At 52.7% G+C, this 142,019-nt stretch overlaps 2 protein-coding genes across 2 annotated transcripts; one reads left to right on the forward strand and one right to left on the reverse strand.

Annotated features, from left to right (window-relative positions):
- Positions 1-4,281: 4,281 nt before the first annotated feature.
- Positions 4,282-121,122, forward strand: CCDC33 (coiled-coil domain containing 33; the record flags this gene model as incomplete). The annotated part of the gene is given in 26 exon segments (XM_082649415.1): positions 4,282-4,597; positions 5,421-5,464; positions 5,466-5,546; positions 5,550-5,726; positions 5,730-5,777; positions 29,134-29,295; positions 43,565-43,669; positions 43,671-43,719; positions 47,714-47,763; positions 47,767-47,823; positions 49,429-49,569; positions 52,534-52,631; positions 53,357-53,477; positions 59,589-59,718; positions 60,368-60,501; positions 61,468-61,539; positions 74,113-74,307; positions 115,704-115,869; positions 116,083-116,171; positions 116,371-116,502; positions 116,598-116,688; positions 117,703-117,869; positions 118,252-118,330; positions 118,892-119,013; positions 119,991-120,104; positions 120,967-121,122. Coding segments are annotated over 26 exon segments (3,096 nt in total).
- A 1,902-nt stretch (positions 121,123-123,024) lies between these two features.
- Positions 123,025-136,069, reverse strand: CYP11A1 (cytochrome P450 family 11 subfamily A member 1; the record flags this gene model as incomplete). Its single annotated transcript, XM_082647045.1, has 9 exons — positions 123,025-123,156; positions 123,530-123,727; positions 124,238-124,316; positions 124,593-124,759; positions 127,988-128,145; positions 129,062-129,265; positions 130,276-130,475; positions 132,151-132,306; positions 135,801-136,069. The coding sequence occupies 9 exons, from the start codon at positions 136,067-136,069 to the stop codon at positions 123,025-123,027; spliced, it is 1,563 nt and encodes a 520-aa protein (XP_082503171.1).
- Positions 136,070-142,019: the final 5,950 nt, after the last annotated feature.

Consider the following 142,019-nt stretch of genomic DNA (forward strand, 5'->3'; position numbering starts at 1 on the left):
GCTGGGCAACTGGGCACAGAAAAGGCAAAGGTCGGTGCCGTTGATGCTGCCAGAGAGGCTAGCACCCTCGCCCTCCTGCAACCGCAGGAACTTCATTCTTTCTGAACCAAGGCTGGCAGAGAGGGCTGTTGGGGAGAGCCCAGGGATCATGGGTATGGCCCTAGCCCAGGCTGAAGGCCAGAGCCAGAGGGCTTCAGGGGTCACCCAAGACTCTCCTGGCAGTGTTCCATGCTGGAGCCTGGAGCAAAAGGCCGGGAGGGGAAGGGTGGGGCCGGAGGCATGGAGGCTGGATCAGTTGCCACTCAGAGGGGAGAGTTTCAAGGTAGCCAGGCCCCAGTCTTAACCTCCACAATCAATGGAGGGAAAAAACCAGGCTTCTAATTTTGCGTTTACCACTTACTAGCTGAGTGACCACAAACAAGGCCGTTTCCAGCTCTGGGCTCTGGGCCGTTTCCAGCTCTGGGCCTCAGTTTTCTCATCTGTGCGGTGGAGAGAGACTGGCTGCTACGTTTCACTTTGCCAGTTGGAGTCTGTTCTATCATCCCATGAGCCTCTGGCACTGTGGATTTGAAGGGAGTGGGGTGTGGACCTTGGGCAGTTCCACTGTGGGGGAGGGGAGGCTACTGGAGGGGAGCTGGGGGCTGAAATCCCAGTGTGGAGCAGTGATGATCGTTTGATCCCACTGGCCTGGGAATCAGGAGTCTGAGGTCCAGGTCCATCCCTTCACTCACCCACCTGATCTCTCTGTGCCTGTTTCACCATGTGTAACCCCATTTGGTGTTAATAGTCCCAGCTCCCAGGCCTTGGGAGGATCCAGTGAACTCACAGATGTCCCTGCCATGAGGACTCAGCTCTGAGCAGAGGTGGCGGGTGAGGGAGGGGGGAGTTGGAGGTGGGTCTTTGGGGATGAGGGTCTGAGGGCCCACAGGAGCCATGGGGGCTGTCAGCAGGGGAGGCTGAAAGGAACTATTGTGGGAAGCAGGAAGGGGCTCTCTGGGGCAGGCTAATTACAGGCCCAGGCTCTTCCAGACAAAGCCAGCAGCCTCTGAGTGGCCATTCTTCTGGAGAAGAAAGAAGACTTGGCCCCATGAAGTCCTTTCACGTTGGGACTGCAGAAGGCGGCCTGGGAGTCAGCACTGTCACCTCCTGTCTTCACCTCACACTCTGCCCCTTCTTGGCTCCTTCTGTGGAAGTCGGGACTCTTCCTGGAGTTTAAACCTTTTGAAAAACCACAGGAGGCTGAATCAGGGAGGCAGCTGGGAGTGGAGAGAACCCTGGGAAGGGAGTTGGGATCTGGTCCTGCTCTACTATCCTGGGCTCAGTTTCTCCATCTATAACATGGGGGAACTATCCGGTCCTGACCTGCTAAAATTCACTGAGGTGTCCAGAGACTTCCTCGGTGGAACTGAGGCCAGGCCCAGAGAAGCCTGAGCAACAGAACACTGCCTCCTGCCCTGTGGCTTACCCCCCCGCGCTGCTACCCTCCCTCCTGGGCACCAGCCTGCCCACTGAGACACCAGGATGCATCTGAGTCCAAGTGTGAGTCAAAAACCCAAAATGGTCTTCCCTTCTCACAAACGGACTCGAGATGAACTAGCCAAAAGGAGTATTCCTTATTCTTTTATGCACAAGCAAAAGCTGGGTTGGGCTTGTTGATCACTCCTCCTTCCCTCCCTCCCTCCCTCCCTTCCTTTCTTTCTAGAAGGTGTTAAAGGTCCCCCAGGCACCTATCTCTTGCCCAGCCCTGTCCTGGGCACACAGACGTGATTCCTGAAGGCACCTGCAGTTGAGTGTGGGCAAGTTTGAGGTGTGTGCAGTGTGTGGCAATTGGGTGGAGTCACCAGCCTGATTCCAGAGGAGGAGGCTTTTAGCCAGACTGGAGGAGGAGTAGCATGACATCAGATGGGGCTGGGCAGCTTGGGCAGAGGAAAGAGCACCAGCAAAGGCAGGGAGGAGAGACTGGGCGGGCCTGGCTTGGGGCAAAAGTGAGCCTTCCCCAGGACATTATGCTGAGTGAAATAAGCCAGTCCCCAAAGGACAAATACCATGTGATTCCACTTATATGAGGTGCCTAGAGTGACCTCATTCACAGAGACAGAAAGTAGAACGGTGGCTGCCAGAGGCAATGGAGAGATGTTGTGTAATGGTGTAGAGTTTCAGTATTACAAGATGAAAAGAGCTCTGGAGGTTGGTTGCACAGCAATGTAAATATACTTAACACTACTGAACTTGCGCACTTAAAAATGGTTAAGACGGTCGGTTTTATCTTGTGTATATTTTACCAGAATTAAAAAGAAAAAAATAACCAAACATACACACCAAAGCATAAGCTCTGCCCAGAGACTGAGTAGGGGAGGGGAGGCTAGAAGTGGGAGGGTGGGTCATCAGATGCAGAGGGCCCTCAAACCACGCTGTGGCTGCTGGCACAGTCACCTCAGATCTTCTGCAGAAAGCTGAAGGGAGGGAAAGAAGGGAGGAAGGGGGAAAGAGGGAAGCGTTCAGGAAGGGGCTCAGGATAAACCGTGAACGGTGGTGTGCATGGGGCCTGCTTGCAGGGGCGTGGGTCTGGCTGTAGTGCACAGAGGTCTGCCCGAGGGCGGAAGAGACTGGCTCCCGTCTTGTAACATCTCTGAGGGTCACTTCAAACATGCAAGAGAAGAGAGCTACCTCTACCGAATCACTGCGTCTCCAAGACTTTAGACCTAGCAGAGGCAAACCATGGCTTCCAGACCCAGGCTGGTTGGCCAGGCCCAGCTGTGGAAGCAAAGGTTTCCAGGTAACCTCTGCCAGCCACCCTCTTCCCATAATGGCCAGACTGTGGCCTTTCCCAACATGACTTGCAGAATTTTAAACCGCCAGAACTTATCTGCGAAGACTTATCCGTCCAACTCCTACCCATCATACAGATGGGTCCACTGATACCCAGAAAGGGAAAGGAATCTGCCCAAGGTCACCTGCAAGTCAGGTGACTAGAACTCTGGTCTTCTAAACTCTCTCTGCCTCAGTTTCTCTGCAATTTTAATCATTGCAGAGGAAGCCTGCCACATACATCAGGACCCTTATCTGGGCTGGCCAGACCATCTTTAGACTGGTTATCTCTTACTTTTTGAAAATGATGCCTTCCAGTCAAGGTGACTTCAAATGAACTCTTTTGAATGAAATCTATGCTGTCCATAAATCTACTCTTTAGACTCAGAACGAAGGTACAGAAGTCCCTAATAGTTTGAATTTAAATCTTTGAGCCAGTCCCAGGCCACATTTAGTAGGGGAAAATGTAGATAGGTTTAGAATATCTGGGTTCAGATCTCAGCTCTGTTTCTTACTAGCTACATTATCTGAGATTCTCTCAGCTTCAGATTCTTCATCTGTAAGATGAGGATGATTATATCTATCTCACAGAGCCATACAGAGTGCCTGGTACCCAGTAGCTGCTCAGTGAGGAGTATCACAAATGATGGTGATGATATTGGCTAATGATGAGAATAATGACGGTGGTATAGTGGTGATGGCAGAGATGGTTCTTCCTGAGGAGTGTCCAGAATCCACCCTCCCCCACTGGATATCAGCAAGACCCAGGATCAGGAAGGATGGGCTCCAGCTTGACAATTCTTTGGTGCAACAAGCTCTGGGCTCTCTGTAAAGTGAAGCTGTGCCCCATATTCTGCGTTTTGATTCAGAAGGTAAACAAATGGGTTCTAGAAGCAGGTGCTAAGGGTATGCTCCCAGGAAACAGACACTCCCCCGACTCAAGAACTCTAGGGAATGAACAGGCATGTGGAGATAGGCTCTCCTGGAAATGGGAAGCCCTGATTACCCCATACCTGTGTGCTCCCCACACCGGTACTCCTTATCCCTGACCCTGCTCTAATTTTTCCATAGAACTTATCATCATCTAGCAGACATCATAGTTAACTTACTTTCTATATTTAGTGTTTACTTTTATCTGTCCCCACCTCCCTCCCCCACTAGAAGATAAGCTTCAGGAAGGCAGGAATCTTTGGTTCACTGCTATATTCTAGATGCCTAAAATAGTGCCTGGCACACAGTAGATGCTCAATAAGTATCTGCTGAATGAACAAAAGCTAAATGGGAGGAATCCATTGCTGCCTTTTTTCCCTGGGACGGGCCCAGCTTCCTGGCTTGTTACCTGGGTTCTCCTCAAACAAACAGAGAAACGTGGGGGTGTGGCCCTGAGCGCCCAGCCAGTAGGCTTTCAGACTGGGCCCAGGCAGGGACGTGGCTGAGAGGGGGCAGTGCTCAGCCCAGGGCTCAGTCCCTGACATGGGCATGGCCTTCAGGGGGCCTGAACCCTGGGTCCCTGCATCCCTGCTGAGCCAGAGGCTGAAGGCCGAGGAAAAGACTTTGGACCTGGAGTTTGAAGTCTTGAGCGTGGGGTTTAACAAGGAGGGCAGATACGCCCTGCAGCTGTCAGCTGAGAGGCCCCAGCAGGCCGGCTCTGGGGCTGGGGTGCAGTTGCAGGTGAATGATGGGGACCCCCTCCCTGCCTGCTCTGCTGTCACTGATGTCATTGAGCAGAAAGACCCTGGCCGGAGCCTCACCCTCACCAGGAACAAGTTTGTCTTTACTTTGCTTAAAGGTATAAAGTAAGGGTGGAGGCTGGGGAGAGACAGGGACCATGCAAATCCTGCCTGGCCCCTGTCAGGGACTCCAGGGAGCCTCAGGGGAACTGGGAGGGGCGGGGGCAGAGCTCCAGATTGAATCCCAAAGCTCTGCCTGTGTCACTTGGGCCAAATTGACCCTCTGTGAGCCCCTGCCTCCTTCAGTATGACACGGGGATGCTGACGCTGGTCACTCAGGGTCGGGTGAGGAAGAAATGAAAGGACAGCTGAGGAATGGCTTTGTGAATTTGTAAGAGCTGAGCACACAGCAGGTTTGGGGCCAGTCCCACCGGCCATCACACTGAGTAGCCTTAGAGCCACTGGACTGTGGGTAGGCAGGGTAGACAGAGAGATGGAGACCTGGGCCCAGCCATCAGGTAGAGAGGCAGGAATTCCAAAGAGAGAATAGTTAAGTGACCTGGAAAGAGCAGAAGATCCATACCTAGACCGTGAAGACATCCAAATGGGCTTCCTGGAGGAGGAGGCACATGCAGGAATAGGGAACCTAAGTTCCAGGCCTTCATGTGGTCAGAGATCAGAGTCAGGTTGAACTCCTCCCTCTGGGTGGCAGGACCCAGGACCATCTCACAGGCTAAGAGCCCTCCACTCCCTACATTAGTAAAGGGAGGGGGCCATGGATGGGGCCTGAGAGGGGGTCATCCACAGGGAAACCAAGCCTGGCTTCAACTCAAAGGCCGGGCAGCCCGGGTTTCCCAAGGGCCTTGCCTGTCCTCCTCATCCCCTGGGGGAGGCAGAGAGAGACCCCAGAGACCACCTCTGAGACCCCTGTTCCCTACCCAGCTTTCTGCAAGAATGATGGACAGCACGATGCACAGCTGCGCCTGAAGGCTGAGCAGGGCCTCCGGAAGGGCGGCCCAGAGGGTGGGCGAGGCCATTTTTCCCATCTACCCGCGCCTGGACCAACCCTGAATGAACCTCTCGGCCCGGGAGCACGAGGACCCGCACCACTACTGCGGCAACCTGTCTCTGCTCCGGACCAGTGCAGACCCCACGGCCTGCCACTGCGGGGGCCTGGCCTACAGGGTGGCCTTCCACATGCACCGGGCCCCTCAGCCTCCTGCCACAAACTGGCCCCCCAGCGCCAGCTAGCCAGAACCAATGTCACCACACCCAGAGCCCCAGCTGCCCGGGCTGCAGGTGGGTGTTCCCTGGGTCCCCATCAGGTTCTAGCATCACTGCTCCCCCAGTTAGAAGACCTGTGTCTTTGATAAGCCTGGCTGTCCCCACAATCTTTCACTGAGCAGAGCAGCAGGACTTGCCAAGCTTGCCTCATTCAGTTCTTAAGAACAAGCAGTCTGAGGGTGCAGCAGGGAGTCCCAGTTTGAAGGAGGAGACAGAAAATGGAGCAAAGGCCACACAGATCAAGGACATCACTGGGTGGGGTTTCTCTGCCCAGTGGGTGAGTGTCCCCGAGACCCTTCCGTCCTCAAACTCACTCTCGCACGTTCTCACCAGGTTTTGAGGGAGGCCTGGAGTGACCAGGAGACAGAAGTCTCTCTGTGCCCACCCTGAAGCCCATCCAGCTCTCACCACGGCCAGGAGGGACTCAGCCCTGAACCAGGACCCTGGCAGCCTCAGGCCCAGGTGACAGGCTCTAGTCCTTGTCCGAGCTGAGGAAGGTTCCCCAACGGGATAGTGTTCCGCAACCAGTGTGTCTGGTGGGCCTCACAGTCAGTATAGATAGACACTAGTAGAGCAAGCAGCCCATTTCACAGGTAGAGAAACTGAGGATCATCCCCAAGGACGCTTGATTCCATTTAACGCCAACAACATTTCCTGGGGACCTTAGTGCACAACAGTGCACGGAATCCAAAGCTAGGTCAAACCCCAGGTTCAAGATGCCACCTGGCTTGAAAACAGTCTGGCGTACTGTGGGCATCACATGGTCCCACAAGTTATGTGCTGGAAGGAGAGCTCTGGTGAGGAAGTGTGTGGGTCTGATATTGGAGCCTAGGAAAGGTGTTTCAGAAGAGATATCATTTGAGGTGACTCTTTCATTCATTCATTCCCTCATTCATCCGTTCATTCATCCATCAAACACTTGTTAAGTGCTGACTCTAACAGATCCTATGCTAGGCGGGTAAGATTTAGGAATGGCAGTTCTGGACTTTGAGGAGCACATTCCAAGGAGGAGGGACCAGAATGAGCTGGCTGAAAACGAAAGGGTTTGGCTAGCAGCAGAATGAGCTGAGGTTGAAACCAAAAGTTTACAGCCAAAGGTGCCTGCAGCACCTCCACCCCACAGCGCATTGGTCTAGGCTGAAGTGGAGCCCACTGTGGTGGGCTGAGTTGGGCTGGAAGACGGCTGATGGATGGGAGAAAGTGGAAGGAATCAGGAACAGTGACAAAAGAGCTAGGTGGATGTTCAATTCAGGAGGCAATGGGGGACCACCAGAGGGGTTTGTGCATGAGAAAGACAATCTGACCCGTGGTTTAGACAGAGTAATCTGGCAGAATGTGCCAGGAGAACTGGAAGGATGGACCAGGGACCAGGCACTGACTTCTCTTGCCCAGGTCTCAGTCTGTTCCATGGACTACTTTGGCCCCTGTTTATTCATTCATTAGTCAGTCGATCAACAAATACTTTTGACCACCTACTGTATGCCCAGCTCTGTGCTGGGTGCTGAGGAGACAGCGGTGGGCTTGTGAGTGAGATAGATGATACCTGGGTTCCGACATGTTCTACAGTTTGTTACAGGACTAGATATGCAAGGAGCTCAGAGCTCAGGGAGAAGCAGTCCCCTGCTGTCTATGTCCCAGCATGTCCTGGCCACCTGAGCCAGGGGACACATGGACAGTTCTTTGCAGGCCGCAGCTCTGAATGCCTCTGAGGGAGGGTGGGACTGCTGCAGGGAAGGGGGACTGAGATGGCTGAGCCATCCGAGGCAGCTCTAATTTCTGTTATTTAATGCTGTCATTTCCCTGCCGTTCTCCCTCTTAAAGTGTCAGATGTCTGCTTCTACCAAGACAAGAAAATGGCTTTCAAGGGAGAGGAAAATCGCTTCCCTCCTGGGGGTGGGGTCAGCCATCACAGCCCTGACAACAGGGCCAGGAAGCCAGGGGGGAACAGACAACGGAGAGGGGTCCTTCAGAGAATAGAGGGGCTGTTTCTTTCAGCTCAGGCAAACTCATCCAGCAGTTCAGCCTGAGGAAGGAGGGGGGCACCTTTCTGGTGTCTTTGGAGGCTCAAAGACACAGCTGGTAGGACAGCACCATGACCAGTCTCTCAGCGCGGGGTGGGGCCGCAGGCTGTCCTCCGGGCCTGTGGCCAGCTCCCTGGGGAAGTGGATGTGGCCTAGAACCACAGGGATCCTTAAAACCATCCTCCCTCCGCTCCTTGCAGATAGGGAAAATGAAGCCCAGGATGGAAGGACTTAACCCAGCTCTCTTTGATTCTCAACTGAAGAGGAGGAGAAAGCAATCTTGGGGCGGTTGAGGCTGGTGAGGGGAAAAGGCGGTGAGCAGGACAGATGGAGAGGAGGGAACTGCATTCTTGAGTGTAGCTCAACTTCAGCAATATTCAGTTCAAGGCCAGGAACGGATTTTAGGCTATAGATGCCAATGGAGAGACTCAAGGCCACCTCATACAGGAAGCCTTCCCTGCATTGACTTTGTCCCTTCCAAACTAGCCTCGGTCCCGTCTGGTCAGGCATTTCAACCATTGAATCTATTCAATTTCAAACTTTATTGTAAGCTGACAAGTTGCTCTCCAACTTGTGTGTCAGTTTTTTAAGCCAGAACTGATGATGGTTATGGGTTGAGAGATGGGGTAAGTGTGGAGCCGGGGGCAGAGGGCAGAGGGATTACTAATGCAGTGATCAAGAGTGAGTAGGGAACAGGAGGCAGGGCTCAGTGTGAAGCTTCAGTGACTGACTTTGAATCACTTTGCTTCTCAGCCATGGCTCACAGGCTTCACAGCCATGGTCATAGCATTCCAGAAATCTTGGAGACTCCGCTGGGACAATGAATTCCCCTGAGCTAGCATCTTCCCTTCTTCAGTACTCACATTTCCTGTTATGTGTGTGGGGAGATGGGGAGGTGGCGGGGTCGGGAGGGAGTGAGGGTTGCTGGTAGTGTGGGCTTATGCCCCATGAGTATTTCCAGCAGGTACTAACAGACTCCGGGGTAGAGATCACTCCCTCGGGCCCTGACCCACAAGTTGGGGGACTGGGCTGTGCAGGCAGTGGCTGGAGAGGGAAGTTTACTGTGCATGGGAGGGAACGAGCTCCAGGTTTCCTGCCAGCTGCAGTGTCCTCTAGCGGCTTCCTTTCTGGGCGGAGCTCCCCCAGCCTCATCCTGTCCCTTGACCCTGCCTCCTGCGCCTCTTGGCGGGTTTGAGCCCACAGGGCTGTGCCACCCCGGCACCCCCAAGGCCCTTTCTCCCCAGGGCAAGAGAGAGAGTTTATCTGACCAGAATGAGGGTGGCCTGTCCAGTGCCAGGCAGGGTAGGTCCCCAAGGATGAGGGAAGCAGCGGGGTGCAGGCCAAATCTGGCAGCTGAGCCCTTGGGGGTGACTCCCGCTCAACTCTTTTAAGGGCATATGAGGCCTCCTGGGGAATTATGGGGCAGGGGAGGCCACAACTGCTTTGGGCTGGGAGCCGCAGGGCCCTCAGGGGCCGCAATCCCTCCTTGTACCTCACTCACCTCTCTAAGAGATCCTGAAGGCGGAAGGACAAACTCCTGCAGGGCAGCGCCATTTAGGAGGGAAACTATGGACTGGAAATTCCCAGTCAAGAAATTTCGGGAAACATGAACTTTAAAATTCCTTGCTGGTAGCTCTGTGAGCCATCCTGGGGGCTCCTTCATGCTAGGCCCTGGAGCTTCCTCCCACGCGGGAGGGGAGGGGGGAGGGGAAGGAGGGGGGAGGGGAAGGAGGGGGAGGGGAAGGAGGGGGGAGGGGAAGGAGGGGGGAGGGGAAGGAGGGGGAGGGGAAGGAGGGGGAGGGGAAGGAGGGGGAGGGGAAGGAGGGGGGAGGGGAAGGAGGGGGCGAGGTGGGCTCCCTCCCCTGCATTTACCTCTTGCAAACAATCGCACTTTTGTTTCAAGGAAATGATTCTGTTCCCGAGGAGCCTTTTAAATGATGCTTTCAAGGGTCTTTTTTTTTTTTAATTCTTTCCATTTAAAACATTTTTTTTTGCCCTGGAGGGGGAAAAAAGAGAAGAAAAAGCTCATAAAGCAATCACCAAATGCTGAGCGCCTGGCTCTAATCCTGTGGCTTCTGATTGTGGCTTTGGCACCAACAGGCTGGGGGGGTTCATAAAAAGGAGTGGAGGGGAACGAGCAGTCAGTGGCTCTCCTGGCGTCCCTGCTGCCTGCGGTCCCCGAAACTCTGTCTCTGCGTCTGTGTCCCTTTGTTCCTTCCTTCCTCCCCTCCCCCACCCCCCTCTCTAATTCTCTCCATCCTTTTCGGGTCCCAGTTCTGGCTAGATCTCCAGACCAGCACACTTCCATCCCCAGGTGTCTTTCTGCCTTCGGGCCAGAGCACTCCAGGCCCTCACTCTCTTCCCCTTCCTGCTCTGCTTTTCAATTCATTCCGCCTTTTATTGCGCACTATTGTATATACTATTTCTGTTGCCCTGGAGATGGGAACAGTTCTAGTGGGGAAAGGCGCACACACTGTTGGATTTCATTAACATTCCTGCCCGGTTCATCTGGGGTGGGGGTGGGGAGCTGGCCTGGCGGGGGAGCTGGGTACTTCTTTGCTCACGCCCCTACACCTCAGTGCCAGACCTTCAGGGTCCGTGTCAGGCTTCCCTCCTGTATCCAGTCTCATGGTGGAGGGGGATGCCCACAGCCATTTCACAGGTGGGGAAACAGAGGCTTGGACTGCTACTAACAAGGTGGGAAAGGTGGGAACAGGTTAGATCAGGACTGCTAACCCCCTCCCAAGCTAATGCTCCAGTCCCTCAGTATTGGGGCCCCAATGTCACCCTTCCCCCTCCCTTCCTGTGCTCCACATACGGAGGATGTGAGCAGGTCAGCTCCTCCTTGCAAATGAGGCAGTTTTACGGGCTTTAGAAAAACACTCCAATTGTTCCCTCAATTACCCCGAGTGGATTGAATATATTAATCTCTCTCTTAACTCCAGTGAGAGACTCGGCTGCTGCCCCTCCCCCAGCCACCAGCACCCCTCCACGGGCACGTGCTGGGGAGTGACTCCCAGCCCCTGCTCCCCTGGCCTGGGCCCCAGATCAGGTCAGCCTGGGTCCAGGCAGCATACTTCTGCTGTGCCTAATACACACACACACACACACACACACACGGCTGCTTTACACACACACACACACACACACACACACACACACACACACACACACACACACACACACACACACACACGGCTGCTTTACATTCCTCCATCAATTCTCATTGATTTTGCTCCTTTGCTGCTATTTGGAAGAGCCTTTTCCTTGTGTAAACTCAATCAAGGGGCGAGGGTGGTGGGAGAGGACTGCTGGCAGCTCCCCCTTCTGCTCCTGTGACAACTGCCTCCAGCTTAAACACACTCTGCCCCAGGCGGCTGAGCTCCGTTAAAAGCTACCTGAGGTTTCCCTTTGTAGCTCAATTTTCTTTTATTTCTGGGGAACAAAGGCACTGTCAAGACGTTCCCAGAGCGCGCTGTCACCCATGCAGGGAGGGGTGTGGACCCATCACCAGTCGCCGAGGAGAGCTGAGGCTGCAGGAGAGGCGGGGTTGGCCAGGGCTGGCCCCAGGTTGGGGGGAAGGGGCGGTGAGGGACTTGGCCAGACCCTCCTCAGGAAGAGAAAGGCCCTTGGCTATTTGTACCACAATGACCCTGCAAGCTGCCTGCTGTCCCTTCTTGCTCCTGGGTGGCCCCGAAAGACTTTCTGCCCACAGGGGCCTCTGAAGGGCCTCAAAAGTCCCTGGACATAGTGGATATGACCTGAAAATATGTAAGTTGGGGGGGTCCCATATTTATGTCCTTGCCCGAGCCAGTCTCTTCACCCTGCCTGCCTGATTTCCAAGTCTCTATATATGCCTTTGGAGTCGGTGCCTAGAGCTCAGACGGGTGGGTTATAGGAGAGTTTGGGGTTCAGCCAACTTGCAGTGAGAGGCAGGTACAGTGGGGTCAGGTGGATCTGGGTTCAGGTCAGTCTCTAACATTTATTTAGTAGCTGTGTGACCTTGTGCAGGTCATATAACTTCCCTCAGCCTCCATTTTCACATCTGTAAAATGGGGGAGAGCAATGCCCTCTGTTGCTGGGAAAATTAAATGAGCTGGTATATGGTTAGCCATGCCCTGCAGGCAGGGTTTAATAGATGCTCTTCTAGTAATGAGTTGGGATGTCTGTACTAGGCAAAGCAGATGCGTCTGGGCCTCAGTTTCTGCATCTAGAAAAGAGGGTAGCTCCTGCTTGCCTAGCTGGCCTCCCATGGGAAGGGTGTTGGGAACTTGTGAAGCCCACTGTCTCTGGGACCTGGGTACCAGTTTTCAGGGTTGAGAAGGCTGGATCAGCCTGAGCGCTGATCTGGGAAGAAACTCCATTAGCAGATTGTTGTATCTGAGCACACCAGATGGCCCCGCTGCCCCTCCCCCATCACTGCCTTCCCCCACCCCAGCCAGGGGCTGCCGCTGACTCACACCTCCTGGAGGCCCTGTGTATGTGTGTGTGTGTGTGAATGTGTGATATGTGTGTGGTGAAGGGGAAATGGAGAGGAAGGGGAAATGGAGAGGAAGGGGGTACCTGGCTCTGATGTCCTCCCAGCCAGCCCAGGCCCAGCAGCTGAAGGGCTCCGGGGTTGGGGGGGGGCGGGGGGGATACTATGGTAGCCTTCTCATCTCCAGAAATTACCTTTGTGTGAAAGGAGGGAGGAGTGGCAGGAGGGTCCAGTTGTCATGCCTTTTAGGGTCATCTTTCTCTCTTCTCCCTCGCTCACACCCTTGGAAAGTAGATGTTCCCCCAACAGACACTCGGGAACACAGCCACTCTCACAGACGTGCAGACACACAAGGACACACACATGTTGGATATACACAAACCCACCACATCCTGGACGTGCAGAGACCCACTGCCCACATCACAATGATAGATTCATACCGACTCATTGACGGACATACATGGAGCACACCCCCTCCCACACACAGACCCATACCTCCACGGGACCCTCCTGGCTTTATCTCTGTACAAGCCCTCCAAGTGCAGCCTCTAGCAGAGGAGAAAGAAGCTTTGGGGATATGGCATGTATGATGTATGAGGTTAAATTAAAACCCCGTATGAAACCAGTCTTTAATAACTGGTCTCTAGGACTTCCCTCGTGGTGCAGTGGTTAAGAATCTGCCTGCCAATGCAGGGGACACGGGTTCAATCCCTGGGCCGGGAAGATCCCACATGCCGCAGAGCAACTAAGTTCATGCACCACAACTACTAAGCCTGCGCTCTAGAGCCTGCGAGCCACAACTACTGAAGCCCACGTACCTAGAGGCCATGCTCTGCAACAAGAGAAGCCACCGCAATGAGAAGCCCGTGCACCTCAACGAATGGTAGCCCCTGCTCACCGCAACTAGAGGAAGCCCATGCACAGCAACGAAGACCCAACGCAGCTAAAAATAAATAAATATTTTTTAAGAAAAAAATAAATACCTGGTCTCTAATATTAAACAGCGGATGGGGGAGGGCAGAAGGGAAAGAAAGTTGACTGCCCAGTTGGCCTGCCATGGCCCTGGTGAGGGGTTGGCCCGTCAGGAGTCAGCCGAGACACCCCAGCCTGGGTCCCCGGCTGGTTCTGCAGAGTCCCTGGGCTCAGGCGCAGCTGAGGCCAGCAGGATGGATGGCGGATGAGTCAGGGGTATCCTTTCTCTACCTGGATCTGACAGCCTGCCCTTGGGTCCAATGGTCCAACCTCCCTTGGCCCACAGTGATCATCTGTCCATCCAACCATTCATCCATCCACTCCCCAGAAGTAAACAAGGTAGCTGATCTCCCAGCCCTTGGGGAGCCACCAGGCTAGGTGGGGAGAGGAAATAGGAGGAGTTGGAAGACCATGACTTAAAAAGCTCACTGTGAGGGCTGCTGGAGCTTGGGGAGGAAGCGATGGGCATGAGCTGGGTGGTCATCAAGGACTCAGTCTGCCGTAGGAAAGCCAGTTCTGACTGGGAATCAAAAGACCTTGATTTAGGACTCCATTTTGCAGTTGCATAAGAGCTGTATGACTTTGAACAAATCACTTACTTCCCTGGGCCTCAAGTTCCTCATCTGTACAGTGGGCAGAGCAGTACCCACTGACACGGAGGTTGTGAGGCTCAGGGGAGGAAGAGGGTGAAAATTTGCTTGGTTCATTAAAACCCACCTCACAAATGGGGAACATCTGATCCCTGCCTAAAAGAATGGGTGCGATTCCAGTAGGGACTGAGGAGAGTCGTTTTCAGGCGGAGAGAACAGGGTAAGCAAAGGTGTGGGTGCATGAGGTGTGTGAAGGAACAGCAAGAAGGGAGACAGGATGGAGTGGAGAGAGCGTGTTTGTGGGATGAGGAGTTGCAGGGGATGCCGAGGGAATGGAGGGTCGGTGCCAGCTCCCAGGCTCTGAGCCCTTTGCTATACCGTTTGCCCAGGCTGCTCAAAGCCAGGCTGGCAAAGGGGGAAGCTACAAAGCCCATTAGAGCACTGCATGGGTCTTGGGAGGTGGGCAGGTTAGCCTTGATAATGTCCATTTTCTGGAGCAAGAAACTGAGCCCTTGGGAAGTAAACCATTTACTCATGGCTTCCTATTGACTCGGTAGCAAAGCCAGGCTAGAATCCAGGTCCCCACCATATATTTTGCTTTTTCTGATACAGTAATCAGCACAGAGGGAATGACTTGTAGTGTTCTTTCCCAGGGAGACTCATTCTTCAATGGGCTTTCTAGGCGACATGACAGGCTCATGGGCAAGCATTTGGGGAAACAGATTTCTTCCCGGTGGCCCCATCTCACACCAAGTCCAGCCCAGACAGATTACTCAGTGTTAAGCTGACCCTAACAGCAGTTGCTCATTGTTGTCCCGGGTGGTTTGGGAGCAGGACTGGGGATGGGGTTGGGGCTGTCAGTGCCTCAGAGTCCCCAGGCAAACCCCCTGGCCTACTGGAGTTGGCTGATGACACCCAGAAAAAAGTGTTGCATAAATAGCCCCAGCACAGGATTAAGCCCTTACCCACCCTATCTGAGGAGTGAGAGTGAGTCACTGCCGAGAAGATGCTGTGGATCGATACCGAAGCTGGATTCAGGCGTGAATTCAGATCCCTGCTCTGCCTCATACTTAGTGTTCCTGATCAAGTCACTTCACTTCTCTGACCCTCTGTTTTCTCCTCTGTAATATGGGGATAATGATGCCTACTTTGCAGTGTGATTATGAAGATTAAATGATATGCTAACCTGACTGCATGCAGTCCAGGAGCCCTTCCTGGAGGAGAGGGGATTCCAAATAGATTCCAATTCCAATACGGATAAACTGGAAGGCACCACTGGAAGGATACAGCTTCGGAGGCAAGAGTGGGACACACATTCGCACCCCTTCTATCCCTGCAGGGAGGTGTGTCGATGCTTCCACCCAAGAATTATTTGTTAAATCCCGATTCTCCTCCAGGCCTGGCCTCTCAGAGTCCTCAGGGAGATAAGACACCACAGTGAGACCACTGCAGTCATGGGTACAGGAAGGGAAGCAGCTGGGCTTACCCTAGGCGAAAGGGTGAATGTTCTCCTTTAAATTCCTGCTCTGCCTCCTTCCAGCTATGGGACTTCTTCTCTGTGGCCCTCTTTCTTCATCGATAAAATGGGAATAATGACAACAGTCCCCTGAACATGTAGTAAATTTAAAGAACACACTAAGTGCTCAAAAACTTAACCTATGATTATTATGCGGAGTGAATGGCAGCCTGCCAGGTGAACAAGGGCTGGGGGGCTACGTTCCAGGCAGAGGGAACAGCCTAGGCAAAGGCCCAGAGGCTTGAGAGGTCATAGTTTCTTTGGGAAACTCAGGGAGGTAAAGAGTGGTGAATGCGGGGGCAGGTGAGGGGCCAGGCCTTGGGGGCACGTCCTCCTAAGAGGGAGAGAACTGAGTCTGCCGCCCCGCCCCCGAGCAGGAAGCCTCCCTCGAATCACAGTCGTGGAGGCTGGGTGGAGCTGAGGCCCTCGGGTGGGGATTGTTGCAGAGGATATTATTTTAATCTTCCTCTTAAAGCATAATTGCTTTTCGTCGGTGGGTGTTCTGGGACGCGCCTCCCCACAAGATTGCTTTCCAGGCTCCTCTCCTCCAGGAGACAGGCAGGGCTGGGCCAGCTCCATGCTGCATTAATACGCTGCAAATGCGATTTCATGGCCGCAAATGAGATTAGGGCCAGAGGCTCTGGTCTCTGGTAGAGACGGTAGGCAGCCGGTGTGGACCAGGGACAGGTGCTGAGGAGGGAATGAGAGAGAGGGAATCAAGGGATCCCAGCAGGTAAAGCCTGAGTAAGCAGTTTCTTGTAACTGGAGCTCCTCGGACCTGCTGGCTCATTCCAGCTGCAGAGTGGGCCCTGAGGCCCCATCCTGGGAGTGGAGTGCTCTGGCCTGTCCCTCCCACCCCCAAACTCCCCACAAGCACCTCATTAAGGGAGAGGGCTGTGATGACAAATACGGGTTCTACAGCCACATGGCCTGGGTCTAAGCTTGGCTGTTCAGCTCCTGGTACTGCCTCTGTTTTCCCATCTGTAAAAGGGGGTTACAGTCGTACCTACCTCACACGCAGTTGTGAGCACCGAGTTAACAGATGTAAAATGCATAGAATAGTGCCTGGCACATAACAAGCGCTTGTTAATCGTTAGCTCTTCCTATGAGGTTCACACCAAATATTCATGCCCGCGTAGGGGAAGAAGGCCCCTGAGGGCTTGTTCTCTGGAAGAGAGAGGGCTATTTGGGGAGCAGGCATCCCTGTCCCAGGCTGAAGTGGGGGCATCTGGGGAACTAGCGGAGAGGAGGAAAGCATGTGATGTTAACGTCATCCCTCACTCATTCAATGAGTACCCACCTGACACCAGTTCTGTACCAGGCAACAGCCTGGGCCTTGGGGACAAGGTCTTACCAGGCACAGTCTCTACCCTCAGAGGAGACAGACCCTCTCCCAGAAAAGTCAATAGTGGGTCATGAGCCAGGCCAGGGGGAGGCCCAGGGGCTATGGATCTGATGCCCCTGGGTGGAAGTGGAGGCAGTGGGGGAAGGTTTCAGGGAAGATTTGCCCGAGGTTGTTCCATTTGTGTCTTGAAGAAACACGATGAATTATTCAGGCTGGTAGAGGGAGGACAGTCCAGGCAGAGCTTAGGTGAAGGCCAGGAGGCTGGAGAGACCAGAGCCCTTTCAGGGGACTGCAGACGTGTAGTGTGGCTGGAGCGTGGGTGTGAGGCAGGGATCGGCAGCAATGAGGCTCGAGGGGCTGAGGCGAGCCGAACATGAGGCTCCTGAGAGAGTCAGCATCTCTCCTGAGAGCAGTGGGGCCTGCTGAAGTGTTTACCAAAGCAGAGGAGGAACTGGGTCAGACTTGTGGGTCAGAAGAGTTGGGGTGAGGGAACTGGTTGAGCCTCCTGCCCCCCCTCAGGCCTGTCTGCCCTGAGTGGACCCCTCGACCTTGGCAGGGTCCCTCTTCCGCCCCCTCCTGATGGAAGGGAATAGCAGGTGGCCTTCCCCGCTTACCCCTTTATTCAGTCCTTTGTTAACGAGTTATTGATTCTGCAAAAGAAAAATGCCCAAAAGCCACGTTGCTTCTTTAGCAAAGTGATTCATGGCACGATGATGGGACCTGGGCTGCCCCAAACAAGAGCTCTGGTTACCAATGCTGAGAGGACTCCTTCAATGTGGTGATCAATAAACATGCCTGCTGAGCTAAGGGACGCGGTGTCAGCCAACGAGGAGAATAGCATATCCGTGACAATCACCCCAAGTCTCCCGTTGCACAGCTGGGGCCGCAGGGGCTCCGGATTGGCACAAACTGGCGTAAACACGGGGGAAGCTCGGTTTTCTGGGCCACCTGCCATGTGCCAGGCGTCCATTCTCTCACCTGATCCTCACCGCACCCCTGCAAGGTAGATTCTCCTTGCTGCTTTGCAGGTGAGGAATTGAGGCCCCAGCTGGTCAAAGGACTTGTGCAAATGCTTGTTGCTGGGGCTGGAGGAGCCCCAGTTAAAGCCTCGCTTGGCGGATTCCAGGCCGGTGGATGGTGTTTTTTGCTGCCCAGTGTGATGGTGCTGGGCCAGGCTGGTCAGTCCTGAGGGACAGAAACGAGGCGCAGTGACAAGTTTGGGACTATCAAGTAAGCCATGATGGAGGTACATGCATTAGGCCCAGGAGCCAATGACTGAGCAGATCCAGGTCACCTCTGCCTAGTAGGGCACCAGAGGAAGGTCAGAGGGCAGCTGCCCAGTGCCTCCAGGATCCACCACCCAGACAGCAGACAGGCTGCTTTGAAGGGGCTTAGCTGGAACTGGGAGCTTGATCCCAGGCATAGCCCCCAAGCACCAGGACTCCACCAAACAACACTGCCACACATTTGTGCTGGATACAATGGCCTCCTCTGGACACCCCAGCTTCTGCCCTGGTTTACAGGGGACTGGCCCAGCCGTGCCCAGTGAGCCTCCAGGATGCTCCGCCTCTCTCTCCTTTGACTCTTGCTGTCTGTGGACAGCACTGTCACAGAGCAGCTCTCTGGCCCCATTCAAGAGGTCGGGTGTTTTCATCTCTGACCTTGACCTTTTACGTGTTGTCCCAGTTTTAGGAGTGAAGGATGGAGAGATGTGACCCCTTGCCCTGGGAGTAAAGGAAAAAGCAATATGCTTTGGTGGTTATGACCACAGGCTTTGGAGCCAGCAGATCTGCATTCGGATCCCAACTCTGTTGCTTCAAAGTTTGGACAAGTCCCTTCATTTCTCAGAGCGTCTGTTTCCTCTTCTCTAAAATGGAGTAAAAACAATAACTCCTGGGGCTGTGAGTGTGAGGATGAAATGAGACAGTGAGGTAAACTCTGGGCACAGCGCCTGGCACAAAGTAAGAGCTCACTCATCGTTAGCAGGGTGTGAAGATGTGGAGGTGATGCATGGCGGCAACACCAGGGTATTTATCAGATGAGCGCTCAGGCCCACAAAGGGCTCACGCAGCAGGAGCATCAGTTGAGGGCCTTGTAGGAAAAATAAGGCGTTCAAATTCTGTCATTTGAGGGGAATTTATTAGAGGCGCTATTTGCAAAGTTGAGAGTGATGTTTAGGAAAAACAAAAGGGACAGTGTAGTCCCCTGAGGGCTACTAAGTGAGAGGAGCCGTCACTGTCTCTTAGACCTGAACAGGCAAGAGGGGGGACGATGACCTGGAGGGGCAGCTGTATGGAGAGTGCTGCCTGCTAGGCAGGGTGGCCCTGGGGAGAGGGACAAGCCAGCCCAGAGAACCAGCCAGGAGGATCTTCCTAGCTCCCTGATGGCCCTCCCGTAAACCCAACCCAAACAGAACCCACTGAAGTGGCCACATGGGTCAGCCTCCTGGGCACAGCGCAGGGTGGAGAAGAGGGAGAATGGATGTACAGTACAGATGGGAGCCGCCCAGCACCATAGGTGACGCGAGAGGACCCTCCTGCCACACTCACCTGCTCCCCAGTTGGAGCATTCTCAGAGGAAGCCGGTGGCCCTGTCCTTGGGCTGCTTCTTTGGTGTGGGCGGGACTAAGGGCAGGAAGGAGGACAGGCTGGAGGGAACCACAGAGAGAGGGGCTTCCGGGTGCCCCCAGCAGAGCTCTGGCTACAGTGACTTAAGCTCAAACTCTGCCCAGTGCCTTAAGGGGTAGGGTGTGAAATGGCCCCCAGGGGCCCCAGTGGGAGATGAAATTGAAGCACAAGGTGGAGCCAGTCCTCCCCTACTCACCCCCAAATCTCTCTGCAGAAACTCCCGGGTTGAGCCTCAGCTGATGTGAGGTCAGAGCAGCCCCTGATGACCCTGACCTAGCGGGCTGTGGATTCACCACTGTAATCTGAGGAGGGGGCCCTCCTGGAGTCTGCCATCCTTCAGCCAATGAGTGAGCATCTGCTGTATACACTGCTGGTGCTGAGGGGAAGTGGCATTTGGAGGGTAGAGGTCCTCTAAAGGAACTACCTTGGGCTTCCCCGGTGGCGCAGTGGCTGAGAGTCCGCCTGCCGATGCAGGGGACACGGGCTCGTGTCCTGGTCCGGGAAGATTCCACATGCCGCGGAGTGGCTGGGCCCGTGAGCCATGGCCGCTGAGCCTGCGCGTCCGGAGCCTGTGCTCCGCAACGGGAGAGGCCACAACAGTGAGAGGCCCGCGTACTGCAAAAATAAAATAAAAGAAAAGAACTGCCTTGGCTGACAATCGCCAATAACTTGGGGAGGGGCAGGCACTTGACCTCAGGTTTATTTCCTATTGGGAGTGAACTCACAAACACAGGCACAGGCAGGTGTAACTGTGGACAGAGGACTGTTCAGAGCAGGAGAGAAGGGGGCTCAGGAAGCCTTCCTGGATGAAATGTCTTGAGCTGGACCCTGAGGATAAATTGGATTTAGGTAGGAGGGGAGAAGAGATTTCTGGCGAGGGGGCTGCCTGGAGAAAGGTGGCTGTGGGCATGGTCTTGGAAGCTGGGAACAGAGTGGGTCTGGGGAAGAGAAGAGGGAGGCTGGGATATCTGAGGTGGGGGTGAAGGCTCAGGCGCTGGGGGGAGACTGCACCCTGCAGACATTCCTCACTTTTCTGGCCCATTTCTTCTGGGGACAACCTGCCAAGTCCAAGGTTGTTTAGCAGGGAAAAGAGCGAACATTTCTGGAGAACTTAAATGAGTATCAGCACTAAGGGCTTGACCGGCATTGTCTCTTTCAGTCCTCAAAGCTGCCTGGTTTCCCCACTGTATAAAGAAGGGAACCAAAGCTCAGAGAGGGTTAGTATGTGAACCAAGATCACACAGCTATTGGCTGCTATTTGCTACAAAAATCACACTAAATTTCCGCCTCATCTATCCCTTCCCTTTCCCAGAAGCCCAATTCAACTGCCCAAAAGAAATGGAGAGAAAGTGATGTGGGTGGGGGAGTGGTGGTGAAAGAATGGGGGAGGTGGAGGGGTAGGCTCTTCCTGCTGCCCAGCAAGCCCAGTGCAAAGCCAGCGGAAGAAGCAGGACCCCTCCTTCCCCAAGAGCCAACCTCAGATCCAGTGTGCAGTGACTGTGGGCTCCCTAATGGCTGTGTTTAACCCCTGGCCCTACCAAATGATGCAGCACCAAGTGTTCTCTCCTGAGGGGAGGGGTCGGGTAGGGTTACTTATTAGCCGTGAGATCAATCATTACCTGCTTCCCCTAACAGTGGAATCTCCTTGAGTCATCAGAGCTTGGGGCTGGTCCCCTGGGCAGGGGAGCAGAAGGTCTTCTGGACATTTGGGGAGCAGGCTCATTTCCCTTGGCTGGGGAGGCGGAGTTCCCCTTACTGGGAAAGGGCCATGAGGCAGGTAGAACAGCGTGCGCGGGAGGGGGGATGGGGTTCGTAGCGTTGTTAGGTAGGAGAGCCACATCCAGTCCCCAGGCTGATGGCCGTCTCACTGGTGAGGGGTAAGCAGTTCTGGAGGGAAGGTTAGTGTAGCACAGGAGTGAGTGTCCCAGGGGCCCTTGGTCCAGGGAGCCGGGCAGCCAGCGAGTGAGGCGGTGGGAAGGCCCTCTTTCCGTTGGCTGCTGAGTGTGCAGGGCTCAGGGCTCACTAGGGCTCTGGAGCCAGACGGCCTGGAACCAGTGCCCAATTGCATTATCTTCTTCCCAGGCAGGAAGGCCAACGGGCTGGGAGCTGCAGCTGTAGAAAGCTCAGATGCCAGCGGGGAGCTGCAGGGCAGGGCAGGCAAGGCAGTTAGGGTGCAGGATTTAAGGAGGTGTGGCGGCAGGCGCTTGGGACTGAGTGGAAGGGGGAGGCACTCTAGGGAGACTGGGGAACCACCCACTGAGGCCTTCTCCACGCATGCTCGATTGTGACAGTGTCGGCCCAGGCCTGGGAGGGGAGAAACCTGGAAGTGGGACTCACAGCGTGCATCCCCAACCATCTGGGTGACCTTGGCTGGTGACCTTTCAGTTCTAATCAAAGGTGAGTCCTCAGCTTTTCTGCTGCCAGGGTGGGCCTGCTCTCGGCCCCCAAACCAAGGAAAATGGGAAGAACCCTCCGTATGGTGTCTGAAGCAGCTGGCCAAAGAATGGGGCAGGCCACAGGGGTCTTCCAGACATCTCTCAACCCCACCCCATATTGATCATCCTTTGAGGCCAGTTCCACCTCGTCTCCCCATGGAGCAGACTCCACCCCCATGCCAAGGGCCAGTCACTCCTCTTTCTGCCATCTCACGGTGGCAGAACCGTGCCCGGCATGTGGTAAGTGCTCAAAAAAAAAGAGTCGTTATTTATGTAATCATTTCTTGTGGAGCTCAGAATTGGATCAGTCGTAATCTTTGGTCCATACTCTAGAACAATTGTTGACCCGTACATAGCCCTCTTTAGTTATTTATCATTTATTTTCAATAATATAATGAACACCTCTTAACTGACCACCCAATATAAGGGGACAACGTTACAATACCACATCTACTTATTTCCCGTTCTCTCCCCCATCTTCCCACACACCCTCCAAGAGGAAACCATTCTCCTGAACTTTGTGTTTATTACTATTATACAAACAGAAGGCTAAAGGCATCCAAAGAGGCAGGATGCCGGCAGGTTCACTAACAGAAATAGCTGTTTTTCCAACCAAGCTGCAACTTCCTTGCAGGCAGTGTCTGGGTCTCCTCCTTTCCTGCACTGTGGTCAGCATGTGACCGGGCACACAGGACCACCGGTGAATCTTGGTTGATGGGCTGTTTGGGGTACCCAGAGCAGGAAGGATGAGGACTGAATGCCGGAGAGCAGGCAGGACACGACCCCAGGAATAGGAGGAAGGGCTTCGGACTCCCCTGCCACTGCACCTGACAGGTGTCTGTGTGACTTCTGCCCTGCCCTGTGATCTCACACAGTGTTGCCCAGGTGACCCAAGTGGGTGGAAGAGCTCACTGCTTTTCCAGGTCTGGGCAGAGAGCGGTCCACTCCTATCTTTACCTTCTAGGGGTTCCAAGAGCCGATTGCCCAGCAGCTGACCCCTGCCCAGCTGGCCATGGTCCAGAGCCGGTGTCTGGTACCCCTGAGCCCACACTGGTGCTCCATACTGTGCACCACCCCCGAAGACCCCAAGGTACCCAGGCCAGCTGTCTGAGCAGGATTGATCACCCAGCAATACCAAGTACTGCTCCTCAAGATTGGCAAACAAGGCCAAACACTCCTGCCCGCAAGAGGATGGTATGGAAAAAAGAAAAAGGTGAGGCCTGGGGGCATGGGGCGTGCACCTGCATGAACTCATCTCTCCTTCAAAGTCCCTTATTTTGTTTGCTCCTGAATCATGACAGAAGCTTCCTTCCTCTGGGCCTCAGTTTTCACAGCTGTGAAATGGGGAAGGAGGTAGGCGCTGTGGCTCTTCCCGGTGAGGTGTCCTATACTCCTGGAACACATGGGCTCTGAAATGCGGTGTGCCTGCAGGTGTCATCAACTCAATCTCGTGATTTCTGCCCATCTCCCTGTGATTCAGAGAGAAACGTAGCTTGAACTGGGTATATCAGACCCCCACACACACACATACACAGCCTAGAAAGGAGTTTTTGTCCTCTTGTCACTGGTGTGTCACAGAGGCTCCGAGAGCCTATTGCGATGGCTCACCGTCATCCTCCAAGATCCTCCAGGAGATTCCCAGGTTGCTGCCCTGGCAGTGCCCATGCCCCACTGCTCCACCGTCTCCCGGCCCTGGCCCAGCCCTCTCCCCTGGCCACAAATGCTCCAATGTCTGGAGAGAAGGGATTTTTGTCTGTTTCCATCACTACTCTACTCCCAGTACTCAGAAGAGTGCCTGACACATGATAAGTGCTTAATAGCAGTGACAGAGCAGCATGACCCTTACTTGTGCTAACTGGCAAGGCTGAACCCATGCCCTTCACTGTGTCACTTGCCAAAGGTACACAGGTAGTTGCTAACTAGGGAACACCCTCTTTGCAGTTACACTCTTAGGTCAAATAAAACAAACAGCTAAGGGTACCGAGACCCCAGTGTGGTTTCTACTTTATTACCCTTGACTTTGGTGTCTCTGGTTCCTTGTGTTCTCTACCCATAGCTGGCTCCTCCTCTTGACTCCACCCTCCTGCTTTAAGCCTCCTTCCAGAATGTCAGACACGTGGGACCAGGCACCCAGCCAGCCTGACCTGGGGGCCCTAAGCTGCCAGGTGGTTCCGGAGCTCATTCCCACCTGCCCACCCAACCGGATTCGGGGATCCAGGGAGGGTGCATGGGAGCCCTGAGAAGGAGCCAGATTTATTTTATTTGATTCATAGCTTTGGAAACATTTTTGATAGCTGGGTAGAATCCCATATAAGGATGTTCATAATGTACATAATTACATGTCACATATTAATATCACATATTAGCATTTCTTTGTGAGTCCTCCATTCGTGTCTTTTTTGTTATGGTAATGTTTACAGGTTTCAGTGTTCTTTGTGTGTGTATTAGGGATATCCATCCTTTTATATGTACTGCAGATATTCCGTCCAATTTGTCTTTTTTTTTTAATGTATTGTGGTGAATTTTGAAACATTATAGAAGTTGGCATGGATTTTTTAAAAATAAATTTATTTATTTATTATTTTTTGGCTGCGTTGGGTCTTTGTTGCTGCGCGCGGCCTTCTCTAGTTGCAGCGAGCAGGGGCTACTCTTCATTGTGGTGCGCGGGCTTCTCATTGCGGTGGCTTCTCTTGTTGTGGAGCTCGGGCTCTAGGCACGCGGGCTTCAGTAGTTGTGCCACGTGGACTCAGTAGTTGTGGCTCGCAGGCTCTAGAGTGCAGGCTCAGTAGTTGTGGCGCATGGGCTTAGTTGCTCTGCGGCATGTGGGATCTTCCGGGACCAGGGCTGGAACCCGTGTCCCCTGCATTGGCAGGTGGATTCTTAATCCCTGCGCCACCAGGGAAGCCCCAGTATGGATTTTTTAATGTAATCATATCAATCCTTTTCTTTGTGATTTTTGACTTCTGTGTCCTTTTGAAAAGCCTCTACTTCTCCAGACACCACAACTCCTATTGTTAGTACCACGTGCTAGTACTAGCTATTCGGGTGTGAGCTTTAGAGTGTATACATTGTGGCCCAGAGAAAGCACATCACATACAAAGAACGGCTGGTGAGAGAGGAGAGTAGAGACAGCAGGAAGTGGAGGTGGATGGACCCTGGTTCTATTTCCGGCTCTGTGCCTGTGAGCTAAGCTGTGTGCTTTGGTGCAAGGGCTTTTGTGTCCCTGAGCCTGTTTCCTCACCTATAGAAGGGCCTCACCATGGCCGTCATAGCTCCCAGGCAAGTTTAGATGCTGAAACGAGAAGGAACATGAGGGACCATTTTCAACTCGAAGCCCTGGTGATAGAGCTGAGGAAACAGAGACCCCTGGAGTGAATTAGCCCAAATGACTATTCCCAGCCCAGTGCCCCCTCCTCTGGCCACCATCAGAGCCTCTCCAGTGGCATGGCTTTCAGATCCAGGGGCATCCTGGAGGGTGGAACTTGGCTTCCTTGCTTCCCATGGCCTCCCAGATTGCCAGGCAGAGGAGTGGCCAGGGAAGGGTGGAGGAGACTGTCTTCTTCCATCTCTCCCTTCAGGAGAACCAATTTAAGTCCCTTCCCGATAGGCCATTAACTCCTTCACTGCTGGTGCAATCTTCCTACTCCCTCCCACCTTGTCCCCTCCCCCCAGCACACATATCCCCAAATGCCCTGAGTGATGGGCAGTCACAGGTCCTTCAGGACATCTGCTGGCTAATCCTGGCTTATTGAGGGCAAGGCAGGCTGTCTGGAGGGTAAGACGTTGGAATTAGCAACTTCTGAGCCTTCCCACATGCCAGGCCCCAGTGGAGCAGCTGAGAGAGCTGTGCTTTGGAATCATAACCCTGCCCTGCCAGTACCGGCTGAGTGGCCTTGGGTGGTGGTAAACCAGCTAAACCTCTGCCTAGAAATACTGCCCACTGATTTCCGCACCCTAGCAGTGCTGCATGAGTCAACAGGGAGTAAACCAGTGGTGTGTATGTATCCAGCTCTGCTCCTGGCCTGCAAGAGGTGTCTTCGGGGGAAGTGAATTCCCTTCCTCGGGCTCATGTCACCCCTACAGATGGGTTTGTAGGACCTCATACTTAGTTTCGCCATCACCCACAGTTCACTGCCCCACATGTAACCCAGCCTGTACATTTTCTGTTCCCTGAAGTCTCCAGTGTGGGCCTGGGAAGGGCGGGGCGTGGAGAGGACATCAGTCCTGACGCCGGCACAGGTCTGAGGGAAGCCTGCAGATTCCCATCCAGACATAGGCAGGAAAGAGGGGAAGGCAGAAAAGTTGGCCCACTGTCCCCCCTCGAGGCCTCCTACTTGGCCCCAGGCCTCCCTGGCCCTGGGCCCAGCCTGCCCAGCGGACACACGCCTGCAGGCCTCACCGGGAGGCGCCAGCCCGGCAGCGGGCCTCACGCCCAAAGGTGAAGCATGAGCAGCTCTTGTCAAACCCCCTGCAGGCTTTATGCCCCCGACAGTTGTCCCAGAGGGGAGGCACAGAGGACATAGAGGGTGCAGAGGATGCAGAGGACGTAGGTGAGGCACCACTCATGGCCTGGTCTGCCAAATGCCTGGCTGGACTTGGGGCTGCCAGGGAGTCACTGGGAGCCTTTGGGCAACTGCCATGCTGCTGGGCCCTCACTTCTGGGGCCCTAGGGAGCTCATCACAGCAATCAGGGGGCTGGAGCTACCATCTTAGGCAGTTCCTGGGAATCTGGGAGTGGGAGAGACATTAGTCACCTCTCCTGGCCTCACTGCAAGAACCTCAGGCCAGTTATTAGGAAGGCTGAATTACAAACCGTTCCAGATATCCTCATTGACCAGGTGGGAAAATTAAGGCTCAGAGAGGTCACCTAGAGAGTTGGGGGCATAGCCGGGCTGAAACCTAGGTCTCTCGACCCCTAGGCTGCTAGTCCTGCTCCTATATCACCAAACCAGATCAAACCTGCTGGGGAGTGAGTGGGTTACGGGGTGTGCAGTGAGGGTAGAACACTGATCTATGAGAGTAGGGGGTGGCTTTGTGGTTGCTTCTCCTTCCTTCCCCCTCCACCTGGCAGGCGTTCCTTCTGAGTACTGACCTCCCTCCCCCTCCTCCCGCCCTGGCCTGGCAGAGGAACAGGGGAAGAGGGGGCAGCTTTCAACACCTCTGCAGATGGCGATGGCTTCTGCTGAGTCCTGGGTTGGGGGAGGGGCTCCTAAGCCAGAGGAAGGGAAGGAGAATCTCTGTAGGGCTGTCACTTCTGGGGCTGGGGAGGGGGGTGATGTTCTCACCTCCTAATTAGTCATCTTGTTAGGCAAAGGACCACAGCCTGTACCAGGAAGGTCTTTCTGAGAAAGAGTCAGACGTGCAGGAAGTGAAGGAACAAGCCGCAGAGATGGACATGTAGGGAAGAGCAGTCCAGGCAGAAGGGTCAGCCAGGGCAAAGGCTGGGAGGCAAGAGCCAGCTTGGTGGTTGCGAGAAACCACTAGAAGGCCAGTGTGGCTGGAGTGAGTGGGCAAGGGGCCCAGAGATGAGACGAGGTCAGCTTCTTGGAGCAGAGTGCATCGTCCTTACAGGCCACAGTGAGGCTCTGTGTGAAACAAGGAGCTACTGCTGCCGGATTTTGAGCAGAGAAGTGATGTGGTCTGGTTGAAATTTGTAGAGGATCACTCTGGCTGTTCTGTGAGATGGGGCAGGGCAGAGGGAGGGCCAGAGCAAACAGAGACGAGAAAGCAATGAGGAGGCAAGTGCAGGAATTCCATGTCTTGAATCCAAGTGGAGATGGTGAGAAGAGGTCAGATTCTAGACATGGTGTGAAGGTAGAGCTGGCAGGAGATGCTGACAGATTGGAGTAGCGCAGGGAACTGCATGAAAGAACAACCATAAAAAGCTCTCCCCTTTGCCTCGGCCCGGAGGCTTCCCAGAGTCAGAAGCCAATGTGCCCGGGACCCCCGGGTTCAAAGGGGGAGAAGTGTATGGGGAACCTGGACCCTCACAGAGGAAGCAGGGCAACTTTCAGACGGTCTGGTTTAAGCACTCATCGTTCCATTGGGGAAACCGATTCTCAGAGCACAACTGGCTTTGGGTCCCGCCGTGGTGAGAGGTAGAGCTGGTTTAAAGCCAGCCCTCCACACACTCAGTGCTCATCAGGACGGAGTCAGGGGATCCAGCCTGCTGGGGCTGCCACCAGCACAAAGCCTGCCTCGGACCAGGCCCTCCTCTTCTCTGGGCCTCTGTCTCACATGGTTCTCTATGGTCTCCGTGGACTCTTCCCGCTCTGAGGACTCCGCCACCCCTGCCACAGCCTGCCCTGAAATGCAGGACTGACAGGACAAGCTTCCCAGATAAGAGGGTCAGCCCCCAGTGACGCCCTCCCCCAGGGCCCCATCTCCAACCTGAAGAGATCCACTGCTTCTCCCCCAGGGCCAGGAGGGCCTCTCACATCAGCTGGTGCTGATTAATCAGCGGGAGGGACAGAAGGTGGGGGGTGGCCTCCTGCCAGATGAGGCTTAACCTGGGTCAACTCTGTCAACCCCCCGGGACTGGGAATGAGAGCCAGGGAGCCAGTGCCGAGGGAGGACAGGACACCTCAACCTCAGCAGCCCCACGTCCATACCCTGACTCTGCTACCCTCCCTGGATTCCCCACTGCCTCCGGAGTCAAACTGAGCCTGCCCTGGGCCTTGGTAAGCTCCCTCCCTTTCCCACTTCGCTGTCTTGGTTCAGGGTTCTGCTTTCCAGCGTGTGAATCCACAAGATGCTGAGCTGTTGAGCTCCTGCACGTATGTCTGCTTGGGGCAAGCGGCCTAGGAGGCCCCGTGTGCGGGCAGGCACCTCTCCTCCTTCCTGGTCCGCAGGGTTTTCTGGGTAGACGAGGGATGAGGCATCTGGGAAAGACACATTCATTCCTCCCTACTTAATGCTTTGGGTGACTCCATGGATGTGGAGAGGCTTTGTAAACTGTAAAGCGCTGTGCACAGGAGGGACCTGAAGTGACAGCTGGCCTGGGGTGAGGTTGCAGGAGCAAAGAGGGCCAATTGCTAGAACCTCAAAAGTAGGGCAGGATTTAGAAATTACAGGCAAGGATACCAGCAAAAGCAAAGGCTTAGAGGTGGGACTGGACTTGAAAGGTGAAGTGGCCTGTCTCATTCTGCAGGAAGTGATAGATCTACGACTGGAGGAAGCAGGAGGGAGACAGACACGTGGAGTGTGGGACAGAGGTAGGGAGAAAACGGGGTCAAAGGTGACTGCCCCTGTAGTTCCAGACTGGCTGTGGGGCTGACAGAGGGAAACAGCCACTCGGAGGGGAACTGAGAGGGGGCTAGAGTTATAGGGAGGCAGTAAAGGGAGGTGAGCACACTGGAAGCAGCGCTCAGCCTTGGCTTTCCCCACAGGTCACCGAGGGCCCAGAGGAGCCCACGAATACCTCCCAGAATGTGGACTCTGTCATCAGCCACCTGTCTCCCTCCGATAAGGAGGTCATCCCAGTCACTCTCCATGGGGCCACCAACCTTCCTGCCTCTAAGGATGGCTCTGAGCCATGGCCCTATGTGGTAGTGCAAGTAGCTGGCTGAGAGTGAGGGCAGGGGATGGTGTCCAAGCTGGAGCAGAAACCAGGGTATGGATACCTAGGATATAAGCACCCAAAGGGCTGGGGAAGGAGGGAAGAGCCACTCCGTGATCCCACAACCAGCTGACCAGTGTTTGGCCACAAATCGACCTCAGTGGGGCAGGGCCCCTGGATGCAGAGGCCTGGGCTGGACTCAGTGGGAGGTGATGGTCAAAGGAAAGAGAAGGACTAAGGGCTGCTCTCCCAGCCTCTGAGTGCCCCATCTTACCATGCCCAGTCCTGGGGTAGGATCCTCCTCCTTGGCCCCCACCACTTCTCCGGTCATTTCTATTACAGGTGCTTCCCTAGTTCCTTCTGATCCTTTAATGCACGCTCCCCTCCAACAAGCCGGAGTCAGGATACACACTTCTCACAGCCCGGTATCCAAGCGAGGCCTGCCATGCCATGTCCACATCCCCCTTCATGGGCCTCACTTCTCCTGGAAGGGTATCGGGGTGACAGAGTCTCCATCCAGCCAAGCTTCTGTATGGATGTTGGATATCTACTCAGTCTTGATTATAAAGCCCCGTGCAGTAATCCCCTCCCATGAGCTTGCCATCCCTTAGCCCCTTCTGTAGACACTGGGAGCCACTGGGGCCTCCCCACCAAGCTACCTACCCCTCCCCTCCTCTACCAATACCAGCAGCATTCAGTGCCTGCCTACAGGCTTTGCCCACATTTTCTTTTGGGGAGTGCCTACGCCAACATCTGCCAAAATCCACTTTCAAAGCCTTGTTTGCGAGCCTCCCCCTCCAGGCACCCGTCCAAGCTGAGCTCTCTCTCCTTTGGAGACGGACAGCAGTGGCAACACTGGTCTGACGTACTTTATATAAATGAAGTTATGTGCTGCTCCTCTGTCCCCTAAACTGGAGCTCCCACGGACAGATCCCATGTCTCCCTCTCCATTTCCCCAACAATATGCCCGGTATAGGCCTGAGCACACTTAGGGGTCAAGGAGCACTGAGGCAAACACCCCAGGTTACTATGACAACAACCCCTCCCCAACACACACACACACAGTGAAAGTGGGATAGATGACGTGCTGGAGCCCAACAGGTGAAACGCTTGTCTCCAAAGCCCCATTTCCCCTGCCCAGCTCCTCGGCCCTCCCCTCCCCCGACTCCATTTCCGTGGTGAAGAAGGACAGGTGGCTGAGAGCAGGCTTGGCAGGGAGCTCGCCTTCTCCCCTCAGCTATTTACATAAACCAATTATCGCCGATCATCTCGGGAGATTGAGGCCCCGCCTATCACCAATCCAGCTTGGGCGGTGGGGCGGGGAGTTGGGCGGCCCCTGGCTTCTCGACAGAGCCACCGCGACCTGCGCCATCACCCGGTTGCCATGGGAACGCGCAGCGGGAGCCAAGCCGCGGAGCCTGGGTGAGGGGTGTGGAGGGGTTGGTGCATCCGTGCACCCATCTCCACCCAGAGAGGGGGCAGGGAGCAGGGCCTAGGCGAGCCTGCAGCCTGCGTTCCAGGGCTCCGGGCGGCTGAGCTGCCACCAGCCGAGGAGGTGCTAATGAGATGCAAATGAAAGCAGAAGGGAGGGCTTCTGAGAAAGAAGGCCCAGCTGTCAGGACCTGAAAAGGGCTTTCAGTGCGAGCCCCCCGCCCGAGGCAGGAACCCCAGAGGGAGGACCGAGACCCTCAGAAGCCCTAACCCCTGGAAAGGATATGATATCTGCCCCTCCACCATGTCTGATTCCAAAGACACAGTAACAGAGCATATAATAGGCATGAGCAAATCCACCAAAGTTTTCATTTTTCTCACAATGAATATTTCAATGCTCAAAATATATATTATATACTATATATATTAAATACTATTAAATCATATTACATGATATATATTGAATATATATAATTTTATAGTCTTTCAAGCATTTTTTTCTCATCTTTTTGTTGCCTGTGTTTTGGTGCCCTCAGCTCGGTCTCCTGGCTTCGCTTCCTACTTTCTTCCATCCCATTTGTCTCACCTCAGACTGGGAATGGGGTCCTGGAGGTTCTTGTCTCTGCCAAGCTCCCTCCTCCTCTCTGGGGTGTTGCATCCTCAGCAGGCAGGCCCATTGTGGGGCCCCAAGGTGGGGGAGGATTGAAGCACAGGCCCGAGAGTGCCCCAAAGCCACTTACTCAACCATTAGTGAGGAGCAGAATACGGTTCAGGTCCAAGATGGGGCCTCCCTAGTTGGGGTGTAGCCACTTCCCTCCACCATGCAGGCTCTAGCCTTGAGCCGATCTAGTAATAGGGTGTGTCCTCCAGTGGCGACTATGACAGACCAACAGGTCCACTTGGCTCATCTTGTGGTCGGTTCTGCCTCTTTCCAGCTAAGCCATTGACTTGCTTCCAGCCTGACCCCACTTCTCCACTGAAATAGCTGTCTCTGAAGTCACCAGAGATCATCATGCCTAGTTCTCCTTCCAATGGGTATCTCATCTTTCACGGTCTCTCTGGCATTAACCCCTCATGACCACCGATTGTGTTGGCGGCCCTTGCTGTTCTTGGCTTCCAAGATGCCCTACTCTTATATTCTTCTATGTGTACCTCTTCAACACTCTACCTGGAATTAAATGTCGGCCTGTCGCAGGTTTCAACCCTAGGTCTCTCTTATTTCTCTATACTCTCTCTTCGTGTGAGCTCATCTGCATCCTGGCATCAGTAATCACATTCTTTTGCCCCCATCCAATCCATTGCCAAGTCGTGTCAGTTCCTCTCCGATCTTGAATTTATCCACTTCTCTCTGCCGGCTCCACCGCCTTAGGTTACTGCACTGTTCTGCTCTTGGTACATCTAATATTGCCCCTCTTCAAACCCCCTTCAAAGGCAGGTTACCATTCGATGCTGTGATGCCGTAGGACCAGAGGAACCCACTCTTTGAACCCTTCACATTGCTCTCAGGGTTTGAGGATTCTAGGCCCAGTATGGTTGGGTCTTTGTCAGCGCCTCCAGCTCCCCAGCAGCATGACCCCACCTCCCTCTCTCTGCTCCAGCCACACCCGATGGACAAACATCTCTCAATGCTCTGAGCAGACCCTCTTCCCTCCCACCCCAGGCCTTTGCACTCTCCCTCCCCCAGAACATTCTCTCTTCCCCTCCTCTCTTCGGATCTCAGCTCAGTCATCACCTCCTCAAGGAAGCCCTCCCGACCTCCCAGATCAGGCCTAATCCTCCCGCATTACATGCCTCCATGGGACTGTGTACTTCTCCAGTGTTGCAGCTGCAGTTTCACGTGTTTCATGGGCTTTGATGTGATTCTTGGCTTATTCTTCATCAGTGCCTCATCCCATTGTCCCCCGCTAGTTCCTCGAGCAACCACCAGGTCTGTTTCCTTCACCATCCTATCCCTACTTTCAACACAGACTCTGAAACATAGGAAGTTCTCAATTAATAATTGTTGAATGAATGAATACACAGATGAATGAATGAATCTGGTCATGTTTTGAGCGTGCTCTGTGACTTTGGGAAAGTTACTTTACCTTTTGATGCTGAATACCTCACCTGGGAACCTGTCCCAATAGGCTGAAGAGATGGTGGAGCCAGACCACCATCTGGGAGATGCTGACAGGTCTAATATCCCACAGGGAGAGGGGGTATCCTTAGTAAGAGTCACAGTGGGCACGTGAGACCTAGCAGAAGAAACCACAGGTCAGTCGAGAGAAGCCAGAATGGAATCAGGAAAACCCAGAGTCTGGCCCACAGCCCCTGATTCCCTGTGTGACCTCAGGGGAGTCACTGCCCCTCTCTGAGTCTTGACCTTCCCATGGCCAGGATATAAGGCTTGGCCTCCACGCTGTCCCAGGCTTGCCGGGCTGGTCTGTGCTCTGGCCTGGGAAACGGACTCCGTTCCTTAGAGGCAACAAGAGCCCCAGATGTACTGCCCAACAGATTCCACATGCAGGTCTGCTGCGTCAGTGGTCAGGCCCAGGGTCTCCCCTGAGCGGTCTGGGCCTGGCTCAAGGCTCTGGGGCCTGAGGAGTGCCCAGCACCTGCCCCCCAGCTTGGCACAGAGAGACCTGTCTGTCAGAGCACAGCAGGGATCAGGAAGGCAATGGTCCTGACAGGTGGGGAGTACCCCAGCAGGCAGAGTGTGGAGAAGGGGCCAGCCAGGAGGCGGCCTGTGGGCTTCTGACCCTTGGCCAAAGGCTGGATGGCTGGGCTGCCAGCTGGCAGCTTCTTCTCTGACTGCCTGCTGCCCAGAGCTAATGAGCAGGGACAGAGCAAGTACTGGAAGGGGAAGGGCTGCTTCCCTTCCTGGATAAGCCTGAGAGCCCTGACCCTGGCCCCAGACTGAGCCTGACCCTGGTGACTAACTGAAGAAGATATTGAAAGTAGGGCAGCTTCGTCAGAGGTCCTAGTAAGAAAGGAACGTTAAGTGTGTGTGTGTGTGTGCGCGTGATAGCATTTAATCATCAGTCCGTCCCATGAACTAGGTAACATTGTCCTCATTTTATACATGCAGTTACTAAGGCTCAGAGCATTTTTGTGACTTGCCCAAAGTCACAGAACTAGTGGGTACCCAATCCAGGATCCAGGATTCCCAAATCAAAAGCTCTTTCCACCTCACTCTCCGCCTCGATCTTTACGTAGCTGTTGCCCTTGGAAGGGGATGTTGGCATCAGGGTCCTAACCCAGACTTGCAGAGAAGATCCAGTGACCAGTCTGAAGACCGCTCCTGGGACCTGCCTGCTCACACTTTCCCTTGTTTGGCTGTGGACCTTGGCCAAGGGCCCCAGAGGGCAGGAATTTGGGCGAAGTAGGTGGAGGTCCGGTATGAACCACAGGTGACCTGGGAGATTGTCTCAGCAGCCAGAGGGTTGGACTTGCAAAAATAACAATAACACTCACAGTGACAGTGGTTATGGGACGGCACCGGGAGTAAAAAGCAGCCCCCGTTTGCTGCTGAGTCCCACACTGAGCTCACTCAGAGCTTGGGTCTCCAGGCACTCTGGCTCTAATAAAGCAGGCCTGGGAGGCAGGTTACATTAACCCCATGTGATAGCCAAGAAGGCCAAGGCCCAGGGCAGTGAAGGGACTTGACGAAGTTCACATGGATGGCCAGTGGGAGTGGAGCAGATGAAGATGACTGTCCCCATCTTGACAACCGGCCACTTGCTCTGGCAGAGGCCAAGCCTCCTTCCTTCCCAGCAGGATGCCTGTGGGAGGAGTCACGTGGTAGAGAAGGCCCTGAGAATCCTGGGTCTTATCTTCCATGCAGGGCCTCCTGCCTATGGCGTGGCCTGACCTACCTGCACCTGTTCCAAATGATGTCAGTCCCTTGAGGCTCAGAGCCTCAGAATTTTTGTTCAGTGAGAACATCCCCATGTCCCAGGGCTATAAACACAGCTGTCATCAGCGCTTAAAAGGAGGCTGGCCCGAGACCCCCAGCCAGACTGAAGCCGCAGGATTCTTTCCAGATGTTCCCCCATCCCCTCTGCCAAGGGCCCGTGAGGTCTTCTCATGCCGAAACATTTATTCAAGCCCCCAAAGCCTGAGCTCTCCCCGAGGACTGCTGGAATCCTGGAGGAGCAGCCTGAAAGGACAATGCTTACCAAAAGAAGCAAGTATTAGTGGGGAGATTTCAGGAAATGAGGCAAGCCAGTGGGGGCCTTCCTGCTGTCCTCATTGCATTAGACATGGGCTGTCTGGTTTGCTTATTTCTGAGCAAGGACAAAGCCGCTGCTGACGGGGCTCCTCCTCCCTCCCAGGACACCATGAGCAACCAGGAGGCCTGGTGCCCCCTCCAGGCTCGGTCTGGCTTCGCTCTGCCCTTGCCTGGCCCCTACTGGCTTCAGGGTCACATGCCCCGTGGTCTAGCATCTATCGAAGAGGGAGGGACCCATTGGCCAGGGAGCCAGGGTTCGGGTTCCAATTCAACTCCTTCTGCCCTTGTGCTCTCCCCATATCTGTCTGTTCCCAACCCTACACACACAATGAGATTCCACCAGAAGGAATGGCCAGGGATGGCACGGTCAGTGCCTTCAAGTCCCAAGCCAGTTAAAAAACACTGAAGTCAGCCGGGTGTATGATGCCGTAGAGAGCTGAATCCACTGGCAAACCCGAGGGCACTGGTTCATTGAGAGCAGCCCCCAGGCACCCCTGCTGATTTCTGCCAAGGAGGGAGGAATGCAGGCTTGGGTTGTCGGTGCTCTCAATTTTTCAAGAGAAGTCAGAAATGCACATTGTTATGTGAAATCAACCAGTTTTTACCGGCAGAACAAACACCTCTGCTCAGCTGGATCTGAGTCTCACCTCCCGTCTTCCCGTCCTGAACCCCTCAGCCTGCTCAGACTCAACCTCCACAGCCAGCTTCGCCGACTGTCCTCCTCTCCCAGGGGCCAGATACTGCCCCATGGCCGCTCAGCATTTATACGAGTCTGAGAGGCATCCCCCTTCTTGAAGCCCCTTCTTTCTTTGCTTCCAGGACACTCCCATCCTGATTCCCCCTTCTCTCTCTGCCCACTCCTCTGTGGGGTCCTTTCTCCCTGTACCCTGTGAATGCCCATGTTCCCGCTCAGTCCTCGACTCTCTCCTGCATCTCTGCTCTCCTGGGAGATCTCGCTCACCCCAGGCTACCCACCCCAACCCCTATTCTGAAGGTTCCAGATGTCTAGATCCAGCTCAGGCCTTTCTCCTAAGCTCCAGCCCCTGGACCCACTGGTGAGTGTACACTCCACCCCAGACTTAGTCTTCCCCAGACTGGCCTTCTCGTCCATCCAGAAACCTGTGCGTTACAGAGAGCGATCATCGGGGGGGAGCTGAGCTCAGAGATTGTTAAAGGATGAGCCTGCACGGTCAGTAGGCTGTACAGCCAGGACTCAGACCCACAACCCATGAGCCTGAGCGTTAATCCTGTCTGTCTGGCCCGGGAATGCTCCCAAGGCTGAGCGGTTTTCTCTCTGGGGAGGGCAGGCTGTGGCCTCCCCCTTCCCTGTTCCCACAAAGGTAGAGACAGAGGTGCGGCTCGCCCTGAGTGAGGGGAGGGAGTGGTGGTCCCCCATCAGCCCCTCTTCCTCCCCCGTCTCTCATTTCCTGACTTCCCAGGCAGCCCCAGGGCCTGTGGGGAGTGCCGTGCGCATGCTGTGTTCTGTGGGTGTTCAAAGCAGGGCCTGGGGTGGGGGTGGGGGGGCGCAGACCATGACTACAGCTGTGGGCAATCAGGATGGTCAGTGTGGCCAGGAGGAACAGACCCAGGATCCAGCCACAGGGCCCCAGGCAGGGACATGGAGGCCAGGACCCAGGCTGGACCGAGGGTCTCAAGGGACCCCAGTCCCCACAGCTGGGCTCTGCTTTCCTCCGTCTGAGGACATGCGTTTGGACTAGAATTTGGAATCTGAACCTTCCTCCCAGCCCAAGAGCTGCTTCCAGGGCGGTACTGATGAGCTGCCAGCGTTTAAAGCAGGGTCCCAGCAGTCTGGACTGGGGGCTGGCCTAACAGAGCTGGAGAGGAGGGACTACCTCCGTCTCCATGTGGTTTTCCAAGGGTCTGTCACCCCTCCCTTCACTCAGCAAACACTTGCTGGGTCCCACTGTGCCCAGCCTGGGAGCTGGGAACAGCTACAGCAGTGACAAGGCAAATCCCTGTCCTCCAGGAGTTCACAGCCTAGTGGGAGGAGGGCAGTGGTGGTAGACACTACTCACATGTCCTATGCCCACAGTCTCCCAAGGCAGAAGGCAGCTGAGCAGGTTCCAGGCCCCAGAACTTGGGTTCCAGGACCCCTCAGGGGGGCTGTCTCTTGGAAGGGGGCAGGAGGTAGGGCTCTGCATCTCAAGTCATTCTTCTGAGGTTGGGAAGTTCACCTGTATGTCTGCCCACATTCCTCCTGCTCTAAAGCTGCATCCATGAGAAAGGGGGTACTCAGAAGAGGGGATGTTCAGAGTGAACTATCAAGAAGAATTCCAAGTCATGGTGGATCTCACGGGGTTGTCCCACCCAGGGCTGTCCCTTGTCAAGGGGGCTGTCATTCCATCCCCTAGGGCTATGGTGTTGACTGACAGCTGACCCTCTCTCCTCCGCCTAAGGAGATGGCTCCCAGGTCCCCCCACCAAGCTAGGCCACAGGATAGGCCACAGCTAGATATTCCAAAGGCCGGCAGATGGCACAGGCAGGAGCCCCTTCTTGGCCCCGTACCATCTCCTGCCTCAAGAGAGAAAAAGGGCTCTCTGGAAAACAAGGAAGTTCTCCTCTGGAGAGGATAAAGGATGTGATAGTGCCTGACAGACTGGGGCTTGAGTCTGACTTTGGACCAGTCACAAAGCTCTGTGGGCTCTGGTTTTCCCCTGGACCATATGGAAAGGCTATCCCTGCCCTGCTGCCTTTCTGAGATGCCATGCCTCCGCATGTTGACCAGAAGGGGCTCCCCTGAGAACAGCAGGACTATTTCAGATGATGTGTGGGAGCGTTCTGGGTTTTACAGAAAGATTTTTCCCTTTGCCAGAGTGCTGCTCTCAGAGTTCCTTGGAATGTGCCGTTTCTGATTTCTAGAGCAGTCCCCACTCCCTGCAGGAAAGTGCAGGGGAGGAGCCACGCCCGTGTGGTTGCGAGATGGCTGGCCTCCGGTTTACACCCCTGTCACACCTCAGTTCTCTAACTTGAGGCCCGCCTGTAGCGGTGTAGCACCATCAACAATCAGTGATGGTTCATTAGAGTCCAATTAATAAATGAAACCTAGGACGAGAGCCCATCACTTTGCTGAGAATAGCAGCCCCGCTCATGCCTTTAAGTGGCAGCCTCCCAAGAGCTCAAAACCCACAAGGACCAGATGCACTGGAGGCTGGGGAGAGGCAGTCATGGAGTGGGGAGTGCCATGGATGGGCTGCTGTCTGGTGAAGTGGGAGAGGCGAGAGAAGGGAGCTTCAGACCAGACACTCCCTGCCTCAGATCTCAGCTCCTCCTTCATGGAGCCTCAGGCCGCATCTTCTTGCCCAGCTATGCCCAGCTATCCTCTGGTCCTGTGACGGCCGGGGGTTTTCCCTCCTGCCTGTCTGGCCTCAGAGGATGACGCATTTGGGTGTGGAGAGAAGGGGCTGGAGAGGGAATGGGGTAAGGGAGGCCCACAAGCCTCGCTTTCCTCTCTCACTACTCCAACCCATGCTCCCAACCCACGGACCCTAGATGGGCCAGCCAGCCCCTCCCCAGAGCTGCCCATGAGCTCATGGCCCCTCTGAACCTCAGGCTCTATCCTCCGATTGGGAAGGTCCTCCTTTCCAACTATTCAAACCCTGCTTCCTCCAGGAAACATTCCTTCCCTGGTCCAGCCCAGGCAGGGTCAGCAACACAAGAATCCAGCCTTTGACCAGCCCGTTCAGATGACCATCTCTGCAGAGGCCAACTCTCCCATTTTGTCCCTGTTGCACAAGGCTGGGCCTCTGGGGGAGGAGGAGGTCATGGGGTTTTTCTGTGCCTTCCAGGGATAGAGGTAGGCCTGTGACCTGGGAGTCTGGGTGCCTTTTAGACTTCAGGAGGATGAGGGAGGCTGGCCTTCCTGGCTCAGAGACCTGCATGGAGGGTCCAGGTAGAACGGAATTGCCCTGCCTCCTCAGGACAGGATAAGGCCCAATCATGACACACCAACATCTGGCCGGCAGGAATCTTTTTTTTTTTTTTAACATCTTTATTGGAGTATAATTGCTTTACAATGGTGTGTTAGTTTCTGCTGTATAACAAAGTGAATCAGCTATACATATACATACATCCCCATATCTCTTCCCTCTTGCATCTCCCTCCCTCCCACCCTCCCTATCCCACCCCACTAGGTGGTCACAAAGCACCGAGCTGATCTCCCTGTGCTAGGCCTGCAGGAATCTTAATCTGAACGTGTTCCCCCACCTCCCTCTAAGTTTCCCTGGGAGAGAGCAGCAGGGCTGTGGAGGACAGGTCAAAAGGTCACAAGACCTCTTGTTCTGCCACCCATCCACCTAAAGGTTCTGCCCTCCGTCATATCCTTCTCCATCTACCCAGCCACCTCTTTCCCCAGGGCTTCTGGGAATATCCCTCTGGTCTTTCAGGATTCAAGACCCTGCCCAGCCAGGACCTCAGCAGCAAGAACAGACCCAAATTGGGGTGCTCCCCTTTCCCATGATCTCCCAGGGGCTGCCCTGGTATTGGCACACAGGTGGCCTGCATCCTTCCAAAGCCCTGCCCAGGAGGAGGCCGGACCTTGACAGTTGTTCGTGCTCTGATGCTTTGAGGAATGTGGAAGACCAAGAGGACAGGCAGAGCAGGAGGTGGGCTTAGAGACCGTGGAGGCAGCTTGAGGGCTGGTAGACTGGGGACTGTGTACAGAGATTGGGTACAGTGTGGCACACAAACCTCTCTGGGGCATCCTGTGCATGTGTATGTGTGTGTATGTCCGCACACATCCATGCATGCACATATGTGCTTGTAATGGGGGAGGGGAAAGAGAGGAGTGAGGGGAGACTTCCTGGACACAGGGACAGTGGCACACAGGTTCCACCCATGAGATGTGTGCCCTAGGGGGCCTTCAGAGGACAGTGGAGGGTGGGGAGCACCTCAGAAGCCTGCCCTCTTTCTCCATCAACATCCCATGCGTTTCCAGTGCTCACCTCCACTCACAGCTGCAGCCCCTGGGAACCAGACAACATGTTCCCCTTAGTTCTGACCTCACAGAAGGAAAGCCCAGTCCTTCTCCCCTCCCACTCACAGCTGTGCTTGGGCCTGGCTGGAGTTTGTCAAACATACACACACCCCTCCAGTGCCCTGAGGGGTGGGCTGGGTTGAAGCGGGGGTCACATTTCCTGCACCTTTGGACCCAGGACTACCGCACTGTGCCTCTGAGCCCAACCCCGGTTCCATCCTGGGGTGGCTGCCCTGCTCCCATGGCTGGAATAAGTCTGAGCCTCAGGACAGCGGGCAGCACCTGGCAGCTCCTCCCGGGCCCCTGCTAGAGCGAGGCCAGGGCTTTAGGGACAGGGAGGGAGGATCTCAGGCTTGCAGGCGGCTGTGTGGAGGCAGGTCCCAGAGAGGCCCCCTGGGCTCTGAGACTGCACTGGGAGACCCGAGCTCCATCAGAGGCCTGAGGGACCCTAGAACTCAGCTTCTCCTGTGCCAGCAGAGGGCACAGAATGGGGGCTGAGAGCAGGGTGTGAGCTGCTCCCCTTCTCCAATTCTGTGAGGAATCAGAGGCCGCTCTAGCTCTCGTTTCTAGAATAACATCAAGGCCCAGAGGAGTCAGCTGTGCCAAGAAAAGCCATTACTCTGACAGCCTCCCTCCACCTGCTAAAAGCTTCCTCTTTCCCCTGGGACCTCACCCCTCCAGAGTTATTTCTTCTCTGCTCACCTAGCCCCCTCCGACCTCTGTGGTGTGTGTTCAGGGAAGTGCTTGCTTAACTCTTTCTATGCCTGAGCGAAGTCAGCACCAGCAGACTCCCTTAGCCTTGTCCATTGCCCTTCCCCGTCTCTTTCCACCTGGAATTCCTCCTGCCAGATGCCCAGGGGAGGGGACAAGGGGCTGAAGACATCAGGAGAGTGGAAGACAGGCTGGCAAGTTGGGGTCGTGGGCTCCAACCTGAACTGTGTCACTGCACTGCTGTGACTTAAGTCCATCGCTCACCCCCGATTCTGTCCTCTCCTTGCACCGAGAAGCCCCCAGGGATGCAAATACCACGTGCCCTGCAGGAGCAAGCTTGCTGTTAGGGTGTGGAAGGTCTGACATCCTCCTCACATGCATCATTGCAAGCGTCTCCGCTTAGTGCTTCTGCCGTTCCGCTGCTCTCCGCCCTCTGTCCTCTGTGGAGCCCAGTTCCTGCTTCCCAGAGGAAGGGAGGCATGGAGAAAGAACAGAGCAGGTGGAATGGGGGCTGGTGGGAGGCTGCTGAGAGTCTGAGGCCTCTGACATTGGGGGCGGCTGGCAGAGGGGGAACCAGAGCAGAGTGGCAGGTGGAGGGGTCCAGGTCACACCCCTCAGTTAGCAGAGGTCACGGAGCCGGGAGGAAGGGGCCTGAAGAGCGTCGGCAGGCTGGGCTCCACCACCCGCCAGCCTCACTGCCTTGTTCTCTCCAGCCTGGCAGCCTCCCGCACAGCCCTGGGCCAGAGGGACCCGCTTTGCAGGTGTGGGGAGGTGATGGCTGTGTCTGGGTGGGCACTGAGTCTGGTGGGCTCCATCGCTCCAGCTCTCTGGGCAACACACCCCTTGTCACCTCAGCCCTCCCGCAGTGCATCCCTTTCCCCTTCACGCTGCCCTCAGGTGGCTTTGGACACACCCAGGTTGTTTTTGTTTGTTTTTTGCGGTACGAGGGCCTCTCCCGTTGCGGAGCACAGGCTCCTGACGCACAGGCTCAGCGGCCATGGCTCACGGGCCCAGCCGTCCCACGGCATGTGCGATCTTCCCGGACCAGGGCACGAACCCGTGTCCCCTGCATCGGCAGGCGGACTCTCAACCACTGCGCCACCAGGGAAGCCCTGCCCAGGTTGTTTTGTATCACAAATGAGGGAATAACATGAATGGGGGCCTTCTGTGTGCCAGAGCTTAACATGCTTTCTCCCCAGTCCTTATAACCAACCCTCGGAGGGAGGTACTACTTACAGAAGAGGAAACTGAGGCTCAGAGAGAGGAGGGGACCTGGCCAGAAGAGAACTGTGGGCTGGAAACCAGTCAGTGTGACTCCAAGGCCTGTACTCTTTCTGGGTATTCTTTGCTGTGACTTACCTTGGTCACAGCAGCCAGAGACCCCCAGTTGCAGACCCAGAGTTGGGGATCAAGATAGGGAGACGCCAGACCTGGGGCAATTAAAATCATTATTATTATTACTACTACTACTATTATTATTATTAACACTCTCATGGTATCTAACAATGTCTCAGGTACTTCACACATATTAATTCACTTCATGCCCACAACAACCCTGCATTACCGTCCCCATTTCACAGAGGAAGGAGGTAAATCACAGCAAGGTTATGAACCTCGCCCAAAGCCACACAGCTACTTACGAGTTAGAGCTGGGATTTGGAACCCAAGTGGTCTAACTCCAGGGACCCCGTCGTCATCATCACCATGTCACACTGCCTCTCAGCAGAGGGGAATCCTTAGCTGACCCCTGGAGCTTGAATACAGGACCCCCACAAGAATGGGTGTCCACAGGAGTAGGGCTGTAATGGTTAGAAGGAAAGATCCAGGCCACTCAAGTCAAGAGGAGAGAAGGAGCAGTGAGGGCCAGGGGGTCCCAGAGGGTTTCCTGGAAGAGAGGAACAAGCTGCGCCGGGAAGGATCAAGGTTGGGGCTGCTAACACATGGGACACATTGGGTCTGAGCTTCTGGGCCGGTTCGCCTGCCCCACGCTCTCTTTAGGGGCATCTGGGGGTGGGGGCCAAGGGCTGGTGTGGACGCCATTTCTGCTTCCCACCCTGGGGTACCATTTGTCCACGATGCTTCTCCCTCGCGAGTGTGTGGTGCGGCTCCCCCTGCCAAGGCTCTCTGAGACGAGTCCTCACCCATGATTGCTGCAGTTAACGTAGCAGCACCGCTTACAGCCCTGATATAATAACCTCCTCAACAGAAGAAACATGAACTCTCTCACTGAACTGTTCAATGGCTCAGGATCTCAGGGACACATCCCAGACCCCTGGGGGATGTGCTGGGATGCAGAAGGCCCAAGCTCCCACCTCACCTGCGACAGCCTGACCCTGCAGGGCCTTGAGGGCTTGCAGGCCTGAAACCCCTCACCAGCCCCTGCCCTGCCCCATGCCCAGCTCCACGTGCCCTGCCCGGGACCCTGCACACAGGGCCGCAGAAGGCTGCTGCAGAAGACGGTGGCACGTGTGTACCCCATTGAAAAGGTTCAGAGCCGGGTAGCTGGGCCAGAAGCTTGGGGAGATGAAAGTTAAAGGAGAGGTCAGCCAGGTGGGCACTGCACAGCTGCCCTGCCCAGAGGCCTCCTCCCACCAAACAGAACCTCGAGAAGAGGATCGGCATGGGAGTCTGTGCACTCAGGCTGGGAAGCCCTGACCTGGCAGGGGCGGGAAGTCAGACAGGCTAGGCGTCTCCCTCCTCTTCCACCCCCACCCTCATCCTCTGGTGCCTTGGTCACCCGGGCAGGCAGGGCAGCCGAGGAGAGAGGCCTGGAGTTCCCTGGGCCTGGGATGACATGAATGTCTCTGCCTGAGAGGGAGCAATTCATGCCCCGTCCACTCTTTGCTCAGAGTTATGGACGGTGGAGTCTGGGGGTGGGGGGGGAGCAACAGGCAGGGCACCCTCCCTCTGACTCAGCCTGCCCCACCCCTCCCCAGGAAAACCACTTGTGAGGCAGCGAAGAACCAGAGTTCCAAGGCAGTCACATCTGTGCCCTCGGAGCCCAGCAAAGCCCCCATCTGGGGGGGACACGGTCAAAGGGGAGATCCAAGCTGAGGATGCGGGGCGTGAAGGTGAGACGGTGAGGGGGCAGGCGGGGCTTAGGAGGGGTGCAGGGCAGAACCAGCCTCCCTCTCAACGCAGCTGGAAGCCACCTGAACGTCTCCTTGGGCTCAGTTAAAAGCACTTTAAAGGAAAAAAATCATAATGCTGTCACGCCTCATCTCCCCAGCCTGCTCGAAAAATGAGTTGTTCCACATAAATGAATTTTCCAGACAATGAAAGCTTATCTATTTTACGACCATTGTTATTATTTTCATGGCTGTTATTACCACCGTCTCCCACTGAAATGGCACATTACAGCTTCCTGGCACATCCCCATGCGTTGCTCGTTGGATCTCCCCTCCCAAGAGGAGCAATGCTGCTCCCATTGCTTAGATGAGAACACTGAGGTTCGGGGAACTTATATCACAGGGTCAACTCAAGTAATCAGTAAGTGGGGGGAACCTAGGATCAGCATCCCATGCTCTCAGTATAGCTCCTGAGCTCTAGCTGCTTCCCTAGAATGGCTTCATATCCTGTCTAGTCCTCCCCGGGAACTGCCCACTGTCAGACAGTAGTGCGTCTGTGCTTCCAAAGTCGGGGGCTGCTGTCATAGAAACTGTCTAATAGTTCTCACTCCGCCACCCCCAGAAGGCTTTCCAGTCCCTGTGTTTTGGCAAATTCTGACACTGCAGACAATTTAAGGTACCAGTGTACACACTTGTGTTTTCCACACTGGGGGCCCACCTGATTTCCACTCTCAGGTGAGAACTCAAGCCGGGCACACAGGAATATTGGCTGGCTGATGACAGGACAGCTGTGGGTACCGGCATCAGGCACTGTCAGCACAGACTCGCAGGTGCCCGTGATGTCTCTGGTCATATCTAGTCGGAAGAGCCTCAGGCTCCCGTCTTGCAAGTGACACACCTCAGATGACATGCTTTACCTCTGCCCTTGAAAATCTTGCCAGGGACTTAGAGCTCCCTGTCTACCTCACAAAGAGCAGAAAGCCAGCTGTTAAAGACGGTGGAAAAGGAGAGAGAAAAGGGGTGAAGAGGAGCGCCAGGAAAAGGGGAAGAAGCTAGTTCTAGGTCAAGCCTGAGAATTTTCTTCTGCCTGTAAAGGGAGAAATGGAGCTGTTGAGAAAATGTGGAAAAGGAGGAGAAATTGACCTAGGATCTCATGCAAATGCTCGTGTGTGCCTGTGTGTGAATGCCTGCATGCTGGTTCATGTGCGTGCGTGAACATTGTGTGAGTGTGTGAATATGTGCTTGTGACTATGCCTGCAGGCATGCATGTCTGTGTGTCTTGTATGTGTGTACGTGCATTCACATGTCTGGCTGCAACAGTGTGTTACGTGTGCACCTAGATTTACCTGGGAGCTGATATGTACCTGTTGGTACCTAAGTGTGTGTAGTTTGTGTGTGTGTATACATCTATGTGGCTGACAGGAAGTTAGGGGTTGTGATGAGTGGGCCAGGGCTGTGATCCTGTCCTGGGCTTTACACATCTGGGGTGATTACGGGAAAGGGCGTGATGAGTCAGTGGCCTTGGGGCCCATCTGTGTAGCAGAGAGGGAAGCAGGACTCACTGCAGGGAGGACAGGAGGGTGGGGAGGCCTCATGGGCAAGCAGAGAATATTGGCAGGAGGCTCTTTGCAGACTGAAGTAGCTGGATGCTTGTTAGAACCTGGTTGGAACCGGTTGCTGTGGTGATATCTGCGGTGGAGGGTGGGGGAGATGGGGTCCAGACCAAGAGGTGGCGGAAAGGCAGGAGGTAGCTCGAGGATGTGTTAATGAAAAGCAAAGGGGAGTTGCAGACGCTGTGTCAGGGCTAAAGAAGACTGGCAGCAGAAATGGCTTGTTGGCCACACAAAGGGAGCTGTAGGAGGCCAGAGGGGCACAATGCCCAGAGGAGAAACTGATGAAGCGTGTTTGTAGCACAGAGACAGGAACAGGGAGTAATGGCTGTCCATTCCCTCCAATTACAGCTCATCTGTGTGGCTGCCCACACAGAGCTGCAGAGACTGGGGGCAGGGGGAAAAATGCAGGGCACTCACCCCTTGTTCGGCCTCAGCAAATTCCAACTGTATTTGGGGACTCAGGGCCCGTGGGTAATGGCCATGAGAGGCTGCAGCCTCCACAGCTACTGTTGTATCTTTGGCTAGGAGCACGGGAATCCCCCAGCTGAGTTTTTTCAATCTGCTCAGGGCTGGGTAAGCGTATGGAGCACTACAGATGGTTAATGAGCAGGAAAATGGTGACAGCTACGAGGAGCATTTGCTTAGAATTTCATAGGTTGGAAAACATATTCCCCTCCCTACAGCAATTATTAGGAGAGGGACAGAGTTTTCCTTCTTTAAAGTATTAACCTTTTGCAGAGCAGGAACATGAAGCTCAGAGAGGTTAAGTGACTGGCTACAGGTCACAAAGCAAGTTGGTGTGTTAGTACTAGAAACCAGGTCTGCTGACTTCACACCTCTTGCCTTACTCTGTTTTTTGTTTTTTTTTTTAATATATCACTTACTTTGCTATATTTCTATTTTATTTTATTTTATTATTTTTTGGCCACCCGGCGTATGTGATCTTATTTCCCCGACCAGGGATCAAACCTGCGCCCTCTGCAGCGGAAGTGCAGAGCCTTAACCACTGGACCACCAGGGAAGTCCCTTACTCTAGTTTCTTCAAGACAGCCTCAAGTCCTTTTGGTGACCATTTTCCCCTCTTTCCTCTGAACATGAATCCCACATGGCCTGCCCTTGAGGGACTTTGGCAAGTGTCTTTCCCTCTCTGTGCATCCCGGGTAGCTGTGGGGAGGAAGAAGAAAGGAAGAGTAATCAGCAAAGCTGTCAACTTCCTCCTCCACCCCCTCATCCAAATGACCCACCCAGCTCCAAGTGACCCAGCAGCACTGTGCTCCCAGGGAGCCTGCAGAGCGGCAGCTGTCCCTGGTGCTGAAACGTCCTTGTCTCAAGAAGCGAGGCAGAGGGCAAGGAGCTACCCAAGAGTCTCCCTCGGGTACGCCCGTCCACCCCGCTCCTCCCTTTCCCATCCTTCTATAGATCTCTCTTTTATCTCGCTCCCTCCTCTATCCACCTCTTCATTCCCTCCTTCCCCATCTCCTGTTCTTCCTTAAATCATAGACTTCCAGAGTGGGAAGATGACTCCAAGGTCACTAAATCCAGCCTCTCACATCAGCCATTTACTAGCTGTGTGATGTTGATCAAGTTATATAACCTCTCTGAGCTCCAGTGTCCACATTTAGAAAACAGAAATGGCGATTCCTACTTGAGGGACTGCGGAAATTTGTTGGAATAATGGCTCAGGTGTGCCCGTCCCCATGCCTGGCAATCAGTAGGTGCTCACTAAGTAGGACCACCATGATTATTTCCAGGTCATTGGTATTTTTCTCAGAGTTCCTCCTGAAGTTCATGCATTTGATGACAAAATGTAGTCTCTTTGGAAGGAGTTTCCTAAATGGTGCATCATTCTTAGTGTTTAGACCAGTTTTCATTTACTTGGAGTAGACTTTTATTGATATTTGCATTGAAAGATTCCTTGAACAGATCACTTTTCCTTACTGAGCCTCAGTTTCCCCCTCTATAGCATATGGGAGATAAACCCTCCCCTTCCTGCCTGAGGAGTTAGCGAGAGTGTCTGTGACCAGAGGAAGGGGGCCTTGTTCCTGGGAAGGGGTCCTATTCCTGCTTATGTGTGTCTGCACATGTGTCTGTTGCTAAGGGGACTGGGGTCAGTTCTGTGTGTGTTCATCTCTGGGCTGGGAGTTTCTGGAATAGGAGAGAATTGCATCTTTCAGTCCTAACAGCACCTAGCAAGGAACCTTGCCCCGTGCAGGGGCTCAAACAGTGCTTGTGAAGTTGTGTGCATCTGTGTGTTCCACACATGTGCATACATGTTGGTTCTTCAGTGTGGGTCCTGCTCCCTTGTTCACCTCTCAACTGTCTCACCTGGGACAGGGGTCAGCTAAGCCCTGCCATGACCCTGTGTTCATCTTTTCTCTCTCCAGATGTGATCCTCAAGGTGGTGGACAATAAAAAGAAAGAGGAGCTGTTGCCCTAGCAAATCCCCATCAAGTACTTGTGTGCCTTCCACCCCTACCACTTTGAGCTGGTGAAAGTGAGTCAGAGCCCTGGGCTCTGAGCCCATCTAGGCCTGGGACAAGTAGGGGGAGAGCGGGTGGGAACCACCTTGATGCCCCTAGCTATTCCTTCAGAGCAACCCTGGGCATCCCATGCCCACCCAGATGTATGACAATTCTTGGCCCATGTGGGGTCAGGAAAAATAGCTCCTGGAAGATAGACAGGAATGATTTCCATAAGAATTTGGAATTCTTCAAGTTCATCTCCATAAAACAGTCCAATAAGCATAGAACATCTACCACATTAAATGAATACACCAATTAAAGCTGTATTCTCACTTTGTACATGTTTAAAGGGTGGAAATGTACCTAAAAATCAAAGAAATACAGTGTTTACAAAGCACCTACTAAGTTCCAGGTTCTGGGCTAGACACCACACACACCAACTCTAAACCTCAACGTGAATCACATTTTGCATACGTAGAACTGGGACCCAGAGAGCAGAATCCTCTCATCCTGGGTTACAAAGCAAGTGAATAGCAGAGTCAAGTGTGAGCCTAGGTCACATTGTCTCCCAAGCCAGTTCTTTCTGTGCTGTCTCCTCACACTGCATTGACAGGAAGAAGGCCCAGGAGAGTTGGGGTGTGTGGGAAATAAAGTGTTCCCTGGAATGCACCCCTCTAGTGGGCAATAGGGCATGAGCCTGGAGTGGGGAGCCTCAGGGCCACTTAGTCCATGGCCTAAACCTCCCAGGCCAGCCCCCCTGCCCAACCCCTCTCCCCAGTGCTGATTGATAGAAGGGAGAATTCACCCTTTCATTGCTCAAGTACTTTATTAAACACCTACTGTGTGCTAGGCACTGGCAAGAGATGGGCAGAAGCATCACTTTTCCCTCTCTCCATGTGCATTCCAGACCACTATGGTTGTTTAGAGTGAAGAACAATGTGAAGTTAGCCTGGGTTCCTAAGTCAGGTCTGCCGCTTGCTAACTGTATATCCCAAAACCCCAGGCCTCAATTCCTCATCAGCAAAATTGAGATAATATCCCTCTTAGCATGGCCATTTGGAGGGTCAAGTGCAATGATGGGCATAAAGCCCCTAGCAAGGGACCTGGCACATAGTAAGTGCTCAGTTCAGATTAGTTCCCCTCCTCCCTCCCTCCCCCAGGCCCTGGCACTGACTTTCTTTCCAAGCAACTCTTCAACCATGGCCCCAGGGGGTCTTTACCTTCTCTAGACTCTAAGGAGAACCCCAAGCCCAGGGCCTCAGGATGAGGAAGCAAAGACCCAGAGTTGAGTGACTCACCTGGGAGACTCAGCACTTCAGCTGTAATTCTGGGAGTATCACCCAGACTTCTTGGTTCTCTGTCCACTTACAACCCAGACCTTGTTATCACATCTTTACAAAGAGAGCAGGCAGGCAGTGGTCCTTGTGAGGGCGATGAAATATTCAAATAGAAAAGGGAAGATTTATTACATTGATCTCCTTGGAAGGGCTCGCAGGGACCATGAACTTTAATTATCAGCTCGGAGCCCCAGTGGAGCAATGCCAAGTGATTGTCTATAGAGGGCTGGATTTATGGCAAGGGTCTGCCCCTTAGTCACTCTCCTCCTTGTGTGTCTTCTTCCCCCACCCTGTCCCCAGCCCACTGAGTCTGTGAAAGCCAATGAAGCCACTGCCAAGACCCAACTTTATGCAACGGTCGTTCGGAAGGGCAGCTTCATCCCCCACTACATGGGCCACAACCACACAGCTCTGGAGGTGCTGGGACTGGGACCCTCAGGGGTGGGATGGGGTGGGAAGCGGCCAAGCTTTGAGCAGGCCCCAGGCTCTGCCCTTGGCCACCTCTGGCTGGTCTGATGGTGTGGGACAGGGGTGTCTGGGGAAGAAATCAAGAAAGAAAAAAGCAACTGGGTTCTTCAAAAATAGCCTAAGTAGTTAGTAGAGAACCTGCCCTGGGATGGCAGGGATGATGGGGATAAAGACGATGATGATGTTGTCTAATCTTTTCCAGCACTTTCCAGGCATATGACCCTGCCCTAACCTTGCCTTCCCTTGTTGTGCTCCTTCACACCCTGCAGGGAGTGCCATAGGGAGGACAGGAGGTTCCTAAAGTCTATGTCTCCCTGACTCTCATGTGGGGAAGTAAAGCGCCCCTACCTTGGCCCACACTTTCTGGTGTTTTCTTTCTTATTCGCTCCCTTCTGGAGTAGTGACTCCTGACCTGGGATCTACACCCCCTAAGTGAAAATTTTAGGGGCCTCCCCACTCTTCCTTGAGTCCTGTTTCTGTTTGGCTGGTCTTCCAATTAGGTCTTCATTCATTCATTCAACCACTATTTTGGGAGCCTCTTCCATTAACCAAGCCGGGGTTGGGCCCAGCTTAAGCCCAGCTTCCATACATGCTCTCCACACACCATTACCTTCTATCCCTAGATCTTTCAGTAGCCCCAGGAGGACTGGAGATGCTCCAGGAAGATGTGGTCCTGGGACCTAGGCCTTCTCCTTTTCCCTCAGCCTTCACACTGCCCAGGATGAGAGATTCAAATCCAGTCATGACCTGAGTATGATCAGGGTGGGAGCCAAGGGGGCTTAAGCTCTGGGCTTCCCCTGCCCCAGCAGGGCTGATCTGATCTGCCCCATATCACTGTAAGCCCGGCAGGGCACTAGCCCCATTTCACAGCTGGGTACACTGAGACCCAAGGAGAGTCTGGTATGGGAGCCCAGAGCTCCTGACCCACATCTCTGCTTCCCCTCAGTCATCCTTGGATGCCAGCATTTGTCAGACCACACCTCTGAGATCCAGGCTGAACCTTGGCCTGCAGGGCGCCTCCCTGTGGATCTGCCTCAGCCCCACACCAGCCCTCTGACTTGTCCCACAGAGTCTGGGCCCCTCTGCCCTCCAGCACCCTGCCCACTCCCGTGCCCCAGCACAGATGTCCTCCTTGTCTGCTCCTGACGGCAGACCAGGGAGCACAGTGGAAGAAGAAATTGCGTGGACAGCTGTCTCATTCACACCTGACCATTCATCACAGAACAGTTGTAAATTAGCACCCCGCACACACACCTCAGACCCACCTCTCAGCCCTTACACCTGTTGCAGTCCCTGTGAGCAATAGACAGTCTAACAGGTTCCAGTGAAATCCCTCAGGCCCAGACCTCATCCCCATCCGAAGTCTGAAATGCCACCATCAGAGATTCAGTCCTTTGAATTTGGTAAAAGGATTCAGTCTCCAGAGGCCCCAGTGAGACCTGAAAAGTCCTCATCACTATTTCAAGCCCTTATCAGCCCACACCTGTGTGGAGTGAGCTGACAAACAGCTGAGATGTGTCCTGGCAGAGGGGCTTAGGAGAGGGTGCTAGGGGAGTAGGGGGAGGAGAAAAAGGAAAAGATCCAGAACAAGCCCCTACTCCCAGCCTCTCTCCTCCCATTGAGAACAGAGCTAGAAGGACCAGGGAAGGTATGGTCCAACCTGGCAGGGGCCTCTTCCCATCCTGAGGTGTTCCTGAGACGTGGCCCCTTAGCCAAGTCCAGAGTCCCTTCCTCTTCCTGCTTTTCTTCCCATCAGCGCTGTGTAATCAGTATCACCACCCATCCTCCAAGACCAGCTCAACCCCAGCGCCTCCTTGAGGCCACTGCCTGTCTCCTGTTCCTCGCCCTCCCAGGACCCTTGTTCTCTCTCTCTCTCACACTCATAAGCACAGTCAACCTCTCTCGCGCCTGTTCTCCCCTTTTCTCCTTCATTAATGTCACTCATTTATCCCACAAGCACATATTGAGCTTCTACTCTCTGTCAGATACTTTTGCTAAAACCTGGGAATACAGCAGTGCATAAGATAGATACGGTCCCTGCCCCTGCAAAGCCAGGGTTCTCGTCAAATGGACAGAAAATAAACAAGAAAGAAATTAGAATAACACAAGTGATGCTGATGCTATGAAGAGGCAATCTAGGGGCTGAGAGAGTGGGTGTGGCTTCTTTAGTAAGCGTGGTCACGGAAGGCCTCTCCGAGGTGGTGATATTTACGCTCTAAAAGAGGAGGAGCCAGCCACTGAGTTGGTGGGGGTGGCGGGTGGGAGTCTAGGCAGAGGCATCAGCACAAGCAAAGGCCCTGAAGCAGAAACAAGTGGGGCATGCTGGAGGGGTGAGGCAAAAGAGGTTGGGGGGCTGCAGGAGATGTGGGCTGAGCGGCAGACAGGCCAACCCGTACAGGCCTTGGCTATCGTTAGAATTATGGAATCCATTCTAAGGGCAGTGGGGTTGGGGCAGGGGGATAAGATGATCCAATTCATTTTTAAGAAAGCAGCTTTCGGCACCGGGTACCAGATTGCCTGGGAAAGGGAATGGGTTGGGCGCAGGAGTGGAAGCAGAGGCCAACGAGGGGTCAGACGAGTAAAAGGAGCCACAGCTGGGGGGTGGGGTTTGGGGTGAGGGCTGAAGGGGGAGTGGGAGCCCGTTAGTGGACAGAGGTGAGGGCCAGGAGCCAGAACAGGAGCCTCTGGGATGGCAGTGGAGGCACGTGGGGACAGAACCAGCGTCTTCTCCCGCTGCCTTCCCCATGTCTGGCCCAGGGCCTAAAGGAGGGCAGCCTTGAACCTCTGTTCAAGAACCGAGGCAGGAGCAGGCGGGAGCCTGTGCAGAGACGTGGATGCAGGGATGGTCTCATTGTTGGGGAAAAAGATGGTGGGCTGGCCATGTCCCCGAGAGGGCCCAAGGCCACCCAGGGCTCACCTGCCTCCTCTCTTCCCCAGGTCGTTCTCCGGGGGGTCAACAGCCCCAGCCTCATGGTAGTCATTGCCCTGGTGGTTCCCAGCTACAAGGAGTTTCGGGGAGTGGGGCCCAGGCGGGGGTGGGCAGGGAGGGAGGGGTGGGGGATAGAGGAGGGGGGAGGCTAGAAACCTGCTCTTCCCACAAGGCCCGACAAACCTCCCCACTGGGGCTGAGGTCCCAGGAAGCTGCCACAGCCCTGGAAAGGGGCAGCTCAGACCCTTCACAAGAGCAGGCTTGGAGTGGGGGGAGCTAGCACGTAGAGGAGAAGGGTCCTCAGCCCCTCCAAACGTGCCCCCCATCTATACCCACCACATCCACAGTTCCCCTCCCACTCTAGTTCAGGGCCAGGCACCATCAAGTGGCCGTCCCCAGAGGAGGCAGCCTAAGGGTCCTCTCAATTTCATGACCTTTAGCCCTGCCTAGGAGTCCCCTTCCTCACCCTCCCGGAGGTCTCCCTGGCACCACCCCTGGCTCCTCCCCAGGCCTCTTTTGGGTTTGGTGGATTCACAGTCCACAGGAGGGGCCTCAGTCAAGGCCACAGAGAGTCATGGGGCAAGGAACCTGGGAGCTACAGCCCATCTTGTGACCAAGGCTTTCTCAAGGCTTGGACCAGCGACCAGAAGAACCAGTGTGCACCACCTGTCAGGGTGTCCAGACCTGAACTACGTGGGCGACTTCATCTTCTCCTCTCTCACATCGATCCAGAGCACACGTGGGAGTCCTTGTCTGCCTGACTGGGCAGAACCAACAGTGCTGGACACCCATAGCACCGCTGTGCTGACCCCTGTCTCTTTGCCTTCCCAGAGTCAATCAGGTAAACTGGGACCCGGCCTCCCTGGGGCTTCCCATCGCCCCACTCTCCTTCCCTATCCCATCCGTGATGAACTTTGATGTTCCTCGGGTCAGCCAGGATGGGTGCCCTCAGGTATGGCTCTTTCCCTCATTTGCCCTCTCTCTGGCTTATACCGCTAGTAACTCACCGACTTGTGCATTCGTTCACTCACTCACTCAGTCAGCTGTTCACTTAACGATTAAGTAAGAGTTTACTGAATCCCGACCCAGGGCCACGCCTGTCTGTGCTGTGGAGAAGCTGCCCTCAGGGAGCCCTTGGTTTGATGAAGACAGGAGTCACACATGTGAAAAGGTTAAATATCAACACAAGATAATGTATAATTAATAACAAACCAGGAGGGACTCAGAGCTATAAAAATCAGAGGAGAGAAGACACATACTGTATGATTCCACTTACATTCAGTACCTAGAACAGGCAAATTCATAGAGACAGAAAGTAGAATTGTGGTTGCCAGAGACTGGGGGAGGAGAGAATGGGGAGTTATTATTATTTAATGGGTACATAGTTTCTGTCTGGGATGATGAAAAAGTCCTGGAAATAGATGGTGGTGATTGTTACACAATATTGTGAATGTACTTAATGCCACTGAACGATACACTTAAAAATGGTTAAAATGATAAATTTTATGTTATGCCTATTTACAACAATAAAAAAAATTTTTTTTAACCAGAGGTGAGAGGGATGTGAAGTCTGAACAGGTGTCCAGACATAGGACTCCTGAGTTTTTAACAAGGGAATGTTGGTGCAGAGCGATTGAGAACAAGAGTACAGGTGTGGAGATGGGGATGCACGGACATGATACACACCAGGGTTGGAGAGGAGGGTGGTGGGTTTGAGTATGTTGGGGAGGGGTGTGCAGATTGTGGCTGGGTCCAGGGCCATGGCCTCATCAATCTCTTCCCATAGTCTACACTTCAGTGGGACCTTGCCCCACACGACGGTCCCAACATTCCTAGGGGCCTTGAAGAAGAGAGCTTGGGAAGTCCTTCCTGTTGTCTGCCAACCAGAGTTCATGTCTGGCGTGGCAAATACAGAATGAGGTACCCCTTCGGAGCCCCAGCCTTCATTTAAAGGCAAAGACATTTGAAGAAGGCTTAGACACGAACAAGAGTGATGGTGATGAAGAGGGGTGGGACAAAGGGGGACTCGGGGGACAGAGGCTTCAAACCCAAACCAATCCTCAACCTGATTTCCCCAGAGTCATCTCACACGTGGCCCTGCATTTGCCCAGAAAATTATGAACCAATCAGCAGGCCGTCCCGAGGGGCAGGAAGCGCTGGCTGCTTTAATGAGCGAGCCCCCTCCCTACCCCGGGGCCTCTCTGGCTGCCTTTGCTGCCTAACTAGTCTGGGTGAGGGAGGTGTCCCCAGTGCCTCTTGCATGTGTGGGACTCGAGGCCAGGGGTCCAGCAATGGCAGGATGCTTGCTGAAAGTCACCTGGCACCATGGCAGTTGGGCCAGGTTGAGAACTCACTGGCAGCCGGCAGAGGTGCCCAGGTGCCAGCAGTGAGAGGACGGGGGCAGGCTTCTGTGGCACAGGTGGGGAGATGGGGGGAGTGGGCAGAGCCCTACCTGGAAGGGGCGCCAGTCAGCAGCTCACACAGACCCCTGCCCTGTCCCCTCTCCAAGCATCAGTCCCCTCATCTCAGCTGAGCCGGTGGCGGTTGGACTAGGTTATTTCTAGGACCTGTCTCTCTGACATCTTGGGATGCTGTGATGTCCCACCAGTTGCCCACCGTGACAAAACACTCTGGGCAGGGATTTGAGGGCCTAGCAGACCTGGGTTTGACCCATCTTCTGTGACTTACTGGCTGTGTGACCTTTGGCAAGCTTCTTCATTTCTCCAATTCCTGATTCCTACCTTATTAGGCTATTAGGAGAACTTACTGGGACAACCTGTGCAAAACGTCCAAGTCCAAGGTGGAAGCTAAACGGATTCAGACAGTTTCAGAGCTGCCCCTCCCCTAGTGCCAATGCCCCTTCTGAGGCCAGCCTCACCATTGCTCTTGTTACATTTGGCTACAAGTAATATAAACCCCAACTCACATGGACTTAAACTCTAAGGATATTTACTGTGGCATGTTGGGAGGGGTCCCCATGAAGATGCTGCCAGAATTGGTTGATGCCTGGGCTCAGCAGCATCTGCAAGGACTCAGGACCTTTCCAACACCCCTGGATTGCCATCTTCAGCTGGCTAAGAGCTCAGGGGGCAAAATGTTCCTAGCACCGCCCCCCCCCAGCAGACATGACCAAGACCAGAGGAAGAGAGAGCCTCCCCTTCCCACAAGTGTGTGTTTTTTCTTTTAATAAATGTATGTATGTATTTATTTTTGGCTGCGTTGGGTCTTTGTTGCTGCGTGCGGGCTTTCTCTAGTTGAGGCGAGCGGGGGCTACTCTTCGTTGCGGTGCGCGGGCTTCTCATTGCAGTGGCTTCTTGTTGCAGAGCATGAGCTCTAGGCGCACAGGCTTCAGTAGTTGTGGTTTGCGGGCTCTAGAGCACAGGCTTAGTAGTTGTGGCGCACGGGCTTAGTTGCTCCACGGCATGTGGGATCTTCTGGGACCAGGGCTCGAACCCGCGTCCCCTGCATCATCAGGCGGACTCTCAACCACTGCGCCACCAGGGAAGTCCCACAGATGGTTTTCATGAGGAGCTGGAAACCTCCCCTCCAGCTGCCCTTCAGCAGACTCCCTCCTCTCATCTTTTTTTGCCAGAATTTGATCACATGTGCTTGTTGACCTGGCCCAGGCTGTGGGACCCAACATAGGGTGGGACTTGGGAGTCACTCCTGCCCTGCACCCTGTACTCTTGAGGGGGGCCATTGCCCAACAGGTGGCTCCTGTTGGCCTGGCCTCCTACAGAGCTGATAGACCTCCTGGCTGATGAAACACAAGCAGTGGTGAAAAAAGCTGTCTGTGCCCACTCTCATCTCCTTGCTCAGCCCCCGCAGCAGTCTGTACCCAAGCTCCCACGGGCTCCTGTCCATCCCATAGACCTTGCTGACATCTTCTCTTGCCCGGACCATTACAGCTGCCTCCACTAGGAGATTCCCATCCCATCCATCCTGTGACAAGTGGCCAGGGTGACCCCCTGCCCAGGACTAGGTCCTACCCCTGGACTCCTTGTCCCTACCATGGACAGGACAAAGCCCTCACTGTCAGCCAGATACACAAGGTCCTGTCCCCTCCAGCCTCCTGGCTCACTGCCCCAGTTCCCCCAGGCATTCCCTAGCTCCACTGGATGACTGGCTGTTCACACCTATGCTGTCCTCTGTCACCTCCCAGTCTTTGCCTCTGCCGTACTCTGAGCCTGGAATGCCCTTCCACCTTCTTACCTACTGCACCATCCCTAAGGTCCTCCCCTCCCCAGGTTGGAAGTCATAGCTTTCCCCTCAGACATTCAGCTTCCACATCCCACAACTTGCTTAGGCCTCGCATGGATCATAGGGATGTGTGTGTGTGTGTGTGTGTGTGTGTGTGTGTGTGTGTGTGTCCTATCGTCTTGCAAGACGATGAGCTCCAGAGAGGAGCAGGGTCTGGCTCTAGCTCTCCCATATGCCCTGCTGAACCCCAGAGGCCACTAGCATGGGGAAGCTGCCTACCAGCATTTGCTGAGTTCAACTGAATTGAACTTGCACCTTCATAGCAAAACATCCACTGTCTCCTTCCACCCTCAAAACAGCCTTTCAAACCATGGAGCATAAGATGTTTTCTCACCGGACAATGACAAAACCAGGTCCCAGAGAGGCGAAAGGACTTGCTGAAGGTCACACAGCAAGGTTGAGGCAAACCTGGGCCCAGAGCCTAGGTGTCCTAGCCACCCAGCATCAGCTGTCCCAGCAGCTACTCTTTCCAGGATGGCCACCACTACATCTGGGCAGAGCAGGCAGCAGCAGGTGTGGGTGTGGGTGTAGGTGTGGGTGGGCCCTGGGGAAATGGGAGGTGGGACCATAGGCCCATGTAATAATGAAGGCTCTGTCCCCAGAGAAGGCAGGTCTGCCTCAGTGGCTGGGGGTTAATGGCTTTGCTGAAGATCACAGCTGAAGGTTAATCACATTCCTTATTGCACAGCCTGCCAGGGTCTTTCCCATAAGCAACTGTGGGGAGTGGCTTCCCCGCTCGCGGTGCTCCCACACACACACACACATGCCACCAGCACCTTCACCAGGTCCCTGGCATCAGACTCTGAAGGTGGTTTAACCTTGATTCCTTGCCCCACCCCATACACACATGAGAGAGGCTGACCCTCCCTCCCCAATTCTAGGTCTCAAGGGCTCTTTCCTCAGGGACTTATCTGGGAAACCATTCAGGAAAGGAGCTGTCCTTCCTGGGCTGGCAGACACTGTTTCTTGCTTTGTAGACTCCATTTAGACACATTAATAGGCCCTAGAGAGGACAGCCAGCGTCCATTAAACACCCCTCTTCCTGGGTGGGAGCAAGGGATGGGGCGGGGGGGGCTGTCACAGGTCCTCCTTGAGTGCCCTAGTGTCTGGCAGATGGTCCAGGCTGTGTGGATGCCCCTTGGGGATTCAGGAGAATGGGGTGGCTCTGGGAAGAACCTGGTTTAGGGATAAATCCTGAAAGGCCATTCCCAGGCACCACAGAACCCAGGGAAGCTTCTCTGGCCTGGCCTGGTGGCCAAGTGGCTGTCCCTGAGCTGCCACCAGAGCCTGCTCTCAAGAACACTCCCATCACCCCAGTCACAGTCCCTGTATTCAGGGCCCCCTAGCCTCAGAGTGACTGCAGCTCATCTCCCCAGGGGCAGGGGCAGACACAGCTGGGCCACAGGCTGGGCCTGGGAGAACAGGAACACACACATTAGTGTGACAGGCATCAGGGCCCTGCCACGGTGGGGGGAGTGGACCCACACTGATATTTCGCGATCCTGCATCAATAACTCCTGGAGCTGGCTGTGCCTTTGTGCTGACCTTTTCGAGTGATGACTGATTCCCGCAGGGGAGCGGGAGGTGGGAGCGGCTGCCACTGTTGCTGACAGCCCCTGGCTGGGGGCAGAGGAAAGGCAGCCACTTGGAGAGTCTGTGCCAATGACCCCCAGCCCCTGCCTGTGTTGGGACCATGCAGGGCTGCCTGCTGGGTGTCACAGGCTGGTGCCCCCAAGTCCCATTCCTCACTCACTGCCTTCTGGCCTTTGCAGATGCCGGACCTCTTTTCCCTGGAGTCCTCTCTCATTCTAGGTGTCCACACACGCCAGGCTTGACGCCACCTCCACATTTTTGCTTAGGCTGTTTTCCCACCCAGAATAACCGCCTCCCTCCCTTCAGTCTGCCAGATTTTCCCTCAGAGGCTTCCTCTGGTCTTGTTTCCTGCAAGATGGCTTTTCTGATCACCCACGGGAGTGTCTCAGATAGTCCCTTGTTTAGGGGCTCTAGTTATGTTGTCTTATTTTGTTGTTTAAATATTACCCACATGTGTGCTCCAGCTGCTGGCTTAGCATGCCATCAAGTCCCCCAGATCCCCTATTGAAGACCTGCCGTGGCTCCTGCGAGGGGCTGGGAAACCCGTGCTGGGAAGAGAAGCGCTGGTGACAAGGGCAGAGGTCTCGTCTAATTTGGCATCTAAGGCACCACCAGCCATGGGTGGGAACACGGGTGCAACTCTTCAGGAAAACAGTTTACCCAGGATGAATCAAATACCTTAAAATATGCATGTCCTTTAACTCAGCAATTCTATTTTGGGTACTTGAACTAAGGAAATAATTTGAGATACAGAGCTATGTATCAAAGAACATTCAATGCAGTGTTATTGAACAAGTGGGAAGGGAGAAACCAGGACACTTGGACGTGACAGAATATCCTGCAGCTACTAAAGCTGGGTAATTAGTGTTACTTAGGACTCTGGATATGCTTAGGTTTTAATGGTAAATGAAAAAGGCAGGATGTTAGGATGACAGTTATATGCAAAATAGGCATAGGGAAAAAGCTAGAAAGAAACACACAATCTTATGAACAGTTGTCTTTAGTGTAAGAATTTAGGTGGGTTGTTTCTTTTCATCTTTCTACTTTTCTTTTTTTTCCAAAGTTTCTTCATGAAGTGTGTATTTATTGCTTTTATAATCGGGACAAACATCTGTGACATATATAGACATGCACACCACCAAATATCTGGACGTCCTTTGATTTGGGAGAAGCTGTGGCCTCACCACCTTCTCCCACCTTCTCCTTTCAGCTGTCCAAGGCTGGGGGACCCCCAGAGCTGCCCCTGTGGAATCAGTTCTTCCTCTTCCAAGGCCGAGATGAAGCCACCAGCTTCTCAGAGGACACAGCCCTGGTGCTGGAGTACTACTCCTCGTCTTCAAGTAAGTGACCCCCGTTGCCAGGTCAGGGCCACCACATACCAGGACATGTGTATGGAAGGGTGTTTGGACCATCCTGCCTCTGCCTCCTGTGGACGTGGGTGAGGGGTCCCGAGGCAGCCTCCCCATGTGTGCAGACAGGTTGGGGAGCCCCTGGCTGGCTTCCTTGTCCCAATGACAACACTGGGATATGAGCCAGGACACGTGGGCCCTATTCCCATACTAGACCCTCGTATTATTACACCACCACCCCGTCCACAGTACCTTTCAGGGAGGGGAGGAGCCCTCAGGGCTCACAGGGGGAGCTTTGCGCGGAGACAGGAGTCAGAGACCGGCTGATCCACAGTCCTAGTTCCACACCATAAGAGGGAAGCCCCCAAAGGACAGAGACAAGGGAGAGCTATATAAACACCCAGAGACACAGAATATGTTTAGAGTTGGTCTTGAACTCAGGAAGCCCTGAAGAGCAGAGGAGGAAGAGGAGATTTTTGCAGGGAAAGGCCAGGAGGCAGGGAACAGGTGGGCGGTAAGGGATGGGAGAATTAGATGTCAGTTACCAAAGGATGGGCCCCGTTGGGACCTCAGACACTGAGATCCAAGAAGCTTGGGCTGGGGGCTTTGATGGGAATCCCAGCCCGTCCTACCTCCACAGTGAAAGGCAGTGAACCATGGACCATCAACAAGCCCCTGGGTATCTCCGTGTTGCCGCCAAAGAGCCGTTTGTACCGCAAGATGCTGACAGGGAAGGACCTGAATGGGCTGCGTGTGGAGAAGCTCCCCACCACCGTGAGTGCCCACCACCGTCCCCTAGACAGGGTCCATGGCAGATCCACCTGGTCCCACCCCTCCCCAACCTGCTCCACTTTGCCCCCGCAAACAGAGGCAGATCTGGCTTCTCCAGCAGCTTCCACCAGAGCCCGCACCAGGGAATCTGACCACTGTCAGGTGTGAGGAGTACCCCCAACACCAAAACTCAGTCTTACTCCCGGGCTTGTGATGAAATTGCCCCCAGACAACTTGCGAGGAGCACAGGGAGGCCCTAGGGGATAGCAGCAAGAGTTCAGACTTTTAACCAGCCAGACCTGGTTTCAAACCCTGACTTGTCCTAGTCCTCACTGTAGAACCTGGGGCAAGTTACTTAACCTCTCTGAACCTTAGAATGCCCATCTCTAAAATAGGAATGACGTGCCGTACATTATTTCTCTGCATAGTGAGAGAGTCTAGAGCCAGACGGTCTGGTTCTACTACTTATCAGCTTACAGGACCATGGAAAAATTACTCGGTCTCAGTGACTTAGTTTCCCTGTGTGTAAAATGGGTTCATAGTAATAGTACTTTTCTCATATGGTTGCTATGAGGTTTTTTGGAGGAAATACCTGTAAAACACTTAGAACAGAATACGTTCTCAATAAGAATCAGTGTGTTATTATGATCATTGTCTGTTTCTATGCCACCATTTTCCCTAGAATACTCTGGCCATCCTGACATAATAGACTTCAACAAATTGGAGCTCCCCCACTCTGCCAGGAGGCAAGTTTGAAGGAGCCAGTCAGGTCTCCTGTGGAGCTGGGAAGGGTAGTACAGAAGCAGTGAGGGTGAGCAGAGGTGGGAGACCAGCTACCGCCTCCCTCCCACTCCCTGGGCACAGCGTCCAGCAGGTACTTCCCCGGGGAATCTGAAACAATGGGCAGAGCAGAGGCAGAAGCTGCCTGCCTTGGCCAGTGTGGCCGACTCTTCCCTTCTCCTCCTCCAGGACACCAGGCTGAAAACCATAAATGGTGAGGTCCCCACGGTGGATCTCTCCTTCCAACTGCTTTCCTCTGAGGTAAGACTGTGGGTCAGAGGAAGCTCAGGGCCTGGCAGCCATATGCCAGCTCTTGTAGCCTCTCGTGGGTTCCAACCTCCTTTTCAATCGCTGGCCTTATTCAGGGGCTGGGGCCGGGGCTTTTAGAAGGATGGGGCTGCTGCTTTGGACGGAAATTTCTGAGGGTAATTTAAGGCTTGCAAAAACTGAGATTGGGAAGAGAGAGTTGAGAACAGAGGGCCACTCAGACGTGGGCGTCAGCCTCTAACTCAGCCCAAGCCAAGCCTGGCTTACTGGGATCAAGATTCTACAAGCATGAACTGGAGACTAGCTTCTCTTGCTGTGTAACAAACTACCACAGACTTAGTGGCTTAAAACAGCACCCACTTATGAGCTCACACTTCTGTAGGTAGGCAATGCAATACAGCAAGACTGAAATCAAGATACTGTCAGGGTTCTGTTCCTATCTGGAGGCTCTGGGGAAGAGTGTGCTTCCAGGCTCCCTTAGGTTGCCATCAGAATCCAGTTCCCTGCAGTTGTAGGGCTGAGGTCTCTGTTTCCTTGCTGGCTGTCAGCCGTGGGGGGGGGGCCTCTCTCAGCTCCTGAAGGCCGCCCACATTCCTTCTCACAATGCCTCGTCCATCTCTAAGCCAGCAGGCATATCAAATCCCCCTCACACCGCAAAGCTCTCTGACTTTCTCCTCTGTCAGCAGCCAGAGAAAACACTCTGCTTTTAAAGGGGCTCATGCGATTAGGTCAGGCTCACTGATGAAGTTCCCATCTTAAGGTCAACTGTGTCATGTTAACATCAGCACAGGAGTGAGAGCTCATCACATTCACAGGTTTCAGGGATTAGGGTGTGGAATCTTGTAGGCTTATTTTTGGAATCCTGCCCACCACAGCTGTGTTGCCCCAAGTTGAAAGTCCCCAGGGACTGAGCCCTGCCTGATGGATGGGATCACTTCCTCTGTCAGCTATACCTGGGCTCCGAAGTCCAGCCTGGCCTCGGGTCATTTGGCTCCAGTGCACCTGACAGGCTGGAATTTTCCCACTTTTCTCTCTGTGGTGCTGAGAGGGGCATGAAGCTGGGATGTGGGCAGTTGAGGACCATGACCCCCTGGAAATGCTTGCAGGGGCTGATGTCTTGATCAGCCCACTCCTGCTAGCTTCCCACGCCAGGAAACATAGCCACCAGCTCTGGGGTAATACTCGGCCCTGTCACCTTTACCTGTGAAGAACGCAGGGAGTTCCTTGTTGGAGGGTCTGAGAGGTCGATCTGGGAAGGTACCCACCCAAAACTGTCTCCCCGCAAAACTGTCTCTCCACTCACTCCTCGTGAGTGCTTGAAACCTCCCATTAACACTCCCCGCTGTGGAATGTTCCACATTGCCCCGTAGAGACTCCTCTAATTCTTGGTGAGAGAGAGTTTGTTAGATATAACCTGACATCCACACCACCACCATCACCACCAAACCAGGTACAGGATGGAGAAGTTACTGAGAGGGGAGGGGACACAGAGGCAGCAAAAGACCCCAAGAAAGGGGGAGCAGGGATCCCAGGTGTCCCAGATGGGAGCTCAACCCTCCATGGCTCTTCTCAGGGTCTAGAGTCTGTCAGTGGCCACTGCCAGCCCCTTCCTCACCTCCCCCTGCCTCCTACACCATCGCTGGGGCACGTGTGTCCTGAGAACCGAAAGAAGTGTCAAGTGCCGCTGGTCAGGGCACTGGGGGACCCAGGCAGGCAACAGGCAGGTGGGCAGGACACTTCCCCAGTTGCCCAGGGGTTGGGCACAAAGGTCTCAGTGATGAATTATTCACTGGAGCTGGGCTAAGTGCAGAATTAATCCCTTTCCTTCCGGCTGGTGGCTTCACTAAATTATCCCTCCAAGTCATGCGGGAAAATGCTGCTGAATTCATTTAGCTGCTGAGTGTTTTGATCTGGGCCTTGTGACTTTAGCTTCCCCTTCCCCCAGCCCCCTCCCCCTGGAGGCGGGTAAAAAACCCTTTCAGTAGTGGATTTCCGAGAAGAAAGGAAAAGAAAGGGGATCAAGATTGAGTGTGTACCAGGAAAATAGTACTGGAGGAAATTCAAATTCTGCAGCCAAGAATTCACACACACACACACAATTCTACACATACAGAGTCTCACACAATCACATTTGAATACCCACACAGACAATCACATATGCAAAGACACGCAACGCAAACATACACATCCCTCTGCAAGAGTGCACACACTGAAGGCATATATACGTGCTCCCACACCCGAGCAAACTGACACACAGACGTTTTCACACCCGCATTGGCACATACAGAAGAGAAGTCTTTTTGTGGTGAAACTGTTTCTTGGTGAAACTATCTGAGAACTGGCCAATAACTGACTCACTTTGATTCTAGAAGCTTGAAGTCCAATTTGGGGGCCTTAATATGAAAAGCTAAGATGGACTTGGCATAATCTTACAGCCATGGTACCCGGTCATTCATTCTTTTATCCCACATATATTTGTTGAGGACTAGAGTTTTAGCTGCCCTTCTGGACTGCAGTGAGGAGAGGGAGAGGCCGGCAGCCGTGGAGCCCGTCTGCTTGAACTTACCCTCAGGCGTGGACATGGCTCTCTGCTGGTGTCTGAGCCCTTTTGTCATCCTCCTCCTTATGTGGAGGTGGGAGAGTGTTGATGAACAGATCAGATGGCGCTGCATCTGCAGCGTGTCCCCAGCTGCACTCCTCACCATCGCCTTCTCTGTAATACCGCCGTTCTCCGTGCAACAGCAAATCTTTGCTGAGCACCTGGCTGGGGAGCAGATACCGTCCTGGGTTTAGGAATCTTCCATTGAAAAAGATGAGAAAAAGGCCCCGTCTTCATAAAACTTGCATTCTTAGAGAGCAGGGAGTGTGGACCAGATAAGAGCAAATCAATTCATGAGCAGATATCAGTTCACGATATGAGGCCTGATGAAACTCAAACGAGGTTACGCGATAGGGAGTGCTCAGACAGGCTTTTTGGATTTGATGTGCCAAGCCGCTGTAACAGAGAAGACCCGGTTCCTTCCATCTTATTGTTTCACCTAAGGTGTTGGCCACCAATTCATGGTGAGAGGCACCCAGCTTTCATCTCTGCATTCCAGCCCGTGGGAAGGAAGCGCCAGACCTAGGACCAGAACTATCGATTCTTCCACTGTTTCAATCAAACACTGCTCAAAGCCCCAAGAGCCACTACCTGAAGCCTGCAGATCTTAGAGTCCTGTGGCTACTCCGTCTGCGGCGGGGTTTGTGATAATGGGCCTCTCAGGGCCCCTCGTCCACCTGGCTAACAGCACCATCTTAGGGGCAACTCCTTGCTCATAGACAGCTGCACTACAGAGAGGAAATGCTTCAGAACAAATGAATATGCCTGTCCTATTTGGGTACCTCCCACTTGAGGACACAGCCTCTTTCCTGAGAGCCTTCATGTCCTGGAGGTTTGGGTACAGGCCATCCTGGTTAACTGGCATTTTGGGGAACACAGTTTCCCCACACCCACTGCTTCCATATCACCCGTTCTCAGAGCTCCAGGAACGAGAACATTGTGGAATTTCCAAATAGGCACAGAGACCACAGAGATGTCCCTCCACAGCCCACCCGGGACAGAAATCTCCCTGATGCCATCCACCACGGGTGGTCATCCCAGCCTCTCCTCTTGCTCTGCCACGTCAGGGGGCAGTTCACTACCTCTAGAAGCAGCCCAACCTGTGGTTCAGTGCCTACAGCTGATAGAAATGCTCCCCCCACATTGAGACCACCCTACCTCCAGGGGCTCTCCCTCTGCCCCAGGCTCCTGACTCTGCCCTCTGGGGCTGCAGTGCAACCCCTGCACGCCTCCTTCCAGCACGCGGGCAGGCTGACTAGTCACAGCCAATGGCAAGGAGCGGTTTCTTGGTCTGGGATATCGTGCTCGACGCTGGTTCTGCTGGTGATGGCTTGAGCTTTTTCCCTCTGATGGAACTTCTCTGTGGACACCTGCAGCTCAGAGTGCTCTGCCTTAAGCTAGGGTCGTGTGTGTAGGTGAGTACATACATGTGTAACTACATATAGCTACAAAAAACTAGAAAAACACAGACATCTGTGTATACACAGAAAACTTCCCTTTATCCCCTGTTCAGTGGGAGTTCACCTTGGAGGTCCATTAGCCTCTGAGAACCCATGAGCCTATGACTACTCCATATATACATACACAAATAAATGCTTAGTCTCCTCCATTCACCCTCTGATCTTGGCCTCTTCTCTTTGAAGAGGGCGATCTGGTCTCCCAGGAGTCTATGATTCTCTGGGCTAAGCAGTCTGCCTCTTTTAATGAACTGGTTTCAAGATCCCACAGCCTCCTGGGTGCCCTCCAGCTTGCAGACAACCTCTTTGAAGTGAGACAACTGACCGGGTTTCCTAGGCTGACTATGTGGATTAGAGCCTGGTTTGCACACAGTAGGTGCTCATTGTGTCGACTCCTGCCTCCTTGCCTGGAAATGTGCCTTCCCATGGGGTGGGACAAGTCCATGCTGTCATCTGGGTGTTCAGCAGCAGGTGCCCTCTTGAAGCTGGGATTTGGGATCCAGGGTCTTGCCCAGGCAGCGTGCCAGGGCACCAGGCAGAGGCAGAGCCTCTCAGATGAGCAGCCCCCTCTCCTTAGCCCACAGACTTGAGAGATGCTGGAGGATTCAAAACCCACTGCTTCTTTGGATTTGGCACAGAGAGCGTGCCTTTAAGGAGAGGATGAGGTGGTCCCTGCTATCCCCCACTGAGGGAAGGGGCGGCTCCCACAGCCCCATCTGACCTTTCCCTCCCTATTCCCCTCTAGGGAGGGTGGGGTGCGGGCAGGTCTTTGATGTGGTGTAAAAGGCTGCCCCGGTGTTTTTATTCAAACCACTTTCTCTGGAGACCAAGTGGCTGTTTAGCAAATGTGGAGTGGAGGGCAGGGGACAGGCAGAAACATGCTGACTTCTGATGAATTCTTATGGATTTTTGGAAAGCCACACCTGTCAGGCCTGGGCTGGTCTTCAGAGAAGCCCCAAGACAAGCCGTCCTCCACTTCCTCACCGAGCCCAGCTGCCCAGAAGGCCCAGTGTCCAGGGTGGCACAGAAGCCTCCTCAGCTGCTTCTATCCTCTGGGAGCTTCTGTTCCACCCCCAAGACTCCAGCTCTGAAAACACTACCGTAAGGATAGTGATGAATCCAGAGAAAAATACCCTTTCCCCTCTTTTAACCTCACAACACCCCTGCCTGTCTTCCCTGCCCTACGCGCAGGCCCCCAACCTCACCCTGCGCCCCCTCCCTCCCTGTCCTCCCCCTCTCCCAGGCCACACGGCAGGAGACAGAGGAAAAGACCTATCCCTCCCCAGCTCACAGGTACACTTTTCCCCACCTGCTCAGACTCTAGGCCCAATTCAGAGATCATCCCATATGACCCAAGGAAGCTGGGGACAGGTGAGCGAGAGGGGAGAGCCCGTGCTTTTCCGGGGCCAGCCTGGCCCTTGGCTCACAGATGCTCAGCGTTGGGTCAGGGCTCCCCATCCCCCCATAAGAGGCTCCTGCCTGCTTTTCACAATGCCTGAACCCCTCCCAGCAGCTCCATGCTCCCCCAACAGTCTCTTGGTTATGATGCAACTTCTCCCATGCTCCCCACTTCAGGGAGGGCATTTGACACTCCCTCCAACACACAGGGTTTTACAGACCCTGCTTGCTCACTTCTTGTGACAGGGACCTCATTTCCTCTCAGGAAGCCCCCTCCAGCCTCTATCAGCTCCCTTGTAGACCTCTTCCTCCTATCTCTCTCCAGTTGCCTCCCCCAATCCTGCCTATTCCTTCCTGAGACTGGCTCCAGAGAAGTTAGCGCCCATGCCCAGGTCGGTCCTGTTGCTGTTTGCAAACTAGTTGTGTCATCTCCAGCCTGACCGACTCTCCCTCTGACTACTCTTTGTCACACTGGGTTTCTGCTTCTCGTCCTCCTGGTTGTCTCATCTTGACAACACTCCTCTTAAAGTGTCCCCCTGGCAAACTGTGGAGCTGGATCAGTATTGGCGGGTAAAGTAGGACTATCATCCTTTTCCTGCAAACACATTCTCCCCTTTGGTGCAGCCGAAGTCTATCATTCGCTTTATTCCTAACCAAGGTTGTGGGGTCCATTTAGAGCCTGGGAGTCCTGTCTGGTATGTGAGCCGCTGGCAGGTGGCACACCTTCACCTTGAACCTCTGCTGCTCTATTTTGAACTCACCTTCTTGGTCTCAGCATATTGTCTGGGCTTGAGATCACTCTGGGCCCTGAGGCCATCACACGTCACACATTCACAGCCCCACCTCCACCCCTACTCCAAGCTCCGGGTCATCTGTGCATGTAGGTAGGACACTTTGCTGCAATGTGCACTAGAGAGCGTGCCTCCTTGGATCTGGGTTTGAATTCTGGATCTTCCACATGATCTTAGCCACCGTGAATTTTACTTTTCTATCCATAGAAAGGGGTTGTGATCCCTACCGGCCAGAAATGTAGTGAAAATTGAATAAGGGAGCATGTGTAGGTGCCCAGCAAAGGTTCTTGCAGACGCTCAGTAAAGGGAGCACTTACTATTGTTCACCCAAGTTGCTGACAAACATGCTGAACTCATCAGGGATGACGACAGAGCTCCAGGGGGAGGGGAAGGACAGAGCCCTCCTAATCCATCACTCGGCGCCCGCCCCTCATGACAGCTGCTCCACCAGATTCACATCCGTAAGGACATCGGGAGGCCTTGTCAAGTGCTGAAGATAAACGTCACCAGCACCACATTTGGCCTCACAGCAATTTTTCAGAGAATGAAGAAATGGAGAAGAGACAGACAATCATCTCTCTAGAGGCCAGAGTCCTGAGCTGGGAGTTAGAGAGGTGATAGAGAAAATGAAGACCTGCTTCTTGGCCTGTGAGCTCCCAGGCCAGGGTGGGCAGGAATGGACCCAGAGCCATACTGCAGGCTTATCCTGAATGCCTCACCAACCACTCTGTGTTGCCTTGAGAATGTGAGCTTGTGACTCCCGGCCACAGATGGAGTGGATTGAGTCAGGATGCAGGGATGACTAAGGAACCGGACCTTCGGGCCTTCCCCTGGCCTGCTCTCCTCTCCACATGAGCCAAATGCATAGCTGATGGATTGAAGAAGGGGGAGGAGAGGAAGTAAGACAGGGCAGAAGCTTCCAGACCAGATTTCTCAGAAAGTGGGGGCTGCTCTTGGGTTTTTTCCCATCTCAAAGCCAGACTACCACAGCCTTAGACCTCTTTTTAGCCAAACCATGTGCACCGTTGGTCCAGCCAAGGTCATTCAGGCATGAATTCATCAACCATTTGTTAGATCCTTAACCTGTGCCAAGGAGTAAAGCACCCCAAAAGAATCATCACTGTTCATCTTGCTGAGGGTTCTAGTTGAGGTAGTTGCATCGTCAGGGGAAGAGTCATAGAGAAGCATGGTTTGCACTCTGCCTCAAAGAGTGGCTTGGAAGTAGGCAAGGCAACGGTGCTTCTGGCAGAGGGAACTACAGGTGCAAAGCCATGGAAACACGACAGTGTCTGGAGTGCATGGGACATGAGGAAGCTGTTGTGGGCGGTGAGACTGGAGGGTTAGATGGGGCCTAGATTCTGGAGGGCCTGAACACCAGGATACAGGGTATATAATTCGTCATAGAGTAATAGGAAGCTAAGGAAGATCTTTGAGCAGCAGTAGGATGTGATCTGACCTATATGTTGGAAGGACCTCTCTAGATAGGAATAGGGGGAACCCAAGGGAAAAGATTAAGTGCAGAAAGACCAGGTTTCAGGCTAACAAGAGTGAGCCCACAGCCTATCCACTGAGCCATAGGCAGGGCTCTAGTTAATACTAAAATCCCTGCCAGAGTGGTTGTGAATCTGCCTGCCAATGCAGGGGACACGGGTTCGATCCCCTGGTCGAGGAAGATCCCACATGCCACGGAGCAACTAAGCTTCTGTGCCACAACTACTGAGCCTGCGCTCTAGAGCCTGCGAGCCACAGCTACTGAAGCCCACGCACCTAGAGCTCGCGCTTCACAAGAAGAGAAGCCACTGCAATGAGAAGCCTGTGCACCGCATCGAAGAGTAGCTCCCACTCCCGCAACTAGAGAAAGCCCGCGCGTGGCAACGAAGACCCAGAGCAGCCAAAAATAAATAAATAAATAGACAGATAGATAGATAGATAGATAGATAAAAAAATGGTACCTACGTCCAAAAATAAATAAATTAATTAAATCCCTGCCAGAATTTAAAAAAAAAATCTTTCTCACTGGCTCCCCTCCTCTGACGCCACAACTTATTTTTAGATTAACCCTCTGACACCATTTTCTGGAGACTGAATCACGGCCCCAGTGAGGATTAACACTTGGACCCTTCTTGGCTGGAAGACAGACTCAGAGCTTCAAACCCCACCGCAGCTGCAAGATCACATGGTTTGTCCTAAATGAGACCTACGATATGCAGGGGAGGCAGCAAGCCCCCTTGGAGGGACCCATTGAAACTCCTTCAGCTGAAGAGATAAGAACCTACAACTGCAGCCACAGGAAATGACAAAGCAGCGACTGACGGGGGATCCACTGCACAGGGCTTATTATGGCACTTGCCAGCGGGCGAGACACCCTTATCAGGGAGAAAATTGCATCAGGCCTCCTGAATTACTAGCGATTGGAAGCAGATTTCTTGGGACGCACTTTGTTAGATACCTAATGAGCAGGATACAGGCGGGCAGAGCCCAAAGCCAGCGGGGCGGGGGACAAATGTCTTTGTTAAACAGAATTTGTCAGTTTCCGCTCCAGGCTCCCTGGGGAGGGTTCAGGGCCAGCTAATTGAATTAAGAGCCTGTGCGCTCCAGCAAGAAGGCTCAGGGCGGGGCGAGAGGCAGGCAGGCCGCAAGACGGGCACTTTCAGCACCGAGGACAGCAGCTGCAACTCGGCTAGTCTGTAATTGCCGGGGCAGGCTGGAACAGTTGCATTTTGCATGATCAGGGACCTAGGGGATGGACTGGGTAGGAGGGAGGCAGAAGATGTTAGAGGAGGAGGGGGAAACAGGTGACCCAAGAATCCTCGAGCCTGTTATGCTATTGGCCTGGTCTGTCTCAACAGACCCTCCGCAGGCAACAGCGAGGGCTGAGAAGGAAGAAGAAGGGGTGTCTTCTCCCCACCATGCCCTCATGTGGTGTGGGACAGCTGCAGCAGGACAAGGAACAGTGGGCTGGGTGCTGAGTCTGAGCCAGTGCGCGGTCATGCATCACTTTGAGCTTTCAAAGTCGGTCTCCTAATTACAGTCCTAATGAAGCAGGATGTGCTGTAGCCACGGAGCCACAGAATGAGGGGCCACTTGTCAGCCCCAAGCTGCCTCCGCAGGCAAGGCAAAGCCTGCCAAATAGAAAAGCAAATAAGCAGACTTGTGGGGTGAGCCAGAAGCCTCCTCCCCCTCCTGGAGGAAGGCGGGAGAGCAAGGCAAGCCTGGGCCCGAATACGGAAGAGCTAGTCCCCAGAAATCCCCCCTCTTTCCATCCCCATTTTAGCAATTGTTTCTCCCCCATTCTCCACCCTGACCCACCGCTTCCAGCAGCCCGGCTCCTCCCTGTAGTCTCAGACAAGGTCCCTCCCATGAGGAGCAAGGAGAGGGGGGCACAAGCCCCTCCCCGAAATGTAGGCAGACTGAAGCTGATGAGTCTGGACAGGTAATGTAAGGGAACAATAGAGAGAATTTAAGCACTATGGGAGGCACTGTGGTCCTCCTGGGACCCCTTACCTCACACGACTAGAACAACTGCCTCTGACCTTCCCTTTGGGGTCTGCATTATGTGCAAGTGTAAAGATTTTTCTATAAAAGTCACCCACCCATCTTACCCCAAGCCCCAGGCTGGGATGGATCCTGGCAAAGTTCACTGGGAGACCTGCAGGGGTGAGGGCTGGGGAGGTAGTCTCGTGAAGCAGCTGTGGAAGCAGGTATAAGCCGGAGCCAGCCATGGAGAGGGCAGAGCAGGACCACTGAGTCTGGCAGAAGCTACAGGAAGAGCAGCTGGGGGTCAGGAGGGGGTGGGATGGGCAGAATAGACTGAAGTCCACGGATACTTGCCTTTCCTCCTTCTTGGGACAACACCCCTGCCCACCAGAGACTCATGGGGTGGTCTGGACTGAGGGGTCCGTCTCATTTTTATTTCATCTTTGTGATGAAATTAAATTAATTATACATAATAAATTTCAGAATCCACATAAAATTAGTGAGTGCCCAGTTCTGATCAGGGACCCAGTAAGTGTCAGCTCTGGGTCACTGAGCTGACCCAATTGGTACTGGGGCCACACAGGGTGGATGTCAGGGTGACAGGCTGTGGAGGAAGAGGCTCTCTCAGCAGTGTGTCCCTGCTTTCAGAACTGATGAGGGCGCCTCTGGAGGCCTCTCCCTTGATTTCATTACTTCTACTTCCTCCCCTAACTGGATTAGATGGCGGTCTATGAAATCCAGGGCATCAAGATTGGCTTTCTGCCTGGAAATGAGGAGAAATGTCATTACAGGTCCTGAATCAGCATCTCACCCCAGCCCCAGGGGCCACCTGGTCAATGGCGAGTCGGTCTTTGCCTTGGCTAGTTATTTCTTCCTTCCCTCTCTCCTACATCCATCCACCCACCCATCCATCTAATATACATTCTGTAGTTTTTCTGCTACAGCCAATCGTGTTCAGCTGTTCTGAACAGGAGACAGATGTGGTGCTTTTTCTTATCTAAAACACACAGACAACTAGGAAATTCCAAACCATCTGACTCAGATGCTGTACAGAGGGCATGTTCAGTGGGGAGCCTCCGAATGAATGAAAGTTACTGAGAGGAGCAGGTGAGAGAGACAGCCAGGTCTAATACCCAGGGACAAAACAGCCCCAGAAGTCTTGCTTATAAAGTGCAGTCCGTGCCAAAGTCAGCCTCAGAGTCATCCAATGCTTCACTCTTCCCACCCCAAGAGTCTTCATATAGCAGCTTTCTCCTGGTACATATTTGATGGTAGAGGGACTGGGGGATGAGGCCCAGACTGGATTGGATACCTCTGTAGTTGTATGAATGTCCCTTAATCTATTGATGCAAGACTGAAAATGCTTCTTGTTAATGAATTTCTGCACACCAGATTTATTTTTAAAGGGTAGTTATTTAAAGGATCCTAGAGGTAAACGGAAGGGTCCTTGTCCTGATTCATCTGGTTCATAGATGTGGTTTTTCATATAGAGCGTCCACTTAAAGAGAGGCCCACCTGCACTCATTCTCTCTGTTCAGGGTCAGACATTCGGGCACTTCTAACCCTGAGCACATCTGTCTTTGTTGGCACCGTGCCCATTGTTCTATTTGCTTCTTTCTAGCACAACACTCTAGACAGTGGAATATTTGTCTACTGCGTGGCCAAGACAGGATTCCAACAGCTGACGTAGAGTGGAAGCGGGTCATCTCTGAGGTCCCTACCAACCTGAGTCTGCATGATTCTTTGAACAATGGGCACGTTTGGGGGGCTAACCATGGATTTCCAGCAGAGCTTTCAAATAACCTCTCCCCAGAGGGAGTATAAGACATGTCCCTAAGCCCGAGGAAATTAAAGTTTTGTCAGAAAAACAACAATGGCAAATAAGCCTGGAATTAGAGGACAGTGTGAGAGCAGAGAGAGCCAGCTGCTGGGCTGGGAGAACCCGGGAAAGCTTTGAGCAAGTGTGGGTGGAGGCCCTGAAGGCTTCCTGGAAGGGCTGGTATTTGAGTGGGGTTAAATTCTAAACAAGCAGAGATGAGAGTGGCAGTCATGTCAAGAGAGGAAGAAGAGAATGAGGAAAAAGAACATGGCTGGAGAAAGAAGCCCATCAGAGTAGAGAGAGAAGAGACACTGTTTAGTGGGTGACAGGATGAGAGGATGACAAGGAGATGGAATGGAAAGCAAGTCTACGCAGCAAAGGGTGACAAAGGAGCATGGAGATTTTCGAATCTTTGTTACTGCACCAAGGGTGGGAGTCGTAGATGGCACGGTTTGTTTATTCTTTCAACAAATATTTCTTGAGTAGCTACAATGAGGCAGACACTAGGGATAAATGAGTTCCCAGCTTACAGGTAATTTGCATTCGAGCATGGAGAAGCAAGGCAGACAGTCAACAAGTAAACACATTTTTTGGAAATGAATTTTCTGGTAGAGTAAGTACTGTGAACACAGTAAAATGGGATAATGTGAATAGAGTATATTGGAGGAGGGGTTACCCTAGGTGGGGTGGGCCTCTATCTCAAAGGCAAGGCCTCTCTGAGATCACATCTGGGCTGAGACCTGAATGATGAGAAGGGGACAGGCATGTTAAGACCCGTGAGGCTCTCTGAATAGAGAGAACAGCAGATAAAAAGGCCCTGAGGCAGGAAAGAGCTCGGCTTGTTGGAGAAAAGGCAAGGACAGTGTGGTTAGAGCACAGTGAGCAAGGGGCCAGGTGGTGGGAGGTAGACAGGGCCCAGGCAGGCAGGGCCTCCTGAGCCATGAGGAGGAGAGGCTTGGGGGGTGTAGAAAGGCACGCTGATGGTAGAAAGGCACAGAGCAATGTCTCTGCACCTTCTCTTCCCAGAGGCCGGAAAACTTCTTGACACCAAACAACAGCAAGGTTCTGCCCATCCTGTACCCCAAGATCTTAGACGAGAAGCTGGGTACCATCCGTGAGTCCTGGTCCAAGGCCACAGTGAGCTCCACGACTGGCTCCAACACATCCACTTCTCAGGAAGCAGAGGAAGAGCCTCAGGTGCCCAAGATGTCCCGAGCAATGGTGAGTGTCTCCCCTCCAGGGCCAGGAGGGCCAGAGCGGGGATGGGGCCTGGAGAAGGGGCTTGCCTGCCACCTGTGAGCTGTTCACTCCTTGGGTGGCGAGTGGACCTTCCCTTTAGGCACACTCTATATATGAGTCACCCTAAACTGGTGGAAGGTGTGGAGTCTTCATCTTACAGAGTTTCTTCACCTTTGAATGGAACTCTCAGGTGATTTCTTTCAAAACAACCCCTGCAACACTTGTAAGACTGGGTTCCTCTGACTCAGGTAGCCATCAACTAAGAACTTCCTCGAGAGCTTGTCCTCTGGGTAGTGGGAAGCCCCAGAAAGATTAGTGTTGACTTTCGAAAGAGGAAAGTAGGACTCAAAGCAAAGAGGATATTGTCTTTGGTCACAGAGTCTCTACCCTTGATTGTGGGAGTTGGTCTGGCTTCCCGTTACCAGTTGACAAGATGCTGGGAGAGGGATGGTGCAGGCAGCCGGCCGAGGTGATGCCTTAACTTGTTGAGGGCTCAGTGCTGAGTCCTAGCTCCTTGATGCAGAAAGCTCCAGGACAGGCCACCGGAAAGACAGTTCAGTCAAAGGCTCCAGTTGAAGTCCTGTCCCGACCACCATGGGTGAATTCATAAGTGACTTCTTCCCTTCGTCCACAGCAGATCCCATGGGGAACGCTGCTCCGGAAGATCCTGAGAAAAGGCTGGAGCCAAGGCCACCGAACCATAGGGAAGCCCTGGGCCTCCTCCTCCCAGGACCTGACCCTCTCCACCGACAGCCTTCGCATCTTCCCCCGGCACTTCTGCACCTTCCTGGAACATGTCCCATAGGACGAATAGGAAAGGTGCTGTCTGCTGGACGTGCCCAGGATGCTCCCACATGGAACGTCCCTGCCCACCCCAAATGGGACCCTCCCTGGCAGGTCCAGAGCACTCCGAGGCCATCTTCTACACTCACTCCTCTCACCTCTGCCCCTCGGGAAGGCGGCTCCCGGGCCTGACCTGCCAGCTCAGCCATCAGTTGGGTTGAAAATAAGGATTCAGACCTGCCATTGGAGGCTTTGGGCGGCATGAATAAACCAATGCCTGCTGCCTCCACAGCCCGGCCTCATGACGCCCCTCTTGTGCCTCTGAGCAGAGGTAGTGCAGGGGAGAAAGAAGGAGGGGGAAAGTCCAGGGAAGGAAGGAAAAGGGAAGGCGCCATGGAAGGGGAAAGGCAGACAGGAAGGAAGGGGAAAGACGAAGGCATCCCTCCCTGGTCACAACCCTGCAGAGAGCTCAGGGCTCTCTCCTCCCCTCACCTCTCCAGCTCCGGGAGCCTCCCCTGAGATGCCGAGCCAGCCAAGCCTCAGGCATCACCCAGGGAGGCCCTCACCTCACCGCCAGATGCAGACCTCACACCACCCCGGGGAGTAGGATGAGCCTCTCATCTCAGCCACTGGGTGCTGGACCCAAGGGAGCAGTAGGGGCCCCGCTCCTGGTACCGTGCACGGCAGGCCTTCTCCGGTTTGGAGTCCAGTGAACAGTTCTGCCTGGCAAAGGATCCAAGGTCTGAGTGGAGGTCCGTGAGTCTCAGGGTCTGGATTATTTGAGAGAAATCAGAGATGACTTAATATTATATATTCGCACAGATGTAGGTGAAGGCTTTGGGGCCCAGCAGGCCTGCCCCTCTCCCTTGCCCATCCCAGCCTGTCCCAGGCCCAGCCTCCAGCCTATTCCCTCCTTGTTCCTGGCTTTTGGCTTCATTCTATTTATCCTCCAGCCCTGCCTCAGTCCTCCAGCACATCATTCTTCTCTGTCTCTCTGTCAGCACAGATTTACCATGCTGGTTATTCCCACCTCTGCCTCGGTTGGGTCCTAGAGACTCAGCCCCCAGCTCCAGTTCCAAGCCCCTAGGCAGAGCCCAGAAGGACCAGAGGAGGAGCCAGACAAACGTTCATGCAGCCAGTAGAGCCCAGTAACAAGCACTAGAACGTGGGTGGGTAGCAACAGCACACAGCTCCATGACAGGTAGCATGAAGCAACGGGTCACCGTTCCATGGCAACCAAACAAAATTACACAGCAGTCAGCGAGCTCCTGCGACCAACAGACACAACGACAAGCTACAGGACACGGTGCAGGAGCAGTGGAGTGTAGCTGCATAGCAATACCTCCAAGCCGTACAATGATATCACACGACACTGCACTACAGGAAGACGCAGCCATAGAACACGGCCATAAGCACGGAATACGGCGCGTACACTGTAGACAGAGTCACAGGACATGGAAAATACCTGACTGCCCTAGAACACATCTGGGTGGCAATGGCACTGTCGCAAGGTGTGTGACTCCTGGACGTGCGGTCAGGGAGTGGCCACCAGCAGCAGAGCCCGGGGGTGTGACAGTGGGCCCCGGTGACATGGCAGTGATTGGGCAGTGAGCGAACGATTAACTGTGTCCCTCAGCTCTCGGCCACTGTGTCCGGGCTGTGAGCCTCTCGATTCCAGGAGTGCCTTAGTCTGTGTCTGGTCTTGTAGCACACTCCCCAGAGCTCAAGAAACAATTCTGCCACTGATTTCCTCCAGAGCTTAATAGAAGATTGAACACTTTCTGGAGAAAGGATCACCTTGGGAACAGAGAAAGGAGCGGAGGAGACCAGGGTTTGTACCCTCTCTTCGGACAGAATGCCACAGGTGCTCGCTGCCCTGGGGCCTGCCAGTCCCACCCCACCACCACCCCCGGACGCCCTTACCCACAGTGTGCCCTTGGATCTGCCTTCAATCCAGTCAATTCTTCCTCCCTTTATCCGGGACACCTGATTTTGACATAGGCCTTTCAAGTTCCATTCTATCAAAGTGGGTGCAAAGCTCCAGTCCTGAGTGGACCCTCCAGGGTGAGCATCTTGTGGGTATGACCTTGGGTCAAGAGTAAGGCCTGGGCACAACTAGAGGAAGCCTTCACCTCCCTTCTGAGCAGCCCAGGGAGTTTTTTTTGGAAGAGGTGGGCTTTTAAGTGAGGGTGAAGAATGAGATATTAAGAGGCATCCCACACGTGGTAACTCTCCAAACACTAAACAACGTGTAAGCATTCCCCGCTCATCCCCTAGATTCCCTGAGCCCACCTCATGCTGAGCCAGACAATGTCTTCTGACACGGGTGAGAGCCGGTGAGATGAGGGGTTCTATGCGGCCTCCAGACAAGCCAGCTCCATTCACCAGGGCTTGTAAAACCCTTGCCACTGCGCAGACTCCCCTTCCCCAGCAGCTGTATCAGCAGTTCCTCCAATCAGCCAGGGAAAGAGACACACACACCCCTCCGCCAGGTGCCCAGCCCTGTGCCCAACAGTGCAGGGTCCTGAGGCAGGTGGGGTGGGAAGAGGCCAAGGTTCTGAGCTCTGGGAGCTCCCCGGCAGGCAGGAGTGACAGAGTAGGTGCACAGTAGCCAGTAAATATTTGCCTTTCTTTCTATCTCTCTCTCTCCCCCAGCCCCCTTTTTTCCCCCTCCCTCCCTCCTTTCCTCCACTGCTCAGAGGAGATTTGTGGCAGACCAGAGGGCCCTCACACCAGCAGATGAATAATTGACGAGGGTTGTTTAAAGATTCAGTGGAGTTTCCCCAACCTCACCACACTGGAATAACTCATTTCTTTCATTCTCTGTTTGAAATCCTAAACCCCTCCCTTCATCTCTCCCCTTCCTGGTCCCCACGTGCCCGCCCTGCTCTGAGCATAACACTTTTGTTTCTCTCCCACTCCTGAGTCTGCTGAGCCCAGAATGATCCCTTGATCCCCCTCACCTCCTGGTTTTTTAGCATCCCCTTCTCCAGCTGTCCTCACCGCCATTTAACCTGGTAGGTTGACTTCAGCTCCTTGGGACAAAGGGCCCCATTTCAAGGAGAAGGAGAAGAAGGAAGGCCAGAGAAGCTGTAGCGCCTCCCAGGTGGGGCTGGGAGCAGCGGAGGTTGGGGCTCGGGTGACAGGAGGGCAGGCTTCCCAGCCCAGGGACTGCTTCCCTCCCAGCCATGGGGAGAAGTGCTGGCTTTCCCATGCCTTCCCGGGGTGACTTAGAGCACTTTGTGTCTCTGAGCCTTGATTTTTCTGTCTGTAATAGAAGAGAGCTGCTTACCTGCCCTACCTACTTCTGAGGGTCAAATGGAACAGGTGAGGGGCCTTCAGAAAGGGCTGGCAGTATAGCAGAGACACCTGTGAGCCTGGTCCTGTGAGTGTGCCCGGCGTGGCCCTATGGTGTCCAACCATCCCTGCTTTCTCAGGACTGAGGGGTCCCGGGACATAGGACTTGCAGTGCTAAACCCGATAGTCCTAGGCAAATCAGGATGTGGTCATGGCGTGGGCCCTCCCCTGCCCCAGCCCCGCTCCTTTCATGATGGCTATACCCTCAGCCCCCTCAGCACCCCACAGCCACGGGACACATACCCTCTGCCCGTCAGCCCAGCTCCACACTACCCCCTGCGCTCACAGCACTCTCACCACCTCCTTGAAATGACCTTGAACTCCCTTCCCTTCTCTGGGCCCCTGTCCCTTCCTCTGTCAGCAGAGGAAGTTGGAGCAGATGTTCCAAAGGCCCCTGGGGCTCCTGGAGCCTTGGTCCTGCCCCCAGGCTCTGGCCCAGGAGGAGGTCTGCAGACTGGTGAGGCTGAGAAGCTCAGGCCCAACCTTGGCTTCCTGGGCACCACCTGGTGGCAGGTGATGGGTCCTGAGCAGGAGGCAGCCGCCAGCAGTGGTCGCCTGAGTATGGACACTACTGACGTCAGTGGCACCTAGTAGCAAGAACGTCAGCTCAGGGTGTTGGCATCACAAAGCCCAGGAGCCTGGGGTTGGCCTCCATAAACCAGAGTGACACCGAGCCCAAGCTGGGAGGCAGATCACCCAGGTCCCTGAGAGTCTGAGCTCCACCCAGATCTTTGGACCACAAGAGGGAGAGAAAATACAAGAGAAACAGATGGAGACAGAGATAAAGAAAGGACAGCCCTCTGGTGCCCACCTCAACAGCCTCCAATCAGAGGGCCCTGACTCCGTGCCCCCTACAGGCCACCGGGTGTTTCCAGAAACATCGCTGTCACCCCATCCCTCCTGCTCCAACACCCCAGTCTCAGCAGACCCGACTCCACCACCCAGTGCTTGTGGTCCCATGTGCCAGGTCAGTCTTCTGTCCCTGTCACTCTACAAGCACCCCTGTTCTGTCCACCTGTCCTCACGTGCTCATCACACACAGGCACCGGACCCCACTCCCATCCCAGGCCTAGCTCCAGCAGGCAGGAAGGCTTCTGAGGACCCCAGCCCTCCTCGTCTCCTCCCCTGCACTCCTGCAGCCCGAGTGGTGAGCCCTGCGTGTTGGCACTCGGGCGCTTTCTAAAAATAAATCTTGTGAGGGTGCAACTGTCGTCGCAGCTCCCAGGCTTGGCTGAAAGCGCTCACCAGCTCCACTCCTCTTCCTCTCTGTCCTTCTCTTCCTCCTCCAGTTCCTACAGAGAGAGAGAGAGACAGAGAGAGAGAGAGAGACAGAGAGAGAGAGAGAGAGAGAGAGAGGAGAAAGGTGCTTACCAAGCATTTGAGAGAAATAAGGACCCCATCCTGTGCATCTCTGTTATCTTTCCCTGCAGACCCTTCCTCCGGCTTCCTCTCATTCATGCAGCTCTAGCAGGTTTGAGCTTGTCTCCACCACTCAAGAGCTGTGTGACCTTGGATAAATCATTCCATCTCTCTGGGCCTGTCTCCTTATGTTAAGTGAAAGAGATTCCCGCCCCCACCGCCCCAACCTCTTGAGGCGGTGGGAAGGAATAACAAAAGAGTGGATGACGGTGAATTGGAAACTGTAAAGGGCTGTCCACTTTGCCAGGAGGCTTATTAATAGTCACGGTGTTGATGGAGATTTCCGAGGTGGAGAATAAAAGGGGGGAAAGCACACATCCCCCAGGCCTCCCTGCTCTGACCCCTCCTCCAGAAGGGCTACTCCCAGACCCCTCACCCACTTCTCCTCCCTCCTTCCCCCATCCCCGGAATCGCCCCAGTGGGCCATTCTCCTCCTCCATCCATCACCTGGGACTAAAGAGATTAATAAACGAGACTCATAACTCAGCTGCTGGGATACAGCAGATATTTACAGCTCCGTTTCAATTTGCAGAGAGATTAAGTGTTTGTCGATTTATTGTCTTGGGGTGTGTGTGTGTGTGTGTGTGTGTGTGTGTGTGTGTGCGCGCGCGCATGGCTGAGCAACGCCCACTGCAGGCCGGCTCCACCTCCCCACTCCACGTCTCTCTCACTTGTGGGCTCACTCCCCCCACACCATCTCCCACCCCTGCCAGGTCCCTGGAGCTGGTGGGGAGCCCAGGGCTGACCAGCCAGGGAAAGCCACTGGCTGCTGCAGTGGGCTTGTTTTTCTGAACAACCTGACCAGAGGGGCAAGTGGCCTTGGCTCCAGGAAAGGTCCCCAGGGCCATGGAACAGGGATTAGACAGGATGGGAGAGGGATACCATCCTTAGATGATTTAGAGAGCCCTTTCTGGGCCTCCACCAGCCTCATCTCTCCCCATAGAGCAAGGGGTCCACAAGGCCAGGTAAACGCACTCTGGAGCCCAAGCCCCACAATCTAGACCAGTCTTTAGGTATCCAAGACCCCAAAATTTCCTGCCCAAATGGACCTGAGCCTGCTTCTGAGGGCCTTGCAGGCCTCTTCCCAAAGTCTATCCTCCCAAGAGTCAAATACTTTCAGGGATGCACCCACAGGATCAGGCGATGGCTGTTTAGGGGGGAGGGTGGGCACCTGCAGGGAACCTCCATTTATGCCCTTGTCCTGGGCCTCACAGACACCAGGGGCAGATCTGGAGATGGGAAGGCATGCTTCCAAGGAGAAGGCCCTTAGCCTAACTGAGGAGGAGTCTGCAGAGGCCAAAGGAAGTGAGACAACCCGGGGAGGCGGGTGAGAAAGTGACGCCTCCCCGGGGGGCTGGGAAAGGGAAAGAGCTCTGCCCCAAGTCTGAGCAGGGCTTGAGGAGCCAAGAAGGGGGCATGTGAGCACAGGGAGCAAAATGTCAAGCACTCCCTGACCCCCACACACCCTGAGCCACTCCCCTCCCCTCTTGACTTCACAGTCAGGCATATGCACTCACTTGTTCATTCATTCACTCATTCGTCCAGCTTTCTGAGCACCTACTATGTGCCAGGCCCTGTTCTCTCCCACTGCAGACCCATCTACTCATCTGTGCAGGTATAGCAGGTCTGAGTCCTGTCTCCACCACTCAGGAGCTGTGTGATCTTGGATAAGTCACTCCACCTCTCTGGGCCTTCTCATCTGTTAAAAGGAGGGAATACTGTCCCCCTACTCTACTCTTGAGGCTTTTGAGTGCATTTACAAGAGAATGGATGACAGTGCATTGAAAACTATGGAAGGCGGTCCACTTTGCAGGAAGCTTATTAATAGTCACGGCATTCATGGGGTCCTTTGAGATGGAGGGAGAAAGGGGGAGGTGGCACAACTCACCCAGACCTTCCCTTGTTTTAAAAAAAAAAATTATTTATTTACTTACTTACTTTTGGCTGTGTTGGGTCTTCGTTGCTGTGCGAGGGCTTCTCCTTGCAGTGGCTTCTCTTGTTGTGGAGCATGGGCTCCAGGCACACGGGCTTCAGTAGTTGTGGCACACGGGCTCAGTAGTTGTGGCTTGCAGGCTTAGTTGCTCTGCAGCATGTGGGATCTTCCAGGATCAAGGATCAAACCCGCGTCCCCTTCATTGGCAGGCGGATTCTTAACCACTGTGCCACCAGGGAAGTCCCAGACCTTCCCTTTTGATCCCTCTCCAGAAGCTTGTCCCCAGGCTAAGTGACAGTAACATGAAGATAACTCCCTCCAAAGTCTCTGTCCTCAGGAAGCCCCCATTCAGCAGAAGAGACACATCAGAATTCAGTGGAGGAGATTTGTAGCCGGGACTGGGGTGCAGTCTGCTCAGGGGATTGTAGGAGCACAGAGAAGAGTGTACCTAACTCTAACCTCCACTGCCAGGCAGGGCACACTTTATACAGAATGCCAGGCAGGGTACACAGATGGCACTGTTGTCAGTGGTTGTTAGTATGAAAACCACAATAGATGTTTGATTTGCTGGTAGAAGAGAAGTGTAGGCGGGTGAACTTGTTCCTGCAAGAGCAATCTGATGAGTGGAGATTGTGTGTGTGTGCGTGTGCGTGTGCGTGTGCGTGTGTGTGTGTGTGTGTGTGTGTGTGTGTCACCGTACCTCCCAGGTGGAACCCTGGCCTAGGATCTCACCAAGAGACACTGTGGGGCCCTCGGGCTAGTCCTTTCCCTCTCTGGACCTCAGTTTCCTTGTCTATAAAATGGGGATTGGCCAAATCAGGGCCTAGCCCCAAGCACCCAAAGATTGGGCTCAGAGGAGATGCGGATGAGAGGGCCACTGGGGCAGCGGCCCCCAGAAGAGAGATAATCAACAGCTGAGAGAGCACTGGACGGGAAGGGTATCCGGAGACCTGGGTCCCAGTTTCTATTCTGCCACTGACTTGAGGAGTCACCCTGTTTGACCCCCTTCCCTCTCTGGGCCTCAGCCTCCCCCTCTGTGGAGTGAGGAGCCTGGTCTTGATGATTTCCTCCTTCATCCCGGCAAACAAGGCAGGCGGAGACAGGACAGCCTCCTGGCTCGGCTCCTTAGTGAGATGGCTCTTGCTGCCCTGTATCACTGTCCTTCTCAGTTCCTTGATTAAATGGTGGGTGGGCGGGGCAGGAGTGCAGCGCTCTCTGTAAATAAAGCCAAGATGATGAGGCCATAAATTGCTGAGGGCTCAAATCATCGATTGGTGAGGGTTGGAGGGGGGACTACAGAACCAGGGGGGACTGGGACAGATCTGCTAACCTGGGAAATGGGGCCCATCCCTTCTGCAAACTGGCAGCTTAGCCCACCTTTTAATAATACTAATTACATCCATCAATCTTTATTGAGCTCTTACTCTGCTCCCAGAACTTTGTCATAATCTTGTTTCATCCTTGCGCCAATCTGATGAAGGACATACGATGATCATCCCCATTTTACAGTTGGGGAAACTGCTGGTAGCTCAGTAGCCCTCCCAGGGCCGCAGGGCAAGACTGTGGGAGAGCATTCATTGGTCCAACACAGGTTTGGGGTTTCATCCCAGTGCCTGCTCCTGCAGCTGCCTTGGCCAAGCCTCAGGACTCAAATCAAGAGCCTGGTGAGCTTGACTCATCGTCTTCCCAGCCTGTCTGGGTGGGATGGGCTGCCTTAGTTTCTATTAAACCCCCAAAACAGAGCTCTGTGGCTGCAGGTCCCCTCCCCAGGCCCACTCCAAACCTTTGAGAATACATGTGGAGGTCTACACACCACATTACCTATACCACAGATAAGGAAAAATTATAAATCAAGCTGGAGCCCACAAACTATTATACATGTTCTATTTTTCTACCTTGACAAATATATCTTAGAAACCACCTCAGAGGATTCTTGGATTCCACATTGGACTCTGGCGACATGGGGAGAGCAGCTCCCAGCCCCCTGCCCCAGTCCCCTCATATCTAGCAGGAGACATCCCCTTTCCTTCTCATGCAGCTCAGTTTCGGTCCCACACCCTAATGACCCAGTGATATTGTGAGACCTTTCACCTGTGTAAGAGTGCACGGTCCCGTTTAGGAGGAGAGGCCCTGGAAGCAGGAGAGGATTCTGGGGTCCCCTGTACCGGGGTGCGGTCTAGAAGAGTACTCAGGCTCTGGATGGGCACATCCCTGGGCCTCACCAACTCCTCTCACCCCATGGGGAGGGTGCAGCCCTAGGAGGGCTAGAGCAGGATCCTGTAACACACAGGCTCCAGCGCAGGGCACCTTCCTGTCCAGGGCTAAGAGCAGAGCTGTCCCTCCCCTAGCTCAGTGACTCTATTAGGGTGCACTCCTGAGCTCAGATTAAATGCTTTTCAGTACAATCCAATTTCCTCCTAACGTGGACTAGAAAAGCCCAGTTCATGCACATGCACACGCGTGCGCGCACACACACACACACACGCACTGACACACACTACATTTGGTGTTAAATATCCAATCAGGTCCAAAGATAATAGAGAAGAGCCAGTTCACTCCCAGTTTAATCAGATAAAATGCCCATTCATCGTTCCTCCAGCAGCGGACCTCCCCTCCTCAGCGCCACCAGGACTGAGCAGCTGGGCTGGGAGGGGCTGCAGGAGAGGGGCCGACATGCCAGTGGGAACTGTGGCGAGGAGAAGCAGGTTGAGTAGGTGGGCTGTGCCTTTAAATCTTCAAGGAGGGGGGACAGCGTTGCCCACAGGGGACTAATTATCCTTCAGCCTTTAGCCAGTTCTTACTCAGACAGACAAAAGGGAGCTCAGCAGCCCTGGTGGCGCTAAGCTTCTGCGGCAGAATTTTTTTTACTCTCAGATATGCAAATCCACCTCCATGTGGTAGACCCAGGCGATGGCTGGATAGTGGCTCAGGAATATCGAAGGGCCAGCAAGGGCAAGGACCTGGTGACTGGAGCCCCTCAGAAGGCTGGTTTGGGAGACTGGAGGCATCTCAGGGTCCCTCCTCTGGTTGGGTGGGGAGTGCACTCTGAGGCCTGCTTCACCAGTGGGGGAGAGTCTTGTGGAGGCCAAGATGAAGGCCTCTCCCTCCCACCTTCTCCTTTAAGAAGTTGGAGCTCCTGTGGAGTGCCAGAGGGGCTCCCTCAGGAAGCTGACTCAGTCCAGGAGCCAGTCCAGATGGAGCCCTCCTGCCCGCTTGACCGCCTCCACCCTAGGACACAGCCACCAGGTGTGTTGCCCCTGCTCTAAACCCTCCCAATAGTTCCCTCACCTGCTGCATGAGCCCCTCAGCCTGATGACCCCTGTGACCTCTGAAGCCTGTGCCCCAACCCAGAATATTCTACCCACACCCAACTCCAATCATACTCACTCACAGCTCCAGGCCTTTGCTCCTCTGCTCTCTCTGCCTTCTATCCTTTCTCCACCCACACTCTGGAGGGCCTGGCACACTGTAGGTGCCCCGTAAATGGGTCCACGGACGCATAAAGTGTCCCTTCCTAAGGAGCCACATGGCCCAGGGGAGAAGACAGGTCTGGATCAGAGGCAGGAAGTTTGCTTCCCACTCAGCACCCAGCCAGCACCTATAGGGACCTCAGTCTTTTCAGCTGTGAAATGGGAATGATGATAACGCTTACCCCACAGGCTGGCTGCAAAAATCCCGTGGCACCTGGAAAGGGTTCTGTGAGCTGTGAAGGGCCTCTGGTGCCTTAACATTCATAGCAGGAAGTGAGAAGGACAGTATGGGAGAGTTTGGGGCATGGGGGGAGGCCAGATTTCCTCTCTCTCAGCCCCTCCAAGACCCTCATATCAGACGAACATCAGCCACTCCCTTGGGGAATACATTCCTCCACCATGTATGGGTCTCTGCCTTCCCCACCCCAGACCTTCCCAGATCCTCTGTGGAGCGAGCCATCTTACTGCCATCTCAGCAGGATGGGCTTGGGGCCTGACATTAAAAGTGGGAGGGGAGCTGGCCCTGAGGCAGGACTGGAGATGTGCTTGGGGCAGGTCTGACTAATCAACATTTGCATTCTGAGACTGAACCCTGGGCCTGAGGTAGACGGGGGCATGGGTTCCCAGAGACACTGGGTAGAGAAGGAGCCCTCAGGCAAGGGGAGCATCCGCTCATGAAACCCCTCCCCTCATTGCTACCTGCGTCTGTGAGGGCTAGGGCCCAGGGGGATTCCCAGGGATGGGAGGGGGGCGAGCCATGAGGGCAAAGTGGCTAAAAGAGGTTGGGTCACCAGCCAGGTGAGAAGGGGCTCTGAAAGGACCTTGTGACTCAAGGCTCCGAAGGCAAAGTGTAACACAGATTTCCATCGCCCAGGAGTCTGAGAGCAGAAACCCTCTGTGAAACTGTGGGGTGAGCCCAGAGCCTGGCAGAAATGGGGCACAGTTTTCAGCACTTCAGGGCTGGGCTGGAGGCAGGCAGGGAGAACCAGCCAGAAAGGGTCCAGTCACTGAGGATGGGGGGCAGAAACCATAACAGCCTTTTTAAAAGAATCTAGATGGGGCCAGAGAGGCAGAGAAAAGGTTAGTGAGCTCCCAGGGATGGGGACCTACACCTGCCCATTCCTAGCTACACTGAGGCGTTGCCCATCCATGCCAGCCTCCCCCTGGGAGTTGGCCCCTTCTGGCACATCAGGCCTAGGCACTTGGAGCAGAGGACCCTTCCCGGTGCTGGCTTTCCAGGGGCTAAGGTGAGCCCTGGGAAGAAGGAAGAGAGGCCCCACCTTCAGCTCCTCTGTCACCCTAGTCTCTCCCCCAATCGCTGTCCCTCTCTCAGCTCCAGATTGTCTCCCCCACCCCCAGCTTGAATCCCACAAGAGGCCCAGATGTCCAGCCTGGGGGCTCCTTCCCCCACACCAGAGATCTGGAAGGTGGCCCTGGGACCTCTTCCCTCCACAGGCCTGCTCCAGGGCTTTTTTTCTCCTGGCCTAGGGAGGAAACACTGAATGGGAAGCCGTGGGCACACATCTTCACAGAAGATGAGATGGGGGAGGGTGTAAATGAGAGTCTAGAATTCAGGCCTGGAGCACGCTAATCTAAAGAGATGATGTTCTACTAATAATCTCAATTCCTTCCAACCAAAGACAACCAAGAAGGTGGGTGGAGGGTATCAGGAAGGTGTGTTGGGAAAGGACATAAAGGACTCAGGCTCCTGTTAGGTGATTCAGGGGAAAGTTCAAGGACATAAGGCTTTGCTCTGGTCAGATGCTCTCAGGAGGGGGGATAGTTCTATGAGTGGGGATTTTAGTGATTCTTATCCAGAGGGCAGGGGAACAACGAGGCTGCAACTGTCCTTGGTAAAGAAGCAGCAGGCACTCGTATTAGCCAGGAAAGGCTGCTGTCTTGTCATCTGTGTGGTTTGGACAATGTTCGTGTTTCATCTGTGCTCAGACATGATTACGGAGTGGTCTTCTTTTTGTCTTGCTGGTCAGAGAGTAGCCTTGAATGATGCTGTGAAATTACATTCAGCAGGAGGCACACCAAGGTCTAGCTGAGTGTGCCAGGCCAGCTCCTGGCACGTGAGGGGCTGCTGCTTTCTTTCCCGGTAGCTTCAAGCAGAGTGACCAAGAAGAGAGGGAAGGGCATGTGTTACACATGCACCAGTGCTGGGCACTGTGCTTGACACTGGACAGTCACTGCCCACTTAGTCTTCACCCCAGCCCTGTCCCCATTGTACAGATGCTGAAACTGAGGCTCAGAGAGGCCAAGTGCTTGGCAGAGCCAAGAGTAACTGGCAAAACCGGGATATGAACCCTGAGCTCCCTGGCACCAAAGTCTCTTCCACACACCTGCCCTTGGCCTGGAGGCTGAGCCTCCGCCCACACCTTGGGGCACAGGACCCTAAGCTGTGTCCCTCCAGGCATTCCAGCTGGGCATCTCTTGCCGTAGCAGCTTAGCCCGGCTGCCACAGGCCAGCCTCGGTGTCAGCAGCCGCTCTGGCTCAGGCTGGTCCCCTGTGCCTAGAGGTGTGAGGCCGCGTAATTAAGGTTTCTAGAGACATGGCCAGGAGATTTATAGACAGGCTTTGTCAATGACTGTGCTCTGGACTGCAGATCCAGCCGTCGATAAGTGCTCGTTAGAGCTTCTCCCTGCTCCCTGCCCTGTCCCCGCTCCACCCCCTCCCGGGCCTGTCAGCCTGCCTGTTCACAGCACCTATGTACACAGGCTTCGCTCAATTAATTTGCACTTGTTGGTACCATCTGTTCTTTTCATGCGTCCTTATCGGGAGCGTGTGGGTCCTGCCTCCCCCTCAGACTGATATGCTCCAAGGCAGGGACATAGCACCTCCCCTCAGACTGGGGCTCCACAGGCTGGGGCACTGTCCCCCCCGCTCAGTCTAGGACTCCTGAAGGTGAGGCCAAGTCCTCCTCTTCCTTAATCTCCCTCCCCACCTCTACCCCTCACCCTGGTGAGGCGTGCCTGACCTGAGGCCTTTGCAGACCACCACCGAGCCCTCCCCCGCCAGGCAGGGCCTTGGCCCTCTAGTCCCAATCAAGCCATCCCGCAGAAGGCTGGCCGCCCCTGGGAGCTGAGAGGCAGGGCTCTGGTCCTGGTCCCACCTCCGGCTCCCACAGCCTGAGGTTTTCAGGTCCCTGCTCTAAGAACAGGGACTTCATTGAGCCATAGGGTGGGCGGGGGCTGAGGAGCCGCCGCCAAGTCTGTTTCCCGTGAGCGGTGTGTGTCAAGTGTGGTACAGGGCCTAGACTTGCCCAGTCCCCAGGGCGAGGTGGGGCATGGCCTGGTGGCTCCAAGATGCCAGGGCAGGTGGCCCACCCAGGGAACTGAGAAAGGGCAACGTCCTAAGTTTGCATGCCCTTGACTGGCTCCCCATCCCAGGTTCTTGGCGGCCAACATCCCAACCCTACCCCGTCAGGGCCACTCTTTCCTCCAGAAGGTCTCGGCCCCTTCCAACTCTGATAGGCTGTGCTTCCAGCCCTCCGCGCAGATCCCTGAGATGGCCTGGCTTTCCCGCCTGGCTTTCTCTTCCCAGGCCTGGCCCTGAAGAGCTATGAATGCTGAGCTGGCTCTGCCACGAAGGGGCTGTGGGAAGCAGGGCAACGTCTTGCCCTCTCTGGGCTCTGGTGCCCTCTGCAGCTCACTGGGCATGTTTACAAGGCAACCAAGCCTTATCCTGGGAAGGTCTTGGGAAATTCATAGTCAGGCTTCGTGCCAGCATCTCGCCCCAGCCCAGCCCACCTCATTTGACTATAACAGGCTCCATGCTTAGGCCTCGGCCAGGCACTAAAGTCCCCGTGACTGGGCCCTGCAGTCACCCCAGCCTCATCTCTCACCACCCCTCCTCCCCACACATCCTGACTGTCTGCACTTCACCCGGTGTGCCAGGCTGCTTCTCACCTTCACACCTTTGCTCCTGCTGTTTCCTTTGCCAGGACCCCGCCCCTTTACTCCTTTATCCTCTCACCCTTCAAGAGTCGCTGGGGCTCTGGGATGCCCTCCCTTTACTCCTCTGCCTGCACCCTGGTGGGGGGAAGGGCCTGGCTGAGAGGCTCCCCCACTAACGCACAGACCATACTGATGTATCCTATCACCCTGTGTTTGCTGCCACATCTACTACAAGACAAGCTCCTCGGGGATGATACAGGCTCCAAGCCTTGGTCACATCTGTGTTCCTGGTGCCCAGTACGGGCCTGGCCTAATGGGGCTGCTGGCAGTGTGTGTTGAAGAGATGGGCCCTAGTATCCTTAGCCCGGGTTGGGGGAAAAGCAGTACTCACCCTCCCCCCAAAGATGGAGGGCAACGCTCCCCCCCCCGCTTCCTTAGCTCCCTACTAATAGAGCCATGGAGGTCTCGGGGGTGGGCTGTGGATTCATTAGGGCCAAATGCAATGCACAACCCGGGAGGCACCCAAGGAGGGGCTTTACCCAGCTCCCTGCCCATGTTCCCCCCAACCCACCCCTGCCCCAGGCCCAGCGCAGGGCCCCTGTGTGAATGTTGCTGTGGGAATCATAGTGAGTCTTCTGCCACAGACAGCTCCAAGCCGTACCCTGCCGGGTTGCCTGGAGCTGGGATTTGCCTGGGGGGTGCAAGGCGAGGGACGTGTGATTCATGGCTTCCATGTGTGTTTCAGGCCCACTGATGGCATTTCTGCCAGGAGAGGGCTTTAGAAATGGGAACCCACGGGCCCTTGACAGGCCCCCAGGTGTTTGTGTCTGAGGTCCCACACGGCCAATGTGCAGGGACACAGAGCCCTGGGTGCCCAAGGGCCCCCTCCCAGGCTGGAGCAGAGGCCCGTAACCTGGCAGGGCCCAAAGAAACACAGCAACATGCCGGAAGCAACGGGAGAAACCACCTCATCCCCAGTCCCCTCTTTTCCTCTCCTGTGTGTCAATGTGCTTTACTGCAGGGAGGGGCAGCGTTCGAGAGGACAGCCTCAGGATGTAGGAGCCAGACTTGGAGCCTGTGCGGGTGGGAGGGGTAGGACAGCCAGTGGGTATTATAAGGCCCCCATGCCCTGCTCTGAGTTCCCCTGAGCTGGGAGCAGGGCAGCACCAGGCCCTGAAGTGGCAAGATCCCAGCCCTAGTGAGTGAGGAAGCGGGGAGCACGAGCCCTGCCTTGGTGGACCTGAAGGCCAGTTGAGGACAGGAGAGCCAGCCCCAGAGTCTGGGCAGATGGTTAAGAGAGTGGACTCTGGAACCAGCTCCCCCACTGGAACGAGTTCCCTGACCTCTTCCTGCCTCGTTCCCCCACTCTGTAGAATGGGTCTGACGGCAGCTGCCTCATTGTGTTACCGGAGGGATGAAACTAAATTGACCCATGCGAAGTGTTTAGAACAGTGCTCGCCCACGGTGAGTGCTTCTTGTCTGATTCCGGCTCTAGAAGCTCAGAAAAGGAAGCTGCCATCCCTTCTAACCAAGGACTGTGGACAGGCTTTTGTCAGGAGGTGGGCTCTGTTAGAACAGATCTGCAGAGACAGGGTGGAGGCGCCTCCCTCCTGTTGGTGCAGGAACTGCACAGGCACCGAGGCGGACAGAACAGAACCTCTGTGCTTCCCCCAGCAGTTGGCTCTGAGGCTGCAGAAAGCAGAGGCGTGGGGTGGAGAGCGCACTTGGAAAGGGAGCTGCGCTGTGAGGCTGGAGGGGGCGGGGCCGGGATCCCCCTGGACCTTGACCACCAAGCTGGGTGAATAACCCCTGCCCAATGCCACCAGGCTTCTCTGTTCTCCCCTCGACCTCCTCCCCACCCCAGCCTGGTGCCTACCCTGCTTTCCTGGACTCCACAGAGGAAGGACATCCCCCAGCCCCACAAAGAACCCTAGTTTTCACATAGCAACTCTCAGCCGTGCCTCACTACGTTTTAAGGGGTGGGGGGCTCCTTAGCACCCCTTTTATGGATGAAGCGCCTGAGACCAGGCAGGTGTCTCTGGGGTGCAAGGGGCAGGCTCAAGTCTTTGGGTACGGCTCCTCCCCACCTCCCAGGATCCCACACTTACTCTGCGTCCAGCGATGGACGCCCCTGAGGGCTCCACTCGTTGTCCCCGCCAGAGCAGGGCTGGAAGGCAGCCGTGTCTAGGGCCCGGCTGAGCGCAGCGGTGCCTCCACATGGTGCATTATTGATGGGGCTTCTAATTGTGCATTTCCCAAAGTCTACAGGCCTTTGATGAAAAATTCATGGCACGCCCGAGGATGGGAGCAGATTCAATCGATTGGCAGAGCAGCAGGCGTGGGAGCCCTGGCCCCACTCCGTGAGGGGGTGGCTGAAGGCCGGGCTGGGAGGGGGTATCAGTCTGGCTTTGCCTTTATCCCAGGCTTCTGCTCCAGGGTCTTGGGACAGAGGTGGGTGGTGAGGGGGGAACACACAGCAGAACGCAGCAGCCCATATTCCCTGTGGGGAGGCTGAGGGACAGGATCAGGAAGGTCTAGACCCACATCTGGGGTACCATCTGGGTGGCTGGTGCCGCCCAGAGAGGATGGCCACCTCCATCACAAGCCTCATTTTCATTTCCTTAGAGGAGTGTTAGAGCCTCCAGGGCCCCCATGAGCCCCGCAGAGAAAGGAATAGCATTTCCAGAGCCGCTCACGTACCAGGCACTCTGCTTCGAGCTTTATCCCCACAGCCTCAGTACATCCCCAGCAGTTCCGGGAGATGGGCGCAGTCACGCTCTCCATCTCACAGAGGAGGAAACTGAGGATCAGAGAGGAACACACACAGCACTGCGCAAACTCGAAGCCCACTGCCTTCCCACTACTCCCAGCCAGCTCAGAAATGAGTCCCAAAGCCGTGTGGGGCATACCCTATTCGACAATCCTGCCCCATCCCTATTATAGGGAGGAAGAAACCCCATTAAGAAAAAGTGAACCCTCTGGGGTCCTAAAGTAAATTAAATGAAAAGTGAGGTCTGCAAAGGAAAAGAGTAAGAGCCCTCCCATAACACCGACAGAGGCCAGAGGCCCTCACCCACGCAGAGTCCTGAGCTAGCACCCAGCAGCCAGGGGTAGGGGTGCCTTAGACAGGGCTGGAGCTTTTGAAACAGGTCAAGCTGTCTGTCTTGGACTGCCCAGTCAGGGATGATTCTTGGGTCACCATAGAAACCCCAGAGACCTGCGACATTCTTCCATCCATTCATTAAACAGGTGAACAAATATTTATGGAGTCCCAGTTTCATGCAGGCATCTTGCTAGGGGCAGATGAAGGGGTAGGGCTATCAGGAAAGGATCTGAAACCAACCTTGCCTGGGATAGACAGGTTGGACCCAGTTTAGTTGGGGAAAAGGCAGACAGACCGCTCCATGCCCTAGGGGGTGTCTCTGCAACCCTGGGCCAAGGGCAGTTATAGTAGATGGTTTGCCTTAGTGACCAAGGCCGTTTCTAGGTGGTGGGCTGCCTTGTTTGGGTTTGTTTTCCATTTGCTTCCCAGTGAGTTCCTTTTAAAAACATCCACCCATGTTTTCTCCGCTGAACTAACAGGAAAGGAATTTGTCCAGACTATCAGGAAAGCAGAGATGGGAAGGCCCCAGGGGCAGGCGTGGGGCCCTAGGCCTCGCTGTGCAGCTGCAGGAGAAGGGTGAACCCAGCCCGAGCTGCTGTGGAGGGACTGGTGAGAGTGCAAGGGCCAGAGAGAGGGGAGACTGAGGGACAGAAATAGGAGGAAGCTGAGGGGGAGGGGAAAGGGGGAGCCTGCGGATACAGGGTAACTAAGGGGCAGAGACAGTGGGGATGGAGAGGGGAGACTAAGGGCGAGACTGAGGTCTAGATAGAGGGCAGGTCAAGGGGAGGGGTGCTGAGACTGCGGTTGGGGAGACAGAAGGCCAGAGCCCTTCAGGGCCTTGCCATCTCCTTGCAGTTCCCTGGCCAAGGAATGAGCGTAGTCTGATTCCAGCCACCCCACCCAGATGCCCCCACCCTGGAACAAAGAGGAAGTGGCCCCCCGGGCCTGCCTGCTTCCAGCTCAGGGCTGGGCTCAGTCACCAGGCAGGCACTTGTTGTAGCAACCGTCCCTGAGGCCCCATCCTGGGGAACAGAACTGCTAGCACGAAAAATGAGGGAGCCAGAGCCTCCAGCCCCAAAGTCTGCCCCAGGCCTCCCTGACAGCTGCTCTGTAAGTCTGCTCCCACACTCGCTGGTTCTGGGAGGAGGGGTTGGCTCACCTAGCAGCCAGGTGTGTTGGGGTGTGTTGCCTGGCAACCAATAAAGGTGTCCCCAGAGCAAGGTAGAGGGAGGACTAGAAGATCAGGCCTATAGGCACTGGCCCCTAGATGCCCGTGGTCACAGGAACCTTCTGGGGGCCTCCCAGGCCCAGCCAAGGCTACCGGAGCCCACACCTGGGAACCCAGAAAGGGAAGACAGAAGGACTTCTGGGAAAAACCCTTCAAGTGATCATTGTCTCCTGCTAATCTGGGCCCTGGCTCTGGCCTCTTGGAGGTCCAGGCCTACATCCTAGAAAGTGGCTGGGCCTGGGCTAGCCTGGGGCAGTCGGGCCAGGAAGTCTTGCTGGTAGGGAAGAGCTCACAAGGGCTAGTGAGGGAGAAGAGTGAGGCAGACGGGGGCATCCAAAAGGAAGGGAACCAGCCTTAGGCCAGGGGCCTGCATTGCCTGGGTTAGTGACAACTTTCTCGTTCAGACCCCAGTAGCCAAAGCATTTGTTCTTTCTTTGTGGCAAGAACCAGAGCACACCCCACAGCAGTCGTATCCCTAGCCTGCAGGTGAGGAGGCCTGGAGTAGGCAAGGGCCTTGCTTAGGGTCATTCGGCAGATTTGGGCAGAGGTTGCATTAAGACCCAAGATTCTGGACTCCAGCCAGGGCTCTCCTCATACCCCACACGGAGCACTCAGAGGCAGCAAAGCTCTAACCAAGGAGAATGCTAACAGGAGGTGACCCCTGGGGAAGGGGTTCTTTACGGGAGAGTAAGCAGAGCCTGTGAGGCCAAGGCTGGGGTCTGTCCCCTCACCAACCCCGTGAGCGCCTGGCCCTGTAGCTGGGCTAGGTCAAGGGCTAACCCCAAGCTGAGTCTAGGAGAGGCAGGACTCTGAGCCCCAAACCTGAAGAAGAGTGATCGATGGCTGGGCTGAGGCGGCCCAGGGGATCCTTCTGGAGGAGGAGGGCCCAGAGTGGAGGCTTGAAGGTCGGCAGAGTTCTGGGAGGCCTGGGAAGGGAAACAGGAATGGGAGAGTATCCTCCAGGAAGCCCCGCCCCCAAGCCAGCCCCACCCCCAGCCCCATTGTCCAGGCCCTGCTCAATTAGCCATCCTGGCTCAGGCGGGGGCCAATTAGGCAGGGGCTGGGGTCAGCAGCCGAGGCCTCGCCACCCCTCTGAGCTTCAGTGTGCTAAGCACAAAAGCTTTCCAGGCGCCATCTCTGCTGCAGCAGGAAGGAAAAGAAAGAACAGAAGAAAGGGAAATTTCACTTCTTTTGTTTCATTGCTGTAACCTTGGGTTGAATAAAGAGGCAACTGCCTCCCCCTCAGGGAACCAGTTTTAAACAGCAATTTGCAAGATTTGCTTGTGGTTGGGAGGCTCAGCTGACAACTGAGGTGTCGAGACATCAACTGGAAAAAAAAAAAAGCACAACGTGAGAGCTGTGAGTTTCAGTTTTATTTGGGGACTTAACTGAGGACTCTAGCCCGGGAGACAGCCTCTCAGATAGCTCTGAGGAACTTCTCTGAAGAGGTAAGGAGGGAGGTCAGTAGTATATATGTGGTTTCAGAGAAGGGTACGCGCAGTCAAGCACACGTCTTGGGAGAAGGATACTGCCAATCCCAAGGAACAGATATCTCAGTGAATGACTTTAGTGCTCTTCTAAGTATGGGACGAGGCAAGAATCTGGATTCATACAGTTTTCTCCTGAAAATATCTGTCTGAAGACCTTATTCTGCCAGTTTTCCCAGAGCACAGAGTACCTCATTCCTGATCTTTGCCCTGAATTCCTTTCAGAGTATACTATAGGTAGAACGGGATGGGGGCAACATTCTTTGTTTTACAGTTCCCCCATTTGGGGCATAAATTCGAACAAGGTTTGGGAGGCATCGCATGACCAATTTGTTCCACGGCACTAGGAATGCTCATTCCTAGGTCAGGCGGGGATTTCATTGATAGGTCACTCAACGTGCTATTACAGGACTAGGCCCCGTTAACAGTAGCCAAAAATCTTTGGACCACATGTCTTACTAGTCTGTTCTGGGCCAGGAAAAGATTCCCTCTTGTTGCTTCTTCCCGTATCTAGAATTACACTGTTGCAGTCATTGATCTTATGTAGAACTATGTACCTGCGCAATTATTTCAAGTTGCCTAAGTCATCATTTTTATCAGAGACTCAGTCACACATTGGGGAATACAAGAAACAATAATCTTGTAAAATAGGCAGAATATAATCATATAGGCAGTAGCATTTATAAGGTCATAAGTAAGAATTTAAGACAAGAACTTCCATTAGGTGCTGCCCAGTATATCCCTGGTCATGGGACCCAATCTGTTTGGTGCCATTTGTTATCTTTAAGGGAAATGATACATTGGCATTGTTCATAAGGCACCAGCCCAATTTCCTAGTGTCGTTAGACTAATTTAACTGTCTGCAACATAAGCGGGGGGGGGGGGGGGTCCCTTAAACTTAAGCCGCAATAGCCTGGTGTAAGCCACATAAATCCATCCCATAACAGAGGAAGGGTCCCTCCTAATAATTGGGAAGTTGTATTCTTTGACTGAAATGTAGGTCATTTCTCTGAGCGTGAGTACATTTAAAGAAAATTCATATTTATGAATGAATTTATGGTCTGCCTTAGAGCCAGTACGATTAATTGGCCAAATGGGTTCCATCTAGTAATACCAATAGTGGCCCAAACAGAACTACAACTTCTTTCTTCTAGAATAAATTTCCTAAGGGTCATCCAATTAGAGCCTTAGAGAGGAGAAATCCACCAAGAAGTACTGGTGGTAGGTAATTGACCATAAAACCAACAATTGGATTAATTTTTAAACTCTGCATAAGATTGTGTTCATGATAGAAAAAACATTTGATTCGCATGCAAACGTTCAAGAGATCAAGAAAACACTATAGGGGCTTCCCTGGTGGCGCAGTGGTTGAGAGTCCGTCTGCCGATGCAGGGGACGCGGGTTCGTGCCCCGGTCCGGGAGGATCCCACATGCCGCAGAGCGGCTGGGCCCGTGAGCCATGGCCGCTGAGGCTGCGCGTCCGGAGCCTGTTGCTCCGCAACAAGAGAGGCCACAACAGTGAGAGGCCCGTGTACCGCAAAAAAAAAAAAAAGAAAAAGAAAAAAAAAAAGAAAACACTATAAATAATCACATGGGTCGGCTCCAGCGTCTTGGAATCGCTGTTTGCTTCTGATGTCAGGTACAACCTCTGTCCTCTCCCACATCCCCCTGAGACACAGCCCCCCAGAACTGAGCTCATGTTCAGAGTTCTGATCTCAAGAACTACAGAAGCCAGCACCAATTTGTACAAGCTGAATGTTTCCATTTTATTTTAAAGAAATGTGGTTAATTCACCCTTAAAGGTGTTGGATTAACCAAGAGTGGCCTCTCAGATGTCCTGAGGGGACCTACAGGGGCTCTGTCCATCAACTGATGACAAATCTAGCAGGGTCCTTGGCCACCAGTCCCAGGGGGTCTTCCTGGCCCTACCTCCCCAGCTCAGGATGGCAACCAGAGGCTGAGGAGAGGAGGGGAGGTCCTTCCACATGTCAGGGTCTCCCAGGAACTAAAAGGAGACTGTGTAGGTGGTCCCTGGTGGGATAAGGAGTGCCAATCTGGAGTGGGGGTGGGAGGTCAGGGGTGGCTTCTTGACAGAAGTAGTGAGATAAAAGATAGGGAGAAAAAAAAAAAAAAAGATAGGGAGGAGGGCTTCCCTGGTGGCGCAGTGGTTGAGAGTCCGCCTGCCGATGCAGGGGACACGGGTTCGTGCCCCGGTCCGGGAATATCCCACATGCCGCGGAGCGGCTAGGCCCGTGAGCCGTGGCCGCTGAGCCTGCGCGTCCGGAGCCTGTGCTCCGCAACGGGAGAGGCCACAACAGTGAGAGGCCTGTGTACCACACACACACACACACAAACATAGGGAGGAGCCCAGGAATGCTGGCCCATAAACTGAGTGACCAGGTGATGTAGTTGTGCCGGGCAGACCACCTTGAAATTCAGCACTGGAAGTTTATTATGCACGTAAGAGCCATTGAAGGGCTCCAGAGGCCAGGGAGAATGTTCCAGTTATCTGCTGCTGCATAATAAGCCACCCCAAAACTTAAAGCAATACTGTTTTCTTTTATAATTCTATCTCAGTTCTGTGGGTCAGGTGCTAGGCCCAGGAACAGCAGGGAGGGCTGGTCTCAATCCACGATCTATGGGTTCCCAGCTGCGATGACTTACGGGACAGGGGGCTGGAGCAGCTGGAGCTAGGTGGACATCTCTCTCTCTCTCCCACACAAACTTGGGGCTTCCTCGCAGCATGGCCATCTCAGGGTAGTGGGGGCCCTTCCCTGGGGGAACAGCAAGCGTTCCAGGAGGGAGGGTGGAAGCTACAAGGCTTCTGATGACCTGGCCTGAGAACTCCCAGAACTCCGCGATGCTGCATTCTGCAAAGTCTCTAAGGCTCGTCCAGTTACACGGGGAGGGAAATTAGACTAAGAAGAGGAGTAGCCAGCATTTTCAGCCATCTTTCATCTACCGGAGAGGTAGGCTGTGTATTGAGGCAGTACAGAGACAGCCCAGCCATAGGGAGACGGAGAACCATGAGGCTCGCCTGAAGGAGGCTACAGAGATCAGAGCAGTCAGCCAGGAGCAGTGGGAGGGGGCTGCCCGACCCTTGTGCCCTTCTGGGGGGGAGGGTGCATACACTACTACATTATTAGCTGGTTTCTCAGGGGCAGAGTGGGTTATGAGGGAATAGAAAGGGCCCCTCTTTGCCTGTGTAGGGGTCCCGGAAAACCAGGAAACAGGCCTGGCCAAGCCGGGGTGGGAGGGGGGTGGGCAGGAATCTTTCTATCTCTGACTCAGAAAAGCAACTCCTAAGGGCCCTAAAAGCACCTTGCTTGAAGGGGATGGGCACGCCTCCCCTCCCCCAGCAGACATGTTGCCTAGGAGAGTAGCCCCAGTCCCTGGGAAAAGGAGAAGGTCAAGGGCAGGGTGGCATCTCATCCTGTCCCCTTGGAGACCACAGCTCCGTACCCCCAACCCAGGCTTGGCTCCCTGGGCTCCATGGCATCCTCCCTCAACAAGGCCCAGAGAGCTCCAGGTGGAATTGCAGCTCTGCTTCTGTGAGCGGGGCAACCTTGAACAAGTCACCCAGCTCTTCCCACTCTGGGCCTCAGCTTCCTCCTCAGAAAACTGGGAATGAAAATGCCTCCTTTGCAGACTCATAGCTCTGGTTAGAGAAGAAGTATATAAAGGGCCTGGCTAGTGACAGACGTTCAACAAAGGGGGGCTGCTGTCATGAGGCCCCCATGACCCCTACAGGCTCTACCTGGGCTTAGTGTATCTTCCTGGGTGGATAGAAGATTTGTAAAGCTTTAGGCTTTGGAGGGGGGGTGTCGGGGGGGAGGGGTACACTTTTTAAACTGCATATCCTAGTCCCTCTCAACTGTTCCTTTTGCATAATGGTCAGCCTCAGGTGCCTGCCGTTGTGCAGGTATTACTTCAGTCAGAAGTCAGATGGCTCTTGTCCCAAGTCCCTCCCCTCCCTACTCAACCCCATCATTTTCTCTGGCTCAGAACAGAAGCCCCAGTTGAGGATCAGGGTTTGCTGTGTGACCTCCGCAAGTCATTGCACCTCTCTGGCCTCCATGGGTGGTTCTCAGCTGCACCCCACAGAGTCTGCAGCAGATAAGAGTACTGGGGCAGGAGGTATGAGAAGGCAGGCTGGACTACCTGGAGGAGGGACATGTGTGCCCGGGGCTGGACAGCAAGACAGCACCCCTAGACGTGCCCCCGAAGAGCTGCGGAGCCCACTCAGGCCAGCCTCGGTCCCACCACAGGCTGAAACCAGAGCATCTGTGGGAGGCGGATGCCCTCTGCCGGATGCAAAGGCAAACCACATGGCAGGTAGCCTAGGCCTGCCAGCCAGGGATCCTTGAGGCCTGGGGACCCAGAGTGGTTGCCTAGGGAAGGGCAAAGCGGGAAGGGTGCGTGCCCAGCCCAGCAAACCCACCACCCTGGCTGGGCATCGCCACCCGCCCTCTGTACCCGCTTCACCCCCTGCAGAGCCCTGCCATCCACACTGCCTCTGATCCAGACACCCATCTATACCTGCCCAGCCCCCCAACCCCCTCTACTCCAGCCCATGCCCCCCTATACACCTCCCCCGCATGCCTCTCATCCTCCAGAAAACCCTCTGTCTCTCCATCCGCATGCTTCTCTTCGACCCTGTGTCCTCAGCTACCTCTGACCTTCCTCAACCTCACTGTCCCCCTCCATCCTCCTCCTCCTGCACATCCTCTTCCTGGCATACACAGCACTGGCCAGTGTCACCAGGGGCCACCTCCTTGAGGTCAAGCCCAGAGGCTCCCTCTGCAGGTTGGGAAGCTATTGCGCTTTCTCCTTCTTTCAAAAACCTTTTAGGGCTTCCCTGGTGGCGCAGTGGTTGAGAATCTGCCTGCTAATGCAGGGGACACGGGTTCGAGCCCTGGTCTGGGAAGATCCCACATGCCGCGGAGCAACTAGGTCCGTGAGCCACAACTACTGAGCCTGTGCATCTGGAGCCTGTGCTCCCAACAAGAGAGGCCGCGATAGTAAGAGGCCCACACACCGCCATGAAGAGTGGCCCCTGCTTGCCACAACTAGAGAAAGCCCTCACACAGAAACGAAGACCCAACACAGCCAAAAATAAATAAATAAACAAATGTGGGGTTTAGAAAAAAAAACTTTTAAACCGTGAAATACAATCCCTATGGAGAAAATTGCACTGAACCTAAAAATACTGGGTTGGCCAAAATCTTCGTAAGATCTTATGGAAAAACCCAAATGAACTTTTTGGCCAACCCAATAAAACACAACCAAATTATTATAAAGCAAACATCCATGAAACCACCACCCAGGTCAAGAAAGAGAATATCACCAGCACCCGAAGATCCTGGTGCCCCTCTTCTCCTAGATGTGGGAGGAAAAAGGGTGGGAGCAGGCCGACAAGGCCAAGGCCGCAGAGCTTCAGAAAGGAGGGGAGATGGCCTCCTGCTTTGGGTAATGGCACATTTACTAGTACAGACAAACCTTCCCTTTAGATAACCTGGACCCTGGACGCACTTTGTTTCTTTATGCTGTCCTCACCTCCGTATGCCTCCCTAAGCACTATGGCCTAATAGTCCCTGTTTTTAACTTTCTGTAAAGGGCGTCGTGCCGTGTGTGTTTTGTTTTATGTATAGTTCTTCTGCTCAACTTTTTGTGTGAGACTCATCTGCCTGGTTGCTTGGTGCTGTGGGTCCTCTTTTTCATGGCTGTGTAGTATTCCACTGTGTGGGTTTTCCCCACCCCCCTCTCTTATCTATGTCCAATAATTCCTCACTGTCCCATCAGCTCTTTATATGTTTAAGAAGGTGACTTTTACTTTGTGTCCAGGTTTTTAAGTTATCTAAAGGGAAGGTTGGTCTATATTACTGAATGTGCCATTACCCAAAGACGAAGGCCATTTCCCCTCCTTTCTGAAGCTCTGTGGCCTTGGCCTTGCCAGCCTGCTCCCACCCCTTTTCCACCCACCCCTTTTCCACCCACCCCTCTGGCAATTTCCCTGAACTTGAGGGCTCCTCTCCCACCACCACCCCTTTCATTTGTCCTTGAATCTCCTCCTGACTCTACACTTCCCCTGACTCTGGAAAATCTCCTTCCTTCCAAGGCTTCCATCACATCTGGTGGGCTGTCCTCCCACCCCTCTATCTCCAGCTGAGATTCTTTCGAAGCTTACAGCCATCAGCTGCCTGTGACCACCTTCACCTGGAAGGCACGCAGGTACCTCACACCCAGCACGAGTTCCTTGTCCTCTGCACTCCGTGCATGCACCTCCTCCCCACAGGACTCCAGATTCTGACTCCTCATGACTCCTCTGTGCTCTCCTCCCTCCCATGGTCCTCCCTCCTCATCTCCATGCACATCGCCTCCACCAGGCACAGGTCCCAACACGTTCACCAGGCTGGTGGTTACTGGCCTTCGTTCTCCTGATTGGTACTCCCTGCTCAGGGCCAGAGAGAGCTTCTCCCAGGCACCCACTGCCCCGCAGCCGAGGCCCTTCGGCGGCCTTCAGGATGGAGTCCAAGCTCCTGAGACTGACCTTCAAGGCTGTCTCCTGTCTGCCCTGCCACCTCTCCAACTGTACCCCTGCCTCTCCTCCCTGCACCCTGCTCTCACCTGCTTTGTTCCTCATCACACGCTCTCTCACCTCTCTGCCTTTGTCTCCTCTGCCCTGAGAGCCCTCTCCCCACCCCCAGGTAACACCTACTCATTCCCAAGAGTCAGCTCAGATCATCACTTCTTCCAGCAAGCGCCTTCCTGCCTCCCCACTCCCCTGCCCCAGGCTGGGTTAAGAGCCTCCTTTGAGTTTCCCTCTGTCAGAGGCACTCCCTGCCATCTCCTCAGTGTAGAGGGGAGCCCACTGCAGGTGGGGACAGTCTGGGCTCCTCTGGGCTCCGAGTCCCCAGCATAGCACAGACGCGGCACTCAGCAAGTGTTGGTTGACTATGTGTTTACTGAGCTGCTCCCAGTCAAGGCTTTATAACTGAGTTTCTGAGACCTTGGGCACACTGCTGTCTCCTAGCCTCAGTTTCCCCATCTGAACAATGAAGGTATAAGGACCCTTTTGGCCAGCATAGTTGGTAGTGATCACAGGGATATTTGAACATCCCCGCTTGGGTGAGGTGCCTCTGATTCCACCATAAGAAACTTCTTATTTGTGGGGGAGAGAGGCAAGCATTGCCCTCTTCAGTCTTTTGTGAAAGATAACCACCACCCCTCCTCCTTAATTAAAGGTAAGGGAGGGTGAGGTGTGTGCTGGGCCTCAGTTTCTGTAAAGTGAGAGCAGTCAGATAATCATAACTTCTGTGCTTGTTACCCAGGGCTATTGTCCGAATAATTTAAAAAAAAACACACAAAACACTCAAAAGGTGGTGCAGAGATGGCGGCAGCATCTCCAGGCACCCTATATGCCAGGCCAGGCTGGCCCTCCTCACACTCCCTGACTCCACAGCCACTCCTTGAGGTGGGGTTATTTTCCCATTCCACAGATGAGGACACTGAGGCTCAGAGAATAGTTACAACCCTTCCAGAGCCAGAGAGTGGGTGTTAGTGCAGCAAAGGCCACCAGTACCCAGTAGCAGGGGAGTTATTCGAACCCAGGGCCACCTGACACTTCTTACCTCAGCTGGCTCTGAGAGCTGGGGTCCTGGTGGGGGGTGTCAGTGGGTGAGGGGGGTGCAGTGGGCACTCAGGGTCAGGAACAGGTGGAGTCAGTGTCCCTAAAGGGTGTGCTAGCCCAGAGAGGAGACAGGGATGGGGCTGACATCCCACCCACACCCCCACCAGAACAGCCTGGGAGCTGGGGGGAAGGGGGAGCAGGCGGAGGGGCAGCACCGCAACAGGAATCTGGGTCATGGTGTCCTGTATGTTCTCAAGGCTGGGCTGTGACGCAGAGCATGGCCCTGAGTGGGGAGCCCATCCCAGTCTGTGGGGAGAGGTCAGGGCTGCAGTCTAGAATCATGGCTCAGCTGTGAGGGTGGGTGGAGCTGGGGAGGAGGGGCAGGACCACCAGGCTGCCTCCTCTCTGGGTCCCCTAGGACCGAGGGCTCCGGCCACGGTAGAGACTGAGGGAGGGTAAGCCAGGGCCAGGTCCCCCTTCATCCCTACTGGGGAGATTTCACTCTCAGAGAGCAGCCCAGCTGGGGATGGTGTAGGGGCCTGTGGAAGGGCTAATCTCCAAGGCGTGGAGTCCCCAAGAACCCATCAGCCATCCTGATGAGGCAAGGGCGCCCCACTTCATCAGGAGGCATGCTCTCCATCCCCTCCATTTCTTTTTTTTCCTTGCTCTGGGCCTCATCTTTCTTTGTCAAGGTGGAGAGGTGAGCTCTGCTCACCCCCAGGACTGCTGAGTGAAAAACAGCAGAGTATTAGAAAGGGTGAACCCCTGAATGAGAAGAGGAGCTTATTAGACCCATGGGGTAGACTAAACGCCGGCAGCGCCTTCCCAAGGACTCCCTCCATGCACACGTGCACGTGTGCACACACATGCACACTCAGGAGCGGCACACGCTGTCAGTCCTCATGCAATTACAAATTACTGAGTGGACTGTAAAATGTCAAAGGTTAGGTAGTCGGAATGAGGGAGGGGTTCTCTGCAGATAGTTCAGCCTGAGTGGAGGTGTGAAGGGGGAAATAAGTGTGCTGGAGGGAAAGGGCGGGGTCGATGGGCATGAGGGGGTGGCTTGTAAGAGACCTTGAACGCCAAGCCTCAGACTTTGCATCTGAGTTGATGCAGAGCCAGGAGGAAGCTGGTCCAAACCTCAGGAGCTCATTCTGAACCACGACCGTGAAGATCTCAGTCCTCCACCCGCACACACATAGACGAAGGTGTCCCGGACCCCAGCATCCAGCAGGGTTCTTCCCCTCCTAGGGCCTCTCTCCCCCAACCCCTACCTTGGACAGGGATGAGGCTGACATCCCGCCCACACCGCACACCAGAACAGCCTGGGAGCTGGGGGGAAGGGGGAGTAGGTGGAGGGGCAGCACCACAACAGGAATCTGGGTCATGGTGTGAAGTACAGCACCCGTTCAAACAAATGCACAAAACGTAAATGTATTCACAGCGATGAATCATCACAATGTGAACACACACATGTAACCCCACAGGTCCTAGAAGTCAAGAAGAGTGGCATTGCCAGCACTCCAGAAGCTCCCTCATGCCCCCAGTCCCCCACCCCCCACTTCCCCAAGGGGATCTAATACCCCTATTTCTAACTCTTTTAAGTTTGCTTGTTTTTGAAGAAACTCTATATGGAATTGTAGAGGACGTACCTTGTGTCTGACTTGTTTGGCTCACAATTAGTTTGAGAGATTCCTCCATGTGGTTTCACGTGACCATCATTCATTCATTTGTATTGCTGTATAGTATCGCATCGCATGACTGTCCCCCCATTCTACTGTGATGGGCACTTGTGTTATTTCCAGTTTGGGATTATTACAAATAATGCTGCTAGGAATGTTCTTACCCCGCTTCTTAATGCATTCCCTGCATCAATGTGATGCATTCACATTTTTACTGGGTATATACTCAGGAGTATAATTGCTAGATCATAAGCTGTGCATGTGTTCAACTTGAACAGGATCCAGTATGCAAGCAGTTCTCGGAAAGGATGGTGACACTTCCTGTTCCCCCAGCAGTGACTAAGCATTCTACTTGTTCTATATCATCACCAACATTTGATATGGTCAGGGTTGTTTTGTTTTTGTTTTAGTCATTGTGGTGGGTGTATAGTAGTATCTTGCTGTGGTTTTAAATGACTAATGAGGGCGGCCACCAATTCAGATGATTATTGGCTTATTTTGCCAGGGGCCAGTTCAAATCTCTTGTCCATTATTCTATGGCGTAGTCTGTCTTTCTCTTATTGATTTGTGGGAGTTGTTTTTATATCTGAATACGAGTCCATCATCGGTTGTGTTTGTTGCAAGTATCTTCTCCCACTTTTCCTGCCCATTTCACCCCCTTAATGATGTCTTTTCATGAATAAAAGTTCTTAACTTAAATGTACCCAACTTAGCAATCCTTTCCATTCTGGTTCATGCTTTTGTGGCATGTCCTGTTGTGAAAAACCTTTCCCTACCCCAAGTGCATAAAGATATTCTTATCCTTGTCTTCTAGAAGCTTTATTGTTCTATCTTTTACATTTAGATCTACAATCCATCTGGAATTCACTTATTTATTTATTTTTAAATTAATTAATTTATTTTTGGCAGTGTTGGGTCTTCATTGCTGCACGAGGGCTTTCTCTAGTTGCAGCGAGCGGGAGCTACTCTTCGTTGCGGTGCGTGGGCTTCTCATTGCGGTGGCTTCTCTTGTTGTGGAGCATGGGCTCTAGGTGTGCGGGCTTCAGTAGTTGTGGCACATGGGCTCAGTAGTTGTGGCTTGCGGGCTCTAGAGCACAGGCTCGGTAGTTGTGGCACACAGGCTTATTTGCTCCGTGGCATGTGGGAACTTCCTGGACCAGGGCTCGAACCCGTGTCCCCTGCATTGACAGGTGGATTCTTAGCCACTGTGCCACCAGGGAAGTCCTGGAATTTATTTTTAATTATGGTATGTAATAGGAGTCAAGTTACCCTTTTCTCCAGATAGATATCAAATTGATGCAGCACCATTTAATAAAATTACAATCCTGGGCTTCCCTGGTGGCGCAGTGGTTGAGAGTCCGCCTGCCGATGCAGGGAACACAGGTTCGTGCCCCGGTCCGGGAAGATCCCACATGCCGCGAAGCGGCTAGGCCCGTGAGCCATGGCCGCTGAGCCTGCACGTCCGGAGCCTGTGCTCTGCAACGGGAGAGGCCACAACAGTGAGAGGCCCGTGTACCGCAAAAAAAAAAAAAAAAATTACAATCCTTTCCCTGCCTCCCTGTAACACCATCTTTGTCATGTATTAAGGGTCCATATATGTGTGGGTCTCTTTCAGGGCTCTCTCTTGTTTTGCTTTGGTCTGCTTATCAATCTTTGCATTTATATTACCCCGTCTTAATTATTGTAGCTTTATCATAAGTCTTGAAAGCTGATAGAGCAAGTCTTCCCACCTGTTCTTCTTCAAAAATATTTTGGCTACACTTGTTCTTTTTATTTCTCATAGAATCAGCTCATCTATTTCTACACATACACATAGAGTGTTATGATTTTAATTGGAAATGCATTGAATCTATAAATCAATTTAGGGAAGAACTAACTCTTTAAATATTGCATCTTTCAATCCAGAAACATGGTATGGCCCTCAATGTATTTAGGTTTAAATTATTTTTAATTGATGAGTAATGTACGGACAAATTCTTAGTAAAAATGCAAAAAATGGAGATTAAACAAGTGTTCCTTTCTCTTCCCAAACTGAGCAGTAGCCACTGTTAACTATATATCTGCATGTATGCACTCATGCACACACATGTGCATACACACACACATACCAGTGACAGATGGGATCATATTAATTTGCCACATTTTTTTTACTTCATAATGCAGTGTGGACATCTCTGTGTCAGAAGAAGTGAATCTAGGTCATTTTTTTTTAAGCTTTACTGTTTCAGATTTTATTGGATAATTGGTATTACATGCATTTAAGATATTTTATGTGCTTATAAGTATACTGTATTAGACCATTCCATAATTTTTATTAAATTCAGTTTAGAAAACAGTTTATGTATTCTTATATCCTAAGATTCTTCATCCTTATAGGCAAATGTGCTTGTTCCAGTTGTGTGAAATTGCTTGATGTAACGTGTTAATAGACTTAAATGATGAAAAGTGCTTTAACACTCTGCAGGGAAGTTGGGAGTTTTGTTTTATAGTAAATGTAGATTTTGCTGTAATTTCAAACCTTCTGCTCTCTTAACTGTACTATACACAGCACGATATAAGAGTAGGAAAACTGAGAGAATCAACAAATGACAAGATCAATTTTGCTTGCTTTATACTTTTGGATTAAGCCTATATCTAACACTTCCAAATAGTTCTCCACTGGAGGATATTAGAATCCTCCCAATATTAAGCACTATGTTATTATTTTTTCTCCATTTTCTTTTTGAATTTTATTTTATTTATTTTTTATACAGCAGGTTCTTATTAGTTATCGATTTTATACATAGTAGTGTATATATGCCAACCCCAATCTCCCAATTTATCACCCCACCCCACCCCCCACTTTCCCCCCTTGGTGTCCATACGTTTGTTCTCTACATCTGTGTCTCTATTTCTGCCCTGCAAACTTGTTCATCTGTACCATTTTTTCTAGATTCCATATATATGTGTTAATATATGATATTCGTTTTTCTCTTTCTGACTTACTTCACTCTGTATGACAGTCTTAACTCCATCCACGCCTCTACAAATGACCCAATTTCTTTCCTTTTTATGGCTGAGTAATATTCCATTGTATATATGTACCACATCTTCTTTATCCAGTTGTCTGTCGATGGGCATTTAGGTTGCTTCCATGACCTGGCTATTGTAAATAGTGCTGCAAAGAACATTGGTGTGCATGTGTCTTTTTTTTTTTTTTTTAATAAAGAAAAAGTTTATTCTCTCTTCCTCTCTACATGTGACTTTTTGAATTATGGTTTTCTCTGGGTATGTGCCCAGTAGTGGGTTTGTTGGGTCATATGGTAATTCTATTTTTAGCTTTTTAAGAACCTCCATACTGTTCTCCATAGTGGCTGTATCAATTTACATTCCCACCAACAGTGCAAGAGGGTTCCCTTTTCTCCACACCCTCTCCAGCATTTATTGTTTGTAGATTTTTTGATGATGGCCATTCTGACTGGTGTGAGGTGATACCTCATTGTAGTTTTGATTTGCATTTCTCTAATAATTAGTGATGTTCAGCAGCTTTTCATGGACCTCTTGGTCATCTGTATGTCTTCTTTGGAGAAATGTCTATTTAGGTCTTCTGCTCATTTTTTGATTGGTTTTTTTTTTTAATATTGAGCTGCATGAGCTGTTTATATATTTTGGAGATTAATCCTTTGTCCATGGATTCGTTTGCAAATATTTTCTCTCATTCTGAGGATTGTCTTTTCATCTTGTTTATAGTTTCCTTTGCTGTGCAAAAGTTTTAAGTTTCATTAGGTCCCATTTATTTGTTTTTGTTTTTATTTCCATTACTCTAGGAGGTGGGTCAAAAAAGATCTTGCTGTGATTTATGTCAGAGTGTCCTTCCTATGTTTTCCTCTAAGAGTTTTATAGTATCCAGTCTTACACGTAGGTCTGTAATCCATTTTGAATTTATTTTTGTGTATGGTGTTAGGGAGTGTTCTATTTTCATTCTTTTACATGTACCTGTCCAGTTTTCCCAGCACCACTTATTGAAGAGACTGTCTTTTCTCCATTGTATATCCTTGCCTCCTTTGTCATAGATCAGTTAACCATAGGTGTATGGGTTTATCTCTGGGCTTTCTATCCTGTTCCATTGATCTATATTTCTGTTTTTGTCCCAGTACCATATTGTCTTGATTACTGTAGCTTTGTAGTATAGTCTGAAGTCAGGGAGTCTGATTCCTCCAGCTCTGTTTTTTTTTTTTTTTTTTTTGCGGTACACGGGCCTCTCACTGTTGTGGCCTCTACTGTTGCGGAGCAAAGGCTCCGGACGTGCAGGCTCAGCGGCCATGGCTCATGGGCCCAGCCGCTCCGTGGCATGTGGGATCTTCCCGGACCGGGGCACGAACCCGTGTCCCCTGCATCGGCAGGCAGACTCTCAACCACTGCACCACCAGGGAAGCCCCTCCAGCTCCATTTTTTTCCCTCAAGACTGTTTTGGCTATTCGGGGTTTTTTGTGTCTCCATACAAATTTTAAGATTTTTTGTTCTGGTTCTGTAAAAAATGCCATTGGTAATTTGATAGGGATTGCATTGAATCTGTAGATTGCTTTGGGTAGTATAGTCATTTTCACAATATTGATTCTTCCAATCCAAGAACATGGTATATCTCTCCATGTATTTGTATCATCTTTAATTTCTTTCATTGGTGTCTTATAGTTTTCTGCATACAGGTCTTTTGTCTCCTTAGGTAAGTTTATTCCTAGGTATTTTATTCTTTTTTTGCAACGGTAAATGCGAGTGTTTCTTTAATTTCTCTTTCAGATGTTTCATCATTAGTATATAGGAATGCAAGAGATTTCTGTGCATTAATTTTGTATTCTGCAACTTTAACAAATTCATTGATTAGCTCTAGTAGTTTTCTGGTGGCATCTTTAGGATTCTCTATGTATAGTATCATGTCATCTGCAAACAGTGACAGCTTTACTTCTTCTTTTCCAATTTGTATTCCTTTTATTTCTTTTTCTTCTCTGATTGCCATGGCTAGGACTTCCAAAACTATGTTGAATAATAGTGGTGAGAGTGGACATCCTTGTCTTGTTCCTGATCTTAGAGGAAATGCTTTCAGTTTTTCACCACTGAGAATGATGTTTCCTGTGGATTTGTCATATATGGCCTTTACTATGTTGTGGTAGGTTCCCTCTATGCCCACTTTCTGGAGAGTTTTTATCATAAATGGGTGTTGAATTTTGTCGAAAGGTTTTTCTGCATCTGTTGAGATGATCATAGGTTTTTTTTTTGTTTGTTTGTTTTTTGCGTTACGCGGACCTCTCACTGTTGTGGCCTCTCCCGTTATGGAGCACAGGCTCCGGACGCGCAGGCTCAGCAGCCATGGCTCACGGTCTCAGCCGCTCCGCGGCATGTGGGATCTTCCCAGACCGGGGAACGAACCCGTGTCCCCTGCATCGGCAGGCAGATTCTCAACCACTGCGCCACCAGGGAAGCCCGATCATAGGTTTTTATTCCTTAATTTTTTAATATGGTGTATCACATTGATTGATTTTCCTATATTGAAGAAGGCTTGCATCCCTGGGATAAATCTCACTAGATCATGGTGTATGACCCTTTTAATGTGTTGCTGGATTCTGTTTGCTAGTATTTTGTTGAGAATTTTTGCATCTATATTCATCAGTGATATTGGTCTGTAATTTTCTTTTTTGTTGTATCTTTGTCTGGTTTTGGTATCAGGGTGATGGTGGCCTCGTAGAATGAGTTTTGGAGCATTCCTTTCTCTGCAATTTTTTGGAAGAGTTTGAGAAGGATGGATGTTAGCTTTTCTCTAAATGTTTGATAGAATTCACCTGTGAAGCCATCTGGCCCTGGACTTTTGTTTGTTGGAAGATTTTAAATCACAATTTCAATTTCATTACATGTGATTGGCCTGTTCATATTTTCTATTTCTTCCTGTTTCAGTCTTGGAAGGTTATACCTTTCTAAGAATTTGTCCATTTCTTCCAGATTGTCCATTTTATTGGAATAGAGTTGCTTGTAGTAGTCTCTTGTGATGCTTTGTATTTCTGCAGTGTATGATGTCACTTCTCCTTTTTCATTTCTAATTTTATTGACTTGAGTCCTCTCCCTCTTTTTCTTGATGAGTCTGGCTAAAGGTTTATCAGTTTTGTTTATCTTCTCAAAGAACCAGCTTTTAGTTTTATTGATCTTTGCTATTGTTTTCTTTGTTTCTATTTCATTTATTTCTGCTCTGATCTTTATGATTTCTTTCCTTCTACTAACTTGGGGTTTTGTTTGGTCTTCTTTCTCTACTTCCTTTGGGTGTAAGGTTAGTTTGTTTATTTGAGATTTTTCTTGTTTCTTGAGGTAGGACTGTATGGCTATAAGCTTCCCTCTTAGAACTGCTTTTGCTGCATCCCATATGTTTTGGATTGTCATGTTTTCATTGTGATTTGTCTCTAGGTATTTTTTGATTTCCTCTTTGGTTTCTTCAGTGATCTCCTGGTTATTTAGTAATGTATTGTTTAGCTTCCATGTGTTTGTGTTTTTTACGTTTTTTCCCCTGTAATTTATTTCTAATCTCATAGCGTTGTGATAGGAAAAGATGTTTGATATGATTTCAATTTTCTTAAATTTGCTGAGGCTTGGTTTGTGACCCAAGATGTGATCTATCCTGGAGAATGTTCTGTGTACACTTGAGAAGAAAGTGTAATCTACTCTTTTCAGATGGAATGTCCTATAAATATCAATTAAATCTATCTGGTCTATTGTGTCATTTAAAGCTTGTGTTTCCTTATTAATTTTCTGTTTGGATGATCTGTCCATTGGTGTAAGTGAGGTGTTAAAGTCCCCAACTATGATTGTGTTACCATCGATTTCCTCTTTTATGGCTGTTAGCATTGGCCTTATATATTGAGGTGCTCCTATGTTGGGTGCATATATATTTATGATTGTTATATCTTCTTCTTGGATTGATCCCTTGATCATTATGTAGTGTCCTTCCTTGTCTCTTGTAACATTCTTTATTTTAAAGTCTATTTTATCTGATATGAGTATTGCTACTCCAGCTTTCTTTTGATTTCCATTTGCATGGAATATCTTTTTCCATCCCCTCACTTGCAGTCTGTATGTGTCCCTAGGTCTGAAGTGGGTCTCTTTTAGACAGCATGTATATGGGTCTTGTTTTTGTATCCATTCAGCAAGCCTGTGTCTTTTGGTTGAAGCATTGAATCGATTCACATTTAAGGTAATTATCAATATATATATTCCTATTACCATTTTCTTAATTGTTTTGGGTTTGTTTTTGTAGGTCCTTTTCTTCTCTTGTGTTTCCCAGTTAGAGAAGTTCCTTTAGCATTTGTGGTAGAGCTGGTTTGGTGGTGCTGAATTCTCTTCGCTTTTGCTTGCCTGTAAAGCTTTTGATTTCTCCGTCAAATCTGAATGAGATCCTTGCTGCGTAGAGTAATCTTGGTTGTAGATTCTTCCCTTTCAGCACTTTAGATATATTGTGCCACTCCCTTCTGGCTTGTAGAGTTTCTGCTGAGAAATCAGCTGTTAACCTTATGGGAGTTCCCTTGTATGTTATTAGTCGTTTTTCCCTTGTTGCTTTTAATAATTTTTCTTTGTCTTTAATTTTTACCAATTTGATTGCTGTGTTTCTTGGCATGTTTCTCCTTGGGTTTATCCTGCCTGGGACTGTCTGCTCTTCTTGGACTTGGGTGGCTATTTCCTTTCCCATGTTAGGGAAGTTTTTGACTATAATCTCTTCAAATACTTTCTCAGGTCCTTTCTCTCTCTCTTCTCCTTCTGGGACCCCTATAATGCGAATGTTGTTGTGTTTAATGTCCCATAGGTCTCTTAGGCTGTCTTCATTTCTTTTCATTCTTTTTTCTTTATTCTGTTCTGCGGCAGTGAATTCCACCATTCTGTCTTCCAGGTCACTTATCCGTTCTTTGGCCTCAGTTATTCTGCTATTGATTCCTTCTAGTGTATTTTTCATTTCAGTTATTGTATTGTTCATCACTGTTTGTTCTTTAATTCTTCTAGGTCTTTGTTAAACATTTCTTGCATCTTCTCAATCTTTGCCTCCATTCTTTTTCCGAGGTCCTGGATTATCTTCACTATCTTTATTCTGAATTATTTTTCTGGAAGGTTGCCTATCTCCACTTCATTCAGTTGTTTTTCTGGCATTTTATCTTGTTCCTTCAACTGGTACATGTCCTCTGCCTTTTCATTTTGTCTATCTTTCTAATGTGGTTTTCGTTCCACAGTCTGCGGGATTGCACTTCTTCTTGCTTCTGCTGTCTGCCCTCTGATGGATGAGGCTATCTAAGAGGTTTGTGCAAGCTTCCTGATGGGAGGGACTGGTGGTAGGTAGAGCTGGGTGTTGCTCTGGTGCGTAGAGCTCAGTAAAACTTTAATCCACTTGCCTGCTGATGGGTGGGGCTGAGTTCCTTCCCTGTTGGTTGTTTGGCCTGAGACGACCCAACACTGGAGGCTATAGGCTCTTTGGAGGGGCTAATGTAGGACTCTGGGAGGGCTCACGCCAAGGAGTACTTCCCAGAACTTCTGCTGCTAGTGTTCTTGTCCCCGTGGTGAGCCACAGCCACCCCCCACCTCTGCAGGAGACCCTCCCACACTAGCCGGTAGGTCTGGTTCAGTCTCCTATAGGGTCACTGCTCCTTCCCTCTGGGTCCTGATGCACACACTACTTTGTGTGTGCCCTCCAAGAGTGGAGTCTTTGTTTCCCCGAGTTCTGTCAAAGTCCTGCAATCAAATCCCACTAGCCTTCAAAGTCTGATTCTCTGGGAATTCCTCTTCCTGTTGCCGGACCCCCAGGTTGGGAAGCCTGACATGAGCCTCAGAACCTTCACTCCAGTGGGTGGACTTCTGTGGTATAAGTGTTCTCCAGTTTGTGAGGCAACCACCCAGCGGTTATGGGATTTGATTTTATTGTGATTGCACCCCTCCTACCATTTCATTGTGGCTTCTCCTTTGTCTTTGGATGTGGGGTATCTTTTTTGGTGAGTCCCAGTGTCTTCCTGTCAATGATTGTTCAGCAGTTAGTTATGATTCTGGTGCTCTCTCAAGAGGGAGTGAGCACATGTCCTTCTACTCCACCATCCCGAACAAATCTTTCTGAATCTAGGTCATTCTTTGTAAGTACTGCCTGTATCCAGTGACTCAGCGTGCCCTAGAATAAAACCATAAACTGCAGTGCATGGAGCATCCTTGAACATGTTTTCTTGGACGAGGGTGTGCTCCTCTAAAAGATAACCCTAAAGCAAAGAAACCCATTTGGATACTAATGTAATTGTACAGAGCAGACATGATAAGAGCCTGAACTAGGCTGGAGAGGGAAAGGAGAGATGAATTCCCTTTCCAAAAATATCATGTGCTTCCTCTTGACAGTCTACTGGACCTCCCAAATCCCTGTCCATCAAGGGGCTGCTATAAATTGAGGATGTAGAGCAGAGCAGAGGAGAGAGCAAGGGAACCCAGGGTGAGGGTAGCAAGGAGGAAGAGAAAGGGGTCTGGCCTGTTGATTAAAGCTGGCACTAGAACAGAAATGGGGTGGGATGAGAACTACTGCCTCCAAGTCATGTCTGCCCTAGGGGGGGCCCTGAACCACACACACTGACTCTGAGCTTCCAGATACTCCATGCTTCTCCCATGAGAGGAATCAGAGGCTCAGAAAGGTGAAGGGGTCTGTCCAAGCTCACTCAGTGAGTCAGTGGCCAAGCTGGGCTTCTGAGTCCTGACCACAAAGCCCTGTGTGTGTGCAGTCTCTGGGCTGAGTGTCCTAGTAAATGAAGCTGTCTGAGGGCACCAGATGGGCAGATCTGGAGGAGCCAAGACCTGAAACTTGACTGGGGCAGGTGCTGGGGAGATGGGCCCAGCACTGGCACCATTTAGAGGGAGTCTAGCCAGAAGGCTAGACAGCAGCAGGTGACAAATGGTGTCTGATGAGCCCCTGCTGTCTGGAAACCCCTCCCCAGGCAGCCAGTGGCCCACCATGCAGCAGGTTGAAGGCAGTGGCTGGGAGCCAGGCCACATCCTCAGTCAGCATGGGGCCCAGGTGGGAGTTGGGGACAGAGCTCTGCTTCCTGAGGACTTGGGAGCCCATTTCTGGCCAGGCCTAGGAGGCCCACCCCCCACAGGCAAGACCTTCACAGTCTCAGGAAGGACAGGGCTTAGGAAGCTCCTGCTGGCCTCGCTACCCTCCTCCCACTCCTCCCCCAAACCTAGCTCCTACCTCCTCCCCCTCTACCGAGCTTCCTGGCTTCACATTTTGAGTCCCTCTTTTATATTTTGTGGTACTATTTATATTAAGAAACTCCCTTTCCAAAACTTTTTATAAATAACAATAGGGAATTTCTGATTATGATACAAGTACGTGTAAATATAGCCTATTAATTCTCCTATGCACACGCAAGGGCAAACATGAATTTTTTTTCCCAAATTGAGATCATAATTGTTTTTAGTAACCTGCTTTCATCACTTCTCAACATACTGTGAAGTTTCCATATATGGGGGCATCGTGGCAGGATTGCGCAGCGTTTAAGAGCACGGACTCAAGTGGCAGGAGGCCTGGATTTCAGACCTCGACGCTGCCACTCATTAGTTTTGTGACTGAGCACGCTACTCGCCTCTCTGGGCCTTGGATTCCTCGTCGGTAAAATGAGGATGATAATAGTATCCGCCTTCATAAGCTAAATGAAGGAGGGGGGCCTGACTTGGTACCTAGTAAATGCTCAATGAACACCAGATATTAGTATTATTGTTACTCCTAACCTAGTGACAGAGCCTGGCATCCCGTCCCCACCTCACAGCCTAGATCCTGTAGCTGGATCCCAACCCTGACCCTGAGTCCTTTTCTGGATCTCCCGGGCTTACCTACGCCGTGTCCCTTCACGCCCCCTGGGCTGCTTGGGAGGCTGGTGCCTAGGGTTGGCTCCCAAGAAGCCTTCAGCGAGATTTCAGAGAGATTCTTCCCTGGGTTCTCGGTGACGTGAGGAAGAAGAGGGATTAGAGAAGGGAGAAAGGAGAAAGGAAAAGGTGGAGAAATGGCCCTGATTTAGCCTGGCCCTGGAAACCTGGCCCTGGAGCCTTTCAAGTCTCCATCGCTCATGGGCCTCCTCACCTAGTGTCTGAATCCTGGGTCGCCCTTAGCTGGCCTCCCGGGAAAACGTGTCACCCCCAGGAGAGCACATTTGTGCAGCTGCTCTCACACGGCCAGAAGGGGTGAAAATCCTGTCATGACCACCCCTCCAAGGAGCTGCTAAGACGTGAGAGCACAGCTTGGGATTCTCTCTGTTCTTTGGCCTTGGAAGTGACCCACTGACTTCCAGGTGTGGGTGTAGATATTTGGGGGGGGCTACAGTGGGGCTGGGGGTTCATCTCTGAGTTCTGGGGTACACAGGAGATGAACAGCTACCGGCAGGCCATGCAGAAGATGGCAGAGGACATCCTGTCACTGCGGAAACAGACCAGCATCCTGGAGGCAGAGAACCAAATGCTGAGGAGCCAGCTGACCCAGGAGGGGGTAGAAGAGGAGCCAGACATCACTGACAGAGCCCAGAACCTGGGTGAGGGCGTACAGGCCACCGAGGGAACAGGGTGGCAGGAGCCTTTCCCAGGACACAGGCTAGTAGGAGCCTGTTTGGGTCCTCTCTGAGATGGGAAACTGAGAGTCCAGTCCTGTGTCAAGCCCCAGGACTGAGAGACACCCCCCCACCCCCCAACCATGCCGATTTGAACTGGGAGGTGCCTCCTCCCTGAGCCAGTTCCTCCTCCACCAGCGTCCATGAAGCAGAAACTGCTGCTGAGTGAGCTGGACATGAAGAAGCTGAGGGACAAGGTGCAGCATCTGCAGAATGAGCTGATTCGAGTGAGCCTGGGCTTGGAGGGCAGAGGGGAAGGGGGCTCGGGAGGAAGCGTCTGGAGAAGCGTCTGCGGCTGGAAGGGAGAGGGACGTAGGGGCCAGGGGGCCAGGGCAGTGGAGGACTGAACAGAGTGGCCTGGGGTGGACCCTAAGGGTCAAGGGCACCCCTGCTTTCCCCCGTTTCCCCTCCCTCCCCCACCATCAGAAGAATGACAGAGAAAAGGAGCTGCTCCTCCTGCACCGGGCTCAGCAGCCACAGGCGGCGCTGCTGAGGCGATACCAGGACAAACTGCAGCAGATGAAGGAGCTGGAGGAGACCGTGAGGCACCAGGAGAAGGCAGGTGCCCTAAGGGCCAGGCTGCCCAGGCCCAGCCACACACGGGCAGGTGTGGAGCCCCTAGGCCATCCCAGCCTCTGTGCTCTGCCCTCCAGGTGATTGAGAAGATGGAGTGTGTGCTGGAGGACAAGCTGCGGGAGAGGAACGAGCCCCTGCAGAACAAGCTGCAGGGAAAGCCCAATGTCTGTGAGTCTGCTCCCCGGCTTCTGTCCCATCCCTGGAGGCCCTGCCTTCTTGGAGCCTCTCAGTTTCAGGAGCACCTTCAAACTGCAGCAGAGGGTGCTAGGTCCCCTCAGTACTCAATCAGGTACTGAGCACTTCCAGAGGTCCCCCAAGCTCCCTTCTCCTACCATGGAGTCCCTCAGAACACATGGAGGGGACACAGTGTGTGAGCCATGCTAGAAAGAGGCTCAGACCTTCCAGAATATGCTCTGAGATTAGAGCGAGCAGAGATGGGCTACCTGCAAAGAGGGGCTGTCTGGGGCAGCGGTTCCCAACCTCTTAACTCCAGGACCCTTCAAATTATTTGCTCATCTCCCTGTGTCTTCAAAGAGTCTGCTTCTATAAAACACACAAAAACTTTCTGGTTAAATCAATGATTTGCTTTCTCCGCTGATGTTAACCAAAGCCACCTAGAACTGCCAACGAGAGGCAGCTCTGATGAGCAGGAAAGAACCAGGTCACCCCGCATCAGGCCAGCCCAACCAGAGGATTTCTGTGCCACCTCCCTGGGGACCCCCGTGAGCCCAGCCCTGTGTCAGCCTTCACCGCATGGGGGTGTCTGTAGGGGGCATTTTTGAAGGTCTTTAAGAAACAATGAAAGCTGGGCCCACCTTTCAGGAACCCTGAGCTTAGGGTGAGAGTTGAGAAGGCAACCTAGGGAGGGGAAACAGCCATGCACAGGCCTGGGGAGTGACGATGCCAGGAGCAGACAAGGGAGGAAAATAGAGGTGAGGAGCTGAAACAGACCCAGGACAAATGGTGGGGGAGTGATCAGAGAGAACACTGGGGTCAGATTCTAAAGAGCCTAGAACGATGGCCTGAGGAGGAGTATGGACCTGATCCCAGGGGCAGTAGGGAGCCATTGAAGGCTTGGGAGCAGAGGAGGGGCATAAAAAAGTAAAACGCTGAGGCAGATTGGACCAGGGACAGGGAGGCAGGAAAGCCCATCTCATGAACATCTATGGCCACATTCCACAGCCTTCCCCATGCTCTCAGCCTCTGGCCTTCCCCCGGGTCCAACGGGAGAGAATCTGCCTGTTGACCTTTACTCAATGCTGCTGGCGGAAAACTCGAGGCTGCGGGCAGAGCTGGACAAGAACCGCCACCAGTCGGCCCCCATCGTTCTGCAGCAGCAGGCCCTGCTGGTAAGAGCCACCAGCACAATTCTGGCCTGGACCTGCCTGCGCAGGTCACCAGGCACCCAGAAATCACTCAGGCACAATCCAAGTTGAAACCCAAGACCAGGAGCAAGGTTTCCCAGGGTCTCCAATGTGCCTGGAGTCTCCCGGAGAGCCTCTGGCTCTCAGGCCTTGGCTCCTTTCCCCTGGGAACACACAGGAGTCTGAAAGCTTCACCCTTACCCTCATTTAGCATCCTGGGAGAGAAAGCAAGTCCCTAGCTGACCCCTGACCCCGTTTGCCACCTGGCTGCCCTGAAGTTGGGCTCCAAACAGGCCTCTCAGAACTCCATTCTGGAGCGTTTCCTGGGAGTGGTACCGCCTTGGAGAGCCCTTTTCCCCCATCCCAGGTGGACCCTGGGGAGTTGGGAACAAGAGGAGACCTGGCAGAGAAGCTGCAAGAGACAGATGGTCCAGGCCACTGCAAGGGTACCCTGCCCACATAGGTGGGTGTCCCTGGCCCCTCCCTACCTCCGAGGCTGTTACAGGTGCTCCTGCTTTATGCAAACCCGAAGACAGAACATTTGGAATTACAAAAGCGGGGTGGGCTGGGCACAGGAGAGTTTTTCTCTTCATCCCAGGACTCACAGGAGGTGAGTTCTGTTTGAAAGCACACCTGATGCATGGACATCCATGTAAAGTGTGGAGGACGGGGAACCCTTGCTTTACAAATAGATCCTTCACTTTACAATATGACCCCCAGCTCAAGATTCCTTTCTGTGCACTAACCTAGTGCCCCCTGGTGCATTTTACATTTAAAAATTGGTGTGCAAAAATTTCATACAGTCAAAATACGTGGGGGGAACAACTGTGAAAAAGGCACATGCCAGGCCTGAAACTCCGGGCAGGGTTCTGAGGCTCGTTGGCCTCAGGGTCTTTGGCCCTGGGTCTGAGGCTCTGCGTCAGGGAGCTGAATTTGGAACTCAGACCTGGCTGATTTCTCCCTCAGTGTCACCTGGCCTCCTGAGCTCACATAGCTACAGCCCCCAGTGGGGACCATGTGTGAGTTTCTGCTTTGCCCACAGGATCTTCTTGCCAGTAATTCAGACAAGTTTAACCTCCTAGCCAAGCTGGAACGCGCTCAGAGCCGGATTCTTTCCCTGGAAAGCCAGGTAGGTGAGCTGCAGGGCTCACACAGGCCAGGTAGCCTCACCACTCAGCCTGAGACCCGGCTCAGCCTCTGTGTTTCAGAAGGGTCGGGGCTCCGTGTGTGAGGAGGGTCCAGACTCCATGTTTGAAGAGGGTCGAGGTCCATTTGGGACCAGGGTCGAGGCTCTGTGTTTGGAAAGGATCAGGGCTCTACGTGTGAGGGGGGGTCAGGACTCAATTTTTGACCAGGATTGGGGCTCCCTGTATTTGGAGTGTCAGGGCTCCCTGTTTAACCACGTTTGGACTCAGGGGGTACGGAGGGTCGGGGCTCAGTCTGCATCCAGGGTCAGGGCTCCATCTGTGACCAGGATCGGTGCTCCATGTGAGAAGAGGACCGAGGCTTTGTGTGTGATCAGGGTGAGGGCTCCGTGTGTGTCGGGTTGGTGATCGGTGTTTGTCAGGACTCCCTTCCTGTGTGAGGAGGGTCTGGGCTTGGTCTACATCCAAGATCAGGGTTCCCTTTGTGACCAGGGTCAAGGATTTGTGTTTCAGGAGGGTCTGGGCTCTGTGTGTGACCAGAGTCAGAGCTGCGTGTTAGAGAAGGGCTGGGGCTCTGTGTGTGAAGGGGGTCAGGGCTTCCTCTGTGACCACGGCCGAGGCTGCACGTTTGAGAAGGGTTGGGGCTCATTGTGGGGAGCGCTGCAGCTCTATGGTTGAGGACTGACGGGACTCTGCGTGTCAGGAGGGTCAGGGCTCATCGTGACCGGTGTTGGAGCTCCGTATGTTGGTGGAACCCAGAGAAGGTCCATCAGTCGTATTCAAACTGTCGCTTGTCCACCCACCCTTGTTATCCTGAGGTCTCTTGGGAAGGTAGCAGGCCCACGTTGCCCAGGGTTTTGCTTTCTGCTCAAAGAGCAGGCTGAGGTTTGGGCTGTCCCAGCTCTCAGGGACGGGCGCTGCTGCCCAGTGGTTCTCCATCTGTGTCTCTTCATGTCTATAGTTAGAGGACTCAGCTCGACGCTGGGGACGAGAGAAGCAGGACTTGGCCACACGGCTGCAGGAGAAAGAGTACGGCTTGAGGCCCCCTTCCAACACAATCATCACAGATGAGTCCGTGAGTGATCCCTCTGGAGGAGCTCTGTGGGGTTTGGGGGGTGGGTCTGGCAGCCACACACACACACCCCTTCCCTGAGTCACTGGACCTTGTGAAAACCTGTCCAGGGGGCCCTGCTCCCTGGCTGGTAGTCAGAAGACCTGGGCTCAACTTCTGCTCAGTTACCAGCCAAAACCCCTGCCCCATCTCAATCCCCCGCCTGTCTAAGGGGAATAGAGAACCCTGCCAAGACACCCCCTCCCCTTCGGGTGGTGATGAGTATCAAAAAGGAGGGGCTGTGGTGGACAGTTTGCCCACAGGGGCATTCCTCGAATGCTGTGGCACTGGCTGTACTTTAGGACTGGATTTGCTCATGGGTAGAGTAGCTGTGGTCCCCTCTCCACTCCACCGTGCCTAAGATTCTCCCATGAACACGCACTTCTTGGGCCACTGCAGTACTGCAGACCTGCCAGAGGTGGGGGCATGTTGCCAGAGAGAAACACTGCCAACTTCCCAAGAACAAATAGGTTTATTCACAACTGTCGCTCAAGCTCAGCCCTGGGCCCCCCAGCCCCCCAAAGCAAACCCCCTGATGGCTTCCGCTCTTGAACCATCAGTACTCTGCTGGAAAGGCCTGAAAAGGATGGGGGAACTGTGTGGAACACAGGGCTACCTTTGCAAACTCACCCGCTGAGCCCTGGAGACTTCGGCAGAAATCAGGTGTGACCTGCTGTGGTGAAATGGGTTTGGAAATCTTTGAGAAGTCATGGCCTGCTGGATTTTGGATCCTCTGAGGCATGACTTGCCAGGCAAGATACATTTTATTGAGTCACCCTGCTGGGGACAGGGGCATACTCACTTCGTCTGGCTTTGCCCACCACAGAACCCCTCCACCCCTTCCAAGAACCAGAGGCGACCCTCCAAGCTGGACCCCTTGATGCCCAGCTCAGAGACTAAGCTCAACAATCTCTCTAAATCCCAGCAGACTGAGTCCTGGCAGACCTCAGTCTTGGAGCAGGCCTCCCTCTCTGTGTACTGAGGACTCTCAGCCCCACTCCCTAAAATGACTTTATTAAACGCTGAGGTCAGTGAACATGCACCTCTTTCATTGAGCAGGGCAGCCTGGGGTGCCTTAGCTTCCTCCTTCCAGACCCCACTCTGGGCCTGGGTCCTCTGCTGTAGCCCTGTAGCCTCCTGCCTGTCCCAGGAGCTACCATCTTTGGAGAGCCAGAGGCCATAGTGGACCCCAGACAGGGGGCGGGTGGGGGTGGGGGAGAAGAGGCCTTCCAAAGCAGGATCCAGGGAGACAAGGCCTGTCAAGGTCTCTGGAAGAACTGAGACCACCAGAGGCGAGCTGGTGTGAGAGGCTGGAACTTCCTACCTGCACCCAAACATCTATCATATCTGAAATCCCTTTTTTCAAGTTTGGTTTATCTGTTTCTTGGGAAGGGAAAGACTTGAAGCCTGCCTGTAGCAATCAGTTACATGTTAGTATGAAATACCCCATTTACCTGAGCTGGCAATATTGTGTCTAAATGTGTCCAGGGACAGAAAAACAGATAGGGCCAGAAGAAAGAGCCCTCCACTGAGAGTTAGGAAGCCTGGCTTCTAGCTACCAGCATGCTGTGTGACCTTGGGTGACTCAAGCAAGCTCTCTGGGCTTCAGTTGCCCCATCTATCCCCAAAGAGCTTAACATCCTTGACAGTAAGGCCCTTTCCAACACTAACATTTCCAAGCAAAGATGATTCAAGCCTGGAGAAAGGAAAGGAAGCAGGAAGGAGAGAGAAAGACAAGAAGGAAGAGGACTGTGATGAGGAAAAGCAGAAAGGCTCCAAGAATGGATTCAGAACCTGCAGATCCCGGGAGAAGAGGCCAAGCCAGCTAGGCTGCTGTCCCTAGCGGCACTAGCCCCCCGTCTACCTGAAGAACTTAGAGTTGGGTAGCCAAGGGCCAGGAAGGATCAGGTACCTGGTCAAGCCAGGAGTCATGAAGCTCAGAGGGGGTTAAGGTGGCCAAAACTGAGACCATTGTCAGGCAGTCCAAATAATGTACCAAAGACTCTGCCCCAGTCTCCCTGCCTAATGCCCAGAGCTTGGACAAGTGGGCATGTCCCACTGGAGCAGGAAGTTAAGGCCTGGGGAAGCCCAGAGAAGGGTCAGGTGGGGTAGAGGAAGCATGCTGTCCTCTCGTCCCCAGGGTCGGTCACCTCACGCCAACCCCTCACCCACAGTCTCTTCACCACATCATCCCTGGACATGCCCAAGACCCTGGCTGGACCTTGGGGAAGTCCTCATGACGCCGCAGGGAATTCCCACCCAGGGCTCAGCCAATCAGAGCCCTATACGAGCCTCCTGATAGGTGGGCCTGCCCTGGTAGCCAAGATTGGCCCACACCTCTCAGGCTGCCCTGTACTCTCAGCAGAACTCTGCCAAGTTCTATGTCCCTCTGCCTGCTGCTCCAGTAGCTCCTGGTGCAGTGGCAATAGCCCTCCACCAACTCTGCCTCACACCCAACCGGGACAGCAAGGGAGGTTGATCCTGCTGGCTCCTGAGCTGCTGTAGGTGGGTGGGTCCCAGCAGAAACGGTGTCAAGTGCAGCTGCCTTGGGTTCCCCATTCACGCTTAGATCTATTTGCTGATCTGGGTCAGGGAGCATCTCTACAGGACTGATGGATACCTTAGGGGTCAGATGGAAATGAAAACACTTTACAGAGTTCAGCCGTTTATTGCCTTCATGGGATGGGAGAAGAGGGGGAAGAGATGGGGTGAGAGAGGGGTGCCTCAGCTGAGCGCCAACTCCATCTGGTCAGAGCTGGCCAGAAAGGAGCAGGGGTGGGGACCAAGCACTGGCGATGCGGACACTTCCATGGGCCCCACCCCCTTGGGCCGTCCTCCCACACCCCTGCTAGCCTGATTGGCAGGCTGTGCCCACCCTCTCCAATCACGCCTGTGGTGGGTCCTGGTTGAAGGGCTGGAAGACAAGGAAGATGGGTTTGTCGGGCATCAGGATGAGGTTGAATATGGTGTCCACATCACTGAGATGCTGCAATTCAACCTTGAAGCTCTCCAGAATCTGAGAAAGAGGGGTTGTGGGCTTAGGAGAGAGGCAGGGAGGGTCTGTCTCCCCCAGGCCAGGCTTATTGACCTGTGAGCAGTGCCTGTTGAGTGTGATCTGAGAGGCTCCAAGGGGTCTACTGCCAGCTCCTACTGAATCCTGCGCAGAGCCTGAACACGCCACTAGTGCTTTGTCCCCTTGGTTCAGGCTTTCACTTTGGTTTCTACAAGACCTTTCCCACCCCACCCCCATCCCATCACCACTGTGGGGAACATATGACCAGGGAGCACCAGTGGGTGGTAAGTGGATTTGCCCAGAGAGGAGACAGCAGGGAATTGTGGAGGAGGGGAGACAAAGTAACGGGAGACAGATGTCCCCAGGCTTGACTCACATGGATGAGGAAGAGGGTCATCTCGAGCTCAGCAATCCGCCGACCCACGCACTGCCGTACACCCCAGCCAAAGCCCAGGTTCCGGAAGTGAATGAGGTCCCTGTCTTTACCCAGCCACCTGGTTGGGTCAAACTTGTCCGGATTCGAGAAGAAGGCAGGATCTCGGCCCATGGCATAGATGGCCACTTGTACCAATGTCTAGGGACACAGTGAGCAGAGGTCTGAGTAGGCCTCACCTCCTCACAGCCAGGAGCATTACCCGGCATCTCCACTCCCGGTCCCTAGCCTGGCTACCCAGCTGTGCAGCACAGGACGCTGCCCACTATGTGACCTTGAACGAGGCCTCCCCTCCTTCCCTGAGCCTCGCCCATTAAATGGGCGTGACTGAAGACACTAGGCCAGGCATGGCGCAAGGGATTGCCCTGCCCCTTTCCTCAGTACCAGAGGGTCCCCAGAGCCCCAGGCAGCCAGTGGGATCTCCCTCCTAACCCTACACTCCAGCAACATTCCAAAGACCATCACCCACTGTGTCCACCACCTCTGCCCTTCATTCGGACTTGGACCACTGCCACCAAGGACCCCACCAGCCAGCTCCAGGAAGAAAGGTAGGACAGGAGCCCCCATCGCCCCCATCTGTACGCAACTGCAATCTGCTCCTGGCCTTGTCTGTCTGACTGACAGAGCCTGCAGCCCTCCTGCTACACTTACCTTGGCAGGAATCATGTAATCTCGAAGAACCAAGTCATTTGCGAGGTATCTCTGTAGGGTCACGGAGATGGGGTGGAGTCTGCCAGTGAAAAGCGTTCAGAAGCTGATGCCCTAAGGCCTGGACGAAGCCCTGCACCTGGCGTGGCATCTCAGGCCCAGCTGCAGCACCCTGGAGGACCTGGAGGCAGGAGCCTTCTCCCTATTCCCAGCTATCTTCCCCAGACTTCCCACTTCCTGCTACCAGTCTCCTCCACCAGCGCGTTCTTGTAACCCTGTGCGCAGGCACAACCCTGCCCCTGCCCAGGGATTTGTGGGGCGGGGGGGTGGGGACAGGCATAGGTGGGGGTGGGCTTGCCTCAGTGTCTCCTTGATACTAGCTTTGAGGAGCGGGACCAATTGCAGCATCTTGCTTATGTCTCCCTGGGCCTGGCGCCGGGCATTCAGGACCTCCTCCCGCAGCATGTCCTGCACATTCAGGCTGCGTGCCATCTCATACAAGTGCCACTGCAATGTCATGGATGTCTGGCAGGGAGTGAGAGGGTACAGAAAACCAAGAGGACAGGTCACTCCTGGGGCACCTAGACCCAGGCTAAATTTTCGTTGCCAAACACCTCTCCCCACCCTTCTCCCAGTATCCAGAAACCACCATCCACAAAAAGCAAAACAATTCAGACGGCAAACGTCCAAGAAGGCTTTCTTGTGGCCCAGGCAGGAATGTTTGGGGCAGCACTTGTCCCTGCCCTCCCCCTCATGTCACCAGAGCCCACCCATCTCCCCAGCCAGTAGAGGGTCATCCACATAGCTAATGCCTTCTTCCAAAGGACTCCAGAGGCCCTAAGAGGCCAAATCCTACTTCTGTAACGGTTGTACTCCTGAATGATTGCCATTCATCTGGACATGCCTGTTAAATGACCAGCCCTCTCCCCAGTAGAACTTCCCCCTAAACTTAACATCTGCCTACAGCAGCACAGCATATAGTGAGGCTCAAAAATGCTGAAACCAGGGCTTCCCTGGTGACGCAGTGGCTGAGAGTCCGCCTGCCGATGCAGGGGACACGGGTTCGTGCTCCGGTCTGGGAAGATCCCACATGCCGCGGAGCGGCTGGGCCCGTGAGCCATGACCGCTGAGCCTGCGCGTCCAGAGCCTGTGCTCCGCAACAGGAGAGGCCACAACAGTGGGGGGCCCGCGTACCGCAAAAAAAAAAAAAAAAAAAAGCTGAAACCAGAACAACCAGACCTGTTTTCTATCAGTATTGCAATTAGCACATGGTATATACTGAGATTAATCTCAGTGTTGGCCCAAGGTCGTGACTGTTAACTTTCACTGAAGGTATGAGTGACCCTCGTCAAGCCCCACAGTTCAGATTCCTCAGCGGTGGGACCCTGGGCTGGAACAGCCCTCTGTCCTAGGGCTAGGATACGAGTTGTTGGCATATTATCTTACCAAGGACCATATTTTGGTCCAAGAGGTTTGGACATGCTCCTTCTTCTTCCCAGCAGAAACAATTGTGAAAAAATGTCATCCAGTCACTTCCTGGCTTGAAATCCTTGCCTGGCTCCCTGGAGTCCCCAGATCAAGTCCAGAGGCTCTGACCGGACCCATGGACCCCCTCCAACACTTGCCTGTTGCTCCCAGCCCACCGCCACCTCTCTCCAACATGCTCCTCATGCTCTAGCCACACTGAGCTACGCACAGCTCCTGAAGCCCAGAAATCTTCCTCATGCTGCTCCCTTTTCCTACAATTCCCTTCCCCAACCTAGGAAGCAAGTGTGTACTCCTTCCTCAAGGCTCAGATCAAATGCATGTATTTGTCTCGGTACTTCCAAGGCTTGACACAGAATGGGTACTCAGGAGATACTTGTTTAATAAGGTAGTCAACTAAGTTACTAGCTGTGTGACCTTGACAAAGTTCCTTAACCTCTCTGTGCCCCAGTTTCCTTATCTGAAAAAGGGTTGTTTGTGAATCCTAAATGAGTTAACACATGTGAAAAGCTTAGGACTCCCGCCTGCCACATAGTAATCGCTTAATAAATGTTACCTAAGAATAATAGCTGCTTTGGTGCAGGTGAGCTTTTTTCGGAGATCTCTTCTACATGACTGACAATGAACTATATTTAAAATATGCTCAAAGCCTCCATCTGTAGCCGAGGGACGGAAAGGCCTCCATTAGAGTACAATGTAAATATGATACGTAGGAAATCAAGTTATTCACCTAAGCATGACACATGCTTCTCCCCAGTCCTGAAATGCTATTCCTCCTCTGTCCTCCTGGCAATAAGAGGAAAGACAAATTGATTTTACTCTGTGGAGCATTCTCCCTGTCCTACAAGGCCATGTTAGTCTCTCCCTTCTTCTCAGCGTTGTCAGTACCTGGCACGTGCCTCATCACCCAGCCCTATAATACGGTGAGGTAGTCATCTGTGTCCATGCTACCTCCTTGTCATGGGCTGAATTGTGTCTCTCCCAAATTCATATGTTGAAGTCCTAACCCCCAGCACCTCACAATGTGACTGTATTTGGAGATAGGGCCTTTAAAAAAAAAAAAAAAAAGGCAATTAAGGTAAAATGAGGTCATGTGGGTGGGCCCTAACTGAATAGGACTGGTGTCTGTATAAGAAGAGAAGGAAGACCATGTGAAGATGTAGGAAGAAGACGGCCATCAATAAGCCAAGCAGAGGGGCCTCAGAGGAAAACAACCCTGCTGACATCTTGATCCAGAACTGCGAGACAATATATTTCTGTGGTTTAAACCACCCAGTCTGTGGTACTTTGTCATGGCAGTCCTAGCAAGCTAATATACTCTTCCTCTCTGAGCCATCTGGGAGATTTGAAGTCTACTATAGTCACCTTTATAGTCTCAGTGCCCAAATCATAACTAATAACCACGAAACACTAAAGAATTAACCCTCACCATCACATTAGCTTGAGAAAGTTTAAGGTATTGGAAAAAGGGATGGCACATAAGACAGAGAAGTTTTGACTTTCAAGAACAGAAGTTTCTGGGGCTTCCCTGGTGGCACAGTGGTTAAGAATCCGCCTACCAATGCAGGGGACACGGGTTCGAGCTCTGGTCCGGGAAGATCCCACATGCAGCGGAGCAACTAAGCCTACGAGCCACAACTACTGAGCCGGCGCTCTAGAGCCTGTGAGCCACAACTACTGAGCCCGTGTTCGCCAGAGCCTGTGCTCCACAACAAGAGAAGCCACCACAATGAGAGGCTTACGCACTGCAACAAAGAGTAGCCCCCGCTCGCCGCAACTAGAGAGAGCCTGTGCGCAGCAATGAAGACCTGACACAGCCAAAAATAAATAAACAAATTAATTAATTATTTATTTTTAAAAAAGGACTTGGCCATCCAGGACCTTTAAAAAAAAATAAAGAACAGAAGTTTCTGAGGTATTGTTCGGCCTCTGGGAGACACCACAGATGATGCCTTCAGACATCGGGACAGCTTTTCTGAGGTCCTGCCTTCCTTCCTGACTCAGAGTAAGCTGTGTCACCCACCTGTGCCTAGTCACTCCCTCCTCAGAGGCAAAGACAAAATGGTGGATCAGCCTCAAGGCATGCTCCATGCATGACCAGCTTGACCCGCCCTCCTAGGAGATTAGCATCTAGGAAGTAGAGTCAGGAGAGGGAGATGGACCCCACATGGACAGGGTTTCAGACAATGAGGCAGGCTAGTGGGAGGGGGCATAGGGGCACAGGAAGGGACAGGATGTGCCCCTACAGCCACCTCACTGTGTCCTCACCGTGTCCACGCCCCCTGCAAGCATCTCTGTAATGTTGGCCTTGACGTCCTCAGAGAGCAGCTTGTCATTTCCCAGGAGCCGGTAGAGGATACCTGGGTAATTGGTGAACTCTCTTTTCCGTCTCAGGTCCCAGTAGAAGTTCTCGGTGTATTTTTCAGCTGTGGGGCAGGAAGAAAGAAAATAGAGTGAGGCCAGGACTTCCCTGGTGGTCCATTGGTTAAGAATCTGTGCCTCCGCTGCAGGGGACACAGGTTAGATCCCTGGTTGGGGAACTAAGATCCCGCATGCCATACCATGCGGCCAAAAAAAAAAAAAAAAAATGGAGTGAGGCTCTCTGAAGAGGGGAGGGAAGGAGCACGATCTCTGGTGGGAGGTGGTACAGGGGCTTGGGGATTCTAGAGCCCTGCACTTTCTAAGCTGCCGTCTTTCTGAGCAGCAGTCTCTGCTAAATCCTCCATATCTGTTTTTTTGATTTATTGACCATAGCTCTTTGGGGTAAGTGATATCATCCCCATTTTACAGATAAGGAAACAGAGGTCCATCTAAGATAATGACTTGCCCAAGGTCACAAGGGTGTCAGGGGCAGGGGCAGGATTTGACTCCAGGCCTGGCATCTTCACCACATCCCAATCAGCCTTCTCCACCCTTTACCAATCTCTCTCACCAAAGTCCTACTCTGTCACCAAGCACAGCTGTGTCTGAAATACTGGTGCTTAACCCATGTTGGGAATCACGGGCTCCTTGGAAGAATATGATGGACCTCTTAAATCCTCTTTCTCCAGAAAAATCTAATCAGCCCACCATATTCAGGGGTTCCTGGGCCTTCCTGATGCCCATCCCTGCCCACCAGAGGGTGGGTTTTCTACATGGCAAGCCAGTGCTCATTGACATAACTTGGGACAAAGAGGCAGGCTGAGGTCTGGAGCTTCCAGCTGACTTTCTCTCTCCCTCTGTCCCTTTCTCCCCACTCCCCCAAATCTCATCCCTGCCAACCGAGGCCCGGATTTCCCATCTCCTGAGATAGACAGGGCTCTCCTGGCCCCCACATATGGCTGCTCAGGGTACAACCCTCACCTTTATTGAAAATTATGTCCCATGCGGCTACATGGTCTCTCCAGGTCTTGGTCCTGAACAGACGGAACAGGTCTGGAGGGAGGTTGAGCATGGGGACACTAGTGTGGAACATCTGGTAGACAGCATCGATGAACTTCTGGGCCTCAGGGTCCACTACTTCGTCCAGCATCCCCAGGCGCTCCCCAAACATGACATTGGTGATGGCTGCAGGGGAAGCAAGGTTGAGGAATCTCTTCCAACCCGACCATCTGAGGGCCTCTGCTCCCAGGAAACCATCCCTCCCAGCACATAAGAGCCCCTGCACCCAACCTCAGCTTCCTTCAGTAAAGAAGCTGAGGCCCGAGTCCCAAAGGGCTAAAATTGCAGGGCTAAGGAAAACTGCCTTTCTGGCGGCCAGTCAGGTCCTTCAGAGGGTCATGTGGCAGACCCTAAAAAGGGATCACTTGAGGGGGAAGCACAGCCTCCAGCCCAGGCTGGGATGAAACTGCTCAGCCCCTCTTCCCCCAGCGCCCTCAGCAGCCTCTCGGCTTTCCTCCTGGAAAGAGAGGTTTCTCGTCTATAATTGACCAAAGTGGCTAAATACTTCCTGAAACATGTCAGATGGGTGCCTGGGGGACATCAGTCCCTGGTAATTGGCCATCCAGGGCCCACTCTGGCTGGACATAAGAAGACACAACAACTCCAAGGTTTTCCTACCTCCTGGGTCAGCAATCTGAACGCTGATTTCATGCCAAACTCTGGGTACTCCAAATCTCCTGAAGAGATTTGAGCCCCCATGAGCCCCCATCAAGCCACAGGGCCTTTGCATGTGCATGTTTCCTCTGCCTACGCTGTCCAACCTCCTTATTCCATCTGGATAATTCTTACACATCCTCCAATACCCTGCTCGGATTAACCACCCAACCCTCCCCTTCCCTCCCAGACCTAAAGGGAAGGTCTCTGTCCCAGGAGATTTGCGGAATGAAGGACCAAGCCAAGCCTGGCTTTTGGAGGAAAGTGGCAATCGGGACCTACATTTTAGAGACTCTTGTCCCCATAGCTTGAATCAGATGAGAGCGTGCAGCTCCCCCTGGGTGGCTCATGGCAGAGAATGTGTTCAGCGGCTCATCTCAAGCCAATCCCGACACTTCTTCAGGGTCTGTGTTGGGTCTCTAGGTGGGACGCTGGGTTCTCCCACCCCCAAGACTGTGGCCAGGTAGGTTCAAGCCCCTTACACTCAAAGGCGAAGCGAAACAGGTCTTCCCTGATGTCCCCTGAGAACTTTCCAGAGCCCTGCTGCTTGATGCGCCTGTGCAGGACGCCGACGAAGTCCTGAGACACTGGGGTCAGCAAGGGAATGAAGTTCTTTATGGCCTCTGGAGCCATCACCTCCGTGTTCAGGACCAACCGGTCTTTCTTCCAAGCTCCTGCCTTCCTGAGAAAACATGGGCCCTCGGGCCCTCACGGTCACAAACCCCAGGCCTGGCAAACACAGAGGGGGCTGACTTGGCTCTCCCAGGAGGCTGAGCCACAGCTCAGAGTCCAGCACTCCATCCGCGTCCTCCTCTGCCCTCACCTCCTCCCAGCTTCTGCCTGGCCTGGGCGGGGCAGCGGGGAGAGAAGTGGGGAGGTGTGTGACAAGAAAAAAAGAGGCTGAAGGAGAACAAAACCCCAACCCTGCTCTACTGTCTCTGCTGCTGCTGCTTCAAGCCAGAGAAATCATATTCGTAGAGCCTTTAAGCAACTTTCCAACCCTCTAGTCTTTGCCTCTGCTACAGGCCTGCCCTCCTCACCACTTCCCCTTGCTCCTGGCCAATCTCACCTCCTACCATTCAAGGGCCCCTCTACATCACCTTTTCTGACCCCTGCACAGACACAATTGACCAACCTCTGCACCCCCAACACGTCCCATTAATCACATTGGTGGGGAATCTCAGGTGCCCAGAATAGGGTTAATGCCCATTCTTATTCTCAGCTTATGGCCCATTCTTGAAAATAAATCCATGCAAAGCCCTCTTTGTCATTTTGGGGCTTTGTTTATTTACAAGCATGTTATTATGAACTCACCACCCAGCAGAAAAACTAGGAACTTGACAATAATCTACAGATGCCCACCTGGTCCTCCCACATCCTGCCTCCCCGGCTAAGGGGACCATCAACCTGGATCCCTTGTTTGCTTTTGTATATAGTTTTATCTGACCGACATGTATTTCTAAAACATACTTTTTAAATATGTATACTTGTTTTCAACTTCTTCTAAAAGCTGTCGTGATTTGCTTTGTTCCCTCAATTTCATATTTCTAGGTATCATCTGTACTGTTGTGAGTCACTGAGTCTGTTCTTTTTGACTGGGGTATGCCACTGTCATTCATTCATGCTCCTGTTGGGCATTTAAGTGGTTTCCAGGTTCTCACTATTATGAACAACCCTGTTGCAAACATTCTAGTACGTGTTCGCCTCGGGGGGGCAGGATATTCTTTGGAGTATATGCTTGAGAGCAGAACGGCTGCATTGTAAGCATGTGAACATTCAACAGCAGGAAGTAATGTCCAACCATTTTCCAAAGTGATGCCATCAGTTTTCAGCCCCACTAGCAAACTATGAGCATTCTAGTTGCTCTATATCCTCACCAACACTTGCTATGGTCACATTTTAAATTTTTGATGAGCAATTTGGCGGAAAACGGTACCTATTACATTTAAATACACTGATTTGTTCATGTTTCTCACTGTTCCTTTAGGCTATAAGGGACTCACGGTGGCAGGGCCCTGCCCTACTTGTGACTCAGAACCCAGCACAAGGACTGGTACATAGTAGACACTCAATAAAATGGGACTTAATGAATGAACCAGTAAATGAGGACTTTTCAAGGTCTTTAATTACTCAGTAAGATCTTCTGCCTGACCATGTCGCGGAGGGTTGGCAGGGCAGTTCACCATCCCCATCATCTGTTTTATGGAGGCAGGAAGATGACAGGGATTTGTCTAGAGGCCCCAGCTAGAAAGAAAAGGCAGGGCACGCATGGCCCCAGCCCCTCACCCCCAGCCTCTGCCCTCGCCACAGCTGCCCATCATCTCCCTCCAGCCCCTGGGAGATGGCCCAAGACTCACTTCAACAGGACCCCGATGGGTTTCTCGTAATACTGGTGATAGGCAACCCAGGGTGGGATGTTGTATCGTTCTGGGTTGGGTCCCTCGAACTTAAAGAGAAGGGCCACATCTTCAGGGTCGATGATATAAACTGACTCCAAATTGCCGAGCTTCTCTCTGGAGGGGCAGAGAAGGGGTGCTGTGATGTAAGGTTTGAGGAGACCCACGCACACCCTGCGCAATCAGGACACAGTTCTCGGCTCGTCTGTAACCACCTTGTGGCTGACAGCGCAGAGCAGACAGGCCTGGGAGTGGATTCCGTTCCACAGCCTCCTCGCTGTGTGACCTAAGTCCCTTACCCTCTCTGAGTCTCAGTTTCCTCAGTGGAGATAAATGCAGTACCTGTCTTACAGCTGCTGAAGGATAAGATGATATGAAGCCTAGGGGTGTGATTCCCGTGAGACGTTCTATAAGTGACAGCTTTGTGCTTCTCTTATCATCACAGTGGCGCCTGCCTACCTCAGCACATCCCCAAGACTTACCCAGGGCCTTCTATGGACCATCAAGTTCTCCATGTTCATTCTTCCTTTGTGTCCACACTCTCAGCACCCTCCACCCTCTCACCCAGGCAGAGCTCAGAAACATGGCACCTTCGTGGCAGCTTGGGGTGACCCTGTACTGAAGTGATTCCATTCAGCTTGTCAGGCAAGCCAGGCACCGGGCCAGGCAACCCCTTCTAGGCTCTAGGATTGAAGTTCTGGGAGTGGCTGCCCTGCCCCCTGGAATCAGAGGTCCAACAAAGTACCTTGTCGCTATTAAAATAAAACCACAGTAAAACGTCAGACCCAGGGTATAAATATACCTCAGAGCACTTTGCAGAGAGTATTAAAGCACAGCTATTGTGAAACAACAGAAAATTCTACTTCTCACTTGCATCTGCCTTTTGCATAAGAAAGTTAATTCAAGATACCCTTTAAAAAAAAAAAAAAAGGTCATGAAGAACCTACGGGCAAGAAGGGAATAAAGACGCAGACCTGCTAGAGACCGCACTTGAGGACATGGGGAGGGGGAAGGGTAAGCTGGGACAAAGTTAGAGAGTGGTAGTATATATATGGACATGTATACACTACCAAACATAAAATAGCTAGTGGGAAGCAGCTGCATAGCACAGGGAGATCAGCTCGGTGCTTTGTGACCACCTAGGGGGGTGGGATAGGGAGGGTGGGAGGGAGGGAGACGCAAGAGGGAAGAAATATGGGAAGATATGTACATGTATAACTGATTCACTTTGTTATAAAGCAGAAACTAACACAGCATTGTAAAGCAATTATACTCCAATAAAAATGTTAAGAAAAAAAGGAATTAAACATATTTATAAATTATGTTCTTAGAGTAAAATAGCAAAATAAAAGATACTTATTTCTAAAGAAAAAGAAAAAAGACACACGTTAAGGTAAAATATCATGGAACATACAGGTATAAGCCAAATTCTCATTCTCTCTCTCTCCCCCCTCCCTCCCCTCTCTTCCTCCCTCTTCCTGGAGAAAGGAGAGGGAGGGGGAAGGGGGAAGAGAAGGATGGGGAGATGGAAAGAGCACTGCTTTAACCACTGACCCATAGAGCCTGGGCCTACCTTCCGCAAGTCTCCTTGGCGAGCCATGGCCTCCTTTTTTTTTTTGAATTTTAATTTTATTTTTTATACAGCAGGTTCTTATTAGTTATCTATTTTATACATATTAGTGTACATATGTCAATCCACGGCCTCCTAGAAAATCCTCTCAGTGTTTTTCCCAGCTGCCACACGGCCTCAAACCACTGACTCCATTAAAAAAAAAAAGCTAAGCAAAGTCCTTGAACTGCTATTGTTATTATCAATTCCACCTCTGGGAATCTAGCCCAAGGCAGCTATCTGACATCAGACAATGATGCCTGATGGATGAGAATGTTCATAGCAAAAAAATGGAAAAGGATGTGTAATAGCAAAAAAAAAAAAACCTAGAGTGGACTAAATGTCCACTTTAAAGAACTGGCTAAAAAAATATACCTTATCCATGCTATGGGTTACTATGCTGCCTTTTCAAATTATCTTAAAGTGAGAAAAGAGAAAAGAGAAAAGAAGTCCTCCATACATTGCTATAGGACAACGCCAAACAGCATATAAATATATTCACATTCTGAATGGAATATAAATATTATCAAAACTGAGATTGTATCTGATTTCAATTTTTCTAAATTGTTTGATAAAGAACAGGGACAGCCTTGTATTAAGGAAAAATCCACAAAACTTGTATTTTAAATTCCTCACGTTCATTTAGAAGTTTGTTATTTCAAGGCTATAGCTAGAATAGTGACACACTGAACTGTAAGTTAGACAATCAAGATTCCAGCCTTGGGTTCGCCCTGATGAGCCGTGTGACATTGGTAAGACCCTTCTCCTCTCCGGGCCTCAGTTTCCCCATCTGTAAAGTGGGGATAATAGCACCAACTTTAAGGACATGTGCCAAGGCTCAGATGAAAGTGACTCAGAAAGTAGAAAGGGGTTTTATAAAATAAAGAGCTCCTACGGGGACTAGGGGCAGGAAGGATGAGGCGGGGTGGAAGAAGGGGATAACGAGAGAGCTCCATGAAGTGAGGTTGGGGATAGAGGCCTGGAAGAGAGAAAGAGACAGACAGACAGACAAGGAAGAGAGACTCAGGAGCAGACTTCTCCCAAGCCTGACATTCAGTCTGGCGGGGTGGGGGGGCAGGCAGCGCCCTGCCTCCAGCCAGCTATAAAAAAGTCACTTAAGACTTCAAAAGGCATTGTGGGAGAGGGAGGAAGTGACCCTGACTAGGGAGCAGCTGGTCCCCTACACAAACTAGCCTCCTCCCCCAGCCCACCTATCCAACCAGCTAACATGTCCTACATGCCCTTCTCTCATCTCAACCCTTTCACTTAAAGTAAAAGTAAAGTGTTGTCCCTCCTGGTGTCCCCTCCCTGCCCTCCCATCCCCCTCACCTATGCTCTCAGAAAAGCACTCAGGTGTGTCTTGAAGCCCACCCACCTTAGAAACTGCTAGACCAGAACAAGTGAGGCCTCCCACCAAGGGCAGCCCCCAGACCCCACCTCCATCCCAGGGCAAGAAGGTGGGGTACACAGTGATCAAAAGACCGAAGGCCCTTCCTCCTGGCAGGAAGCTAGGCAGAAGCTTGGGGAAGAGGGGCTCCAGCCAGGCCTAGTGGAAGGGACAAAATCAGCTGCTCCAGAGCTGCACAGGGCCAAGGGCCGAGGCCAGCGCCCCAGCAGGACCGGGTTCTAGCTGAGGGACCAGGGCAAGAATCCTAACCTCTCTGAACTTCATTGTCTTCTGATAATAGGGATGATAAACTTACCTTGCAAGGTGTGCTGCGGATAATGGATGTAGGGAGGCATTTGTCAGGGCTTGTTCTCTTAGCATTCCCACCTCCCTAAAGTTTCAAAGGGTATAGGACCTGGGGACTGTTGAGGCCTCAGGGCTGGGAAGTGAACCCACTGTCTGGGAAGCCTTATCCCTTCTCCTGCCACCCCCAGGCAGGAAGAAATAAAGCCAGAGGTGAACAAGAGCCTGGAAGGGGAGGGCAGACCATGCGAGGAGAGGGGAGCCCAGCAGGGCTGCCCTATCCCACCAGCCCCCAACCTCTGCCAGGCTTACCTGTAAATGGGGCCATACTTCTGGAAGTTCTGGACGTGGTGATAGTGGATTTTCTGTGAGCCCTTCTCCCTCCAGAAACGGTATAGGTTAAGCCAGCCATTGTCACCAGGGGTGGGGATCTCGTTGAAGGGGCGAGGGGTTTTAGTGGAGATGCCGGCTCCCTCTCCAGTGCCCACCCTGGGATGCCCCAGGCCCTCCCGCGGGGTGCTCAGGAGGGGCTGGCAGCCTCTGACCAGGACTGAGTGGAGGGGAAGCCCCCTGGCCAGCATGCTGCCCCTACAACTGCTCCTACTGCAGCAGGGCCTGACGAGGTGACTCTGGCCCTGGGCCCCTGGGGCCCAGCTTATAACCACCAGCTCAAGGTTAAGCGAGAAGCTGACAAAGCGGTCAGCCTCCCTCCTCCTCCCGCTGGCTCCAGCCCACATAGCCCCTCCCAGACTCGAGAACTGTAAAGAAAGAATGTTGTCCACCATTCCAGTTCTACAAAGATCAAGCCATTAGCCACTGCGGTCACCCACCTGAGGGGAATCCCTCCGTGCACCCTGAGGGAGACTTCAGGATGAAGAAAAACAGGAAGCATTTGGATTATACTGGCCCCTAGAGAGTTAAGATGTATATCTAAGGAAAACTTTCCATGCCCCTGGACTCTTGCACCTTCCCCTACCTAGAAAAGCACTAAAAGCATTAACTTGAGATGTCTGTTGATTGTGATTAGCAATAATCTTTTCATGTTAGGCTACATGGTTTTTTTCCAGCAAAAAGTTCATATAAATCGTGGCTTCTCCCTTACTTTTCTGGAGCAGACCCTCAGAGCTATCTGAAAGGCTGTCTCCTAGGCGATAGTCCTGTAGGGTAGCAACACTTGCCACCCCAAAATGTCTCTTTGGGATGCAGATTATTTCAAGATGAGAACAATCAAGGCCCAAAAGACTTGGGAAGAGACTGACCTTCCCTTTAACCGCCTGAAGAAGAAGTTAGATAGAAGGCCTGTTTCAGGAATCACCAAAGACATCGGCAAAGAATGTGGACTAAGTGTGGTGAGGGAAATTCTTAGAGACCAGAGACCACTCTGCATCCCATAATCTCTGCATGGCCAGCAAACATTTATTTACCAAACATTTGCTTTCCCATCTCCACGTCCCTTCAAAGTCCTAAACCCCTACCTCTGGCATCCTCTTTTGTCTCCAGCTGAAGACGGTGCTTTAGGTGACATTTTCAGCTATTTTGGCGAGTTAGTTTTTCTGAGTCTCTCCCATGTATGTGTGTTTTCTTTTTTTAAAGATTTATTTATTTATTTCGGATATGGACCAATTTTAAAGTCTTTATTGAATTTGTTACAATATTGCTTCCGTTTTATGTTTTGGTTTTTTTGGCCACGAGGCATGTGGGATCTTAGCTCCCCAACCAGGGATCGAACCTGCACCCCCTGCACTGGAAGGCGAAGTCCTAACCACTGAACCACCAGGGAAGTCCCTAGATGTGTTACTAAATTTTGTTTTATTTTCTTCTGATGAGACATCAGTCTCATGTCAATTTCATTCTTAGACCAGCCAGAAGAAACTAGAAGGGTAGAGGAAAACGTCTTCCTCCCCAACAGGTGGCAATGAGGGTGGGATGCAACTTTACTGGCTGGACACTACTCACTCCAAAGCTGCTACAGTTAAGAGACCCTGGGATAACTGACAAAAGGCCCCAGAATGTAAGAATTCTTACTATGTCAGTCTCCCGGATCTCTGCCTTCAGGGTCTGTTGGAAATGAGACTGGTGAGTTTTTCTCTTTTCTAAAATAGATTAGCTGGAGAAAATATCTGTGGGCAGCTCCTTGGGTTGGGTAACTCTTGGTTTGAAATTTGGCAGGGTACCCTTGCTTTGTTGATTCTTCTGCTCCCAGAAATGGTCACTGTTTTCCTTTGTCTCTGTTTCTGGTGTCCTTTCTCATAAGGAGGAAAACCATTCAAAGGATTAGGTTTTCCCTTCATCTTGTTCTATGTCTTGAGAGCTTGGCTTGTAAACCAGTGAGAATAGTCTCTCTGGTCTCTGCCACCTGGAAGGTGCACACGTCAGTGTGCATTTGGCAGCCTGTTGAAGAGACTGGGATTCCTAGCAGTCTTTGTCCAGCCATGCCAGCTCTCAGGGGAGTTTATCATATAGGGTCCCAGTCCATATGGGGGCCTTTGTCATCTCAACCCTCATTGCTTTATTAGTGATGTGACAAAGGTCTTTAATTTCTTAGACTATTTTTTTTTGCGGTACGCGGGCCCCTCACTGTTGTGGCCTCTCCCGTTGCGGAGCACAGGCTCCGGACGCGCAGGCTCAGCGGCCATGGCTCACGGGCCCAGCCGCTCCGCGGCATGTGGGATCTTCCGGGACTGGGGCACGAACCCGTGTCCCCTGCATCGGCAGGCGGACTCTCAACCACTGCACCACCAGGGAAGCCCTCTTAGACTATTTTTGAGACTAAACTTTCTGGATCTTGTGAGGGCTACATCCTTTACACTATCTTGTAGGGATGCCTCTTACACCTTATTGGTTTGAGTCACTATTAGGACCCTACTTGGCAACGGCCAGACGATGGATCCTTTAAATTGGAAAAACGTCTAAATTGATAAAATATTTTAGAGAGCTCTCATCATAAATAGCTATTTTATTGGTACCTATGAAAAGAATAAACTAAAGGGTGGATACAAGAAATATAACAACTAATTTTAAGAACTCCCTAATGAGAATAAAAAACAAAACAAAACAGTTTGGGAAGCCTTAAAGAGTTTGGTATCCCAGCTTCCCCTCATAGGGAACAAGGTGGAAATTTTTAAAGGGTTATTTAAAAATAAGGTAAATAAAACAAATATTGAAAATAGTGGAGAGATTCCCTGGTGGCACAGTGATTAAGAATCCACCTGCCAACGCAGGGGACACGGGTTCGATCCCTGGTCCGGGAAGATCCCACATATATGCTGCGGAGCAACTAAGTCCATGGGCCACAACTACTGAGCCTGCGCTCTAGAGCACGTGAGCCACAACTACTGAGCCCACGTGCCACAACTACTGAAGCCCGTGTGCCTAGAGCCCATGCTCTGCAACAAGAGAAGCCACAACAATGAGAAGCCCGTGCACCGCAACGTAGAGTAGCCCCTGCTCGCTGCAACTAGAGAAAGCCCGCGCACAGAAACGAAGACGGAACACAGCCAAAAATAAAAACAAATAAATAAATAAATTTATTTTAAAAAAAGAAAGTAGTGGAATAAAGAGAAATCAGGAAGGGAAGAGTCACTGGACTCTTCCAGCAGAATGGAAATCTTTAGATGGTTATTAAGAAATGGGATAAATAAAACAGACATTGATGGGATTAAAACAAAGATTTTAATACAGCCTTACCTAACACTGGATGGGCCAAAGGGACCCCCTATTGATCCCCTCAAACATTAAAGGGCCCCAAACATGTCTACTCTATTTACCCCTACTTTAGAAAAATTTTAGAGGCTGGAAGAAAAAAAAATACACTGAAAAACCTGACCAGCAATCGCTTAGGGCAACAGTTAGACCAATTAATCAAGTTAAAGAGCCACAGAAGGCCCTGGGACCCTTTGCTCCCCACCTCAGTGGGGACCCAAAACCTTTTAAACAGGAGTGGATAAAACAGCCAGGGGATACAAGGAAAGAGTTCCTGGGACTCCTTGTGAAACCGAGTCCCCCTAAAACCGAGTTCCCCTGCCAAGTTTATGATTAACCTCTCTATCCAAAACTTTATTCCCTTTCTTGTCCCATTCCTGTTTCCCTTAGGATTGAGGTGTATCAAAGAAAAAGGGAGATTAAAACTGAGCAGGACCCTGTAGGGCCTTCCCCATGACAAGACCCCACTGTGTCCCCCACTCCTTTTTTGTAGAAAAAACTTTAGTCTCCTAGACCTTCCCCAAGTTTCCAAGAGCAGGCAGAAGAAGTTAATAAGAGAAGTGAGGGAATGCAGAAACAAAGGAAAAGCAGTCGTCAATCAAGAAAAGTAATGGTAGCTTAAACAACAGTTCAGTGATAAAACAGAGTCCCAGTTCCTCCTCAAGGGCTATAGATAACAATCTGGTGCATATCTTAGAGTTGTTCTGCAGAAATTAAGACCACCCCACACCTGGTAAAGGATGGTGGAGCCCAGACTGGTTGGAACCAGAAGATTGGTGATAAAGATTCCTGAAATATCACCCTGCTACCTCACCACCAGCCAATCAGAAGAAAGTCCACAAGCTGCAACCATCACCCCTAAAGTTGCCTTTAAAAACCCTTCCCTGGTGGTCCGGTGGTTAAGAATCCGCCTTCCAATGCAGGGGACGTGGGTTCGACCCCTGGTCGGGGAACTAAGATCCCACATACCGCGGGGCAACTAAGCCCGAGTGCCACAACTACTGAGCCCACACTCCGCAAACTACAGAACAGAGCCTCCACTCTGGAGCCCCTGCACCACAACTACAGAGCCCATGTGCTCTGGAGCTCACGCGCCGCTATTAGAGAGTCTGTGCGCTGCAGTGAAGATCCCATGTGCCACAACTAAGACCCGATGCAGCCAAAAAAAAAAAAAAAAATACCCTTCCCTGAAAGCCACAGGGGGGTTCAGGTGTTTTGAGCATAAGCTGTCCATTCTCATTGCTTAGTGTCCTGCAATAAACGCTGTACTTTCTTTCACCACAACCCAATGTCAGTAAATTGGCTTTGCCGTGGAGTCGGGTAAGTGGACCCAAATTCGATTTGGTAGCAGGGGTAAGATAAAGACTTGCTGATGGGGTCCTAATGGAGGCTATGGTTAAAGGTATAAGAGTTAACAGAATCGGGATGAAAGTTTATAAGGAAATTGGTGTATCTGAATGGGCTTTTTGTAATATGGTTGCATCTCTTTTGCCTGATGGTACTGTGAGGATAGACATTGTGTCTCACTGGGGAACGCTTCCCCCACCTGGTATTTTAAGACAGGGCATAGAAATCCAACCTTCAGGCAATGTTAACTGAACATGCTATAGAAACCGGCAGGGTTGCCTGAACCCACACAGTGTGAGGTAAAACCTGGGGACTAATATTCAGGTGCTAACATTAGCAATAGTGAAAGATTTTTGCCTCTAGGGTGAACTGGTCTGGGGTTGACTTGTGCGCTTGGAAAGAGGGTCTTCGTTGAATGCCTCATGCAAACTTTTGAAGGCATGATACACTGAACCCTGACATTGTAGAATATAAAAATCCTTTGATTTCTAGTTTAGTTGGAAATCTCTCTGATACAAAGAAGCAAATTAAAGAAAATATAGTTGGGCAAATCAATCTTTTGGTATCATTTAGACAGCAGCCCAGTTCTTCAGGAAATTGAAAGCAACTTTGTCTTGCAAAACTTACAAAATCAGAAATATAAATACAGCATGCAATAGCCTGAGACTGAGCTTAGTTAATTTGATCAGGTAGAACTTGAAACCAAAGGAAAAAAGAGGAAAAGTGACCTTTTAAAAACTACAAACTGGGGCTTCCCTGGTGGCGCAGTGGTTGAGAGTCCGCCTGCCGATGCAGGGGACACGGGTTCGTGCCCCGGTCCGGGAAGATCCCACATGCCGCGGAGCAGCTGGGCCCGTAAACCATGGCCGCTGAGCCTGCGCGTCCGGAGCCTGTGCTCCGCAACGGGAGAGGCCACAACAGTGAGAGGCCCGCGTACCGCAAAAAAAAAAAAAAAAAAAAAAAAAAAAAAAAAAAAAAACTACAAACTGCTGGAAAGGTTCCCTTACCCAAAATCTTGTTCACAGCCTGATTCTAGTTCATGCCTGATTCATGGCTAAAATTTTTAAATGAAAGCTATGAGGTCTCTGGTTGTGTCTGTCTATAGGTCTCAATGTGTATATTATTGGTGTGGTATTTTTCTACCTCTTGATAGTATTGCCAATATTAATTTGTGAAAGAGCTTTATTTAATTGGCTTAAAATTAAGCACTTATAAATGAAATATTTCTAAATTTCAAAAGTGTAATAGAAACGAACCCAAATGTTTTTCAAGTTCATGTGATGTAGGACTACTCTTTAGTAAATAAAAGCAAATTTTTAATTATTGGTTTAATTTAAATAGGCATGTCTTAATGTTACCAGCATTAAACTTAAAACTCAAAACTTTTATTCTACCCAAGTTTACCAAAAGTCAAATAAGTTTATGTTATCTCTGTTACAAAATTTGTCAGCAAGAAAAATATCTTGGGATGATGGGTGATTT

Source organism: Grampus griseus, assembly GCF_964374135.1.
Source record: "Grampus griseus genome assembly, chromosome: 2".
Lineage (NCBI taxonomy): Eukaryota > Metazoa > Chordata > Mammalia > Artiodactyla > Delphinidae > Grampus > Grampus griseus.